The sequence below is a fragment of the Salmo trutta genome, chromosome 34, assembly GCF_901001165.1.
Source record: "Salmo trutta chromosome 34, fSalTru1.1, whole genome shotgun sequence".
NCBI classification, from domain to species: Eukaryota; Metazoa; Chordata; class Actinopteri; order Salmoniformes; family Salmonidae; genus Salmo; species Salmo trutta.
This window is the reverse complement of record NC_042990.1, coordinates 12546733-12666211: the sequence shown is the minus strand read 5'-3', so window position 1 is coordinate 12666211 and position 119479 is coordinate 12546733. Positions and strand designations below refer to the sequence as shown.

General features: G+C 42.4%; 4 protein-coding genes, 1 long non-coding RNA gene and 1 pseudogene across 10 annotated transcripts; 3 read left to right on the top strand and 3 right to left on the bottom strand.

Moving 5' to 3' along the window:
* Positions 1-18771: 18771 nt before the first annotated feature.
* LOC115173607 (phosphatidylinositol 4-kinase beta) lies at positions 18772-47759 on the top strand. Its single transcript, XM_029731870.1, has 12 exons — positions 18772-18910; positions 26601-28039; positions 40836-41063; positions 41267-41500; positions 41625-41734; positions 43308-43412; positions 43571-43694; positions 43801-43914; positions 44135-44286; positions 44543-44675; positions 44931-45051; positions 45194-47759. The coding sequence occupies exons 2-12, from the start codon at positions 26615-26617 to the stop codon at positions 45373-45375; spliced, it is 2928 nt and encodes a 975-aa protein (XP_029587730.1). The 5' UTR covers positions 18772-18910; positions 26601-26614; the 3' UTR covers positions 45376-47759.
* A 3962-nt stretch (positions 47760-51721) lies between these two features.
* On the bottom strand, positions 51722-64284 carry LOC115173606 (ubiquitin carboxyl-terminal hydrolase MINDY-1). Its single transcript, XM_029731869.1, has 10 exons — positions 63883-64284; positions 62136-63553; positions 61401-61458; positions 59643-59707; positions 54914-55072; positions 54705-54807; positions 54322-54464; positions 53881-54078; positions 53402-53560; positions 51722-52836 (listed from the first exon to the last, which is right to left on the bottom strand). The coding sequence occupies exons 2-10, from the start codon at positions 62841-62843 to the stop codon at positions 52756-52758; spliced, it is 1674 nt and encodes a 557-aa protein (XP_029587729.1). The 5' UTR covers positions 62844-63553; positions 63883-64284; the 3' UTR covers positions 51722-52755.
* A 3297-nt stretch (positions 64285-67581) lies between these two features.
* LOC115173605 (uncharacterized) lies at positions 67582-70080 on the bottom strand. Its single transcript, XR_003871633.1, has 2 exons — positions 68781-70080; positions 67582-68274 (listed from the first exon to the last, which is right to left on the bottom strand). It is a non-coding gene; the product is annotated as an uncharacterized LOC115173605 (long non-coding RNA).
* A 131-nt stretch (positions 70081-70211) lies between these two features.
* Positions 70212-94463, top strand: LOC115173604 (exopolyphosphatase PRUNE1). Of its 4 annotated transcripts, XM_029731866.1 has the most exons (9): positions 70212-71017; positions 76626-76970; positions 77079-78961; positions 81121-81326; positions 82010-82194; positions 82441-82599; positions 85810-85904; positions 89766-89924; positions 90685-94463. In XM_029731866.1, the coding sequence occupies exons 3-9, from the start codon at positions 78923-78925 to the stop codon at positions 91168-91170; spliced, it is 1329 nt and encodes a 442-aa protein (XP_029587726.1). In that variant the 5' UTR covers positions 70212-71017; positions 76626-76970; positions 77079-78922; the 3' UTR covers positions 91171-94463. The 4 variants fall into 4 exon arrangements, with proteins under 4 accessions (XP_029587726.1, XP_029587724.1, XP_029587727.1 ...); XM_029731864.1 differs by lacking the exon at positions 76626-76970 and having other exon boundaries at positions 78857-78961; XM_029731867.1 differs by lacking the exon at positions 76626-76970.
* A 2110-nt stretch (positions 94464-96573) lies between these two features.
* LOC115173602 (BCL2/adenovirus E1B 19 kDa protein-interacting protein 2) lies at positions 96574-114458 on the top strand. Of its 3 annotated transcripts, none has more exons than XR_003871632.1 (10): positions 96574-96757; positions 97290-97410; positions 97561-97634; positions 97731-97970; positions 98296-98499; positions 98702-98804; positions 98908-99039; positions 112774-112860; positions 113099-113249; positions 113772-113783. XR_003871632.1 is itself a non-coding variant. In XM_029731863.1 (10 exons), exons 2-10 carry the CDS (start codon positions 97355-97357, stop codon positions 113794-113796), a joined length of 993 nt encoding a protein of 330 aa, XP_029587723.1. In that variant the 5' UTR covers positions 96574-96757; positions 97290-97354; the 3' UTR covers positions 113797-114458. The 3 variants fall into 3 exon arrangements, 2 of the variants coding, with proteins under 2 accessions (XP_029587723.1, XP_029587722.1); XM_029731863.1 differs by having other exon boundaries at positions 97758-97970; positions 113151-113249; positions 113772-114458; XM_029731862.1 differs by having other exon boundaries at positions 113151-113249; positions 113772-114458.
* Positions 96983-100738, bottom strand: LOC115173603 (guanine nucleotide-binding protein G(s) subunit alpha pseudogene; annotated as a pseudogene).
* Positions 114459-119479: the final 5021 nt, after the last annotated feature.

The following is a 119479-nucleotide window of genomic DNA, read 5'->3' as shown; positions in this document are numbered from 1 at the left end:
CAACATACACAAAACAGGAAACAACCACCCACAAAACACAGGAAAAAAACACCCCTACTAAATAGGACCTTCAATTAGAGGCAACGAGGAACAGCTGCCTCCAATTGAAGGTCAACCCAAGAAACTTAAACATAGAAATAGACACACTAGAATAAACATAGAAATATACTAACATAAACAAAAAACCCCGAAACACATAAAACAAACACCCCCTGCCACGCCCTGACCAAACTATAATAACAAATAACCCCCTTTACTGGTCAGGACGTGACACTGTCATCAATAACAATCCTATGAACTATTATTAGTAGCAGCAATAGTATTTTTCTTTTAGCTGTTTTTTAAGTTATAAAACAAAAAAAACAAACAGGATAAGATGTTTAAAATGTGCAGGCTGGCTGAACTTAGATCGCTTCCTTTACTAGAGAAAGAGAGAGAAATGACCCATACGCCACACACATAAAGAACATAGGTTTTACTATGCAACATAGTTTAACTGACACATGAGGTACAATTTAATTAATGTAGGATTAATGTTGTACTTGTACAAGTTGTTCAGGGGGCTGCTCAAAAGAGTTTCCTTCAGTGGATACTGAAGTTAAGTTCATCACCACATTCATTTGTTAGATTTTTTCACGGCGCCTCCTCTGATTTAACTAATATAATCCATCAGTTATACTGCAGTGCAATAAAACACTAACTACAGTGTAATCGTGCAACTTAATGTTAAGTGTTATCCACCCAGCTTTATATCCTATGATATTCTCATCTGTTGCTGACAGTAGCATGAAACCATGAAAAAACACACCTTGCTTTTCTTCTGGCTAGTCTTTCCTCCCTAGCAACTGGATCTGCGTTAATCATTTGTCTGTGTCATGCAGCCCTATCCTCATTAGACAACAGCATCTACAGTATAAGATAATGTGCCTTGAAATACCTTAAAATGCCATAAAATAGTTTAAAATGATAATATTCAGTATTCATACAACAAGTAAATATGAATTGCATGATTAAATGTTGTAAACTAGTGAAAACATGGGATAACAAAGCTACTGTCATTCAGCATAACGGGTGACATTGTGGTATAACATGAAACTTGTTGTGCTGAAGGACAAAAGCGTGATACTGAAGGACATATTTCATTCATAAACATATTTAACAGGCAGTTTCTTGGCCACCTATATAAAGTAATGACCTTGACCTATAAAAGATTATCCTTACTTTTCATATTTAACCTGTTATGGATAGGGGGCAGTATTTTCACGGCCGGATAAAAAACGTACCCGATTTAATCTGTTTATTACTCCTGCCCAGAAACTAGAATATGCATATAATTGTTTGATTTGGATAGAAAACACCCTAAAGTTTCTAAAACTGTTTGAATGGTGTCTGTGAGTATAACAGAACTCATATGGCAGGCCAAAACCTGAGAAGATTCCAAACAGGAAGTGCCCTCTCTGACCATTTCTTGGCCTTCTTTAGCCTCTTTATTGAAAACAGAGTATCTCTGCTGTAACGTGACACTTTCTAAGGCTACCATAGGCTCTCAGAAGGCGCCAGAACGTTGAATGATGACTCTGCAGTCTCTGGCTGAAAAACAGTAGCGCATTTGGATAGTGGTCGATCTGAGAACAATGAGACGGGCGCGCGTGCACGTGAAGAGTCCATTTTACATTTTCAGTCTTTGAACGAAAACGACGTCTCCCGGTCGGAATATTATCGCTATTTTACGAGAAAAATCGCATAAAAATAGATTTTAAACAGCGTTTGACATGCTTCGAAGTACGGTAATGGAATATTTCGAATTTTTTTGTCACGATACGCGCCGGCGCGTCACCCTTCGTTACCCTTCGGATAGTGTCTTGAACGCACGAACAAAACGCCGCTATTTGGATATAACTATGGATTATTTGGAACCAAACCAACATTTGTTGTTGAAGTAGAAGGCCTGGGAGTGCATTCTGACGAAGAACAGCAAAGGTAATCCAATTTTTCTTATAGTAAATCTGAGTTTGGTGAGTAACAAACTTGGTGGGTGTCAAAATAGCTAGCCTGTGATGGCCGGGCTATCTACTCAGAATATTGCAAAATGTGCTTTCACCGAAAAGCTATTTTAAAATCGGACACCGCGATTGCATAAAGGAGTTCTGTATCTATAATTCTTAAAATAATTGTTATGTTTTTTTGTGAACGTTTATCGTGAGTAATTTAGTAAATTCACCGGAAGTGTTTGGTGGGAATGCTAGTTCTGAACGTCATATACTAATGTAAAAAGCTGGTTTTTGATATAAATATGAACTTGATTGAACAAAACATGCATGTATTGTTTAACATAATGTCCTAGGAGTGTCATCTGATGAAGATCATCAAAGGTTAGTGCTGCATTTAGCTGTGGTTTTGGTTTTTGTGACATTATATGCTAGCTTGAAAAATGGGTGTCTGATTATTTCTGGCTGGATACTCTCCTGACATAAACTAATGTTTTGCTTTCGTTGTAAAGCCTTTTTGAAATCGGACAGTGTGGTTAGATAAAGGAGAGTCTTGTCTTTAAAATGGTGTAAAATAGTCATATGTTTGAAAAATGGAAGTTTTCGGATTTTCGAGGAATTTGTCATTCGCGCCACGCCCTATCATTGGATATTGGAGCGGTGTTCCGCTAGCGGAACGTCTAGATGTAAGAGGTTTTAATATAGCTTTCTATAAAATAATAACAGTAAAAGTATGTTTTCTGTGTTGTACTGAAGGATATGCGTTTTTGTTACAAAGGTTACTAGAGGAGGAAAATGTGAAATCAAATATTTCAGAGAGATTTACTCACATCACATAGATTTTTTTTGTGACGCCACACACTGTCACATGATTACCATCATGTAATATGCTTTAAAATGGCTTTTTACCTTTGTTATACTGAATTACATTGATGAAGTGCAAAAGTCCAGATAAAAGTTTTTAAATATTTTTTAGATACTGTATGTCACCCATTATTCTATATATTGTTGCAAACACTAACACAATTATGCCATGGGTGTTCATTTATATTTTTAGTATGAATTTCTACATTTTAAAAACATTTTGTCATTAGAATTTTATCCCGGAAAGTTACACTGAAGGACATTTTGACACTTTAGAGCTCAATAACTTCCTTAATTTAATAGTTTGCAACACAAATATCTCTGGGTCAAAAGAAGGGTAAGAGTTGAGTGATTGAATATTACATTTATACATATTTATATTTTTATGTTAAATGAATGGCCTTCGGACACCAAATTTACACGTCTCGTCTTTGATATACTATCTTGATTAAGAAAGCTAAATCAAGCTACTTTTTAAGCTCTATCTCTGACTGCTGGTGATCCTTCTAAGTTTGGGAAAACAGTAAATGCACTGAAGTGCAAAAATGTATCTTCTTCCCTGCCTAAGCGAGTTCTGTCTGACTCTGGCATCATAACTGATTAGAAAGGGATAAGTGAAGCTTTTATTCATAATTTTATCTCGGCAGACTTTGAGAGAAACGGTGGTTTAATTCCTGTTTCCTGTCTCTCTGTGCCAGTTCGTCTTGTATGTCCAAGTCAACCAGTGGTTTTTCCCGTTCGCCTGCTTTTGCCATTTCGCCTTTTTCTAGTTCTCCTGGTTTTGACCCTTGCCTGTTTCTGGACTCTGTACTCGCCTGCCTGACCATTCTGCCTGCCTTGATCTCGAGCCTGCCTGCCACTCTGTACCTCCTGGACTCTGATCTTGTTTTGACCTTTAGCCTGTCAACGGCCATTCTCTTGCCTACTCCTTTTTGGATTATTAAACATCTAAGACTTCAACCATCTGCCTCCCGTGTCTGCATCTGGGTCTCACCTTGAGTTATCTGGTGAATCTTTGTTTTCATTTCAGCAATTTACTATCTGATGTGCTAGATGCCTTAAGATTGATGTAAAAAAAAAATCCACTGGGGCTGATATGCTTGATCCATTTTTGCTGCAGCTCTCTGCCTCCCGATTTGCTGAATCATTAACTCATTTTTACCTGACGATCATATTTGGTACTATCCCCAAGGTTTGGAAGGCGGCCCATGTAACCCCCCTTCAAAGGTGCTGACCCTTGTGAGCTAAATAATTATTGCCCTATTTCTAAACCCTCTAGCCTAGCTAAAATATTAGATTCCTTGATTTAATTCTCTGCTTTGCTCTTTATCTTTGAAATGTATTCTAAATGCACATCAGTTGGGTTTTAGACCGGGTCATAGCACTGTCTTTGCTGCATCCATAGTTATAAATGCGGTTCATTGTATGGATAAAAGGCAACATTGTGCTGCCCTCTTCATTGACCTGTCAAAGGCTTTCGATACTGTTGATCATTCACCGCTAATTTAGAGGCTTCCCTCAATTGGCCTAGACCAAGCTGCATGTAACTGGTTTAAAAATTACTTGACAGAACTATGTATATCTGCTGATGGTGTTAAATCGGGTTTCCGGGATATTATGAGAGGTGTGCCGCAGGGGTTTTGAGTCCTGTACTTTTTACATGAACAATATCGACTTGTCTGTAAAATTGAAACCTGCACTTGTATACCGATGAAACTATTGTATGCTATTGCCTCCACGGTTGACCAGGCTCCAACTAGTCTTTCATTGCTTTACAGAAAAACTTGACTTGAAATTAGTATTGAATGCAGGTTTATTTTATTTAACTAGGCAAGTCAGTTAAGAACAAATTCTTATTTACAATGATGGCCAAACCCTAACCCGGCCGCCCTTATGACTCCCATCACGGCCAGTTGTGATACTGCCTGGAATTGAACCATGGTTTGTAGTGATGCCTTTAGCACTGACATGCAGTGCCTTAGACTGCTGCGCCACTCAGGAGCCCCTTGTAAACTAAGTATATGTTATCGAGAGCGCATAAAGTCTGATTTAAGCATATGTACTTTGGATGGTATCCATATTGATCATGTCCCTGCTTACAAATATCTGGACAGATGAAAAGCTGTCTTTTAAAAAGCCTATTGGGTTAGTTAAGAAGCGGAGAATAAAATGTGATTCTTTGATAGAAATAGGTCCTGCCTTGGTAAATAGTAAACATTTTTCAGTCAACGTTCCTATTGGTCCTAGACTATGGCGACATCTATATGAACGCAGCTGCTACTTCATTAAAGCAGCTAGATGCACTTTATTACAGGCGACAGTTTTAGCACTCATTACTGCATTCTCGACCAGAAAGTTGGTTGGCCCTCATGTAGGTTGATACTTTTACAAAAAGTTCCACTGTACCTAACATTACTAAAATGTAGACATACGAGTTACCATACCTTTTGCTCTCTAACTTAGGTAAATCAGCTTTTTTGCACCTTATTAGTGGAACAATCTTCAAAATGTACTGAAATGTAATGTTTTGGATCCTCTAGGGCAATTTGGAATGCTTATTGAGGACCTTTTTACTGATGAGTCATTTTTTTGACTTTCTGCCTGCATTTAATATTTTCCGGTAATTCAGGGCTCATCTTCAGCCAGGTAGTTAAGCAACGTAAATCCACTTGTCTTCTCAATGGGGGTACTGCTTGGGTCCTGAAATTAGGTATTCAACACAAATCACATACCATTAACTGCTCAGTAACACTACAGATTGAATACGATTACGAATCTGTGCATGTGAATCTGTGCATGTTTCTTGTATCCAAAATGGCTTACCACAAAATTATATGAATTCAACTAAAGATTGTAGCTAATTGAGGTAAAACAGAAATGATGCATGTATTGCATGCTTATTGACAAATTACAACCAAAGCAAGAGGTTTAAAAAAGATTTAGTTGCTAACATTGCGGTCGGCATAAATCCCTTTCATAATCATAATCCAAAAGTTAGATGGTATATGTCATGAAATGGTTGTAATTAGCCCACACAAGTGCAATTATTGAATGCAATATGCTGAGATGTACATACCTTTATGTTTTGAGATAATATGAATCAGCCACGAGGCACAAGAAGAATATAGATGATTAACCATTAACACATGTTATCAAGACATTACATTTTACATTTACATTTTAGTCATTTAGCAGACGCTCTTATCCAGAGCGACTTACAGTAGTGAATGCATACATTTCATTTCTAGATTAACCCTGCAACTACGACAAGTAGCTACAAAGTGTGTGTCACTAAATGTATTAATTATTTCCGTATCCTTCCATGCCAAAGACTCGGCTACATGGACCTCATATAACAAGCATTCATCATTTTGCTACATCGTTGGTTTTATAAGCTAGCTAGCTAGATCTATACCAAAGAGTCAAATGTAGACATAGAAAAGAAAGAAAAGCTGGGTTTGAAAAACTCAGACCATCACATTGGTCTTCTGTCAGAGCGAGCACCGCGCACAAACGAGAGAAAAGAAATTAAAACATCATCCATTAGCTAGCTATTAGCTAACGTCAGTTAGTAATCAACGGCTGACACATGACCACACCCCACCAGTTTGGAGTTGTGGATACACTACTAGCTAGCTTCCTATAATACACATGGGCAGACAAACCTAAATTAGCTAACGTTAGCCTAGCTTAGAAAGTTATCTAGCTAGCACAAGCGCTCTTATGTTAGCTAGCTACTTACTAGCTAAAGTTAGCAAGAAATAAATAAGAAATAAAACCTTACAAATTAGCTAGCATAATTTACGTAAGCTAGTAACACATTGTCAAATGAGATAGCAAACCATCTGTCACATATGGTCCAACAAATGCGCAGACAAAATATGTTATCAAAAAACAGTTGTTACAATAATGCACATTTCTCCATCATAGGTTTGACTGCCAAATGCAGCTGATTTTTGGCCATAGCATTGAGCTAGCTAGAACACGTTAACGTTATCTAGCTAGCTAACCTTGTGCCGGCTAGCTAAAGAAGTAGCTATGAAAATTGCTTCGCTGGTAGAAAGCTAACGTTACGTACATCGTAAAAAAGGGTTTTGTTTTTTCTGGATTCCATTAGAATGACAATTGCACAGAAAGGGACAGGGAAAGAATTCTTACAATTCCAACGACTGATTCCTGCAAGATACTGCTCTTAATTATACAACTAACTTTTTTGCCAAGGTGGATATGCTGAAAACAATTTTGCCCGCTCTACAGATGTTTATATCATTTTGTGAGGAAAAAAAATTAAGATAAAATATATATCTTTTTTATAAATATATTTTTTTAATTCAGATTTTTCAAGTGCTGCAGCACCCCTACTTCCCGCGGATCAGGGGCGGAAATCCCGGGGGGGACACGACCCCCCCATCCTGGGAAAAATATGATTTGTCCCCCCCAATATATCACTGAAACATAACTATGTAATTTAAATAATATTAATAATACGCAATGAAAGCAATTGTGCTGATTATAGACACTTAATAGCGCGTTTTTAAGTTTCAAAAGATTGCGACCCCCCCACCCTTTGCCTCACAATGGTTTGATCCCCTGCCAGTTCCTTAGTTGGCAAGGTAACAGAGGGGTCGTATCTACTGTCTGAAAGGCACTCAATGAACGTAACTGACGTGAGGTTAATCCAGTCAATCGCGCACACACACTAGCTGAATATGCAGAGCTAGCGCGCAAATATTAACTATTAAGCTAGCTAGTACCTATTCCATTTATGTGGCCTCGTCAAATATGGAATCTTTGCTATCGTCAATTTATTCCAAGATCAGCATGCAGATGATGTAAGTTAGTGCTTCAAAGTCCCTGTGATAAGGTTAGCGATAAACTGAAGACCAAACTGAACAGAACAGCAATAACCTGCTGCCAAAGAGAAACATTTCTGTACTCCCCCAGGTTTTGATACCAGCTGATGCAAATAGTGTCTCTTCTACCATTTGTCTTAAATATATTTAATGGTCTCGTTGCAAAAGCTAAATTGTCGCAAGGGAACTTTTATTTATTTATTTTATTTCACCTTTATTTAACCCGGGTAGCAAAGATTATAGCAAACACCACTGAAATGGAATTGGTGCTCGCTAGCTTTGCAAATTCAGCTATTGTTGGAAGCCAGCCAATATGAAACAAACTATTAAAATTACAAAAGGTTGCAGCATATGTTGTGTAAATGGTGAACTCATACAGCTGTCAACTCTTGTCATTTTAATCCGTTTCACATTTGCTAGCTACCTTTTAGATCTAAGCCCAAATAGAATGATAGAAGATGATAGAAGCCCATCTCCTACTGTAAATAACCTACACACTGTGTGTGTGTGTAGCCAGCCAGCCAGTCAGGTAGAAAAATGGCAGAAAAATAAAAGACGGACATCAGAGTATTTTTCAGTACACCAAAACGCAAAGTAAGAACCCTAGTAGCCTAATATCTCAGACTAGTTGATAAAATGTTCATAAGAAAGAAATGAAATTCTAATGGAAATGTTTCACAATGACGTCATTAGGCAGAGCAGGCAACAGATGGCACACAGACAGCAGAGTTGGGGACAGATATGCAGGGACAGACTGGCAGAGACAGGGAGTCTCAGGTAAGTTTGTTGAGTCTTTGTTTGGCAACATTATGAAAGGTTCTCAATTTTTTTGACTTGTAAAATAGGAACATAATTGGAAAATGCCATGGATACCCCCACTCACAACTTAAACTGGTGACTGAACTAAGATTTGTTAAAGGCAATGGTATTGCTGTTGTGATTAGTTGTGTAGTTTTGGGTACCGGTAGTTAGGAGTACGGCAAACACCTTATTTCTTTGGTTCCTCAATATACATTTACCATATTACAATGTAGGCTATGTGTTACAGCACTGCTTTTGGTGTCCCCCTCAGGAATTGCTCTTGAGAAAATTTCATGTAATTGTCCCCTCCAAAGTTGATATCAGATTTTCGCCCCTGCCGCGGATATGCTTTTGGAACCTCTAACCCTGGCAATTTGACTATGCTAGAAATGCACGAGTTTGGGACTATAAGGTTCTATCTGCAAAAATCGGATTCTGAGATAATTGGCTTTAAGTTTCCGAACCCTCATTGGTTTGAATGGTGTCAGTAATTTTTATATTGTATTCTTTTGAATTGAAGAACATGAATTGGGGTATTTAGAGTACTAAATCGATAGAGAACATTGAACAGAACAAGCCTGTCAATAACTACATTTTGACAAAAATGCAGATAGAACCTTATAGCCTAGTCCCAAACTCTCAAATGGCTGCCGGTCTGGATTTGAACTGCCATCTACGGATTAGCCCATACATGTCTGTCTATGGTTGGTAAACAGCTGTCAATTTGTCTTTCACAAATTTAAAAATACAATCGCGCAAAACATGTAGGCTACAGTTTGGAAAGCAAATGCTGTCATTACTAACTGTGTAATGTCATAGATATTTTAACATTACAATTTTTTTACACACACAAAAAAAACCATTTGAAATATTTAATGAGTCGACTTCCTCAAATGAAGGGGGTGATGACACAATCTTTGCGAGAGGGAGGTATTTGATTTCATTGGTCCTCAACTCGTGGCTCAGACACTTCATTCAGGGTAAGTGTAGTTAGCCTGCCCAGAGCAGGATTCATTGCCATAGAAATTTAACTGGCTAAATGATGAGCCACTTTTGTTATCCCGAGTTGAACTGAGAGTTGACCAAAGTTACCTTGTGTGGGGTTATTTTTCGGTTTTATGCTTCTGCAGATATTGAATGTGCAACTATAATTATGGTTTATAATATATCAGAACTTAAACAGGACAGCATAATGGGTAGACAAAGAGAACATTGTGTAACAAGGTGTAGGCAGCTGACTTAGTGATAGGAGGTTGTGAAACCCATCACAAGGGGAGCATGTGAGGAACAGATAGAGTGGAGAAACAACTGTATAAGTAAATCACTGGAAATTGAGTGGTTGCTGACTCTTGAGTATACACTAAGAAGATAAGATCCAACGCCTGGCAACATGTGAGGCGCCAGGAGGCTTGGACCAGCCTGTGCGCCTGCGATAGGCTGAGTAAGTCTAAACCACGCTCAGCCTCTACTCTGATAGGCCCGCTCTGAGCGGGAACTATCTCTGTCAGAGTATTAAAGAAGAACTTTGCTTAAACAGTGAGTTCTCTGTATACCCTGCGAGGTGGTGCAGTGAGCCCGTATATACGAACATCATATTTACCATATTTACCAAGTGTCAGCAACCACTTTATCATTCTATTTACTTAAAGATGAATTAAATTATCATTGCAAAACTAAATTGCATGGTTTGTTTATATCATAATACCAGATTTGATTGACGCAACCCAACACTTGCCAACTCCTCAGACCTGATTCGTAGTATAGGGCTCTGGCCACAGTGGCTAGGGGTTCCAAAATGTTTTTTTTTCTTCTTCCAAGTTACCACAATGCACTTTCTGGTCCCATTGATCACCCAATGTACAGAAATTCAGCAGTTTTACTGGTACCAGTGGTTTTACTGTACCAAAGTAGTAAAAAGGAAATGAATGCCCCACTTGTTCAAAGAAAGGGCTCGGCTCTGTTAGGCTAGAGGCAAGTCCCCCAAAATATTATCGAGATAACTCCTACCCGAGGTATAACAAAACACAACCATGTTTTTCTATTTCATCAAGGGCTCTCATATATGAAATGGATGGTTGTGTAAAAATATTTTACTGCCAAAGTGTTTCAATGGATAGATATTATGACACACCTGCCCACGTAACTCAATATAGCCTGGCTGGAGGGGAGGGGGGGGATTTTGTACAATTAGCCCCTAGTCTTGCAATTAAGGGCTCTATTCAATCTGTATGGCTGTATCGCTGAAGCGTTACAGTTTGTGAGAAATAAATGTAAAGATCATTTCCATTTGAGCTGTGAATGCAGTCTCCACTAACGCGGGAGAATTGCCTTTAAATTTCACTCACGCTGTAACGATGAATTTCCGTGATTAAATAGAGCCCTAAATCAAGGGGCCATCACAGATTATCTTATTCAGAATTGTGTACAACACTTATGCCTATAAAGACTGTTAGTGTAAATCAATTTGATTCTGAATCCAATATGGCAGACATGATTACACTCAAACATCTTTGCATGCATATAAGTAGCCCTTGTTCATTTTGGATTATGTGTGCTGACTGACTGACCTTCATGTCTTAAAGTAATGATGGACTGTTGTTTCTCTTTGCCTATTTGAGCTATTCTTGCCATAATATGGACTTGGTCTTTTACCAAATAGGGCGATCTTCTGTATACCAACCCTACCTTGTCACAACACAACTGTTTGGCTCAAACGCATTAAGTTGAAAATAAATTCCACTATTAAACAAGGCACACCTGTTAATTGAAATGCATTCCAGGTGACTACCTCATGAAGCTGGTTGAGAGAATGCCAAGAGTGTGCAAAGCTGTCATCAAGGCTAAGGGTGGCTACTTTAAAGAATCTCAAATAAAAAATATATTTTGTTTAACACTTTTTTGGTTACTACATGATTCCATATCAAATCAAATTCAAATCAAATGTATTTATATAGCCCTTCTTACATCAGCTGATATCTCAAAGTGCTGTACAGAAACCCAGCCTAAAACCCCAAACAGCAAGTAATGCAGGTGTAGAAGCACGGTGGCTAGGAAAATCTCCCTAGAAAGGCCAAAACCTAGGAAGAAACCGAGAGAGGAACCAGGCTATGAGGGGTGGCCAGTCCTCTTCTGGCTGTGCTGGGTGGAGATTATAACAGAATATGGCCAAGATGTTCAAATGTTCATAAATGACCAGCATGGTCAAATAATAATAATCACAGTAGTTGTCGACGGTGCAACAAGTCAGCACCTCAAGAGTAAATGTCAGTTGGCTTTTCATAGCCGATCATTGAGAGTATCTCTACCGCTCCTGCTGTCTCTAGAGAGTTGAAAACAGCAGGTCTGGGACAGGTAGCACGTCCAGTGAACAGGTCAGGGTTCCACAGCCGCAGGCAGAACAGTTGAAACTGGAGCAGCAGCACGGCCAGGTGGACTGGGGACAGCAAGGAGTCATCATGCCAGGTAGTCCTGAGGCGTGGTCCTCCGAGAGAGAGAAAGAAAGAAAGAGAGAGAGAATTAGAGAGAGCATACTTAAATTCACACAGGACACCGGATAAGACAGGAGAAATACTCCAGATATAACAGACTGACCCTAGCCCCCGACACATAAACTACTGGAGCATAAATACTGGAGGCTGAGACAGGACGGGTCAGGAAACACTGTGGCCCCATCCGATGATACCCCCGGACTGGGCCAAACAGGCAGGATATAACCCCACCCACTTTGTCAAAGCACAGTCCCCACACCACTAGAGGGATATCTTCAACCACCAACTTACCATCCTGAGACAAGGCCGAGTATAGCCCACAAAGATCTCCGCCACGGCACAACCCAAGGGTGGGGTGCCAACCCAGACAGGAAGACCACGTCAGTGACTCAACCCACTCAAGTGACGCACCCCTCCTAGGGACGGCATGGAAGAACACCAGTAAGCCAGTGACTCAGCCCCTGTAATAGGGTTAGAGGCAGAGAATCCCAGTGGAGAGAGGGGAACCGGCCAGGCAGAGACAGCAAGGGCGGTTCGTTGCTCCAGAGCCTTTCCGTTCACCTTCACACTCCTGGGCCAGACTACACTCAATCATAGAACCTACTGAAGAGATGAGTCTTCAGTAAAGACTTAAAGGTTGAGACCGAGTCTGCGTCTCTCACATGGGTAGGCAAACCATTCCATAAAAATGGACCTCTATAGGAGAAAGCCCTGCCTCCAGCTGTTTACTTAGAAATTCTAGGGACAATTAGGAGACCTGCGTCTTGTGACCGTAGCGTACTTGTAGGTATGTACGGCAGGACCAAATCGGAAAGATAGGTAGGAGCAAGCCCATGTAATGCTTTGTAGGTTAGCAGGAGAACCTTGAAATCAGCCCTTGCCTTAACAGGAAGCCAGTGTAGGGAGGTTAGCACTGGAGTAATATGATAATTTTTTGGGGTTCTAGTCAGGATTTTAGCAGCCGTATTTAGCACTAACTGAAGTTTATTTAGTGCTTTATCCGGGTAGCCGAAAAGTAGAGCATTGCAGTAGTCCAACCTAGAAGTAACAAAAGCATGGATACATTTTTCTGCATCATTTTTGGACAGAAAATTTCTGATTTTTGCAATGTTACGTAGATGGAAAAAAGCTGTCCTTGAAACAGTCTTGATATGTTCTTCAAAAGAGAGATCAGGGTCCAGAGTAATGCCAAGGTCCTTCACAGTTTTATTTGAGACGACTGTACAACCATCAAGATTAATTGTCAGATTCAACAGAAGATCTCTTTGTTTCTTGGGACCTAGAACAAGCATCTCTGTTGTCTGAGTTTAAAAGTAGAAAGTTTGCAGCCATCCACTTCCTTATGTCTGAAACACAGGCTTCTAGCGAGGGCAATTTTGGGGCTTCACCATGTTTCATTGAAATGTACAGCTGTGTGTCATCCGCATAGCAGTGAAATTTAACATTATGTTTTCGAATGACATCCCCAAGAGGTAAAATATATAGTGAAAACAATAGTGGTCCTAAAATGGAACCTTGAGGAACACCGAAATTTACAGTTTATTTTGTCAGAGGACAAACCATTCACAGAGACAAACTGATATCTTTCCGACAGATAAGATCTAAACCAGGCCAGAACTTGTCCGTGTAGACCAATTTGGGTTTCCAATCTCTCCAAAAGAATGTGGTGATCGATGGTATCAAAAGCAGCACTAAGATCTAGGAGCACGAGGACAGATGCAGAGCCTCGGTCTGATGCCATTAAAAGGTAATTTACCACCTTCACAAGTGCAGTCTCAGTGCTATGATGGGGTCTAAAACCAGACTGAAGCGTTTCGTATACATTGTTTGTCTTTAGGAAGGCAGTGAGTTGCTGTGCAACAGCTTTTTCTAACATTTTTGAGAGGAATGGAAGATTCGATATAGGCCGATAGTTTTTTATATTTTCTGGGTCAAGATTTGGCTTTTTCAAGAGATGCTATATTACTGCCACTTTTAGTGAGTTTGGTACACATCCGGTGGATAGAGAGCTGTTTATTATGTTCAACATAGGAGGGCCAAGCACAGGAAGCAGCTCTTTCAGTAGCTTAGTTGGAATAGGGTCCCTTATGCAGCTCGAAGGTTTAGAGGCCATGATTATTTTCATCATTGTGTCAAGAGATATAGTACTAAAACACTTTAGTGTCTCCCTTGATCCTAGGTCCTGGCAGAGTTGTGCAGACTCAGGATAACGGAGCTTTGGAGGAATATGCAGATTTAAAGAGGAGTCCGTAATTTGCTTACTAATGATCATGATCTTTTCCTCAAAGAAGTTCATGAATTTATTACTGCTGAAGTGAAAGCCATCCTCTCTTGGGGAATGCTGCTTTTTAGTTAGCTTTGTGACAGTACCAAAAATACATTTTGGATTGTTCTTATTTTCCTCAATTAAGTTGGAAAAATAGGATGATCGAGCAGCAGTGAGGGCTCTTCGATACTGCACGGTACTGTCTTTCCAAGCTAGTCGGAAGACTTCCAGTTTGGTGTGGTGCCATTTCCAGAGTATGACTGTGGCAGTGAGTAGGTCCAGAGACATGTTGGACAAAACCCACTGAGTCGATGATGGCTCCGAAAGCCTTTTGGAGTGGGTCTGTGGACTTTTCCATGTGAATATTAAAGTCACCAAAAATGTGAATATGATCTGCTATGACTACAATGTCCGATAGGAATTCAGGGAACTCAGTGAGGAACGCTGTATATGGCCCAGGAGGCCTGTAAACAGTAGCTATAAAAAGTGATTGAGTAGGCTGCATAGATTTCATGACTAGAAGCTCAAAAGACGAAAACGTCATTGTTTTTTTTTGTCAATTGAAATTTGCTATCGTAAATATTAGCAACACCTCCGCCTTTGCGGGATGCACGGGGGATATGGTCACTAGTGTAACCAGGAGGTGAGGCCTCATTTAACACAGTAAATTCATCAGGCTTAAACCATGTTTCAGTCAGGCCAATCACATCAAGATTATGATCAGTGATTAGTTAATTGACTATAACTGCCTTTGAAGTGAGGGATCTAACATTAAGTATCCCTATTTTGAGATGTGAAGTATCACAATGTCTTTCAATAATGTCAGGAATGGAGGTCTTTATTCCAGTGAGATTGCCAAGGCGAACACCACCATGTTTAGTTTTGCCCAACCTAGGTCGAGGCACAGACACGGTCTCAATGGGGATAGCTGAGCTGACTACACTGACTGTGCTAGTGACAGACTCCACTAAGCTGGCAGGCTGGCTAACAGCCTGCTGCCTGGCCTGCACCCTATTTCATTGTGGAGCTAGGGGAGTTAGAGCCCTGTCTATGTTCATAGATAAGATGAGAGCACCCCTCCAGCTAGGATGGAGTCCGTCATTCCTCAACAGGCCAGGCTTGGTCCTGTTTATGGGTGAGTCCCAGATAGAGGGCCAATTATCTACAAATTCTATCTTTTGGGAGGGGCAGAAAACAGTTTTCAACCAGCAATTGAGTTGTGAGACTGCTGTAGAGCTCATCACTCCCCCTAACTGGGAGGGGGCCAGAGACAATTACTCGATGCCGACACATCTTTCTAGCTGATTTACACACATATGTGTTATTTCTGATCAAGCATTGTACACAAAGACCACTAACTCACAATCAATCCTTGGCCACCATAAATGTTCACATACATCAAGTTTTACCATCCTAAGGTGCCTCTTGTTTGCCATAAATGGCATATGTCCTTAGAGAGATGTTGGGATTCCTTCGTTTTTAAAGTTTTTTTAAAGCCCTTTTTCTACCGAAGTTCGTGGTATCCCATTGGTAGTTACAGTCTTGACTCATCGCTGCAACTCCCGATGAGGTCGAGAGCTGTGAGTCCTCCGAAACACAACCCAACCAAGCCACACTGCTTCTTGGCACAATGCCCACTTAACCCAGAAGCCAGCCGCACCAATGTGTCGGAGGAAACACAGTACACCCAGCCCGCCACAGGAGTCGCTAGTGAGCGATGGGACAAGAATATCCCTGCCGGCCAAACCCTCCCCTAACCTGGACGACGCTGGGCCAATTGTGCACCGCCCCATGGGTCTCCCGGTCATGGCCGGCTGCGAAAGAGCCTGGCCTCGAACCCAGAATCTCAAGTGGCACAGCTAGCACTGTGTTGCAGTGCCATAGACCACTACACCACTCGGGAGGATGTTGGGATTACTGCAGTTTCTCAGACCAATGCATGAGTCACCCCAGCATGAATGCTCATTCTTCACATGCGAGTCCAGTTCAGGTGTCATATTGGCTGGCCAGCCATGGTTGGTAGCAAAATAGTTACATATTAGAGCAATGCACAACAGCAATTTCCAGTGCATTTTTGCTGTTGAATGGCCTCCTGACATGTGGCAGTCCAGTTCCATGGTTTCTCTGTCTCTAGTAACTGTCTGAGAGGAGGACTGATGGTGGACTGGGCCTATCGAGGATGTTTTGGGAGATTCAGGGTGGCATGAAAGCAAATTTGTGAATGAAAGCAAATTTGACTTGGAAGGTTGTCTATTGAACAGCTACCAAAAAGTGAAGTTTACATTCATCATGAATAATCATAGTTGATATTTTAACCCATTATATCTGTGCGTTTACAGATCTATATTTCCAATATGCAGTAAGATATCCAAATGTTGTTTGTTTGTGTATGTAGGGCAGACAACTGACTACTTGCTAAGGACCCTGGGACTAAACACCTCCCTCTGCAACTGGATCCTGGACTTCCTGACGGGCCGCCCCCAGGTGGTAAGGGTAGGTAACAACACATCTGCCACGCTGATACTTAACACGGGGGCCCCTCAGGGGTGGGTGCTCAGTCCCCTCCTGTACTCCCTGTTCACCCATGACTGCATGGCCAAGCATGACTCCAACACCATCATTAAGTTTGCTGATGACACCGACAACGATGAGACAGCCTATAGGGAGGAGGTCAGAGACCTGGCAGTGCGGTGCCAGGATAACAACCACTCCCTCAACATGATCAAGACAAAGGAGACGATCGTGGACTTCAGGAAAAGGAGGACTGAGCCCGCCCCCATTTTCATCGACGGGGCTGTAGTGGAGTGGGTTGAGAGGTAAAAGTTCCTTGGTGTCCACATCACCAACTAACTATCATGGTCCAAACACACCAAGACAGTAGTGGAGGGCACGACAACACCTATTCCCCCTCAGGAGACTGAAAGGATTTGGCATGGGTCCTCAAATCCTCTAAAAGTTCTACAGCTGCACCATTGAGAACATCCTGACTGGTTGCATCACCGCCTGGTATGGCAACTGCTCGGCCTCCGACCGCAATGCACTACAGAGTGGGTTCGTACGGCCCAGTACACCACTGGGGCCAAGCTTCCTGCCATCCAGGACATTTACATTTTAGTCATTTAGCAGACGCTCTTATCCAGAGCAACTTACAGTAGTGAATGCATACATTTCATTTCATGCATTTTGTTTTTGTACTGGCCCCCCGTGGGAATCGAACCCACAACCCTGGCGTTGCACACACCATGCTGGCGTTGCAAACACCATGCTCTACCAACTGAGCCACAGGGAAGGCCCTCTATACCAGGCGGTGTCAGAGGAAGTCCCTAAAAATTGCCAAAGACTCCAGCCACCCTAGTCATAGAATGTTCTCTCTGCTACCTCACGGTAAGTGGTACCGAAGCGTCAAGTCTTTGCCCAAAAGGATTCTTAACAGCTTCTACCCCCAGCCATAAGACTGCTGAACAGCTAATCAAATGGCTACCCGGACTATTTGCATTGCCCCCCCCCCCCCTCATTTTTACGCTGATGCTACGCTCTGTTTATTATCTATGCATAGTCACTTTACCTCTACCTACATATTACCTCGATTAACCTGTGCCCCCGCACATTGACTCTGTACCGGTACCCACTGTATATAGCTTTGTTATTGTTATTTTATTGTTGCTCTTTGATTATTTGTTATTTTTCAATTTTTCGTATTTTTTATTTGTATTATTTATACATTTTTTACTTCAGTTTATTTTTGTAATTACTTTCTTAACACTTATTTTTCTTAAAACGGCATTGTTGGTTAAGGTCTTGCAAGTAAGCATTTCACTGTAAGGTCTACACCCGTTGAGTTTGTACTGGACCATTGCAGGTATGGCCCTCTCCGTTTCATTCTGTTTGCTTCCGTTTCGTTCTTAAACGGTAGACCGTTTCCGTAATGAATAGACCCAGGGTTCAGGGACTGGTGTATTTTCCCACATTGGCCACCGGGTGGCATACTGTCCACAGACAAACATTTATTTCATGCAAATCAATGCAGTGAGTGCACAAGGCAAATATAAAATCTTCCTGAAACACACCGAGAAGTCAACTCAGTTAGGAAGAATCCAAACACGAGAAAATGGGACATATCAAGCTAATATTCCAATGTCATTTATTTCCAACATTGGTTATTCTGAGCTTCCTCTTTTCAAATCACACAATGTAAAGTACAGACCATAAACCTTCATTTGGGTATATGTATGGTTGGCTTTGGTAATGAACAGATGGAACGCATCACATTGTACCTTATCTTGGTGGAAAGGGATGTGTTCATTTATGCCGCGTTCAAGACAACTGGGAACAAATGAAAAATGAGCTCCGACTGGAAAAAATAGTTTTAAACGGTCATCCAACTCAGAATTCTGAAGATCACTGACGTCATGATTTGACCTTGTTTTCCGAGTTCCCAGTTGTTTTCAACGCGGCATCAGATTCACTATGTGATAATGCTGGCGTCATCGGTCCTTTTAAATATTTTGAGGCGGATCCGTTGGCTGGAGGTTTCGGATTTGCGCAGCATCAGAATGAGATTTGAGCTGGGGTGCTAGAGTCTTCCCAAATGGAATTACAAATCCAATGGATAGGTTGAGACCATAAAGTCAACATTTTTTTGTCAAGAGGGTAAGTTGTTTATTTATATAACTAATTTACCTAACGTTACAGGGTTCAATTGATATGTGTTGCTCCCGGTCCCAGCTGCGGCTAGTCGTTTTAAGGAACGCTTCCTCTTCCAATCGACGCAGTAGCTATCTAACAATACTAGCTAATAGTTAGCAAATCAGTCAGAAGCTATGCTTTATTTGTTCTATTCATTGAGTTTAGCAGTATGAATGTCTTTGTCCTTTTTAACGATTGGAGGTTGAAGCCAGTGATGTGAAGAATTTACTGTCCAACGCTTGTAGCATTTAGGATCTTCAAGTGTTAGTTAACTAGCTGCTGGGCTAGGCGGCTAACTAGCCTGGCTCGCGCAGCTAGCTAAGTAGATGCCAAACAATAACTCACGTGACCCAGTTTCTGGTTTTCTATGAAAGCATTAGCTACAAAAATGTAAAGCACGATTTAGACGGGGTATTAAATACAGCTAGGAGGCTAGTCCTTCTCAGCTGGGCACTGGGCAGTGTTTTTCTTTTTTTTGGTTGTTTGATAGCTAACTAAGCGTTTTGACTGTAACGACGGAGTGTTGGCACTCCTTGAAAGCCAATATGTTCTGGTTTACTAGCTACAGTAGTTAGCCATAGTCAATATTAGTTTATTGGCATCGCCTATTCCTTCATGGCTATAGCCAACTGACTTTAGTTAAAAAGCAATATCGTTCGTGTATGTACGAAGTAGTTAGGCATGCCGTTTGGGAAGTGCTCCTAACCAGCATCATGACTAACCACCGTAGGATTCAAGTGGTGAGGAAAAGTGTGCATGATACTATTTAACGTTACTCTAGAGTCTGGGGTTACCCACGTTCGAGTCGTTGTGAGTGAAACGCGTGGGTTTGCCGGGGGGTTCCCGACGAGATAATGCCAGTTGAGTCACATGACTGAGGGTTACCTTTGCGGACTGTTTTGAACTACACGTGCCTCTTGACACTTTATACAAGTTGAAACGTAGCACCAATGTTTATCATTAACGCTCGAGAATTGACTTGTCGCGTTCAAAACAACTGGGCACTCGGAAATCTCCGACCTCGGTGTGTTCAAAAAACTTGGGGGGAAAAAAACAAAAAAATAGCTCCTACTGGGAAAAGTCGATTGAAAGTTAATCAAACTCTCAATTCCAAATCGGAAACCGCTGCAATACACCAGTTTCATAGACGTCGTCATTTGATGCCATCATTCCTCGTAGCTAGGTAAATTGATTTATTTGTCTGGTCATTTGTAACTGAAGAATAGAGTGCATTCTTCTCATTTCCATTTGTCATGTCCAAACAAACTAATTCACTTCCATGTGGATTCTTTCAGTGCACCAAACATTTCCAATACCAACCCATGTCCCCTAAAAGAGAAGCTGAAAAGGAGCATCATCAGGATTGTGTTTTATCCAGACAGGACCTCAAGTTCACTGCAAACATTACTTGTATTAGTCTAATACATGGTGACAATGTAACATTTAGTTCAGGCATTGTAGACCTGCCCATCTGTGTTCAACCTGACACTGAATGTCAAGAGCACTTCCAGACAGTAAGTACAAGGAAGTGCTGTATACCGGCAAGTCTTCAGTATTGATATGGAAGAGTCATTTAAAAGAATAAGCTATCCAGTTCTCTTCCTGTTCAGTTGCTTGTTTCTCTTGAATAAGTTCTTACTGCGCTAGACCTACAGTGCATTCGGAAAGTATTCAGACCCCTTGACTTTCTCTACATTTTGTTATGTTACAGCCTTATTCTAAAATGTATTAAATTGTCGTCACCCCCCCATTTACATAGGTATACAGACCCTTTACTCAGTACTTTGTTGAAGCAACCTTTCCAGTGATTACAGCCTCAAGTTTTCTGGGGTATGACACTACCAGCTTGGCACACTTGTATTTGGGGAGTTTCTCCCATTCAGTGCAGATCCTCTCAAGCTCTGTCAGGTTGGATGGGGAGCGTCGCTGCACAGCTATTTTCAGGTCTCTCCAGAGATGTTCGATCGGGTTCAAGTCCGGGCTCTGGCTGGACCACTCAAGGATATTCAGAGACTTGTCCCAAAGCCACTCTCGCGTTACAGTTGTTGTCCTGTTGGAAGGTAAACCTTCACCTCAATCTGAGGTGCTGTGGAGCAGGTTTTCCTCAAGGATCTCTCTGTACTTGGCATTCAAGCCAAATAGTTAAATCTTGGTTTCATCAGACCAAAGGACTCTCAGACCATGGGCTCATGGACTGAGAGTCCTTTAGGTGCCTTTGGCAAACTCCAAGCGGGCTGTCTTGTGCCTTTTTTTACTGAGGAGTGGCTTCCGTCTGGCCACTCTACCATAAAGGCCTGATTGGTGAAGTGCTGCAGAGATGGTTGTCCTTCTGGAAGGTTCTCCCATCTCCACAGAAGAACTCTGGAGCTCTGTCAAGAGGGACCATCGGGTTCTTGGTCACCCACCTGACCAAGGCCCTTCTTCCCAATTTGCTGTTTGGCCGGGCTGCCAGCTCTAGGAATAGTCTTGTTGGTTCCAAACTTCCATTTAAGAATGATGGAGGCCACTGTGTTGTTGGGGACCTTTTAATGCTGCAGACATTTTTTGGTACCCTTCCCCATATCTGTGCCTCGACACAATCCTGTCTCGGAGCTCTACGGACAATTCCTTCAACCTCATGGCTTGGTTTTTGCTCTGACTTGCACTGTCAACTGTGGGACTTTCTATAGGAAGGTGTGCCTTTCCAAGTCATGTCCAATCAATTGAATTTACCACAGGTGGACTCCAGTCAAGTTGTGGAAACATCTTAAGGATGATCAATGGAAACAGGATGTGCAAATTCTAGTCTCATAGCAAAGGGTCTGTTTAATTTTTTTATACATTTGCTAAAATTTCTAAACCTGTTTTCACTTTGTCATTGTGGTATATTGTCTGTAGATTGGTAAGGACAAACAATTTAATCCATTTCAGAATAAGGCTGTAACGTAACAATGTGGAGAAAGTCAAGGGGTCTGAATACTTTCGAATGCACTGTATATGGACAAGCTGCCTTCTGGAGATGTGTGTTGGAGGGTCTTTGTTGATTTGACGACACAACCACACATTCCAACTCTAAAAGAGCATGATAGATCATTCTGTTTATTCAATGTACGTATTCTAAAAGCTGGGGGATGTTCTTGGTGAAGTCATAATGTGTGAGAGATCGTGATTTGAACCAGTGCCAGATTACTCACTCCCCCGCTATAGCAGAGAAACTTTACCGTCTGTGCTGTGATGGAAAGACTGAAGTGTGCAACTGATCCTGCTGGTCACAGTTTCGGAGAGCGAGCGAGACGTCAATCAGTGTTATTCCGCCTGAGTAGCTCATTGTGCCACTACCTCATTAAATAATATATCGGGAGAGGGGAGAGGTAGGGCTTTGTGCGCTTGATATTCCACCCCACTGACACACTGACTGCCCTTCCTGTTGTTTTCACTGTCCAGTAGCCGCTTTATAGAAATGAAATCGGAAAACAAATTAAAGATAGAAATGCAGGCTGATATCTCCTGTCAGACCTGCTGGAAATGCCTTCACTTGTGGTGGTGACATTGTAGAGTATGTGTACAAGCTTTTGTATGTTATGGGGTCAGTGGAAGGGTCATTTATCTGCAAGTTTTTATATGCTATTTGTTTAAGGGGTGATAATTCTGTGTACAGCTCTAGATTTCTGATAACCGAGGGTCGGAGTTCAGGAGGGAAGGACAGCAAATGGGCTCCTGCTGCTACATCGCTGGTTGGTCAGTCCAATTAGGTCAGACGTCGTTAGTGTTTGGAGTGAGAGATTTTTCACGATTGATCTAATTGGTAACAGTGAAATGTAAACATTTTTAGGGAACATCCCGCATTTCACTCCAGCCTTTACCACCCAACCACAACAATGATAAAGGCCTTTCAGGCCGGCACACAGTGACTATTTGTGCACAACACATTAAGTGGCCACATTTAAATAAGCTTGAAGACCAGGCTGTACTGCCATGGTCTGTCCTGCAAATATCTCAAGCCCAGTTGGCAGTTGTCATATTTTCCTTAAAAGAGATGGAGATGCCAGCTCGAATACTCTCAATTATCAAGTGCACATTTGCCTCAAACCCTTGGTCTGGTAAATAACCTTCTCACTGCCTTAATTAACTTTGTCTAGTTCTCTCTCTCACACACACCAGACTTGATGCCATAAAGGGAACAGTTGTTGGCTCTGTTTGTGCCTGTGCTGTATGACTCGCTCTGTTGAGCAGCAGCTGTGTGGAGGAAGAGAGGTGGCAGACGCCCCCCCCCCCCCTACAGCCTCCAAAACCCCACACCTGGAAGCCATCGTCCCACCCCCGGTGGGCCTGGAGGAGCCGGCATGGGCTCCATTACGTCAGTCACCTGTGTTTTATTAATCGCGACTGTGCATCATCTGGGTTGTGTTTTACAGTTGGCTGAGTTTGCAATCATTACAACCACACAGAGCCTCGTCAAAGTGCTAATCTTTTTTTTTTTTTTTTCAATTGCTGAAAACATTTACTTCCTGAAATTCCACCTAAAGAATTTCTGATAGTGTCAACTGGCATATCGGTAATGACATCGGAACATCAAGCACATCCCACAAGAATGAGTCATGTTCTAGGTTACAGTTTGTAAAGTCGGTTAAACATTTATCTGAATAAATATTAGGTAGGCCTATCCCATGTCTCTTATCCATTTAAAACATTTTAAGAGCTTTCCTTGCTATAATAACATTTGTGGATACACACTGACCTCCAGTGATATCATATCAGTGCTTTGGGCACGTGTCACCGTTAATTGATACTCTAGGCCTTTATGCAAGGGAAAGTCAATCCTCATTGTGTGCTAATCTCAGATCAGCTTCTAAAACAACATTTGTGGGGTTGATTAATTAAGCTTGGCCTAGACTATACCTTTGACTCTAAAGCTGTGGTAATAGGAACAGGCTTAGCGTAATAGCACAATGTGTTTTTGGGGCCTGGAATGGGTGTCAGAAGCAGCAGATCAGAATATTGTATCGTGGTCTGTGTTTTAATGTGTAGGCTAAACACTGAGAGGGAAGTAGATTACTTGTGTGTTTTGTTCTCTCAAAGTTGAGGCTGGAATGGCAATGGTGTATTCTACAAACTGTTCAGCGTCGGTGCCCGATTCTCTGACACAGCAGGGACGGGACCTCTCCACAACATAATCAGATCTGGTGACTGTCAGAGGATGTCTTACAAAGTGAACTGTACCTGAGAGTGAGCATGTGGCCTTGCTCAATCTTAATAGGTCCACAACTCAATGAAACCTATGAGAGCTACAGCATATGCTCATTTTAATAGGTGTAGGAACCTGGGCCATATGCTGTTTGTATTGGTAAGCCTAGGTCTTCAGTGACTGCCTTTTAAAAAAATTTTTATAGAGAGCAATACACATGTAGTCAGGGCAACATGCTTTCAAGGAGGATTGTTCACCTGAAGAGCTAACTAAGCTACGCAACATGCATTCTAAAAGGGACTCGGGAGGTAGATGACTCCAAATGCCTTTTGAAAATGGGCTCCATTTTTATTCTTAAAAGTGAAACGTGCTTCAAGTCTACTTGATCAGACCTTAAATCCAACCGAAGATCTACTCCAGAGGTTTGGGTGATTGTGGAAGTGAGAGGTCCACTTTCAGTTGGTGATGTGAACATTTGCGAAACCTTAAAGGTCCTGATACAGCCCTGCATGTTTGCCTTTATCTTCTGTTTCACTGTTGCTCAAGCCTGTGGTATTCATAGGGGACTGTCGTGCACATGTAATTTAAAGCCCTGTCGCTGACTGCATGCTGAAACCTGTTGAATGACACGCATGTGATAGATTATCATGAAACCAGTTTTAACCATGGCAGTAGCAAATTCAGTTAGAAAACCATGATGTATCTGCAACAATCCACTGTAATTTTGAAGACCAAGATGCCTAGTTTATGGCACTTTGCCTTATTTTAAACACATTTTACATTTGTCTGAATTTTGTACGCTTCACCCCAAGTTCACATTACCGAAATCTGTCTGAAAGGCCTGATGGTTTCTTTCTGGAAATATGTTTACTTTGGTCCCTCAAGTGGTTCTCATGCTTTAATAGCCCCCCCCCCCCTGAATCCCCCAAAATACTTGCCTATTAGCTAGTTTTTAAAGGCGACACCTTCGTTTTAGTAGAGAAATTCTATGAAAAGTGCCAATCTCCCTGTTTGCTGAAAACGACCAGCATTTTGTCATGACATTTCTATACCTGAATGATGGACACCCAATGAATGTGAAATCTTGAGTTATCAAATACTTTTCCAGACCTTTTAAATGGAAATGCTGTCGTGGACACTATCACATCAGTGCAATAAAGCATTCATCTCGTCCCCTTCAAGCAATGAGGGGAATCTGCCTGGTTATGTAACGCTCTAATCCTTTTGTCCCGGAGGGAATTGGGAAGGGCCTCAAGCACATCTGTGATGCTTGTGTCATTGGCTCAGACTCGTTCTAGGAAATCTTGGGAGTGCAGCTGCGTGGAGTACTCTGTTTGTCAAGTCTTTGGACTTGGTTATGGCAGGAGTGTGATCATGGATGTCTGGAGAACTGACCCTGTGACCCAGTAGATCTTATGCTGATTGGAAATGCAAGCTTTGACTTTATTTTGGTAAATGTACTGGAATAGATAAAAAATGTTTAATACTTGGTCATGGAGAGAGGCATCTTATACTGAACAAAAATATAAACGCAACATGTAAAGCATTGGTTTCATGAGCTGAAATAAAAGATCCCAGTGTTTTTCCATACGCTAAAAAAGCTTATTTCTCTCATTCTGTGCACAAAATTGTTTACATCACTGTTAGTGAGCATTTCTCCTTTGCCAAGATAATCCATCCACCCGACAGGTGTGGCATATCAAGAAACTGATTAAACAGCATGATCATTACACAGGTGCACCTTGTGCTGGGGACAAAAGGCAAAATGTGCCGTTTTGTCAACACAATGCCACAGATGTCTCAAGTTGAGGGAGTGTGCAATTGGCATGCTAACTGCAGGAATGTCCACCAGAGCTGTTGCCAGAGAATGTTATGTTCATATCTCTACTATAAGCCGCTTCCAATGTTTGTTTTTAGAGAATTTGGCAGTACGTCCAACCGGCCTCACAACCGCAGACCACATGTAGCCGTGCCAGCCCAGGACCTCCACATCCGGCTTCTTCACCTGTGGGATTGTCTGAGGGAAGGGGTGGGGGGGAGTGCTGAGGATTTTATAATAATGCCCTTTTGTGGTGAAAAACACATTTTGATTGGCTGGGCCTGGCTCCCCAGTGGGTGGGTGTATGCCCTCCCAGGCCCACCTATGACTGTGCCCCTTTTCAGTCATGTGAAATCCATAGATTAGTGCCTGCTGAATTCATTTCAATTGATGACTTCATTTTACATGAATTGTAACAGTAAAATTGTTGGAAATGTTGCATTTTTTAAATATTTTTGTAAATTATATATTCCAGATAGTAGTTTGCTCTTTGGTAAATGTTAATTGAGCCGTTCAGTTAAATATTTAATAAAAAAGATGAATGTATGACTTCAAGAGCTAGCCTAAAGCATAACTTCAAGAATCAATCTGATGTTATGAATACACGCTAGTTTTTCCCTGTCTGTACACTGGTCTCTCTTGATTCACTGACTCATCTCTCCTTCTCCCAGGTTCAATTGCCACCATGGCTGAAATGGAAGTGGCTATCTCCCCTGCCCAGATCGAGACACTTCACCTCAGCCCCTCGCTGTCCTCCACCTCTACATTTTCCTGCCCTTCCTCACCTGGATCCTCTTCTTCCTCATCCTCCTGCTCGGACTGCTCCTCGGACTGCCCCAACCAGCACCAGTCCTCTTCCAGTCCCAGAAGCTCCAGTCCCAGAAGCTCCAGTCCCAGAAGCTCCAGTCCCAGAAGCTCCAGTCCCAGAAGCTCCAGTCCCAGAAGCTCCAGTCCCAGAAGCTCCAGTCCCAGAAGCTCCAGTCCCAGTGGCTGCAGCAGCGGCAGCGATGGCATGCGGGGCTGCAGCCCTCCTTTGGACATCATATCTGAGGACGCTATGGAGCTGGACCTGGTCATCGACCCTGAAGTGGCCCTGAAGGCTTGCCAGGAGGTCCTGCAGAATGTCAAACTCCTGAAGGTTGAGGAAGAACCAGAGTTGTTGGAAAAGTGCAGCCCGCAAAGGCGGGTGCCCAATGGAACAGTATACTTGGAGACTTTCGACACGGGTTCGATTAAAGAGGAGGAAGAACAGCATGATCCTCTACAACAAATAACGCTACCATGCCCTCTATCACAACAGCCTTGTGACACAGGTTCCATTAAAGAGGAGGAAAAGAGTGATGCTCTTCGACATATTCCCTGTGACACAGGTTCGATTCAAGAGGAGGATGAAGAGGAAGAAAAGCGTGATCCTCCCCGACAAATTACTCCGACATGCCCTCAGTCGCAACAACAGAATGGCGACCAGTCCTCCGCAGCAGCCAAGCAGTCCTTGCTTTTACGGTTATTTGAGTCTAAGCTCTTCGACGTGTCCATGGCCATCTCCTACCTGTACAAGTCCAAAGAGCCCGGCGTCCAGGCCTACATTGGCAACCGCCTCTTCAGCTTCTCGGACGACGACGTGGACTTCCACCTGCCCCAGCTGCTCAACATGTACGTCCACATGGATGAGGATATGGGCGACGCCATCCGGCCCTACGTGGTGCACCGCTGCCGCCAGAGCATTGCCTTCTCCCTGCAGACGGCATGGCTGCTCGGCGCCTACTCCTCCGACATGCACATCTCTACCCAGCGCCACTCGCGCGGCACCAAGCTGCGCAAGCTAATCCTCTCCGACGAACTAAAGCCCCACTCGGCTTCTAAAGGTGTGGATCCAACTGGTGCTGCAGCCGCCAGCCCTGGGCTGCGGGACGGTGCTCGGATTCACCAGCGGCACGCCGTGGAGCCGTCCCCGGCTCCCGACAGCCAAATCATCCCCGCCGATGCCTACCTCTCGCCTTCCAAGCGGACACACCAGCGGTCCAAGTCGGACGCCACGCATTGCACGAGCCTGGCGACTAGCCTCAAGAGAACAGCCAGCAACCCCAAGGTGGAAAGGGGCTACGATGAGGTGAGTGCCTTAACATCTTTTGTCATACAAAAAGAGGGGCGAGTGTTATCTGAGTTGGAGTATAGAAGATGTTAATTTTAATCATGTCTTCAATAGGCCTGTTGCCTACATGTTCTCTTTGTTAACAGTCACTGTAGATGATCGAGCAGAGTAAACCCTGTGTGGGTTTTATTTGAGGAATCTGAGCCCCTACTCTGATTACCAAGTTTTTCTCCATCTGTGTGTCAGTAGTAGATGTGTGTCCTACATAACACTGGGATCAGCAAGTTACATTTTGTTCAACTACACTGGATTGTGGCAGATCGGCAAGACTTTTATTTGCAGGTGCAGCGTTTGATTGCGACTTACAGCATTGTCTTCCATGCCTCCCAATAATATTACTTGTGGAAAAACTGTTCTGTCAAAATGGAACATTCTTTGGGACACAGGCTTACACATTTTGGATCTTCAGGAGCACTATTCCAGCTCTTTCTATGGTCTAGCCAGACTACCCTCAGTCTAACTAATAAAGAAGGGGGTGGGGTTAGGTAGCATCTGTCCCACATCTCCAGAGTTCCCTCCCTATTGTTTTGGACGTGCAGTCTCCTCCCTCTTCTTTTTGGCTGGACTTCTCAGCCAGATTGCTCTGCAGCTGGTGTCAGAGGTCAGAGTGAGTTTGAGTCCCTCCCGTCTGGAGCGCTTGTTGTAAAAATGGGTCACTTTCTATTGTTGCTGATATTCGACTGTTTACCAGATGCTATTGCGAGTATGTTTGTGTGTTGAGGCAGGATTTGTCAGTGTTGACCAGGGATATGGGCCTTGTGGTAAACCACATGAAAGCCATGCCTCTTGGTTGGAAGAGATACTATCAAATAGTGTGGTTTCCTTGTGAGTGCACAGGGAAAGAATGTCAGGGATAGTGTTTATCGGCTTCTCCTTTCTGGCCTTTCTGTCTGGCTGACTGTCTGAACTGAAATCTGGCTCGCAGCCTTCTTCCATCTCATCAGGGGATCAGTTATTTTATGAGAAAGATGGAACAATGTCCTGAACCAGAGCAGAGAGATGGTCACACTCCCTCTCGTTTTTATATATTTTACTCTCCTCTCACTTCCACCCTTTTAAATGTTTTTTTTTATATACTTTCTGGGCAAGTGGACTCTGACATCTTGCTGTGTTATGTGTTTCTCCCTACTTCCAATGTTCCCTCTTTTACCTCTAGTCTCTCTCGCTCTGCTGCCTTTTTTTCATTGTTTTGTTCCTGTTTTTTTTGCATCCTTATTTAATATCCCCTAACCCGCCCTCTCTCAGCTAATATCCTTTCCTTCTTTCACTGTCCCTCAGTCTGTTTTCCTCCTCTCCCTTTGCCAGTTGTGCCTGCATCAAACCTCCCCGCTGGGATTTTGGGTGCTCAGTGATCCATGTCGGTGCTCTGTGAAGACTCCTGTAGGGCAGGTGAAGCCCAATAACGATCCACAGAACACAACCAACACCACAAAGGAGTTCACGGGCGCATCACTCTATTGACTCTGGTCTTTAGGATGTATTAGCAAAGCTGGGCAGAAACTGCATCTCCAATAGAAATCCCCGTCGTGCTGAACTGTGCTTGTGCAGGCCGTCAAATCAAAGGCACTCCTTCAATATAACGTTTTTGATGAAAATTAAAAACGTGTCAGTCTCACTTTCACAAGGTTATAGTAATGACAGTTTCTGCTACTTAAGACATTTGCTTGAATCTATATTTTGTGTTTGAGAAAATGAATAATTAAGGATACATTTTTTTACTTCTCCCATTGACTTGCCGAACCCCGGTCTGCTTCGCAAGCGTTCCCGGAAGTCTCACAGTGTTGCGCCTCTGGGTTTAGAAACTGATCATTAGTTGGAATGCAAGCAGTCCATTTTGCTTTGATGATAAATACTGTACTGATAGTCCTTATTGATAAGGCTTCACTCGCCGTCTTGTTAGTTCTGAGCTGTGTTCAAATACTCATGCTAACCGCACTATTTGTGACAAAATGATTATGTAGTAGGCTTATTGGTCATAGAATGGATATAGTTAGTATGCCAAAAGTTCCCGGATGTCGTACTACAATTGCCAAAATTCGAAGTATACAAGCAGTGGCCCATAATGCAATTCTCCAGGAAATGGGCGTGGCTTTACAACAATTTCAGATAAGAAGAGAATGGCTGAAAATATACAGTAAAAGTACGCCGAGAGCGGATACATTTGCTGCTTTTAAGAAAATGTTGAGCAATGTAATAAGGTAATGACTTTTCAACTAAGTTGATGTTACACATTATATTGGCTGACAATTTGTTAGCTACGCTATCCTTACAAACCGCATATCATTACAGTAGCTGAAAGGATACCGTTTGTTTATAGGATGCTAAAATGAACTAATAGTGTGTGTGATATACTAATTGAGTATATAGTATACAGTATGTTAGTATGGGTATTCAAACACAGCTCTTGATATAGGCCTAATTGAATAGCTAGGTTTTTCTCTTTTTACTTGGCCTCTGGCTGGATTGCATCAGTGAGGGGGAAAATAACATCAGGACACAAAGCACAGTGAGGAGAAAGACGAATGCTGTGAAATACACTGGACGTACAAAACATTATGAACACCTCTTTCCATGACAGACTGACCAGGTGAACCCAGGTGAAAGGTATGATCCCTTATTGATGTCACTCGTTAAATCCACTTCTATCAGTGTAGATGAAGTGTAGGAGACAGGTTAAAGAAGGATTTTTAAGCTCTGAGACAATTGAGACACGGATTATGTGTGTCATTCACAGGGTGAATGGGCAAGAGAAGATTTAAGTGCCTTTGAACTAGGTATGGTAGTAGGTGCCAGGCACACCGGTTTGTGTCAAGAACTGCAACACTGCTGGGTTTTTCCACACTCAACAGTTTCCCGTGTGGATCAGGAATGGTCTACCACCCAAAGGACATCCAGCTAACTTGACAACTCTGGGAAGCATTGGTGTCAACATGGGCCAGCATCCCTTTTCGACACCTTGTAGAGTCCATGCCCTGACGAATTCAAATCAAATGTATTTATAAAGCCCTTTTTACATCAGTCGATGTCACAAAGTGCTATACAGAAACCCAGCATAAAACCCCAAACGGCAAGCAATGCAGATGAATTGAGGCTGTTCTGAAGACAAAAATGGGGGGTGCAACTCAATATTAGGAAGGTGTTCTTAATGTTTTGTACACTCGGTATGTCCACCATTTTGAGACGCGCATTAATGTGAGTGGGACGCCCCCGCAGTGCAGTTTGGGTGGGTGTTGCATAACGGTGCTTTTGTTTACAGTCTGGGCTTAGCTGTCAGTGTCCAGCATGCCCCCTCCGCCTCACTACTTCCCTCTTTCTGTGTGTGTGATCCCCCGCGTACTCTTGGCAACAAAGTTGCTGGGCTGGTGCACTGTGGTGGATTCGGATAACTTTTTTTTTTTACATTTCGGAGTGGTATTAAATGTAAAATACATTAGAAGTTTAACTATAGATGCAGCTGTCGCTTTACACAAATGATTGTAGTTTATATATAAAAGTACCAGTCAAAAGTTTGGATACCTACTCATTCCAGGTTTTCTTATTTTTTTTACTCATTACTACATTGTAGAATAATAGTGAAGACATCAAAACTACGAAATGGTACACATGGAATTATATTTGAGATTCTTCAAAGTAGCCACCCTTTGCCTTGACAGTTTTGTACACTTTTGGCATTCTCTCAACCAGCTTCATGAGGTAGTCACCTGGAATGCATTTGAATTAACAGGTGTGCCTTAAGTTAATTTGTGGAATTTCTTTCCTTGATGCTTCTGAGACAATCAGCTGTGTTGTGACAAGGTAAGGGTGGTATACAGAAGATAGCTCTATTTGGTAAAAGCACAAGTCCATATAATGTCAAGAACCGCTCAAATAACCAAAGAGAAACGACAGTCCATTACTTTAAGACATGAAGGTCAGTCAATCAGGAAAATTTCAAGGACTTAGAAAGTTTCTTCAAGTGCAGTCGCAAAAACATACAGCGCTATGATGAAACTGGCTCTCATGAGGACCGCCACAGGAAAGGAAGACCCAGAGTTACCTCTGCTACAGAAGATAAGTTCATTAGTTACCAGCCTCAGAAATCAGCAATTAACTGCACCTCAGATTGCACCTCAGAGTTAAAGTAACACACATCTCAACATCAACTGTTCAGAGGTGAGTGTGTGAATCAGGCCTTCATGGTCGAATTGCTGAAAAGAAACCACTACTAAAGGACACCAATAAGAAGACTTGCTTGGGCCAAGAAACACGAGCAATGGACATTAGAGCAGTGGAAATCTGTCCTTTTGGTCCAAATTTGAGATTTTTGAACCATGGAGGTGGGGGTGCTTTGCTGGTGACATTGTCGGTAATTTATTTAGAATTCAAGGCACACTTAACCAGCATTGCTACCACTGCATTCTGCAGCGATACACCATCCCATCTGGTTTGCACTTAGTGGGTATATATGTTTTTCAACAGGACAATGACCCAACACACCTCCAGGCTGTGTAAGAGCTATTTTACCAAGAATGAGAGTGATGCAGTGCTGCAACAGATGACCTGGCCTCCGCAATTTTTTATTTTTTTTAAATCACCCGACCTCAACCCAATTGAGATGGTTTGGGATGAGTTGGACTGCAGAGCGAAGGAAAACTGGGCGACTAGACAGGATCGAGGGGAAAGATGAACTGAGCAAAGTACAGAGAGATCCTTGATGAAAACCTCCTCCAGAGCACTCAGGACCTGACTGGGGGCGACGGCTTCACCTTCCATCAGGACAACGACCGTAAGCACACAGCCAAGACAACGCAGGAGTGGCTTTGGGACAAGTCTCTGAATGTCCTTGAATGGACTTAAATGTGACCCAGCCAGAGCCCGGAATTGAACTTGATCGAACATCTCTGGAGAGACCTGAAAATAGCTGTGCAGTGACGCTCCCCATCTAACCTGACAGAGCTTGACAGGATCTGCAGAGACAAATGGCAGAAACTCCCCAAATACAGGTGTGCCAAGCTTGTGTGCGTCTTACCCAAGAAGACTCTAGGCTGTAATCGCTGCCAAAGGTGCTTCAACAAAGTACTGAGTAAAGAGTCTGAATACTTATGTAAATGTGATATTTCAGTAAAAAATATATATAAATGTGCAAACATTTCTACAAACCTGTTTTTGCTTTGCCATCATTGGGTACTGTATGTAGATTGAGGGGAAATAAACGATTTAATCAATTTGATTAAGGCTGTAATGTAACAAAATGGGGGGGGGGGGGAGAACGTTAAGGGGTCTGAATACTCTTCGAATGCGCTGTGTGCAAGTTTGGACACCACCTCATTCAAGGTTTTTTCTTTATTTTACTATTTTTTTTACATTGTAGAATAATAGTGAAGACATCAAAACAATGAAATAACACATGGAATCATGTAGTAACCAAAAAATTGTTAATCAAAATATATTTTAGTTTCTTCAAAGTAGCTACCAATTGCACACTTCCTCAAAACCTCCCCTTTAATTGTCCTCAGCACAAGGTGCACCTGTGTAATGATCATGCTGTTTAATCAGCTTCTTGATATGCCACACCTGTCAGGTGGCTGGATTATCTTGGCAAAGGAGAAATGCTCACTAACGGGGATGTGAACACGTTTGTGCACATTTTAGAGAATATTTTTGTGCGTATGAAACATTTCTGGGATCTTTTATTTCAGCTCATGAAATATGGCACCAACACTTTACGTGTTGTTTATTTTTGTTCAGTGTAGTTGGATTGGTTGCATTATTTACTTCAAAATAGACATTTTGGTGGCAGATGCTTCAACATTGACTTATTTGACTGCTGTAAAATCAGTTGTACATTTTTAGACTGACTTCCTTATAAGATAAACTAGTACAGAGAAGCTATGTGTTGTCACCACGTTAGCTCTGCCTTACGCAATAGTATTCTAACACGTGGCCATGTGTTCAACAATCACCTGGACTACAGGTGCAAAGGACGTCTGCTCTATTGCTGACGTCCATGCATATAGATAATGCATTTCTGCCGCACCTTGTGTTTTGCAGGTAACCAAGCCTCCCTGTCAACTCTATCCCCAAGTCATCAGCAATGTGTACTTTGGTTACAGGCCTAGTTACTGACTCTACAGGTACATTCCGGAAGGTATCCTATGACTAATTGCTCATTTAGGCTAAACTCCTGAAATGCTTCGCGTTGTAGAGAAAAACCATTATCTTTTGTGTCATTAAGCACTGAAAAAACAATCAGCATGAGCATGACATTTTTCAGTTCTTTAAAATGTGTCTGCAGTTGCGGTCAAAATATTTTGACACCCTTGCACTTTGCAATGTTGCAGAATGTTCTGTTTCTCTTTTCAAAACTGATTGAATTACTATTTCTACTGTGTAGGCACCTGCAACTTACCACAGGTGAGAAGTTACAGTAACTGAGAATCACCTGCCTCCAAACAAATTTGAAGTGAATAATCGCCATTTCATTAAAAAAATATATACTTTCTTGGTCCTGTGCATAGGTGCCAATATATTTGACCCCCAACTGTAGAACAACAACGACTAGGACTATGAAGGTCATAGACTTTTGGATGACGGTTATTGGTTGGTCAAATCACTTGGTCAGCCAACAATTTAGTATTGAATTTTTCTCGTTTGACTGCATGTGCTGGTGCTGCAGGGAGGGGGAGGGGGAGGGGGGGGGGGGGGGCGTTGCTAGAACATCTTGCTTGTTTCAGCAAGCAGCAACCAAGTTTCATGATGCATCAGGCTGTCCCGTCTTCAGTCAGCTGTTGGTTTCAAATCCAGCTTTATTTATACAGCACATTTCAGACATGGCTTGCAACGCAATGTGTTTTACATACAATAAATAAAAGCTTAAATATATTTACTACACAATAAATTAAATTTTTACAAAAAAATGAGAGAATGCCAAGAGTGTGGCTACTTTGAAGAATCTCAAATATAAAATATTTGGATTAGTTGAACACTTTTTTTGGGGGGGGGGGGGGTTACTACACGATTCCGTGTGTGTTGTTGTCTTCACTATTATTCTACAATGTTGAAAATAGTAAAAAAAAAAAGAAACCCTGGAATGAGTAGGTGTCAACTTTTGACTTGTACTGTATGCCAAGTTGTTCTCTCAGAATATCATAATGGACCTGACTTTCTCCACTTCTGCTCTGCCTTTCTGCAATTTCTCTTTAATTTAGTTTCCTCACTCATCCAATGAACTCTGTTTGGTGTGGCCTCTTTCAGCTGTGGCATCAATGGTTGCTCTTAATTTGCTATTAAAGTGATCAACTAAATCACAAGAGGTAGGCAGAACAAGTGAAGTATTGTTCATACACTCAAAGTCTGTAGCATCTTCAGAGAGGAAAGCATTTCTTAATGTGTTAGGTATTACACTGTGCTATGGGCAACAAGGTAGTAAAAAATGCACAGTGGTGATCAGATACAATAAAGGATATGTCAATATAAAGCCCCTTGGTAATAACCAGGTCCAGAGTATGGCTGTGGTTATTGGTGGGCCCAGTAACATGTTGGAGAAAGTCCATAGAGCTCAAAAGATGAATAAATTCAATGGCCTTGGAGTCACACTTTTGTCAACATGAATGTTAAAATTGCCCAACACAATGATTTTATCATAGTTCCCAAGGACAATAGAAAATAGTTAAGATAGTGGGGCAGTGCTTTGGTGGCCTATACAGGGTTATGGCCAGCACTGGTGGCTGACATTTTAAACAGTATAGCATGATGCTCAGAAGACCCAAAGTTGCCGAAATGTCCTTACATCTGAGAGCGTTAGTAAAAATAGAGGCTGTCCCTCCTTTTTCTGATAGAGTATGAAAGGCTATAGTACGGGGGAGGCTTCAATAAGAGCGGCACTACAGTATGATTACAGCCATGTTTCAGTGAGGAACTTTGCTCAGTAATGAGGTCATTCATGAGGGAGGTTTTACTTGTGATTGCTCTAACATTTTTTTGAAAGTGCCATATTCATATTCTGTCCCTGGGGCATCTGGAAAAACCAATGGAATAAGAACCAAATTATTAACATTAGAACCACTAGAAGGTGAAGTTAACCTCTCTAGGGGGTGTGGGACGCTACCGTCCCAGCTGGCCAGCATCCAGTGAAATTGCAGAGCGCCAAATTCAAAAACAGAAATGCTCATTATAAAAATTAATGAAACATACAAGGGTTATACATCGGTTTAAAGATGAACTTCTTGTTAATCCAACCGTGGTGTCAGATTTCAAAAAGACTTTACGGCGAAAGCAGCAGACAAATCAGCAGACAAATCATTACAAACAGTAACCAGCCAAGTAGACGAGTAACAAAAGTCAGAAATGGCGATAAAATGTATCACTTACCTTTGATCTTCATATGATTGCACTCCCAGACTCCATGTTACACAAATGTTCGTTTTGTTCGATAATGTCCCTCTTTATATTCAAAAACATCCGTTTTGTTGGTGCATTTTTTTTTCCCCCAGTAATCCATTTTTCCAGTAATCCACAACAGACAGACGAAAAATCAAAAAAAGTACCATAAAAGTTCGTAGAAACGTCAAACGATGTTTATAATCAAGCCTCAGGTTGTTTTTGTCATAAATAATTGATCATATTTCAACCGGACAATAGCTTCGTCAATAGAAAAGGGAAAAACAAGAAAGGCACGCTCCCGGTCATGCGCAGGACTCGTGTCTGGAAATTTCCACTGTCCTCTCATTGAAAGTGGTGTTTCTCCCTCATTTCTCAGAGTAAAAGCCTGAAACAATGCCTGAAGACTGGCCACATGTAGTGGAAGCCATAGGGATTGTGAACTGCGTCATAAGTCTTTTGTATGGTGGATAGGCTTTCAATGGAAAATTTCAATGGCATTTCAAAATAATAGCACTTATGGGATGGATTTTCCTCAGGTTTTCGCCTGCCATATCAGTACTCACAGACATTATTTTAACTGTTTTGGAAACTAGAGTGTTTTCTAGAAATATTAGTGTTTTCAATCCAAATTTACCAATTTATATGCATATCCTAGCTTCTGGACCTGAGTAGCAGGCAGTTTACTTTGGGCATGCTTTTCATCCAAATCTCCGAATGCTGCCCCCTACCCTAGTGAGGTTAAAGGAACATACTGTAAATTAGGTTACTAACAATAACCATAGTTCCATTTCTACAGGAGTTTATAAGATTTCCAAGTCCTCTTTTGCTTATTCTGACAGGGAGAAATGGAGCAATACCAGACCCTGTCCATCAGTCTCTAAAACAGTTTGCAATGTTGCTGGAAATGATCCTGGAACCCCTGCTGTTAGAGTGAATCCTGTCTCTTTTTAAAAAGTGCTGGTTGAAGTTGTCACAAATCGAAGTTGTCACAAAAAGAGACATTTCTGTCATTGCAACATTTCTTCAGGTTCTCGTTCAGGGCAAAGAGTCGGCTGAAACATTCCAAGCCCCTTCAGTAGCACGGGAGGGGGCTAGAGATAATTATTCTCTTCCCTGTGCTAACAAGGGTGTTTTTTAAAACAGCTAAGCTTTTTGATAGCTGGAACGGATCTTCTCGGACATATGAAGGGTGGCCAGACTGCCTCCCCTATCTCCTATGCCTTGTGAGTGTCCAGCCATGGAATTGACCTTAACATCTGTTGGATTGGGACAGATCAACGCTGCCTGACTCATTGACAGCTTTGCTATAGGTGGCATTTAGATCTGACATTCGGTTTTCCTGGGTTACAGCAAGGTCGGTGTACTTAGAAAGCAAGTTATCCTTTTCTCGCAGCCAAGCTAACAGCCAGAAAATCTCTTCCTTAAACTGCTTGATGATGGTGCATTTTGGGCAGACAAATCCCTGCCCATTTTCCAGTCACACCTTCATTGTGTGAAAAACATCTCTTGATGGATAAAAACACAGGTGGGCTAGCACTGCCAGCGTTGGCCTGCTCCGTTTTCATGATGCTAACTGCTACTTAACAGGAATCCAGGACACGTTTTGGGAAGTGTTACCCAGACACTATTTATTTGGAAGACACATTAAGTATTGTGCCTTGTTAAGCACTGGTCCAGAATCTGTTAGGAGAAAACAAACTATTTTAAATGGGGAAATCAGATCCCAGTAACACTCAGGAACCCTTCCTCAATAGACTGTCCTGTCCACTCCGGAAGTGATGTTCAGGAAGTCATGACGTTTGGTCATGGTCCAGAAAAAGACACTTCACAGGAAAGGCATTTTGATATTTGACTACAAAAGTAGAACACAAAGGAAGCTATTTGGTTTGCTTGTCAACACAAAAAGACTAAGGAAAAGCAATGAAATATGGGTTCCTCATCCTGGAAAATCTGTAGTTTTGAATAGGCCTAACCAATGTCACCTCTAGGCTCTGTTTCAATGTCCACACCAACCAGCATACTACCTAGTGTATGTATTTGGCATGATTTCTTTGTAGTGTACTAATATGCAACGGTCTCTCAATCCCTTCAGTTGTTTTCCCTCTAATTGGATAACTTGCTTCAGGTTTTCCCCCAACAAAAAATTGGAGGAGACACCGCTAAATGTAAAGTCTCCTGATGTAGCCTGTACTGAATGAGAGGATAGTAGGGGAAGATTTTGAATGGAAAGCTCCAGTGTCACATGCAAGGTCAGTCATAATTACCAATTTTACTTGGTAGTTCTAAGCAACAATCATGCCAATCTGGTAGTAGTTTGTGGCAAAAATAGGCCTACCTGGTATTTAAGGTAGACTCAGCGATATGACGTGGATGCAGAAAGTAAACAGCATAGTGGGTCAATTTCCTCAACATCTAAGCACATTTTAAGCGCGAGGCTCAACTTCTCCACGGTTTCGGTCGCCTGGCTACCACGATATAACTGTGAGCGAAGTCTTGCCTCTCGCTCATCTCAATATCTGTGGTGCTTATCTTAACATTTACGTCATTTAACAAAACATTGAACTGTCCCATATGTTAAACTACTTAATTGGAGCTTAATTCATTGTTTCCATAAAACAAAAAATGAAGTAAGTTTAAAAAAGAAAATGGTAGCCTTGTGATTGAGATGTTTTATCTAATTCTAAAGTAGCCTTAAAGTGGAACTGACAGCATTTTAGCAACAAAATCTGTTCATATACACCCTCCCAGGAACAATGACACTTTTTAAAACATTTTCTGACATAAAGCACTTATGGTCAGTTTCATGTTTTCATTCATTCTTAGAATGTTTGGAAATTACGTAGAATAGGGCATTTATGAAAATTCTATAGCAATATAGAACTTGTGCGTTTGGACAGTTAATAGACACTGCAGTAAATGAAACCTAATAAAAACATTTGTCTTGTCCAGGACCAGAGTCTATGCAGACCGTTGCGCCAAAGCCAATCAGTGACAGTAGACCTTTATGTAAAGGCATTTACAATCAGGCCTGACATAATTCACTTTGAACTGGACTGGGAAAATGTCAAATAGTCATAAAAAGGAAATCTCTCTCTCTCCTCTCTCGCATAACAAGATCAACAACTAATGCTAGCCAGAGCAAGATGGGGAATTGTAGCTTGCCTGCCTATGATGCATACTTGTCTCAACCAAGCATCTAAGCTAACTGACTAAAGTTGGCTAGCTCTACCAAACTCTGTCCTGAGGCCCCCGCCTGGCTGCATGTTTTGGTTTTTGCCCTAGCACTACACAGCTGTTTCAAATCATCAAAGCTCAATGATGAGTTGGTTATTTGAAACAGCTGTGTAGTGCTAGGTCAAAAACCAAAACATACACTGGGGGGGCAGGAAACCCTGATCCAGTGCATTCGTGACTATTACTGACACGGTCATATTGCGGGTGTAGTGCGTTCATAAATTCATCAGTTATTCTGCGCTCTGGGACACATACGCCATCTACTCCAATTTCGTATCTCTTGCATTCGCAACTTCACTCTGGCTAACTGGATAACAGTCGTTCTTGCTAGCTAACCAAATGACACCTGCATCTGTGTTGAGTCATTGAAACAGTGCATCCCGAATGGCGGCACCAAACAATGTACCTGGTCAACTGTGGTTTACAAGCTGATTGGTGAAATTATATCCATCATGCATTGAATTGCATCATCTATTCTGCCAACAATGCCTTAGTGTACAATCATGGAATGTTGATTCAAATATAACCTATTTTTTAAAACCTCTTTATGAAGTTGGTTTTGTAGCATAAATTGGGAATTTGATCTTTTTTTTACTGATATTATGATTGTCTCTTTCATATCTGCAAAGTAGCTAAAACGCTGTTTGTTCCACTTTAATGGTGGACTGTAGAAAAAAGGACTTCCTAGATTTGTACTTTGACCTACTGTAATGGTATTGAACATTGTTCGTACTTGAGATATGAAGATATTGGACACCATAAGGGGTGACTAAACATTCCAAAGGCCCCAGAGCTAGTTTGGCATATGTGTTTCTCTCAACTCTCTCATTTTAACCAATGTGATACTGACACCTAGTGCTAGTATGTGGTACTGCACCGTGTTGACATAACTTCTCCATTATCTGCTTGTTTCTCCGTGGCCATGTGTTCTTAGTCTTATACCTCCCTTGGTTTTCTTCTGATTCTGCTCCTAAAACATCCCTCTTTCATTTCTCATTGTACCATCTTTGTCCTTCCTCCTTTCTCAGCCTCTCATTTGAGTAGTCATTGAAGGAAGGACCTGGGGAAAGTTGTGCCACTTGTCATTTGCTGTACATTTCTTCAAAACACAAAAAGACATGTCTTTTGATCTAGATTCTAACCTCTCTCCTCTCTGTAGCCGCTGCGCCTGACGCCACAGAGGGAGTTCATTAAGTCTCTGATGGGCATCGGCAAGCGGCTGGCCACGCTGCCCACCAAGGAGCAGAAGACCAAGCAGCTCACCTCAGAGCTGTTAGTGCTCAACCACAAGCTGCCCGCCCGCGTCTGGCTGCCCACTGCAGCCTTCGACCACCATGTGGTGCGTGTGCCCCACACACAGGCCGTGGTGCTCAACTCCAAAGACAAGGTGACTAGAAGGCCGAGTAGTTTAAAACCTTTTTAGTTAACTCATTTTGTTATTTCATGAGGTGCCTGGAGTTTAAATGGAGCGGGCCCCAATGCTCTTTCAGTGGGACTAACTGGTTAAATGTGCATTTAAAAAAAAATGGCTCTAGAATTCTATACCCTAAGTATGCCCTCTGACCTCCTTCATTCTCACCTTCCTCTCAGGCCCCGTACATCATCTATGTGGAGGTGCTGGAGTGCGAGAGCTTTGAGACGTCCACCATTCCCGTGCGCATTCCGGAGACGCGCATCCGCAGCGCCCGCTCTGCGGACAACCTCCTCCCAGAGTGCGTTGGCATCACAGCCGAGCAGCGCGCCGGCAGCTTCTCCACCGTGCCCAACTACGACAACGACGACGAGGCCTGGGCCGTGGACGACATCGGCGAGCTGCAAGTGGAGGTAGGTACCCGTGGGGAACCACATTATGGCACCTTGTGACTTTCCATCACATTTTGATGACAAGGGTGTAGGAGTGAATCAGATTTGAATGTACTAGAACCCTGGGGTCCTTCTATGGTTCCAGCTCCCAGAAGGCCACACCAGTAGCAGTGACAACATCTCCCAGTTCTCTGTGGACAGCATCACCAGCACGGAGAGCAAGGAGCCCATCTTCATCGCCGCCGGCGACATCAGGTACAGGGGTCACTGTCAGCTAGAATTGCTCTGCTAGCTTGTAGTTTCTCTTTCAAGACTTGCTTGACTTGGGATGGAAGAGGAGCTGTCTTTTTTTCCAAGGCCGTCCATTAGATTAGTTCACAGAAATTCCCAAATGACATTATGTTATAGAGACCTCTGATTATTCACTGTTAAGAGTTCATACGCATTTTGACCGATGGAATTTCATTACTTTTCCAGGACTTCCCATGACTTTTTAACCAAGTTTCCGTGCTCAATAATTGGTGGCGTCGCTGTAGCCTACATGGAAAAAGTCAGCATAAATGTGGCATTGACACTGAAGGCTGCTGGTCTGATCCCATGTAGACCTATCTCCAACCGTTGTGCTGTTGATCAAGGCACTTAACCCCCCCCCCCCTTCCACAAAGTAAAATAACTGCACTGTAAGGCTACTGTATAAAACGCATGTGATCAACCCTCCATCTCGAGAGCTACTGGCTGTTCAAGCTTTTGATCAAGCCCTGAAACACACCTGAGTCTGCCTAACAACGTCCTGTTGAGCAGCTGATGTCTAGGCTACAATGTGGCGTGTTACAGCAGGGCTTGAACAAAAGCCTGCACGCCCAGAAGCGCTCTGAGGACGGTTGACCACCCTTGATATCAAATATTGCAATGTTACAACCAAATACTTTTGTCTTGTTAGAATTATTCCCTCGTTAAAATGGATAATGTAGGCTACTTCAAATCAAGTAGCTAACTAACACGTTTTTCTATAACCTTAAGGCTAAAATATTTGTGTTTCCAGGGAGCTATTTGTCAATTAGGCTATTCTTAGAATATGTTTAACATCGGAATTACATAGCCTACTGTTTAATAGAGGGGAATCGCAGCTTTTAAATAACGGTGTTAGATTTATTTCTCAACATTGCTGGTGGAAAGGCTGAGTCAACGACTAACTTTTTAGCTATAGGCCTTCGCATTAACTAGTGAAATAGCTTGTAGCATGGCTAATTATGTTTTCAATTGGCTATTTTGTTAGTCTATCCTTATTTTATAGGGTAACTGCTGCTGAAATGTCTCTCTCTCTCGTTGGTCAATGGCCCACTTCCGCACACATACGCGCTGAACGGTAGGCATAGTTCTGATCAGGGCTGATATGTAAATGTAATGATTTCCTGGATTTATGACCATAAGAACCCTCATTTGACAACTTGGAACATCGCATCCTGGCGTTCAGGCTGGCGCATTCTCAAACTAACAGTCTACTCGCACACATACACCGGATTCAGAGACTAGTGTCAAATAAGCTTGAACAAATAGGAATCAGGATATGAAAGCACACTCTCCATTACTATTCAATGCCGATCCTCCACTTTGATCAACTGTTTTTTGTTTTTTTTGCCGCTTCTGTGTGATTTGCTGCTTTTTTTTGCCACTTTGTTTTCCAAAGGAGACGACAGTTCCCCAAAAATGTGAGGATCCGGTATGGCGCTCCGGCCCAAGTCCAAGCAATGCTTGTTATAGTTTCATGTATTTGGGTCCATCGCTATGGTCTGGATAGAGGATTTACAACAGCATGTTTCTTTCCTAGGCGACGTCTGTCAGAGAACCTGGCCCACACCCCCACCACGTTCCGGAAAGATCCGGAGGACCCGTCTGCTGTGGCGCTCAAGGAGCCCTGGCAGGAGAAAGTCAGGTGGGTGATTGGCACATAGAATGAATAGAAGGAACACGCATTCCCACCTGACGATACATGTATATCCCACTTAGTGCAGCGAAGAACAGCACATTGTGGCATAGTCAAGTAATTTGCTGTGTCTCACTATTTCCTCCCGCTGTCTCTCCATCCCTCAGGCGGATAAGGGAGGGGTCCCCTTACGGTCACCTGCCAAACTGGCGGCTGCTGTCGGTCATCGTGAAGTGTGGGGACGACCTGAGGCAGGAGCTACTGGCCTTCCAGGTGCTCAGCCAGCTACAAGTACGTGACCCTCCACAGTAGAGTCCCATTCCACAGAAATGCTCTTAATAATAATGTATTATTAGCATTCACCCGCTCATGCGCTCCACTTCTCCCCCTTCTCCAGTCCATCTGGGAGCAAGAGCGCGTCCCCCTATGGATCAAGCCCTATAAAATCCTGGTGATGTCATCGGACAGCGGGATGATCGAGCCCGTGCTGAACGCTGTGTCTCTGCACCAGGTGAGCACTTTTTGTTTTAAATTAAATGGACCCCACTTGAAATATCATGACAAAGCTGCCCAAGTTGTTTAGCTATGTGATGCAGTACGACTGCCCTCTTGAGATGAAGATTCTGATTAATATAAGTGACACTTTGATCCTGCACTATTATCAATAGCTGTTTTGTACGGAATACCGTGTTGGTTGCCATTTCTAATGGAGTGCTGTGTCTGTGCTCCAGGTGAGGAAGCAGAGCCAGCTGTCTCTGCTGGACTACTTCCTGCAGGAGCACGGCAGCTACACCACCGAGGCCTTCCTCACCGCCCAGCGCAACTTTGTGGAGAGCTGCGCCGGCTACAGTCTCATCTGCTACCTGCTGCAGGTTAAAGACAGGTGGGCAGCCCTCCCTTCTCACCCCTCCTTTAGTTTCACTATTACTCCCATGTTCTATTTCCCCTCTCAGCTTCCTGCATCGTTGAGCCTGTTTGGCTGCGTTTACACAGGCAGCCCAATTCTGATATTTTGCCGATAATTGGGCTGCCTGTGTAAACACCGCTTTTGTGGTGTGATATCAACTACCACATCCCACCCTCTCCTGTATTCCTATATGTTTTACTCACTCCCCCCTTCTCTTGTCTTCTTTCTCCAGACACAATGGCAACATCCTCCTGGACTCTGAGGGCCACATCATCCACATTGACTTTGGTTTCATCCTGTCCAGCTCACCTAGGAACCTGGGCTTTGAGACCTCTGCTTTTAAGCTCACCAGCGAATTTGTGGATGTGAGTCCAATAAATCAGAATGCGTGTGAATGTGCATTGTCACATGACTGGAAACCGGAGAAAGCAATGTGGAATTGCTCATACAGCTAGCTGCCTAACAATTGAGTTAGCAATCTCACAATGTTCACTACATAAACACATTTGTTGGTGTGTTAGAAGATGCTATTAGCGACATCAAGTTCGCTGGTTATCTACATAACCTGTCGGTTTTGCATGTGTAAAAAGTCAACTCTGTTGTCCGTGGTTCTCTCTCAGGTGATGGGAGGCCTGGATGGAGACATGTTCAACTACTACAAGGTGCTGATGCTCCAGGGCCTGATAGCTGCTCGCAAACACATGGAGAAGGTGGTCCAAATAGTGGAGATCATGCAGCAAGGTACTGTTAGCTAAAACGGTATATTAGCATGGTCAGTGTGTCGCTGTTTCCATATACATGATCTTTCTGCCCCGTGTCTGGTTTCTTTATGGTCTTGCTATTACAACTCCTGACTCCCGTCTCCCCTCTCCTCCCCCACCAGGCTCTCACCTGCCCTGCTTCCATGGCTCCAGCACCATCCGCTACCTGAAGGAGCGTTTCCACATGAGCCTGACGGAGGAGCAGCTACAGGTGCTGGTGGAGCAGATGGTGGATGGCTCCATGCGCTCCATCACCACCAAGCTTTACGACGGCTTCCAGTACTTCACCAACGGCATCATGTGAACAGTTCAACACCGAGACACAACTCAACCACATGGGACATCCACATGGGAGAGCAAGCAATCGTGTACACACACACATACAGATGGTGGCGAACATGTGCATATGGACTCAAACATGGGCTTGCCATAGCAGCACATCTACGAAAATGGACTCTTGTATAGACTAGTACTACAGGACTTGTATAGACTAGTACTACAGGACTTGTTTGCAAACTTGATATGTTCTTTGTCTTAGACAGACTTATGCCCCCCCCCCCCCCCCTCCTTGTTTTGGCCTTGTGGAGGGGGAGACTGCACCTCCTCCCTCCTGTCCATAGGACTCTTACCTCATTGACTGTTAAAAAATAAGAGGCATAACGCACAGTACAAATCACACAGGAAAAGGATTAAGTATCAATATTGGAGGAGGTACTTCATTGAAAAAGGGAGGGGCAATGTGGGAGAGGGTGTGGTCTAAATTCAGAGTAGCCAAGAAGCGTTGTCTCAGAATGGACAACTGTGCAAGAGCAAATCAGAGGTACATATCGAATATGTACTTATTTTCCGTTGTTCTTAGAGCAAAATGGACTTTGTCGTTACATATAGTGGATTCTCAAAGAAAGCACAAGACAGGTTTTCTAATGGACATTTTCCCTTCTCTGGTCATCAAGAATGAGCCAGCCCAAAGAGAAGGGGGGGAAGGACTATTAAAAACCATGGGTGTATGAGTGTTATCTGTCAGAAAAACAACTCTTTATTCCAAGAGTTTGATTCGTTTTGAACAATGTTTAAATTTCGAACTGGAAGTTTGAACTAGGACCAACTCGTCTCTTCTTAGGGGTCCAAGCATGCAGCAAAGCTGCTGGTTGTATGTGTTTTTCTTCCCATCCTTAAAAGGAGCAGTTTCATTTCAATCTGGGTTTCGGACAACTGGTTCTCACCCAGTAGAGCACATCTGTACTTAGTGTTACAAATAGAAATACCATGAATAAAAAAGAGACTTGTCTATCATCACATGACAGCCTGTATATTCAACAGACTGTCATGCCAACACGCATCATGTAGGGCTTTGCTTTGCTAGTGTCACTCTTAAAACCACCATACTTGAAGGAACGCTAGCGTTGTGATGAGCCTCGTGCACTTGACAGTTATGTTGAACCAAAATGGCTACATATAAAACAATTGCAATGGATTTATGCAAAACATGTTCCACTAATGTTTGTCTTTCATCTCTAACTAAATGTGTATGTTAACGCATTATTATTGTATGTTACGTTAACTAAGGTTGCATATTTAACGAATGCGCAATACGTCCCTCTCTGGTTGGCTCTGATGCATTCCTGTGACTAACTCGGGCCAATCCAGAGAGGGTCGTCCTTGAGCAGACTATGTAAATAATGGGAGTGATGATCTCATTCCTCTGTCTGTCTTTATTTCTCCTTATTTTGAACAGTATGAGCTCATTATCACAAGTCAACTTCCTTGATATGTGAATGTTTTTTTATGATACTCTACTAAAACCAATTTTTGTTTTTTACTGTCTCAAACACACATGTATTGAAGAGAGCTGTTTGAAAAGCTACATGCTGGGATAGCCTATAACTTATATTACCTGTTTATGTCTTATGTTTGAAAGCTGTGTCATTGGTGGGTGGCTTTTGTGTATAGCAAAAGTTAGAGAACTCCAAAATGATTCCTGTGAGCAAACCAATGCCTTGAGACATAACTTTTATCAGTGCAACAGTTGGGACAAAGGTGTGCAGGTCATGTACCCAGGAAGTTTATTTTATCAAAAGTTTTACACACTTCCTGCTTACTCTTTAGTAAATACTACTTTCATTGCCTTTCCCTTCATTTATTCCAACCCTAACATTCTGTAAAATGTAAATAACTCAAGTGCATTTTATCTTTACCGGAGTGGGTTCTGTCAAACCCCAGTTCATGTTCTCTCCCATTCTGAACCATGGAGATGCAGAATTGTGTCCTTGTCTAGTGTCACACCAGCTAAATGCTTGTCCATATTCAGGGCAGACGTGTTCAGACTGCTCCAGATAATGTATAGATCACACTATTGTTCTGAACAGAAAAATGTCTGCTCTACATATGAAGTTTTTTGCCCTTTTCAAGTTCTGAACATTGTGCCCTCAAAGAGAAACGGAATTGGTCCATCGCTAACACCAAGCAAAGCATTTATTCGACTAAATTAACAAGTCCTTCGTCCTTGATACTAAAGACATTTACAATGTACAGGGGAAAAAATAGTCCACTTTTGTATCAGAACGCTAACACTTACCATTTTAATCTTGCTAATTATATGTTTCACTTTTCATACACATGGTACAGAGATGAACCTTGTATCATGTTGACTAAATGCATGACTCCAATAAATTGGAAAGTTTAAAAAAATATATTTTCTTGGTTTTCTTAACACGTGTTGATAAATTGTAGGGGGAATTTTGGATATATAATTGAATAAAATTATATGATTACATATACACACAGTAAACTAGTAATGTGTTGCAATAGATTTGTTTCAGTTGCATCAAGGATAGACTTTGTTAATTCAGTTTTTAATATGGAATGCCACTATGGCAGGCTATATTGTAATCAACTGAATATGAATTGGAGAACAGAATACTATTTTAGCAAATTTAATGACATGTCCTCTACAGCTCTTTTACAGTGGCCCTAATCATTTGCAGTGCTGATGCTACTGTGTAAAGCAGCCAAGTCTGATCATTAATTGGTCATTTGACCAACCAGATCAGCTCTGAAAAAGATTGTGAAAATATCTTTGGTCAAAAGACCAATTAGTGAACAAATATCAGAATTGGGCTGCCTGTGTAAACTCAGCCAATGACTTTAATTCTACGGTTGTAACTACTTTGAATTCTTCCAACAAACATGGTCTTGATTGGACTTGGACATTTTTGGCTACCTGAAGCGTTTGTCTTAAATCAAGAAAAACAGCTATTAATTAGAGTCCATAATCACGAGGGGTCAATATCAGAGATGAGCATCTGCAGCCGGCGCCCGTGTATACCTAGGCCTACGGTAAGTAAAAAAAATACAAATAAAAAAAGTAAACTGGAATAGATTTAAATTAAATTCCACTCATTGCATTTATACAAAATTCATCAAATGAGGGACAGACTGAAAATATATTTTGACAGACCTGTAAATCTAACAAACTTTTCTTGACATTCGGAATGTGGTTGTGGAAAGCAAGGCTAGCCCTGAGACTGAGTCCTGATAAGGCCACAGGGCTACAACACCTGGTTAGTGTGTTAACTGAACTACTATAACATGATGATATATGGACATTACAAGTGTATGTGCCCGAGTATAAATGAGGGAGCTCATACGTGTGTTTTAGGTGTGTGTGAGGGTCAGGGAGGTAAACAATTCTGTTACTACGGTGGCCCAGATCTCCTCAGGATGAAAATAAGAGACAGTCGGAGAGCCATGTAGGCGTACTGTAAGTAAAAATTCTGCTGTAATATCCCTACAAAATTCCTCAAATGGCCCCTCTATACAGAACGCCATTGGTGAGAACACACCAGGGCTCCCGAGTGACGCAGCGATCTATGGCACTGCTGTCACTACAGACCCTGGTTTGAACCCGGGCTGTATCACAACCGGCCGCGATCGGGAGTCCCATAGGGTGGCGCACAATTGGCCCATCGTCATCTGGGTTGGGGGAGGGTTTGGCTGGGGTAGGCCGTCATTGTAAAATAAGAATTTGTTCTTAACCTTTAACTAGGCAAGTAAGTCAGTTAAATAAATCATTTCAAAAAGGTTCTAGGACCAGACACCCACGTGTAAGTAGCCTTTAACTGAACAACAGACAAATCACTTTTCAATAGATTTTCAGAAAACACAGCAATATAAACTTATCTTGACTTTTAAAATGTGGTTGTGGACAATGAGGCTGACTTGCGGCCTGAGAAGGCCGCAGTGCTGCATCACCTGGTAAGACAAACGGAGTCTGTACTCTGTGTGTGTTAATACAGCATGTAAATGTGTGATAATAGGAATAGGCTACATTACTGAATGACTTGGTCATGTCTAAGTGTGTTAAATATGTGCCCAAGGCTGTAAATGAGGGTGGTCGTGTGTGTGTGTGTATTTCAGGTTTGTCAGGTGTCAGACTCAGGGCATCAAGTATTCTCTATGCTGGCACAATCCCTCTCAGATGGATACAAAGAACAACAGGGATGAAAGTAAGATTCTCACACTACAATGGCCAAACTCCCTTCTCAGGAAGAGAAGATAGACAGAACTGCTCTAAAAGAGGCGATGAAGAGAAAGAACAAAGGAGGAGAGTTTTTACCCCCAAGCCATAAGACTCCTGAACAGCTAATGAAATGGCTACCCGGACAATTTGCACTGTGTGCCCCCTCAACCCCTCTTTTACGCTGCTGATAAAGTGACTATGCATATATGATAGAGTTTAACTATACATTCATGTACATACTACCTCAATTGGCCCGATCAACCAGTGCTCCCGCACATTGGCTAACCGGGCTATCTGCATTGTGTCCCACCCACCACCCCCTCTTTCACACTACTGCTACCCTCTGTTCATATATGCATAGTCACTTTAACCATATCTACATACTACCTCAATCAGCCCGACTAAACGGTGTCTTTATGTAGCTTCGCTACTTTTATAGCCTCGCTACTGTTATTTTTCACTGTTTTTATTTCTTTACTTACCTATTGTTCACCTAATACCTTTTTTGCACTATTGGTTAGAGCCTGTAAGTGAGCATTTCACTGTAAGGTCTACACATGTTGTATTCGGCGCACATGACAAATAAACTTTGATTTGAGATACACAATCCATGTCTCAAGGCTTAAAAACTCTTCTTTAACCTGTCTCCTCCCCTTCATCTACACTGATTGCAGTGGATTTAACAAGTGACATCAATAAGGGATCATAGCTTTCACCTGGGTTCACCTGGTCAGTCTATGTCATGAAAAGAGTTCTTAATGTTTTGTACACAGTATATCTCTCTCTCTCAAAGACAAAACAGAAAAAGTTGACAAGATGGAAAATAAATAATAGAATAAAGCAAGAGGCAGAGTACAAAGAGAGGCATCAAAGATATGGTGTTTCAAGGCGGCCCCGAAGGATTGGTTGTATGAGTCGATTATGTGAAGTAATTCATGATATTTACAGACAACAAATGAGTCATTGAACACCATGATCATTTGTTTAGATTTTCATTTACTGACATGACAAATTAAATTCAAAGCAAGAAGTGGCGACAATTAACACTTGGCGTCAAGGTGTGGTCTATTTCTGTAGTGTTGATAAAAGCCCGTCCCCCTAAAGCTACTTCAAAAGGACCTGTATAGCCGACCGTCTCCGAACTGAATTAACTGCCTGAACTTTATTCGTAAGTACTGTAAATCAAATGCAGACTTCTCATAGTTGGTTCAAGCGCCAGATTTGCTTGAAGGCCCAGTGCAGTCAAAAACGTGATTTACCTGTCTTATGTAGACTGAACAAAAATATTAACGCAACATGTAAAGTGTAGGCCCCATGTTTCATGAGCTGAAGTAAAAGATCCCAGAAATATTCCATATACACAAAAAGTGTATTTCTCTCAAATTCTGTGCACAAATTAGTTTACATCCCTGTTAGTGAGCATTTCTCCTTTGCCAAGATAATCCATCCATCTGACAGGTGTGGCATATCAAGAAGCTGATTAAACAGCACGATCATTACACAGGTGCACCTTGTGCTGGGGACAATTAATGGCCACTAAAATGTGCAGTTTTGTCACACAATGCCACAGAGGTATCAAGTTGAGTGGCATGCTGACTGCAGACATGTCCACCAGAGCGGTTGCCAGAAAATGTTATGTTAATTTCTCTACCATAATGTCTGTCTGTAATAATGCCCTTTTGTTGGGAAAAACCCATTCTGATTGGCTGGGCCTGGCTCCCAAGTGGGTGGGCCTATGCCCTCCCAGGTCCAACCATGGCTGCACCCCTGCCCTGTCATGTGAAATACATAGATTAGGGCCTAATTTATTTCTCTTTCAATTGACTGATTTCGTTATATGAACTGTAACCCTTTAAAATTGTTGCATTTATATTTTTGTTCAGTGTGTGTAATATATATATATATTTCCACACTGATGTTGGAATAATACTGTTAAATTCAGAAATATTAGCCTGTGGTGGTGGGATGAAATTTTGGCCTGCCTGAAATGGGTTAATAGACCAATAAGAAAGAGTTCCAAACCTCAGCTAATTTTCAGGTTTCCCCTCCCCACTCAGACCACTCGCAGACAGACAGTCCTAGCAAAATTCTTGCTCCAGAAATTGCTCTTTCCTAAGAAGCCATTTGTTTCTTTTTGACCATTTAAATTCTTACCTAGCAATTATTTAAAATTGAGATAAAAACAGCTGCATTGGACCTTTAATGCAACTCTTATTCCCATATAGTCATCTTTAACCCCCCACTGATCTTAAAAGTCATCCACAAAAGATGCTCCAGCAGAACCCCTTCACTGCCCATACCATTCTACTTGTGTATAATTCCTCCCTGCTACTAACTACAGCATAGTACACTATATGACAGCGAAAGTAAATCCCATGCTTACTCTAGCAGATAGGACTTTGGGGAACACGGCCCTCAAGGCCATCTCTTCGTTCGTTCGTCGGGCTTGCAGAGTCCGCTTCTCGACCCAGGCATAATTGTGCATTGTTCTGTATAGGACAGGAATGTACTCGAGTTTCCATCATGGCTTAAATGCGTCAGATGACGACTACCCGACAGTTTTCTTAAAAACAGGGCTTTCTAAGGCGACGTTTTGCCATTTCAAAAGTTGCATCAGCCATTAAGATGCATCAGTTGGTCAGAGCTGTAGTGACTTCCCTTTAAAATTTAGACCTTCACTTTCTGTCCACTTATCTTACAAATCAGACCACTGCCTGCCTCGTTGCCATAGAAACCAAACCAGACCACAGTTACAAACTTCTCTCATATTTCTCAAGAGGGGCAGTGACAGCTGAATAGAAGACGACCCCTGATGTGTGACTCTACCTGGGTTGTGACGTGTCTTGGATGATTCTCAGCTGCTGTAACCAACTAACTGCGTTGGATTTCCTCTCTGCAGCCTCAATTCACGTTTAGATTCTATTCGGTGGTCTAGCAAAGCGGGACTAGTACTGCCACTTTCTGGCCTGGATGTTCAAAGAAGAACAAGGGTGAAAAATGGGGAGGTAGTGAGTGAGGTACAACCTCGAGGTTAGGTTTAGTGTGAAGGGTGAGTTTGGCATTGAGATGGCAGGGGCACAATCCCCTAACTGTGTGTGTGTGTTAGGGGTTGGCTTAATGCAATGAAGTGCAGGCTAATGGGGACTAGGGTAAGTTTAGGTGTCGCTATAATATGGCACAGTCGGAATCATCCTTTTTCTCCCGTCTCCTCTGACCTCCCGGCTTGGCTGCCACTTGACCTCTCACCTGGAAGCAAAACAAACATTCATACAGGAAATGGACAAGCTTCTATGTAGGAAGTTTGTGAATCAAAGATAACAGAAAGTTGTATTTTAACCTAGTACCAGAAAAGTACAACACTGCACCGTGGTGAAAGAGTGCAATGAGTCCTTCATATTTTCTGCTCAAATAAATTGTAGTGTGATGGAAAAATCTCCAGGGGACACTTTCTTTACCAATTGTCTATACCAGTAGTCAAACATTTTCAGCGGGGACCCCATTTTTTCAGTCAGAATTTCTAAGGGACCTCATTTGTTTTGCAAACCCACATCTAACGAGAATCTTAAATATCAATGCATTTTGATTTTTACATCAAGAAATAACCTTAAATTCATCTCTTATCCAAATTAAAAGAAAAATCAAATTTACTCAAAATTGCATTTAAAAAAAAAAAAACTATTCATGGGGAAGTCTTGAATATTACAGGTCTATACTGTTGTATTGTGTAAATCTTTCATACTGTTGAAGTAAAGCCTAGAGAGGGCACCACCTTTCCTTCTAGTAAATGTCTTGATAGTGTGTGGTTGGTTACCTGCTGTGCTGGGGCCTGGGAGGGACCTTGTTGTTGTTGCTGCTGCTGCTGCTGCTGCTGGTACTCCTCCTCCTGCAGCCGTCTGGCCAGGTCCAGGTCACTGACGGGCCCCGGGGCCGCCCCCTGCTGCTGCTGCAGAGACATGGCCACCAGGTAGTCCTGGCAACCAAGCATACACCACGGGGTGAGTGAATGTGTAGTCATGGAAATGTGCATAGAGGCTGAAAACCTTAACGTCCATGGATGATTTACAGTACATACAGATCTCAAGTTAGGATCACGTTAGACACAGACAGCGTGGCAGTTCTACACATAAAAAAACGTAAGTATCTAGCTGCAGCATAAGACATGGAGATTGTCTCTGTGGCACATTGGATACTGCCCACTGTATCTGGGTACTTCTTAAATAACAGGTATCCTCAAACGGAAAATGGTGGCGGTGTGTTGTGGAGTGGGGGGGGGGGGGGGGGGTCACTGACCTGGTCGATCTGTCTCTGCTGCTGCTGGGGCGTGAGACTGTCGGGCTGTGTCACGAGGACGCTCCTCTGGGGCGGGTGGCACAGGCGGAAGTCTGAGTCGCAGAAGTTGCCGTCGCCCTCCACGTTGTGTAGGCTCTCCCACACCAGCCCCTCCTCCTGCAGGAAGCCCTGGTCTGTCACCAGCAGGTACAGGTGGCCCTGTGCGGTCACAAGGTCAAAGGTTAGAAGTCATTCACTGGGGGGGTGGTGGTAAGCGTTTTAGAGAATGTTGTGCTACTGCAGGGCGCTTGAGGGAACGTTACAGAACGTGCTACATGCCGCTGTCATGTACAATAGTCTTATCTATATATGCCATTTCTATCTGCAAGGTTCTATATGTTGCACCCTATAGATTGAGCCATTGGTAAATTCCCTTACCAACACGCACGCACACACACGCACCTTGTGCTTTATCATAGTGCTAAAGTGGTTGTTTCTGAAGAATACAGACAGCTCGCCCTCCTTGACTGTAGTGTTGAGCTCACAAAGTCCATGGTACGATAGCTGGGTCGCTGTGGACTCCAGAAACTGCTCTGCCACCAAACCTGAGACGGAGAAGTGTCAGCATAAGAGAGTAAGGGGAATAGCTGTATTACAGAGGAAACGGCCAAGTGAACAGAATGCAATTGGGATTATTTGATCAACTTCCCATCAAAACCCTCATCAATAAAACCAGTTTATTAGAGCTGGGCTTGAATATAAGTCTGCACCACCTGTAGCTCACCAGGACAAGGGTTGGTGACAACTCAAATGTATGTCAAGTAAGGATTCAGAAGGTCCTGTACCTTCACTGACACGGCTGCTGTCGTCCGAATGCTTGTAGCCGATGATCTTCTCTACCAGCTGGTTGTAGCTTAGCTTTCCCACCGCTGCCACCATCTCAAGGCTCTGGAGAAAGAAAATACTTTTAAACTGAAGCCCAAAACAAGGGATTTGGGGCATTAATTGTGAAAGGAGGGCTTTTACCTTCACATGTTCTACAAATGTCGCTTACCTGAGGGTCCACCAGCCAGCCATGGTAGAGTGGGATATCCAGCAGGTCAAAGGCGATACACTCTGGTGTGTACTCAAAGTCCGACACGCCTGTGAAGCGCACGTTGACGTCAAGGCCCGTGGACAGCTTTGGCAGAACTGCCATGGCGTCGCTCATGTTCTGCGGATTCAAAGATGTTTATTTTTTATTAGAAAACTACAGATGTTGGAAACCTGGGTTGGGGGTTACTACTGTTTCGATTACAGTCGATTTCGAGATTAACTTCTAGAATTGAAGATCAGACCATTTTCTAAAAGTAATTTGAATTCATATTTTGTGTTGAGATGGAATGGAATCGTACTTGCATACGATGTAGAGTTGGTTGCACAGAAGAACAGTATCAGCTGTTCCTAAATCATTTTCTCATATGGTTTACACCTCAGTTCCATTGACATGTGAGGTATGAGAATGCTGAAGGATAAAGCTAAGTGGATATGCAGGTTAGTAGTTCAAAGTTCACAAGTGTTTCCAAGAGACCTGCACTCTCAAGCACACCTAAAATGTCTGTCACTGTCGACTCCTACAATATAGTGTTTGAGTGGAAAGATTTTGAAAATACATTGAGGAATTGTCACTCAATGGATGTAAAAATAGACTTTGTTTGCTTGCTGTTTGAGGAGAATATTCATTTGAGAAGCTCCACAGTGGTGGTGCATTAATCCAATCAGAAATACTATCAGAAACACCAAATGGGCACATTTATATGCCTACATTTGCAAGCAGGCCAGGTAGCATATAAACCTACTTCTATGCGTAATCAGGTGCGTGTCCTTACTCAACATTGACGGGAGCGCTCCAAACAAAAGACAAGGACAAAATTGACAAAACTCGTAAATGGAATGAAATAAACCAAAATTGTTTCTCAAGTGTAGCATAGGTTGTGAACTCTGCAAACAATGTGTCCACTCCAACAATGAGAACAGTAAAATACTGGAATAATAATATATTGAATGCATTAACGTAACCTAACAAAAATTGTAGATTAGAAATTTAAGCAATTACCGGTAAATTTACTACAGGTGATATACCCTATGTAAATGGTGAATTGATATACCGTAAATTCCGGACTATAAGCCGCAACTTTTTCCCCACGCTTTGAACCTCGCGGCTTAAAACAATGACGTGGCTAATATATGGATTTTTCCCGCTTTCAATTTTTTTTCTCTCCAAAAAAAAACACATTCTGTGACGTGCTCAGTTTTTTGGCGGCATGAAGCTTTCATTAGACCAATGAAATTGCCGAACGGTTTAAGGTCAAACAACTTTTTTGTTTACTATTTATATTAAATCGAGCGCTTTCAAACTTCCCATCATTCTGATTACGGTAGTCATTTTGTCACCCTCATCATGGCAAAGACACGGAGAAATGCATATGATGCAGCTTTCAAGTTGAAGGCGATTGATCTGGCTGTTGGAAAAGGAAATAGAGCTGCTGCACGGGAGCTTGGTCTTAATGAGTCGATGATAAGATGTTGGAAACAGCAGCGTGAGGAATTGACTCAGTGCAAAAAGACAACTAAAGCTTACTGCTAATTTTTTTTTTTTTGTTACAAGCCGTGTTTCGTTAAAGCCTATTTATTTTTGTTACAAGCCGTGTTTTGTTAAAGCCTGTGCAAAGTTCATTTGTTTCAATGTACCGGTAGGCACCTGCGGCTTATAGACATGTGCGGCTTATTTATGTTCAAAATAATATATATATATATATATTTTTTTTTTTATTCAGTGGGTGCGGCTTATATTCAGGTGCGCTTAATAGTCCGGAAATTACGGTACTAACAATCAAAACGCAAACAATTCCCACAATGAAGTTATGAATCAATGAATGTGCACAAACTGGCGGGAGAGAGCGCATTCTGGAGAGAGTTGTGCATTATGCAGCCACACTCCCATTCTTTTTGGACTGTGCCATCAGCAATGGACTAGTTCACTGAGATGGGAGCAAAGAAGAACGGTTTCTAGTGCGAAATAAATAAAATGTGTGTGTGTGTGTGTGTATGCTTTTTCAGTTCTGCCCACAAATTTATGGGATTGAGGTCAGGGCTTTGTGATGGCCACTCCAATACCTTCACTTTGTTGTCCTTAAGCCATTTTGACAACTTTATGTATGTATGTATGTATGTATGTATGTATGTATGTATGTATGTATGTATGTATGTATGTATGTATACAGTTGAAGTCAGAAGTTTACATACACCTTAGCCAAATACATTTAAACTCAGTTTCACAATTCCTGACATTTAATCCTAGTAAAAATTCCTTGTCTTAGGTCAGTTAGGATCACCACTTTATTTTAAGAATGTGAAATTGCAGAATAATAGTAGAGAGACTGATTTATTTCAGCTTTTATTTCTTTCATCACATTCCCAGTGAGTCACAAGTTTACATACACTCAATTAGTATTTGGTAGCATTGCCTTTAAATTGTTTAGCTTGGGTCAAACGTTTTGGGTAGCCTTCCACAAGCTTCCCACAATAAGTTGGGTGAATTTTGGCCCATTCCTCCTGAAAGAGCTGGTGTAACTGAGTCAGGTTTGTAGGCCTCCTTGCTCGCACATGCCTATTCAGTTCTGCCCACACATTTTCTATGGGATTGAGCTCAGGGTTTGTGATGGCCACTCCAATACCTTGACTTTGTTGTCCTTAAGCCATTTTGCCACAACTTTGGAAGTCTGCTTGGGGTCATTGTCCATTTGGAAGACCCATTTGCGACCAAGCTTTAACTTCCTGATTGATGTCTTGAGATGTTGCTTCAATATATCCACATCATTTTCATTCGTCATGATGCCATTTATTTTGTGAAGTGCACCAGTCCCTCCTGCAGCAAAGCACCCCCACAACATGATGCTGCCAGCCCTGTGCTTCACGGTTGGGATGGTGTTCTTTGGCTTGCAAGCCTCCCCCTTTTTCCTCCAAAAATAACGATGGTCATTATGGCCCATTTTTGTTTCATCAGACCAGAGGACATTTCTCCAAAAAGTACAATCTTTGTCCCCATGTGCAGTTGCAAACTGTAGTCTGGCTTTTTTATGGCGGTTTTGGAGCAGTGGCTTCTTCCTTGCCGAGCGGCCATTCAGGTTATGTCGATAAAGGACTCGTTTTACTGTGGATATCGATACTTTTGCACCTGTTTCCTTCAGCATCGTCACAAGGTCCTTTGCTGTTGTTCTGGGATTGATTTGCACTTTTCGCACCAAAGTACGTTCCTCTCTAGGAGATAGAATGCGTCTCCTTCCTGAGCGGTATGATGGCTGCGTGGTCCCATGGTGTTTAAACTTGCGTACTATTGTTTAGTACAGATGAACGTGGTACCTTCTGGCATTTGGAAATTGCTCCCAAGGATGAACCAGACTTGTGGAGCTCTACAATTTTTTTTCTGAGATCTTGGCTGATTTCTTTTGATTTTCCCATGATGTCAAGCAAAGAGGCACTGGGTTTGAAGGTAGGCCTTGAAATACATCCACAGGTACACCTCCAATTGACTCAAATGATGTCAATTAGCCTATCAGAATCTTCTAAAGCCATGATATAATTTTATGGAGTTTTCCAAGCTGTTTAAAGGCCGTGTCAACTTAGTGTATGTAAACTTCTGACCCACTGGAATTATAATTATAAGTGAAATAATCTGTCTGTAAACAATTGTTGGAAAAATTACTTGTGTCATGCACAAAGTAGACTTGCCAAAACTATAGTTTGTTAACAAGAACTTTGTGGAGTGGTTGAAAAACCGAGTTAATGACTCCAACCTAAGTGTATGTAAACTTCAAGACTTCAACTGTACATACATACATACATACATACATACATACATACATACATACATACATACATACGCACACACACCACACTGCTCGACAATAAAATAAAAAAAAAAATTGGTCGACCAACAGCCTATTGTCCAGTCGAATAATTGGGTTCACCCGTAAAGGAACCAGATTGATTAGCTCTGAACCCCATGTGTGTCAGAGCCAGGTGGTTGATCATGGTGCTTACAACATCAAGAACATGGGTTTGATTCCTGCATGAGCCACACATACCAAACAGATGGGTTGACTTGAAGTCACTTTGTAATAAAGAGCTGCTAATGACCATTAAGTGAATTGGCTGCATCCACACAGGTGCCACCCATTTGTTTGAGGCTTACACCTCACTGTACATTTTCAGTTCAGTAATTTTGAATCCTTGTTATTCCCTAAACTCCTTATTGTGGTACTCTAGTGGCAGCTGGTGTGACTTAGCACTGATGACACAGGCTTCTGCCTCTGCTGTGAACTCCACTTCCCCTTAAAAATGTGTCACTAACTTACACCCAACCACACACACACAATTTTGTGCACACAGCTACAAAAAGATAGACCAGTGGCGGCTGCTGAGGGGAGGACGGCTCATAATAATGGCCGGAACGGTTGTAAATGGAACGGCAAACACAAGGAAGCCATTTGTTTGATTTATTTGAAACAATTTAACTTATTCCACACCAGCAATTACCACGAGCCCATCCTCCCCAATTAAAGAGGTGCCCCCAACCTCCTGTGAGGTAGACAACGCAGACAGACCTGCACCTGCAGACGCACACGTCCAAACACAAATGCACCCACGCTAGCACAGCTTCCGGAAAAACATTCAGACACAGACCAACAGTGTCATAAATAAGCCAAGTGGACAGATGTGTGTTTATACAGAGGTGAGTTTACCTGCTGAAAGTTGAGCTCCATTCCCTCAGCCTCCTCCCTGGGTTTGATGGACAATACGCACTCCCCTGTGGCAGAAACACAAAGTGCGGGAGTATAAAAACAAAATGGGTAATGTGGTTCTCAGACAGTGAGTGACCAAACAGAAATGCGTGTTATGATACAGTGCGTTCAGAAAGTATTCATACCCACTTTGTTGTGTTACAGCCTGAATTCTAAATTGATTATATGTTCTCACCCATCTACACACACACACACACTACCCCATAAGGAGAAAGTGCAAACATGTTTTTAGAAATGTTTGCAAATGTATTAAATTAAGTACAGATCTCATTTACAGAAGAATTCACACGTGAGTCAATACATGTTATATTTACCTTTGGCAGTGATTACAGCTGTACAGTCTTTCTGGGTAAGCCTCTAAGAGCTTTGCACACCTGGATTCTACAACATTTGCACATTATTCTTAAACAAATTATTTGATCTGTCAAGTTGGTTGTTCAGCATTGATAGATAGCCAAGTCTTGCCATAGATTTTCAAACCGATTTAAGTCAAAACTGTAACTAGGCCACTCAGGAACATTCAATGTCATCTTGGTAAGTTACTCCAGTGTATATTTGGCCTTGTGTGTTAGGTTACTGTCCTGCTGAAAGGGGAATTTGTCTTCCAGTGTTTGTCTTCCGGTTTTCCACTTGGATTTGGCCTGTGCTTAGCTCTATTCCGTTTCTTCTTATCCCAAAAAACTCCCCTGTCTTTTCTGCTGGCAAGCATAGCCATAATATGATGCAGCCACCTCCATGCTTGAAAATATGGAGTTATACTCAGTGATGTGTTGTGTTTGCCCCGAACATAATGTTTGTATTCAGGACATAAAGTTAACCTTTTTTGCGGTTTTACTTTAGTGCCTTATTGCAAACAGGATGCATGTTTTGTAATATTTTGATTCTGTACAGGCTTCATTTCACACTGTCATTTAGGTAGGTATTGTGGAGTAATTACAATGTTGTTGATCCATCCTCAGTTTTCTCCTATCACAGCAATTAAACTGTTTTAAAGTGACTATTGGCCTCATGGTGAAATCCCTGAGTGGTTTCCTTCATCTACGGCAACTGAGTTAGGAGTGACACTTGTATCTTTGTAGTGACTGGGTGTTTTTTTGTACCCATCTACCAATAGGTGCCGATCTTCGCACGGCATTGGTCTTCATGGTTGAATCGGTTTGAAATTCACTGCTCGACTGAGGGACCTTACCAATACAGTGCAGTACTCCTGAACTTATTTAGGCTTGCCATAACAAAAGGGTTGAATACTCGAGGCATTTTCCCTTTTAATTAATTTGTAAACATTTCTAAAAACACAATTCCACTTTGACGTGGTGGGTTATTGTGTCTAGGCCAGTGACACAAAATCTCAATTGAATCCATTTAAAAATCAGGCGGTAACACAAAAAGTCAAGGGGCGTGAATACTTTCTGAAGGCACTGTATTTCTCCATGTTAATGGTCAGAGTTGACTGCGTTTCCAATTTGCTAGATCTTTCAATGACTGAAGCCCTTGGCTCCTGGAGCATAGGGCCAGTGATGATCTTTAATTTACTGCCTGATAATATGCAGTCTCTTTAGTTACTCGTATTTTCATGTGTTCATGACAACCTCAGTGTAATGTATGAAAATGTGTTGTTTACTGGAAGTTACAAAGCAATAACTTCAGTGTAACAAAGTCTATATGGATGTACAGTCAATACACTTCCTTGTTTCTTACCAAGGTGAGCCATCAGGTCCTCTGTGGTGACTACTTCTGTTTGGGCGGGTAGCTTGGCCTGAAGACAAATCACACATGATTATAATTTGTAAGCACTTTTCTTGACCAATGTTCATTAAAACAATAGACTCTCTGAAGCTGACATCCTGCCATTTATAAACGTAAATTCTGTGTTGCCTCGATTTTGAAAGATGTTGATGGTACAAACAAGATTATAGGATTCAGAAGGCTTTGGTGTTCTCTTAACTACGGCTCATCACACCCTAACGTGAACCTGTAATTCCTGCTTCTAGAAACTTCCCTCACGCCTGTGTCATGTCACTAATTCTGGCATGCATACACACCTCGGATGTCATCCTCACCCTTATTCTCAGTCACCTTAAGAAGGCCAATTATACATCTCAATTGTCTTAAGTGGCTTTAGGCCTACTTCATCTGCACTGATCTCAAAACATATGACAGGGTAAAGCAGTATATTTTAGGACTATTGGGGAATTTTGCAACGTGCATCTCAATAGTCTAAAGTAGCCTCCTTTTGTCTCCTTCCATTGATCTGAAAAGAAATAGACCAGTGAATGCAAAATCCCCCAATAGTCCTACAATATACTGCTTTACCCTATCATATGTTTTGAGATCAGTGCAGACGAAGTAGGCCTAAAGCCACTTAAAACAATTGAGATGCGTAATCATGGACCCCATTAGTCCTATATAGCTGTTTCTACAGTCCAACATTACCTTCCAGAGCAAAAACAGGGTGTTCATGATGGCCAGTAGGGGACAGGGCCCATTCTCACTCTGCGTGATGATGGGTGTCTTCTTCTCCTTCCAGGTGATCCATTTCACAAAGTAGTAGGCCGGCATCATGGGCTCTGGTTCCGGGGCGGCGGTGGCTCCTCCCGTGGCTGCGGCACCCAGGACGTCACTGACCAGGCCGGGGACGTCAGCAGAGGGGGAGCGGCCCTCGTTTCCCAGGGCAGAGTAGGACGACAATGGCTCGTCATTCCCGGTGTTGCCCTCGAAGAACTCCAGGCTGCGGATGGAGAAGGAGGGAGAGTCGCTTGTAGCCGACTGGCTATTCTCGTCCGACCTTCCAAACATGGCCTCTGAGCTTTCCCCGTTCACTTCGGTCAGAGTTTGGCTCTGCGGGGTGGATTGAGCTTCTTCCGTTGTGCCATTTTCAGACATGGCGGCACACGTGGCGGATGGCGTGAGTGCGGTTCCACTGTGTTTGTCAGAACCTTCTGCTTCCATAATTTGGGTCTTGACTGATGAGACTTTGGTGGAATCTTCACGGTCCAAGGGTTCTGCTTTGTGGCTTTCTTTAGCCACAGAGGACCCTGGTGTAAGGCCGCCCTCTTCAGAAATGGCCTCTGTCAGAGAGCAGTCATCTTTGACAACGCCCAGGAGATCTCCTCTGACCATCTCTGTGCCAGAATCCGCCATAGCTGGGTAATGTTCAATATAGCACTTAATCAATAGAAAATAAGGCCAAGTCGTCGGTAAAGACTACTTCAGGCTTAGGCTGTATAAGCATAGAAAAACAAACTCAGCCCTTTACATTAAGTATATTCACGGCTTTAAAAGTTGGCAGTGACCTTCTAGGAGAACCTCGAGGGAAATCTACTCGACAATCAGTTCCCTGGTATTCCTGAGTAACAGTGTCCTTAGTTTGCAAAACAGGGTTTAATGGACGGCTACAGCAGAATCCAGTCACTCTGTCAGTTTTATGTCATTCAGACTGTAAGACAGTGGATTTCACAAAACTCTACAAGATTTCCTCTAACAAAAGATAACGATATTTACACAAAATATATATCAATTTAACCTTAACAAAAGTACAATTATCTTACAGATAATTTTCAGCACTGCCTCTGTCCATTGCAGCTACAAACTAGAGCAAATCTATCTTTGGGGGAGGCAAAACTTATCTGGTTAGAAAAGTTGTGATTTTCCTGACTATACAATGGAATACACCAGAGAGATGGACAAGTGACAAGGGAGATGGAGCTGGTCAAGCTTGTCCCTTGCCTCGTGACATGGATGACTCAGTATGTTTCTAGGATATCAGCGCGGTATGGTTGACTTCTTAGCCTCGTCTGAAAATATCAGCTGGAGAATTCGCGTAACCATATTCTTACAAAATTGTACCATACCTGCAAGAAAAAAAGATCAGTCAGGGAAATAACTTATTTTCTAACAACACAAATTATTATTCTAACTACGTGATAGGACTGACCCCGGGGTTGACAAAATACTGAGAAGGTAACGCTAACTATAAAGTCGGTCTAGAAAATGTTGCATCTGCCAAGTAACACCAGAACTGACTACCGTCCGGACCATAGCTGGCTATAGCCTCGTGGTGAAGCTCAGAAGTTGATAGCTCCCATCACTAACGTTACCCGGCAATGACTCTCAATGATGTTGGCAGCTTGTTAGCTTACTAGCTAACGTTAGCTGACCAGCAGAAAATAAAATAACTTACCACGAAGCCAGTTGACAGCGTAAATGGCAACAACAACAAAAAAAAGTACTGAAAATGCAGACTGTTGTTGGTCCAATCAACAGAAAACGTTAACGAGCTTCGCTGGCTGACAAAGCCATGCTATTTACATGCCACGGTCTCCTCGGTCGCTATCTTGAACTCGCTTACTCCACTTTACTTCCTCTTGTACTACCACAGCAAATATTTGTATATCTGTGACCACAGTCTGTAAACAATGATGTCCCGAGCTGCATTAACCACAGGGGGGGACTCATTTTTAGACGTCATGCACCATGCTACAAACATAAAATACATTTAGTATAATATGCAAACCAAAAATATTTCGGGAAAAAAAAAAGAAAATACTCAGCAAATATGCGAATTAATCAAACACCAGCTACATTAAATGATTGTGAATGTAATCTTCATGGGGACACGAGTGGTTGGAGGAGAGAACTGCAGGTGTAAATATACTGGTCGTGTTCATGAGCGTCATGTCTCCTTGCTGTGTTTTATTGCAGAGACGAAAGTCTAAAATGTGTGTTTAGCGTGTAATGGATGATATGTCTCACACTGTGTGTGACATCTGTGATATATAAAGAGGATGAACACCTGCTCTCATTAATGAAGGAACGGAATAAAATAGTATAATCGTCCAATTCCCACACAGCTTCATTTCTCCTTTGTCTTGTCTTGACCATCATTCTGATTCTAAAAGTAGGATTTGTGTTGGTAAAATACATATACAAATTCTGGAAATATGTTGTGTTGATATTGTCATGAGGTGAAAAGTATGGGACACACAGCTCTGGAGGGACTTGCTTATTGGGACTACTACACATGTGACGTCATGAATTTACCGGCGTAAACACAACCACTTTGGAGTGATGTGGATTCCGAGTCTTTTCAGTGAGCCGGCTCATTTGGCTCAGTTCAACTAAAAGAGCCATTCATTTAGCTCCTAAACGACTCTTCGTTCAGTAGCGCTTAAAAACGTACCTAAAACCATAAACAAATGCAAATCTCCAGAGTTGTGGACTCGATTCACATGGCTTGGACTCGAGTCTGACTCCAGCCACAAATTAGACTTGATAGAAAATAAAATAGCTTGAAACTTGACTTGGAGCCTCAATACTCTGGACTAGACTTTGACTTGAGACTGATGTATGGAGCGAGATAGCTGCCAATAGGTTGAACTTACATATCGGTAGGATCGTAAGAAAATCTATAAGTAAATTGTTAGGATCGTAAGAAAAGCCAGCGTGAAACATGAAAAGTAAATGTTAAATTAGATCTGTAAACGTGCAAACCCTATGTTATGACTATGAATTAACATTTACACGTTCAATTCTTACTTAACATCTCCCTTTACTAGGTTACATATCTTTTTTATAAGTACAAACTTTTGTCAGTAATGTAATGTGGCAGATAGTAACCCTTTCAGACCACACGTCATTAGAATTGTTTAACATACTATGAATAGTTAGTGTGTCTACCTCGGAATTGCAGCTCAATGTCTTACACACACACGCGCACACACACACACACATACACAAGCACCAAAGCGATAAGATAGCATTTGTGTGTTATATAAATTGCATAGTTTATTTACCAAAAAATGTATTTACAAAAAAACACACTGCAATTTCACATACAAGGTATCAAGCACAAATGGACTTGAAAAATATAAATAATTGTGGTGCCCATCAATATTACAAACTTACAGTATCATATTTATGCTCATATATTATGTTAACTAATAGCAAAGAAAAGTTTTGGAATTGACCTACTCAAGACCAAATTAAATCTGTGTGACATGATACCCTTTGGATTTATAATTTTAGAATGTCAGTTTACTAGTTAGTACACAGTCCGGGTTTTAATCATGACCAGAGGGACCGCCTAAGCGCCAAATTATCCTAGGTAGATTTAAAACAGCATAATTCTGAGGTTCTGGTGAGAACTGGCAAAATGTTTCACAAACTCATCCATGTTGAGGGAGCGTGCCCTCCTTGACTCAACACTGAGAATTCCGAGGTGACTTAACCTGTCATCAACCATTGTTGTCCTAATGTGGGTTTTAATCCGTTTTAAAGCTGAGAAGCTTCTCTCGCAAGAAGCCCTGCTGACTGGTAACAACAGAACTCTTACAAAGTCGAAATAGCTCATGGAAGACCTCTTTATAAGGTTCTAGAAACACAACAAAGTCATGAGTAGACGGTCTGTCCCTTCCACTTTTCTCTCTCCTATCAAGAAGCCGCTTGGTTTGATGAACCTCATGTTGAGGTCCTCTAAATCTGACTCAAAGGTCTGAGCAAAAGCAAACAGAGGCTTCTCATTCAAGAATGTTGTACTCTGGGTTGAGAGACTGGACCCCTTGCATTATCTTGCAATTCTTCTTTGAAAAACACCTCTGCAGCTCAGCTGTGAGACTGTCAAGCACCTAATAAAAGATAGCTCTTTGGAAGCTCTCACCATCACTTTGGTCTCTATTTTTCTGTCCTACAGTGTTCATCATCAATGGGTCGTGAAATCTTAAGCTTGTTTTAGGCTGTCTTTTACATACTGTTTGTTCACTTATTTTGCAGTGCTCTGCAATCTCTTCAACCTCTTTCAATAGTTCTCCAAAGTAACCCTCACTTCTGTGGTCCTGTAATGTGTCTGTAAAGGCACCTACTAGATCCACAGACCTTGTTAGGTCAAGAGCATGATTGGAGCATGTCAGAAAGACATTTGGCATCACCAAGCACTTTACAAAAGGTAACCAAAAGCCCTATGAAATGTAAATCTATCTGAGAAAGAAGGCCCCTTGCCTCCACTGATCTATCACCACTATTTTCAAGTGTGATATCCTGTAGCACTCTCAGAACTGCTGGAAGCCTGTCCTTTAGATTACGGCATTCCATGTATCTGCATGCCCACCTTACATCTGTAAGTCTCTGTAGTCCCCTGGGCTGCTGCTGTGGATACAGCTCTTTCTGAACTGCAAGCCACTTGAGATGAACGTATGAGCCAGATACAAAGTTATAAAGTTTCTGCAGGAGAGCAAAAAAGTTAACTGCTTTAGGCACTGATTTTACAGCATCGACAAGAACCAAATTCAAACAATGTGCATTACAGTGCACAGAAAAAAATCAAAATCTTGCACTGTTTTCAATCCGTGCAGACACACCAGAATGCTTTTCGCTCATGACGGATGCACCGTCTGTCACGACTTCCGCCGAAGTCGGTCCCTCTCCTTGTTCGGGCGGTGTTTGGCGGTCGACGTCACCGGCTTTCTAGCCATTGCCGATCCACTTTTCATATTCTATTTGTTTTGTCTTTGTCTTACACACCTGGTTTCAATTCCCCAATTACTTGTTCATTATTTAACCCTCTGTTCCCCCATGTTTGTTTGTGAGTAATTGTTTGTATGTAAGACGGTCCGTTATGTGGGCTTGCTTTATTGTATATTATTTGTCTATTTTGAGTAAATTAGGTTTATTTACTCATATCTGCTGTCCTGCGCTTGACTCCTCTACACAAGCTACACACAGACCACATTACACCGTCATAGCCTTGTCCCACACGATTATTTCCGTAGTCCAGACCATGTTTTTCAAGGCAATCAATTATAATTTTTGTAAGACCTCCTGCATCTAAACTTTCAGCTGACAAAGTGTAAAAAGCCTTCGTGGACAGTACCTCACAACTAAATACTTTTTTCTTTAAATCTTTGGTTTCATCTGCAATTACACTAAAAACTTCCCTTTCTTTTACTTGTCTTATTATTTCACTTTGTACCATCTCAGCTAAACCCTCAAGAACTTTGTTCTGGATTTGGCGGCTTGTGTACTTAGCATTGCCACATGCATTCATCCTTTTCTCTATGAGGGTCATGCTTTGCTATTTCTTCTAAGATTGTCAAAACATTACCCTTGTTGTGAGAGTCATCAGACACTCGATGACCTCTCTGCGCTTTATTTTGAGTGGCAGTTAATAGGAGCACATCTGCAATTGTTTTAATGTAAGTACAGTTTTCCTCCACTTTCTTTTTCCGGTCCTCATTTATGACATCTAACATTGATGAGTTGCTGTCAATAAGCCCTTTTACGCTGATTCTAAGCATACATAGCATTGACATGATGCCCTGCCTTCGAATGGAGCTTAAACCCAGAATCTTTAAACAGCGCCTTTTTCCAGTTACAACAATCTGACTGTGATGTGAAGGCAGATTCAGGTGTATTGGGCAGAGAAAAATACCTACAGGCAAAACAATAAGTTGAATCTTGATTTACAGAATATTCAAGCCATGAATTGTCCTTATACCAGGAGCTGTAGAAAGCCCTTTTCCTAGTACCATGCTGAGTTCTGGGAAATGTTTTCAAACACCATCTCTGGATCTTGAAATGTCTGAAATACACATTAAATAATGTGTCATATCTCTATGGAAATGTATAATTATGGGATCCACAAGATTAGATACTAACAGCTGCTAACTAAAATGTGTAGTTGTCACATGCGTCGAAAGGATTGGACCAAGGCGCAGTGTGTTCATCTTCTTTTATTAATGAGGGAACACTTAAACAAAATAAACAAACGACAAACAACAGTTCCGTAAGGCACCACGACTATACGAAAAACAACCACCCACAAAACCCAAAGGAAAACAGTCTGCCTAAGTATGGCTTCCAATCAGAGACAACGAAAGACACCTGCCTCTGATTGGAAACCATACTCGGCCAAACCTGGAAAACGAAACATAGAAAATGAAAACTAGAACACATTCCCCTGGAAACAAACAAACCCCAAAACACACAAAACAACCCCCCTGCCACACCCTGACCATTCTACTATGGCAAAAGACCCTTTTCACTTGTCAGGACGTGACAGTAGTTTAAAGTATAGGCCTAGCTTACCATTGGGTCCTTTTGGAACAGCATATCTGGTGCATGACGCAGTTGGGAGGGGCTCGATGACATCTCCTGGCAGCTCTGGCTCACTGTCTTGCTCAGAGCCAGAGGTCTCTGTGTCATCCCTTGATACATCTATTACATTAAAATAACACAAGAACCATTAGTGTATAATCAAAATCAAAATGTCACAGCCATCAAACAAGAACACACATGAATCAACAACCAACATTTTAAAGTGAGGCTTAATCTGACAAAATCATCTATTACAAGCTGAAGCTAAACTTAAATTCTGAACTGGGCATGTGACTGACTGCCTGGTAGATGCTCTGACCTGGTAGTGGTAGACTGTGTCCTTGTGAAGTCTGACCACACTGACTCTGACTAGCCTCAGGTAGGGAGCTGCTCTGGGGTCCGATGGTGATGCAAGGGCTGGGGACTGTTTGCACCTGATCTGCCTGTTTGTGCTTCTTTAAAAATACATCTGATATCTCTCCCTTTCTTTTCATGTTTAATTGACCCTATGCAAAAATAAGGCAGTTTGTGGTTACATCTAAGCATCCAATTACCCACATTTTAGTCCAATCTCAATCTTAATTACAAATCCCCATTATCATAACTGTACCTTAAAATCAACTACCAGCCCAAATTACTAGTTTGATCATGGCTAGCCCTACTTTGCAGTAAGTAACTTAGCTAGCTCTAATTTCTTAGCCTGTTTACTATCGTAAATGTGTATCTGCAAATTGTGGTAATATTTTGAGTAACGTTAACAGATGATAATCACAAATGTTCGTTTTAGTTCAAGTACGAAAATCTAATTGCTGAACACTGACAGCTGTAGCCTACTAGTTACCCCACATTAGCTAAACATTCGTATACCGTAACTTACGACACTGCACTGTATATGCTTGTATTACTAGCACAGATGTAAACATGATGTTAGGCTAAATTGGGAACTGATCTCTCTTATCTGATTAACTGTCTGTTAATGGAGCCAAAGGTCTGACGTTAATTTACACAGCGACTCAACTTTCGTAAAAGTTGTTCAGGAAACCTAAACCCGATGCTAAACCTTAAAACCTCCTTCAAATATGATGCTTTCGTCAATCGCGAAAAGAGCTCGTGGAGCTGTGGAAATATTCTCTCTTCTTCTTCTGTATGTTCTTGTTCTTGTTCTTCTGTATCTTGCAACCAACGCTAATATTCTCTCTTCCTCGTCCTCGATTTGAAAATGTCAAAATAAATGCTTCTTTCAACAAGAGGTGAAATGAGATGTCAATCAGCATTAAACTGCCAGCAGCGAATGAAATGTGGGGTGGCACATGGGGGGGCCAATCAGATGTCAGGAGTGTCCAGTGCCACCCCGGACACCCCTCTGGCTCCGCCCCTGGCTACAAGGTCCTTACTTTGCAATTACATAGGCTAGTCGAAAGTTGACCAAATAATGAAAAGGGCTGTCTGGTAGCCTCAATAAATACACAAATATTTGTAGTTGAACAAGTCGTTGCATGTATACATGTCTTTTTTTTACTTGACTTGAGGCTTGACTTGAAAACATGACTCTACTCGACTTGGACTTTACTCGAGTCTTGACCAGTTATTCTTGGGACTCGATTTGAGACTCGGACCTTGTGACTTGTGACTCAAATAATAGTGACTTGGTCTCTCCTCTGAAAATCTCTAATGTAAAGCCGACAACGTTGCCTACCATTATGTCAGACCGTGACATGCGAGACCAAATACATTTTTACCTGTCCAAATTTTTACATGGCCTGCAAAAAAATTTAAGAAAAAAAGGTACGCACTGCACAATATGTGTGGACCAGAAAACGCTCTCTCCTCACTATCAATTGTTCCTGCAGTGAGGAATTACAATCTTCAGATGATGTTTTTATAACCTATCATCTGCAAATAATCGTTGTCTTGAGCTCAAAAAGCAGTATAAACATTATTCAAATCAGGGAGCCAAATGAACGGCTCTTTCACAGATGCGATTCGGTCCCCGCCGTTCACCAAAAAGAGCCGTTCAAAAAGAGCCGTTCTTCCGCGAACGACCCATCACTGCCACTTTGTACCCTTCAGCAGCTTCTGCTTTTCAAAACGGGGTGTAGGAATATTCGTCAACTTGTCTTTGCAGAGGACACGGGTCTGTAAACATTCTGTTTGGCAGAATATCCCGGGCGTGCTCTACGCTGGCGAAAATGGAGGGGTTTCTACAGAGATGTCGCGCTGCATTAAAGGTAGGCACGCACACGAATACGTTTACTATACATTGCATTTCATATTTTACAAATGTTTCATTTGCTCTGTTTAATGACTAGCCTTGTCCATCGCGTGCTCTCTGCTGTCTTTCACGCAATTCATTTACATATTCAAACTGTCTAAATTACTGTCACAGAGGCTGGTCACTTTTTCCCAAGACTTTTCTGCTTTTACTATTGAATTAGCTAGCCTATTACTATTATATTACTATTCTATTATTCATAATGTATGGATATCCTAACAACCTGTCAACTAAAATTGAGAGTGTATTGATTCATTCTCTCAAGTTACAACGTAGCTGAATTGAAAAGAGTCTAATTGCAGTATGGTTCAAGATTCAAAAAAATCATTTTTCCTGAAGATGATGAATCTTTTTTTGTAAAAGGTCATACACACAAAACACAGAGCGCCATGACTCATAAGGACGTGGTGTGTGGATGAAGAGCTAGAATTGTCAGAGAGCTAGAGGAGGTAGAATACTGCCCACTGAAACTTACAGTCATTGTCACATATTGCATCGTTGGTATGTTTTCAGCATATTTCGCAAGGGGTTGTCACATTAGAGTCATATGACCAATGCCATGAGGGTTAATGATTTGTATGACATTTTAGTCAAGTGCAAAGAACCTGACATAGTGGGGAAAAGCCTCTTAAGCTATTCCCGTTTTGTCCCACCCTGGCATCTCCTGCACCCTGTATTACCTGTGTGTACATTCAAGACTAAAGGTGCCATGTATGGTGGGTTCCCCTTGTTTATATAGGCTATGTGGGCACACGCACACCTCCCTCTTTCTCCGGCTGGAGTCTGGGCTAAAGCTCTCACTTCCAAATTCCTGTGGCCCAACAGCTTGACTGTTGTGCATGTGACATTAATAGTGACATTAGGTGACACCTCTGAATGGCAGACATCTCATCCCCCCTCCCTCCTTCCCCTGCAGCCTTGGTATGGAATGCAAAGATTTAAAGAGAAGGTGTCTAATTTCAAGGGGTCGGCGATTACTCTTGAGGAGTGACCATTAACCCGCTTTACTTTAGTTTTTTCCCCTTCCGTCAGAGAACAGCTGTGGTGGGATATCATATGGCCGAGCAATCAGAGAACACATTCGAGACATGACGTGAGACTAATCAAAACATGTAATGGGCTGAATTTAATTCCCTTCTTAAAACCCTCTCCGTAACACACTGTAGTATTTTTTATTTAACCTTTATTTCACTAGGCAAGTCAGTTAAGAACAAATTCTTATTTACAGTGACGGCCTACACCAGCCAAACCTGGACGACACTGGGACAAATGTCAGCCGCCCTATGGGCCCAATCATGGCCGGTTGTGATACAGCCTGGATGTAGGCCTAGTTGTAGTTTGTAATGGCCTAGTTGTAGTTTGTAGTGGCCTAGTTGTAGTATGTAGTGGCCTAGTTGTAGTTTGTAGTGGCCTAGTTGTAGTATGTAGTGGCCTAGTTGTAGTATGTAGTGGCCTAGTTGTAGTTTGTAGTGGCCTAGTTGTAGTTTGTAGTGGCCTAGTTGTAGTATGTAGTGGCCTAGTTGTAGTTTGTAGTGGCCTAGTTGTAGTTTGTAGTGGCCTAGTTGTAGTATGTAGTGGCCTAGTTGTAGTATGTAGTGGCATAGTTGTAGTTTGTAGTGGCCTTTTGATTCATTCACTTAAAAGTTATTCTTTCCCAGCATCCTCCCCCCTTCTCTAAGTATGAGTTCCCGTTTTGGGCGTAATAAAAGCTTCGTGGCATACTTCCTGGCTCTTGTCGGCTGTTAGATTTAATGTTTCTGCCCTCTGGTCAGATGCTTCTGTTTGGTCCACATCAACCACTTAGGCCAGGTTATATCTGAATACTGCCACACAGAAGGTCTCTGTGTTCTGATGGGCACTGGGCTGCCTTAGTTTAGCCACTGTCACTTCACATTATGGCCTCCTCACATGGCTGGAGACTAAGTGTTGATGTTTATGTCTGGGGTCGTCCCTGACTACTCTACCTGGGGAGCTTAACGCTTTGTATACCTGTCCTGTCTCACGCCCACACACTCCCGGGTTGGGGGGCCCTTAACATGCTCATCTTTCCCATAATCAAACACTTGAAGACAATTTAATATTATTGGTTGCAGCAGTCTTTCTTTTCAGTGATGGGGCAAGGCTACCGGTATGTTCAATAGACCGAGACAGTAGATATCTGTCAGATAGTTCCTTCATTGACTGTGTGTGCCATAATTCTGTTGTTATGATTTTAATTGATATTTTGTAAACAATACAAAACATACACATACAAACAACAACATCATACAAACATCAACTACATCACACCTGCCCAGACCCACTTGAACACACCCCCATCTTCAGCGCCTGTATCACTTTCCGCCACAAGGCCTCAAATTGCACTCTCTGCGTAGCCCACACACTTTACATTTTTAGATAATAAAGCATTTTACTTTTCCATTGCGTTAACGACAGACGATTGGTTGATTTCCAGTTTTTAAGTCTACGTTTTTTAAAAGATGATTGACGAGAAAATATCGTCCAACCCATCGGGTATCTCACTGCACCCTCATATGCCATGTCTTGAAATATGCAGACAGACGGATTAAACAAAATGGTCTATTTAAGCAATAAGGCCTGAGGGGGTGTGGTATATGGGCAATATACCACGGCTAAGGGCTGTTCTTATGCACAACGTAACGCAGAGTGCCTGGATACAGCCCTTAGCCATGGTATATTGGCAATATATCACAAACCCCAGAGGTGCCTTATTGCTATTATAAACTGGTTACCAATGAAATTAGAGCGGTAAAAATACATGTTTTGTCATACCTGTGGTATACAGTCTGATAAACCACAGCTGTCAGCCAATAAGCATTCAGGGCTCGAACCACCCTGTTTAGCATTTTTTTTATACATGTTTTTTTGTTTTGCCTATCTAAGGAATGTCAACCTGCCCAAGTTCATAACCATTACCATTACTTACCCCTTTCAAAAAATGTAGAACTAAGAACAGATATAGCCCTTGGTTCACTCCAGATCTGACTGCCCTCGACCAGCACAAAAACATCCTGTGGCGTACTGCACTAGCATCGAATAGTTCACGCGATATGCAACTTTTCAGGGAAATCAGCAACCAATACACGCAGTCAGTCAGGAAAGCAGAAATTTGCATCCTGTAGCTCTAACTCCAAAAAGTTTTGGGACACTGTAAAGTCCATGGAGAATAAGAGCACCTTCTCCCAGCTGCCCACTGCACCGAGGCTAGGTAACACTGTCACCACCGATAAATCCATGATAATCGAGAATTTCAATAAGCATTTCTCTACGGCTGGCCATGCTTTCCTCCTGGCTACCCAAACCCCGGCCAACAGCTCCGTACCCCCCGCAGCTACTTGCCCAAGCCTCCCCAACTTCTCCTTCACCGAAATCCAGATAGCAGATGTTCTGAAAGAGCTGCAAAACCTGGACCCGTACAAATCAGCTGGGCTAGACAATCTGGACCCTGTCTTTATAAAATTATCCGCCGCCGTTGTTGCAACCCCTATTACCAGTCTGTTCAATCTCTCTTTCGTATCGTCTGAGATCCCAAAGATTGGAAAGCTGCCGCGGTCATCCCCCTCTGCCAAACTGTTATAGACCTATATCCATCCTGCCCTGCCTTTCTAAAGTCTTCGAAAGCCAAGTTAATAAACAAGGTACTCAAGGTACTAAATGATATCATAACCGCCATCGATAAAAGACAGTACCGTCTTCATCGACCTGGCCAAGGCTTTCGACTCTGTCAATCACCGCATCCTTATTGGCAGACTCAACAGCCTTGGTTTCTCAAATGACTGCCTCGCCTGGTTCACCAACTACTTCTCAGACAGAGTTCAGTGTGTCTAATCGGAGGGCCTGTTGTCCGGACCTCTGGCAGTTTCTATGGGGGTACCACAGTGTTAAATTCTTGGGCCAACTCTTTTCTCTGTATATATCAACAATGTCGCTCTTCCCTGATCCACCTCTACGTAGACGACACCATTCTGTATACATCAGGCCATTCTTTGGACACTGTGTTAACTAACCTCCAAACGAGCTTCAATGCCATACAACACTCCTTCCGTGGCCTCCAACTGCTCTTAAATGCTAGTAAAACCAAATGCATGCTTTTCAACCGTTCGCTGCCCTCACCCACCCTCCCGACTAGCATCACTACTCTGGACGGTTCTGACTTAGAATATGTGGACAACTACAAATACCTAGGTGTCTAGCTAGACTGTAAACTCTCCTTCCAGACTCATATTAAACATCTCCAATCCAAAATTAAATCTAGAATCGGCTTCCTATTTCTCAACAAAGCCTCCTTCACTCACGCCGCCAAACATACCCTTGTAAAACTGACTGTCCTACCGATCCTCGACTTCGGCGATGTCATTTACAAAATAGCTTCCAATACTCTATTCAGCAAACTGGATGCAGTCTATCACAGTGCCATCCATTTTGTTACCAAAGCCCCTTATACCACCCACCACTGCGATCTGTATGCTCTAGTCGGCTGGCCCTCGCTACATATTCGTCGCCAGACCCACTGGCTCCAGGTCATCTATAAGTCTTTACTAGGTAAAGCTCCACCTTATCTCAGCTCACTGGTCACGATAACAACACCCACCCGTAGCACGCGCTCCAGCAGGTATATCTCACTGGTCGTCCCCAAAGCCAACACCTCCTTTGGCCACCTTTCCTTCCAGTTCTCTGCTGCCAATGACTGGAACGAATTGCAAAAATCGCTGAAGCTGGAGACTTATATTTCCCTCACTAACTTTAAACATCAGCTATCTGAGCAGCTAACCGATCGCTGCAGCTGTGCATAGCGCATCTGTAAATTGCCCACCCAATCTACCTTCCTCATCCCCATACTGTTTTTATTTACTTTTCTGCTCTTTTGCACAACAGTATTTCTACTTGCACATCATCATCTGCTCATCTATCACTCCAGTGTTAATTTGCTAAACTGTAATTACTTCGCCACTATGGCCTATTTATTGCCTTACCTCCTCACGCCATTTGCACACACTGTATATAGACTTTCTTTTTTTTCTATTGTGTTATTGACTGTACGCTTGTTTATTCCATGTGTAACACTGTGTTGTTGTTTGTGTCGCACTGCTTTGCTTTATCTTGGCCAGGTCGCAGTTGTAAATGAGAACTTGTTCTCAACTAGCTTACCTGGTTAAATAAAGGTGAAATATATATATATTTTTTAAATTAAGTTAAAGTTAAAATAACACTATTCCCAACAAAAGGGGAATCAAAGTGGAATTTATTTAGCTGAAAAGTTATGCTGGTGATGAGGATGAGAAAAGAAGCATAGAATGAGGAAAAGCAGGGGTTTGTCTCTCTTCCCTCTCTCCAAACAACTTGCTACTCCATCCACCAATTCCACGGTTCAGCCTTATCTCTCTGAGTCCCTGAGGCCTGTGCTAAGTGGATTGGAGAGAGAATGTCTCAGTGTGGTGTGGTTTTACATTAACCAGATGGAATGAGAGCTATGATGGGGCTCTCAGAAAGGGGAACGGGTGAGAGTAGCCAGCGTGCCTTACTGCATTTGATTTGTGTTTCAGCATTAATGGAACACTATTGACTCATCAATATCAACCCAATGAAGCTAGCAACCTGGCTCAAAGTGATCCCTGGCTTGAATGCTGCACTCAAATGCCAGCCTAAATGGATTGCTCTGTGAATGTGGTCGAATTCACATTAGCGTGGGATATGAGGATAACTGTTAGAAAACAACACTGCCCTATTGTATAACAGTAATTGACATTTCTCAGCAATAGAGTGAGTTGAATATGAAGCCCGTTGCAAAACAGTTCACATTGTCTACACTTGCTCTGCGAATGACACACAAAACAGGTGCACAAGGACATGCATGAAGATCCGAATCAGAGCGTCCTGTCATAATCATGGTACTATCATAACATTCTTCCTCTACACTTCCATTATTTGTGTCAGGCCTACGTTTTTCCACCAGCCAAGTTGTTCACCTCTTATCTAACCCTTGTTTATATTTCTAGCCTCGTCTTTGAATGGATACTGCAGTACTGGATTACTACAGCTGTAGTAGACGTCGCCCTGAATCGTTCTGTTTACCATGGGGCTGTCGTGGATTCACGGTTGAAGAGCTCTGCACACACACACACTCTGTTGTTAAATATAGCCTCCCTTGGCTCCTGTTTGCCTGCCCGGGTCTGTCCACTGCTACGCCTGATGGGAGGTGCCGCGCACGCTGGGAAGAGGGAGATAAGAGGGAAGGGGAAGCTGGGCGGCCATGACGCCATGTTGTCGTACACTCACACTGGCGTTAGTGTCGCCCACGGGGCACTTACATTGGGCACTTAACATGGGGCGAAATGGCTCTCTCTCCATCCAGTTGTCTACACACTAAGCTACAGCCCATACTGATGGGGAGAAAAAACTGTCTAAAGCAGATCTGGACATATTTCTTGATTTGCCATTGAAGTCAATAGGATGCACATCAATTCTCAATATATTGAGATCAACAGGGGAGATCCTACACTGGTTACACTGGTTCACAAAGTACAATGGTGGACCAATCTTATAGGTTGATTGTTAAATCTATGGTGGCCCTATGGGACAAAGTATTTGTTAGCATATAAATCCCTACAAAATAGTTAGTGTTTGGACTTCTTCTCCTGGTTTACAGATAAATGACAGGTTTCCAGCAGTTATGTTCATAAACTAACTGAACTAGCTAGTTAAAGTGTTCTCAATGTATAGCAGAGTGCTTCAGAAGAACTTAGCTAAAGCCAGACGGTTGATTTTGCTTTTTGTGTCCTGCCATACTGCCACACACTGGTAATTAGTGCTGTCACAGCGTGGCCATCATCACGTCACATTTGCATTTAGCAAGGCCGTCTCCCCGGTGTCAAGTAATAACATCGTTTCTTTCATTATGTCACAGATAAAGCGATACTAATCACACTCCTTATCACAGTGGGTCTACCAGTCGATGGCAAAATTATCTCGCCGAGTCCAATTAATAGTTGTAGCCGCACATTCACTCATTGTTATTAAAGACGTCCCTCAGCGGTTTTTGAACATTTACTGTTGAAATGCTATTTCCCAGGTATAAATACAATGCAGTACACACACTAAAGGGTAAAGAAATACGTTTTGAACAAAATCGTTTTTTGTTGTTGTTGACACAACAGCAAACTTCAAGGAGCAGGCCATTCAAAGAGTTGGTCTGATGGGAATCTGTGATGTCATCGGCCCTCCTTGAGGAACAATAGAGGAGCATGACTTGTGCTATGTCATGACTTATCTGGACCACCTATTGAGATGTGCCTATTGTTAAGTAAATCAGTTGTTAAATTAGGTGAAAAGTACACTGGAGTGCCACTTTAAAGTAGGTGATGTTCTTTGGTTATCATAGCCTATGTAGATTAAAAGAGGCAGTCCAAAAATGATAGCATAGGCTAGATGCTAACTAACTACTGTGAGCCAGAATTAAATATAGGTCTATCATTTCAGTCTGTCAACATGGGATTTGTTTCACTAGGCTATTATTGGCTATTCATTAACTGACTGCAGGCAGGTATCTAGCATTCTGGCGACTGTTTAGCCAATACCAATGCTTTTTACATTTTGACTAGTGTAGCCTTGGCCGTGTAAAAAACCGGTTTAGAAATCTACAATGTATAAATCTGACAAGGAATTTTCCCACTCTCTTTACTTCCCCCTCTCTTTTCTTTCCTTCCTTCCTTCCTTCCTTCCTTCCTTCCTTCCTTCCTTCCTTCCTTCCTTCCTTCCTTCTTTCTCCACTCCTTAGGGCAGTTCGGAGGGCAGCTCTGGGATCCACGTTGTCCTTGGCAACGAGGCCTGTGACCTCGACTCCATGGTGTCGTCCCTCGCCTTCGCCTACTTTCTGTCCAAAGTGAGTCAGCTAGCTTCTAGTCTGTGCCGCCTCTCATTAGTGAATCCCTCAACCAAGGTCGAAAATGAGTTACCACACCTGAAGTATCCATTCCCCTTCTCATATGTTTAGTTTTTTTTATACGGTAACAAGTAATTGACACTTTACTTCAGGGGGGGTCCTAGTGCCCTTGACAAACTTGGCCCTCACAAGAGGCTTCCAGAATGATCTTATGCAATTATCAGCCATGTATTTTTGGGGTGTCTCACTACTGAGATTTCATTTTGTTTCGGCCCCCCTGCTTTACTTGAGTCATAAGGACTACATAACACTCATAATCATGACATAATGTCAGTTATCATAAGCTGACACCAGTTATGCCATGATTATGACAGTGTTATGTAGCCCTTATATAACGGGTTTTTAGTGAATTGTTACCCAAAAATACATTCACTACATGGCCAAAAGTATGTGTGCTCGTCGAACATCTCATTCCAAAATCATGGCCATTAATATGGAGTTGGTCCCCTCCCTTTGCTGCTATAACAGCCTCCACTGTTCTGGGAAGGCTTTCCACTAGATGTTGGAACATTGCTGTGGGGACTTGCTTCCATTCAGCCACAAGAGCATTAGTGAGGTCAGGAACTGATGTTGGGCGATTAGGCCTGGCTCGTAGTCGGCGTTCCAATTCACCCCAAAGGTGTTCGATGGGGTTGAGGTCAGAGCACTGTGCAGGTCAGTCAAGTTCTTCCACACCAATCTCGACAAACCATTTTTGTATGGACCTCACTTTGAGTACGTGGGCCTTCCCCAAACTGTTGCCACAAAGTTGGAAGCACAGAGTCGTCTAGAATGTCATTGTATGCTGTAGCGTTAAGATTTCCCTTCACTGGAACTAAGGGGCCTAGCCTGAACCATGAAAACAGCCGCAAACCATTATTCCTCCTCCTCCAAACTTTACAGTTGACACTATGTATTGGGGCAGGTAGTGTTCTCCTGGCAACCTAGATTCATCCGTTGGACTGCCAGATGGTGAAAGGTGATTTATCACTCCAGAGAACGCGTTTCCACTGCTCCAGAGTCCAATTGCTGCGAGCTTTACAACACTCCAGCCGACGTTTGGCATTGCCATGGTGGTCTTAGGCTTGTGAGTGGCTGCTCTGCCATAGAAACCCATTTCATGAAGCTCCCAACAAACAGTTCTTGTGCTGACGTTGCTTCCAGAGGCAGTTTGGAAATTGGTAGTGAGTGTTGTTGCTCTTAGACATTTCCACTTCACAATAAGAGCACTTACAGTTGACCGGTGCAGCTCTAGCAGGGCATACATTTTACGAATTGACTTGTTGGAAAGGTGGCATCCTATGACGGTGCCACGTTGAAAGTTACTGAGCTCTTCAGTAAGGCCATTTCACTGCAAATGTTTTGTCTATGTAGATTGCACGGCTGTGTGCCCGACTTTATACATCTGTTAGCAATGGGTGTGGCTAAAATAGCCGAATCCACTAATTTGAAGGGGTGTCCACATACTTTTGGTGATGTAGTGTACCTTCTGGAAATCTTCTAGTATGAAGACCGATAGACTCTATGTTGTGGTTGTTTGAAATCAAATTGCTAAATTAATATGTCCCGCTATGCAGTAATTAATATATCTCCTCATTTAACTTGTTAATAGTGTTGAGAGAGCTGGGCCAAGTCCTGAAGCACCCCCGGATCAGAATTAACTCTGTGAGTGACTGATTTCTAGGTCTGAGGTCCATGAATAGCTTGACCAAGCATAAGCAAAATGCCCAGAATTCTCCAAAATAGGACCAGACTACCTTCAGAGTCACTCGGATCATACTCAAGCAGAAAAACAGTGTCTGTGCCCTGGCCACCAGCCACCGGTCTCTCCTTATCTTTCGTTACTGCATTGATCCATCTGCCCTCGCTAACCCCTGGCTATAGCTGCTCGCTAGCCTATACGCCCCCGCTACTCATGAAATATTCACACAACCTCAGATACTCAAGATCCGCCAAAGGCCTGAGAAGGTGGACGAAAACATTGTAGAGGAATCCCAGCAAGCCTCAGCAGGAAGGTGTGTTGGTGTCAGATGTCTGTTTTGAACTGGTCTCCCTCTTCCATCCTCTCCTCCTCTCCTCCTCTCCTCCCTTCCTCTTCTTCCATCCCCCTTTGTTCCCAGACGTCTGGCAGCTCGTGTAAGACTGTGGTGCCAGTGCTGAACATCCCGAGGGCCGAGTTCCCCCTGCGTTCAGACAACGTGTTCCTGCTGAAGGAGAGCGGGGTTCCACAAGAGGCTCTGGTGTTCCGTGACGAGGTGGACCTGGCAGGGCTCTATAGAGCCAAGAGGCTGGTGCTCTCCCTAGTGGACCACAACGTGCTTCCTAGGTCAGGGGTTGCAACATGACTGTTCCTATTTATTCTCTGCCTTTCTCTCACTCAGACTTTCTACCAATGATACCTACAGTATCAAGTAGTATTGACAACACAGGACAACTTTGTGTGAAAGTGCCTGATATGTGGAGGGCCAGTTTCCCGGACCCAGATTAAGAAAACGTGTTTTTTTTTGTGTTACTTTTTACCCCTTTTTCTCCCCAATTTCATAACAGTTCTCTCATCGCTGCAACTCCCCTACAGACTCGGGAGAGGTGAAGGTTGAGAGCTGTGCGTCCTCTGAAACCGCACTGCTTCTTGACACAATGCCCGCTTAACCCGGAAGCCAGCCACACCAATGTGTTGGAGGAAACACCGTCCAGCTGGCGATCGAAGTTAGCTTGCAGGCACCCGGCTCGCCACTAGGAGTCGCTAGATCACGATGGGACAAGGAAATCCCGGGCCGGCCAAACCCTCCCCTAACCCGGACGACGCTGGGCCAATTGTGCGCCGTCTCATGGGTCTCCTGGTCACAGCCGGCTGTAACACAGCCTGGGATCGAACCCGAGTCTGTAGTGATGCCTCAAGCACTGTGATGCAGTGCCTTTCTGCCACTCGGGAGGCAGAAAACACATAGTTAAGGATATATGACACAATGTATTTCACAATATTCACTCAACTCCAACTTTTCCCCGTAGTGCCGACATTGACTTGGAGGAGGCAGTTGTGGAAGTCATTGATCACCACCACCTCGAGCGGACACCCTCCCCTTCCTGTTCGGTCACCATGGAAACAGTGGGTTCCTGTGCCACCTTGGTGACGGAGTACATTCACCACAAGGCACCTGAAGTGCTAGACAGACAGGTGGCCCAATTATTATACGGTAAGGTTGCCACAGCAATAATTCTCTCACGTCCAGCATTCTCTATAACACGTGCCAAACTCCAGTACTTGAGGGTCACAGTGTCTCCTTGTCTTTAAACAATGCATACCTCAGAACTAGGTAGTGGGAATATGTCAGGATTAATCTTTACTGAAATCGACAATTCTCTTGTAGTTGCGCTTGTTTGTCAATGCCAGCGGTAATCATTGGCTCAGTTCACCTATACTTGGCAGTGTGCCCACACAGGGGCCATCGTGCTAGATTGTGTCAACATGGCACCAGAGGCGGGCAAGGTCACACCCAAGGACAGCCATCTGGCCTGCCTACTGGAGTCGCGCTTCCCCAGCCTACCACCCAGGAGCACCCTTTTCCAGTCCCTACAGAGCGCCAAGTTTGACATCTCAGGTAATAAAGAAAAACCCGCCATGGGAAATGTGTTGACAGGTGGACAAAATGACACTGCCTTGTCACTTGACATTTAGGGACATAGGATGTCATGACAATATGACATTATTATGTCAGTATTATGACACTGTTAGGACATACCATTCAAATAAAGTGTTACCCGTATTTTAAAGAGTGTTGTAGAGTAAGTGTGAGATTTTACACGACATCAAAAGAATGTTGTGGAGTGTCCATCTAGAAGTAAACAAAACAATATGTCAAACCCTTTAGGTAGGAACCTCTGCTCTCTTGAACCAATGACTGGACAAAGCCATCGATCACGTGACACCATTCATTCCTATGTGCAGACTCAATAGTGCATTCAAGCCAAATGAAGTCGGTTAAGATGGCGTCTAATGGAGACATAACATGCGCAGTTTGAGCTAGTCCAAGAAGTGACGTTGCAGGCTAGCTCAGTGTTGCCCCCTCTCATTGATTAACTCAAGCTGAAGGCCGACTGGGGTACCGTGATATTGGTACCATGATTGTCTTCTAAGTAATGTTTTCTTTACACAAAGATTGACCACGACGATTGCCATTTTTCAATTCACTTTAATGGGGGGTCCTGTTTTCTCCTAGCAATGCCTGCAGTATCGCAGTCGGCCTTGGACTTCCAGGGCTTCAATGAAAAGGGACAGTCAATCTCCCTTGTGTTGACCACATTCCAGGTTTATCTTACTATGTGTTATGTTATACTGGTACTGGGTAATGTTCATGATGACGTTGACCTTAACAAGGGCCCCAGGACCAGTGGAAACAAAATAGCCCCATAACATCAGAGATCCACCACCATATTTTACAGTAGGTATTGGGTTATTTTTTGCTCATGCATCCTTATTTCGACGCCATTACATACATTGTGTCAGAGATAAAAATTCAATACTTGACTACATCCAATACTTGACTGTATTTGACTACGTTACACCCCGCGTTGTGGTAATTTACCATAGAAATAGAGTGTTGTTGTTTATCACTTATACAACCAAATCAAATCAAACTTTATTTGTCACATGCGCCGAATACAACAAGTGTAGACCTTGCCGTGAAATGCTTACTTACAAGCCCTTAACCAACAATGCCGTTCAAGAAGAGTTAAGAAAATATTTACCAAATAAACTAAAGTTAAAAAATAAGAATAAAAAGTAACACAATAAGAGTAACGAGGCTATATACAGGGGGTACCAGTACTGAGTCAGTGTGCAGGGGGTGCAGGTTAGTCGAGGTTGTTGATAATTGTACAACCAGCTGAAGTCTGCTCCTAGTGACAGTCTGACGTACCGCCTGGCTCTGTGTGTGTGTCTGGTTAACTTCTACCATGGAGGGTTCAGGGCGGTTTGCCTTCAGAAAGTATTCACACCCCTGGACTTTTTTTCCACATTTTGTTGTGTTACAGCCAGAATTTAAAATGTATCACATTTAGATTGAGATTTTGAAACTGGCCTACACGCATTACCCCATAATGTCAAAGTGGAATTATGTTTTTTTGATATTTGTACTAATTCATTAAAAATGAAAAGCTGAAATGTCTTAAGTCAATAAGTATTCAACCTCTTGGTTATGGCAAGCCTAAATAAGTTCAGTAGTATACATTTGCTTAACAAGTCGCATAATAATTTGCATGCCCTCACTCTGTGTGCAATAATAGTGTTTAACATTATTTTTTGAATAACTACCTCAAAAGTATCTGTAAGGTCCCTCAGTCTTACAGGGAATTTCAAACACAGATTCATTCAAAAAGGCCAGTGAGGGTTTCCAATGCCTCGCAAAGAAGGGCACCTATTGGTAGATTGGTAAAAAAAAAGCATACATTGAATATCCCTTTGTGCATGGTGCAGTTATTAATTACAATTTGGATGGTGTATAAATACACCCAGTCACTACAAAGATACAAGCGTCCTTCCTAACTCAGTTGCCGGAGAGGAAGGAAACCGCTCAGGTGAAACCGCTCAATGGTGACTAAAACAGTTACGGAGTTGAATGGCGATGATAGGAAAAAACTGAAGATGGATCAACAACATTGTAGTTACTCCACAGTACTAACCTAATTGACAGAGTGAAAAGACAGAAGCCTGTACAGAATATTCCAAAAATATGCATCATGTTTGCAATAAGGCACTAAAGTAATTCTGCAAAAAATGTGGCAAAGCAATTCACTTTTTATACTAAATACAAAGTGTTATGTTTGGGGCAAATCCATTACAACACATTACTGAGTACCTCTCTCCATATTTTCAAGCATTGTGGTAGCTGAATCATGTTATGGGTACGCTTGTAATCGTTAAAGACTGGGGGAGTTTTCAGGATAATAAAGAAAAGGGAATGGAGCTAAGCACAGGCACAATCCTAGAGAAAAACCTGCTTCAGTCTGCTTTGTCAATCTATGTCAAGACCTGAAAATGATTGTCTAGCAATGATCAACAACCAATTTGACGGAGCTTGAAGAATTTTTTAAAATAATAACGGGCAAATGTTGCAGGTGCAGAAAGCTCTTAGAGACTTACCCAGAAAGACTCAAAGCTGTAATCGCTGCCAAAGGTGCTTCTACAAAGTATTGACTCAGGGGTGTAAATACTTATGTAAATAAGAGTATTTATGTATTTCATTTTCAGTGAATTTGCAAAAATGTATAAAAACATGTTTTCCCTTTTTCATTGTGATGGGGTATTGTGTGTAGATGGGTGAGAGAAAAAACAAATATTTAATCCATTTTGAATTGCATCAGTAAGACAACAAAATGTGGAATAAGTCAAGGGGTATGAATCCTTTGTGAACTCACTGTATATGTAGGGCCCTGTGTTTTGGTCACATCACCTATATTTTTTACATTTGATTTAAAGGCTTCAGGATAGGATAAAGTAATCCTTCTAACCCCCCCCCCTTAAAATATTTAGATGCACTATTGTAAAGTGGTTGTTCCACTGGATATCATAAGGTGAATGCACCAATTTGTAAGTCGCTCTGGATAAGAGCGTCTGCTAAATGACTTAAATGTAATGTAATGTAAATGCTTCAAATAAAGGTTTAAAAACCAGGTCATGTGACATGATTAACCAAAACACAGGGCCCAACATACAGTATATTATCTGCTGTAGTGTTTGTCATACAGTAGTGTCATTACCCAATTACATGCTGCCATTGTAATACTGCGTGTCCCATTGGTTTGTGTTACAGGTCTTTCTACAGAGCAGATCCTGCTCAAGGACATGAAGGCTGTCTCCAGAGGCGACCTGAGACTGGCAGTCAGTGCTGTGTACATGACACTAGATGTACGTACTTGAATTAATCCACTCTGCCACCACCTTGCTTTAAACTGAGACTCAGCGATATTAGGTCACCACAAGAGCAGTGCAGCCAGAGAGTGTGAGGTAAGAGGCTGCTCTAGTCAGCACCAACACATACACTGTTAAACATCTGCACAGGAGTTTGCATCTTTCTAATGCAGTATGATAGCTGCATGACAACAAATGCTGACGATTGCAGCCTCTTGCTTCGCGCAGTCTTTGTTTGTGTCGGAAGTTGCCCTGCTCCTCATGGTAAATGAATATTGCTGAGTCTACCTTTAACATCACTCTCTCAGCATCATACTGTGTGTGTGTGTGTGTGTGTGTGAACCTTTACTCTTCCCCGTTAACAGCGATGTGTTAAAATGGCCTACTTTGCCTTTGAATAACCAACTCTTTAATGAATTTGGGTTTGCAGATGATTCACCAAGTCATATTTCCTACTCCTTTGGGATAATTATATTCCACTATTAGAATCTTTACTCTTCAGTCATACTCTTCAGTCACTCTACGATGTTACCAATTTAGCTATCAGACTCGCTTTTAATCCTGGGAGATGATCTTTTTTCAAATTCTTCATTCTGACAAGGAGCCTCTGCCTCGGGGAGGTGCTGCTATATGCAGTGACAGACATCTAGGAGCGAAAGTGACAGCTATATGCAACTAATGGCTCAGAGCGTATATATTTCACCGTCTGATTAGCATAAACAAATGAGATCAGTAGCTACAGTGTTGCTTCAGACCAGGCTAAACAATAGCGACAGGAGTCATGTCTGTTAGTTAAGAATACTCCCTGATATTTGGGTGGCCATCATTGCTCACAGAAGACGAGGAGTTGAAAGTGGGAGTCTACTGTAGTGAATACAGATAGTTGACTCCTGGTGAATGCACATCAAATAAGTAACTCTGTTTAACTGCAGTGCAGTTCCTCCGTCCCAATGCAAATGTATTATTTTTTACAAATACCTTCTATTAGAGCTGGCACAGTTATTGTGTAATTGTGTAACCGACAATTATGGATAATAACCGTGAACTAACGCACTTATTAAGAGAACATCCCTGGTCATCCCTACTGGCGTTGATCTGGTGGACTCACTAAATTTGTAAATGATGTCTGAGTGTCAGAGTATGCCCCTGGCTATCTGTAAATGATGTCTGAGTGTTAGAATGTGCCCCTGGCTATCTGTAAATGATGTCTGAGTGTTGGAGTATGCCCCTGGCTATCTGTAAATGATGTCTGAGTGTTGGAGTATGCCCCTGGCTATCTGATAATGATGTCTGAGTGTTGGAGTATGCCCCTGGCTATCTGTAAATGATGTCTGAGTGTTGGAGTATGCCCCTGGCTATCTGATAATGATGTCTGAGTGTTGGAGTATGCCCCTGGCTATCTGATAATGATGTCTGAGTGTTGGAGTATGCCCCTGGCTATCTGATAATGATGTCTGAGTGTTGGAGTATGCCCCTGGCTATCTGTAAATGATGTCTGAGTGTTGGAGTATGCCCCTGGCTATCTGTAAATGATGTCTGAGTGTTGGAGTATGCCCCTGGCTATCTGATAATGATGTCTGAGTGTTGGAGTATGCCCCTGGCTATCTGTAAATGATGTCTGAGTGTTGGAGTATGCCCCTGGCTATCTGTAAATGATGTCTGAGTGTTGGAGTATGCCCCTGGCTATCTGATAATGATGTCTGAGTGTTGGAGTATGCCCCTGGCTATCTGATAATGATGTCTGAGTGTTGGAGTATGCCCCTGGCTATCTGTAAATGATGTCTGAGTGTTGGAGTATGCCCCTGGCTATCTGTAAATGATGTCTGAGTGTTGGAGTATGCCCCTGGCTATCTGATAATGATGTCTGAGTGTTGGAGTATGCCCCTGGCTATCTGATAATGATGTCTGAGTGTTGGAGTATGCCCCTGGCTATCTGTAAATGATGTCTGAGTGTTGGAGAATGCCCCTGGCTATATGTAAATGATGTCTGAGTGTTGGAGTATGCCCCTGGCTATCTGATAATGATGTCTGAGTGTTGGAGTATGCCCCTGGCTATCTGTAAATGATGTCTGAGTGTTGGAGTATGCCCCTGGCTATCTGTAAATGATGTCTGAGTGTTGGAGTATGCCCCTGGCTATCTGATAATGATGTCTGAGTGTTGGAGTATGCCCCTGGCTATCTGATAATGATGTCTGAGTGTTGGAGTATGCCCCTGGCTATCTGTAAATGATGTCTGAGTGTTGGAGTATGCCCCTGGCTATCTGTAAATGATGTCTGAGTGTTGGAGTATGCCCCTGGCTATCTGATAATGATGTCTGAGTGTTGGAGTATGCCCCTGGCTATCTGATAATGATGTCTGAGTGTTGGAGTATGCCCCTGGCTATCTGATAATGATGTCTGAGTGTTGGAGTATGCCCCTGGCTATCTGTAAATGATGTCTGAGTGTTGGAGTATGCCCCTGGCTATCTGTAAATGATGTCTGAGTGTTGGAGTATGCCCCTGGCTATCTGTAAATGATGTCTGAGTGTTGGAGTATGCCCCTGGCTATCTGTAAATGATGTCTGAGTGTTGGAGTATGCCCCTGGCTATCTGTAAATGATGTCTGAGTGTTGGAGTATGCCCCTGGCTATCTGATAATGATGTCTGAGTGTTGGAGTATGCCCCTGGCTATCTGTAAATGATGTCTGAGTGTTGGAGTATGCCCCTGGCTATCTGATAATGATGTCTGAGTGTTGGAGTATGCCCCTGGCTATCTGATAATGATGTCTGAGTGTTGGAGTATGCCCCTGGCTATCTGTAAATGATGTCTGAGTGTTGGAGTATGCCCCTGGCTATCTGTAAATGATGTCTGAGTGTTGGAGTATGCCCTTGGCTATCTGTAAATGATGTCTGAGTGTTGGAGTGTGCCCCTGGCTATCTGATAATGATGTCTGAGTGTTGGAGTATGCCCCTGGCTATCTGATAATGATGTCTGAGTGTTGGAGTATGCCCCTGGCTATCTGATAATGATGTCTGAGTGTTGGAGTATGCCCCTGGCTATCTGTAAATGATGTCTGAGTGTTGGAGTATGCCCCTGGCTATCTGATAATGATGTCTGAGTGTTGGAGTATGCCCCTGGCTATCTGATAATGATGTCTGAGTGTTGGAGTATGCCCCTGGCTATCTGATAATGATGTCTGAGTGTTGGAGTATGCCCCTGGCTATCCGGAAATAAAAAAACAAGAAAATGGTGCCATCTGGTTTGCTTAATATAAGGTATTTGAAATTATTTATATTTTTACTTTTGATACTTAAGTATATTTTAGCAATTTTATTTACTTTTGATACATTTATATATTTAAAACCAAATACTTTTTTACTTTTCTCAAGTAGTATTTTACTGGGTGATTTTCCCTTTTACTTGAGTCATTTTCTATTAAGGTATCTTTACTTTTACTCAAGTATGACAATTGAGTACTTTTGCCACCACTGGTCAGCAGGAGAAACTTAATTTACGAAAGTTCCAAGCGGTCAAAAACATTCGTTTTTAAGACAGGGGTGTCACCAAAGCTATGTTGTATTCATTAGGTATGTCGTAGCTAATTTTCAAAGATGCATTACAAGCTCAAAATAATTTTTTTACAAAAATGAAAATTATGACAATAACGTGGCTATTTGCATGACAATTAAACATGACCCAAAATGCCATAACCGACCTGGGTTATGTCATTTATACTGTACCTGTACTTGATTGAGCTTGCCTTTTAGAATCGAACCAAGTAAACCCTCAAAATATTTGAACGATTTTGAATAATGCCTGTTTTCTATATGGTATAGTTTTGTTGTTTACTGTTGTACATCATCCCATGCGTTCAACAGATGTTCCTACAGCGGAAGAGCCTACAACGGGAGCTTTGTGAGTTCTGTCACAAACATCGTTTTGGTGCGGTGGTCGCCATGACAATCTCTTTCAATGAACGCAGCGAGCCCCATCGGCAGCTGGCGGTCTACAGCTCCAGCACCCTCTATAGGGAGGAGGTATGAACTGCCATGCCAACTTATACTTTACCGTTATTTAACTAGGCAAGTTAGTTAAGAACAAATTCTTATTTTCAATGACAGCCTAGGAACACTGCCTTGTTCAGGGGCAGAATGACAGATTTCAAACTCAGGGATTCACACTTGCAACCTTTTGGTTACTAGCCCAACGCTCTAACCACTAGGCTACCCTGCCACCCCACATATTGACCCCTAGACACGTATGATGTGAGATGATTTTATATTTATAGGCTTAGTAATATAATAGTAAAGATTTGATAGGGGGTAGTTTTTTATAATAGGTACTGGTTCCACCTAGCCCTCTAATAGACTTGGCAGAATTTACCAATTTTGTGTGGCACATTTCTGTTCCTGACCCCGAAAAGTATTTTATATGAGTTCAGTGTATTGTAAAATGGCCATTTGAATATTGGTGTGAATCTTTCCTCCCTGCTGCTTAAATATACATAAAAAATTGGTCTACTTTGTGTGCCAACCTACCTACCTACCTTGTTAGTTTAATATTGGCCTTCAGAAACTATTCCTTGGTGTGAAAATAAATAGTATTATTATGTGATATTAAGCATGTCTGTAAGTGAGATAAATCAAAGTATTCAATGCTGCCTGTTGCCATTATTTATTAGTGTGTTTTTCCTCTCGGGCATATGCAGGCATGACAATTTGAGAATATTAGTCAATGTTTAAAAGGCAACTATGAAATAGCAATACACTTTTAAGTGTGTTTCACATTCTGCTGTAGGTGAGCCAAGCATTAGAAAAGGCCCGGAACCCCTCTCTGTGCATCTCTCCAATGAGCAGCCCCTTCAACGACATCAAGTCCTATCTCCAAGGCAACGCGCTGGCCTCCCGCAAGAAAGTGCTACCTATCCTCAAGGACTTCCTGAAGGAGTGGGACAAGAAGCAAGTGCATTGTGGGGAGGCGGAGGACTTTGAGGAGCTGGACAACCACTTTGACCCCACGGGGTCGCCTGGTATCGACGGAGACGCCCGTCCCCACTGCTTCTCGGCCTCTCGGCACCACCGCCGCCGCTTGTTGGGTGCCGAGGACTATGGGACGGAGGAGGACTTCCAGGTGCCGGCCACACCCATGAACAGCCTGGTGGAGGGCTGTCCACTGGACGCCGGCCTGCCCCAGATCAGTGCGGAAGCCATTTTGGAGAAGTTCAGCTGCATGGTAGGGGAAGCAGGGGAAAATAAAGATGTCAGCTGGCCAGGTGATCAATAACCTTCTATTGATGCCTTTAAATCCTAGTGCCCCTGGCTCTCTGTCCGCGTGCACTGCAACCCAACCAAAAGACTATAAGGACTGTTCAAACTCAGAAGCATATCAATCAATTGTATGTTTCATAAGGGACATCTCATAGCGGATTATAATGACAATCCAAGGGGCCATGTACAGTAACTGACTCACTGGTTATATAGCAATCCAAGGTTTTCTATCAGCAGCTCTGGTAATTGACTGGAAACAGGGTCGTGTTCAGGAGGAACAAAACCGCCCAAAACGGAGTGAAGCAGGGCGGTACCATCTTAACTTATCTAATAAGAAATGCTCGTTCTTGTTTTCCGTTGCAAAACGTTTTGCTACGGTGTGCCCAAATGAACACAACCCTGGACTACCATGGCCATCAAACTGATCACCAAGTTCTTATGGATGCTTTACTCAAGTCAGGACTAACAACACCATTACGAAGGATAGGACATCCTTCTAAAAGACTGAAAAAGGTATGACTTGTACCTTCGAAGACTCCAGACAACAATGAAGGTTCAATGGTGTTTTCTCTCTGTATCCCATCTGAGTACATGGGACTGCCTCATTGGTTAGTGCCATCTCCAAGTGTATTGGGAGTAGATTGGACATTTGGAAAATACATGATGGACTAATGTAATGAATCTTTGAAGGGCCTATTTCAATGTCACAGGCATTTGAGTGAAGCTTTATTTTGAGGAGAATATTGCCCTGGAGAATGACTTTATCCATTTTTGCAGCATGTGTTTCAGTAGTCCTGGTCCTTGAAGACTGCAGAGTTTGCTGTTTTTATGTGCAACTTATCTATGTACAGCTTCAGTAGTGAGTTATTGAGCTGATGATTGAGCACGCGATATCTCCTGGCATGTGTGTGCGAGCGCGTGTGTGTCTGTGTGTGTGTCTGTGTGTGTGTGTGTCTGGAGTTCTTGGTTAGCGTGATGTCCTGATGACATTATGATCAGGGTTGTTTCAGTCCATAGTTCTCCTCATTGTCGGAATCCATCTGGAAAAGAAAGAAGGGAAGAACACTCACCCTCCGTACAAAGAGAGAGAGAGGTGGAGAGATACATACCAGATCTCGGATGCTACTCTGCTGTTCATTCATGCGTATGAACTGCCTGCCCCCAGTCAGATCTCTTCTTTTTTCCCCGTCATAAATGTTGTTCTGGAGGCAGCTCTGCAGAGTGGTCACTAGCTGGCACAGCCACAAAGTCCTACAATCTGATTTCAAACCTAACCCTAACCTAACCCTAACCTTAACCCTAATCATACTGCTAACCCTACTGCATAACCCGAAACTTAAATTAAGACCAAAACCCTTTTTGTTTTCATGAATTTTTACAATATAGACATTTTGGAGTTTGCAGGTGGCCCATCTACCCGGAAATCGCATTGTTTTGCCTCAAGGACAAGACTCATCCCAATAAATATACTTTCTCTCTCTCTCTCTCTCTCTCGCAGGTTTGTCTGAGATTTAGATCACAAAGCTACTTCAGCTGCCCAAAAATATACACAAATCTTATGTGGAACTTATCGTCTAGCTTATCGTCTAGATGTATTCAGGGAATTACCATTGATTATGTCGTCCTAATGACGTCATAACATTTTGATAACAAATTAAGTGACGCAGAGGTTGACTTCATGCATACAATTTTGCGCTGAATTTCGTTCAGCATGTTATTCCTGCATTACAAAAAAACGGTGATACGTTTCTATTAATACCCCCCTTTGTATTTTTGAGTTACCAGCCTGTTCCCAGATCTGTTTGTGCTCTTGCCAACTCCTATCATCAGTGTTGACTATACAGCATCAACAGATCTGGGCTAGTGCTGAATTGCTCTGATGATGGTATCTGATCTGGAATCTGTGTCGCATACCCCAGAGAGCCTTGTGGCGGTTCATTTGAGGAAACATTACTGCATTAGCGCAGATGTCTGCTTCATTAGCTGTCTGTAGTTGGGCCTGAGGAGTAGGTTTGAACTTGCTGTACCACAGAGATGTGCATACACCCCTAGGAAAACCCACATACAGATGAATGCATAGACACAAACACATTAGACAGTGGCCCGATTCCATTTCCGTCACTTGTCCCTTCCTTTACATCTACCATTTCAGTATTCCCAGATCACAAGGATTCGATAGGTCTAAGTAAGTGATAAGATGATGGCTCCACCTCGTTCGATAGGGTATGTGAAGGTTCTACCATACACTCACCTATCCAGTCCTTTTGCATCGTGGAACTTCAAACTCTGAGAATAAGGGACTAAAATGGAATCACAGACTAAAATGGAATCCTGCTAGTCTCGCTGGAACTTTGGGCTTTGTTAGAATTCCCAGATTTTATTTCATATATCTTTGACAACAGAAAACATCTTAGAATGTTGACTAGCCCTGTGCTGAACCATTTAATGAAGATATTAAATGAAGATAGTATAGTTGATCATGCCACTTGATTATATAAATCAACCGTGCAGTTTCATTGATTTATTCTCTACATCACAGCGAGAAATAGTTTATAGTAAAATAATATGTTGTGTCTAGGCTAGCATGGTATTGATAGTGAGTTTGCTATTAAACATACTCTGAAAGATTATTATATTGAGCCTCAGGTATTAAAGATTTGGCAATGCTTGGCTTGTAGTTGTGTTTTTTTCTCTTTTTTTGCCAGCTAAACCTGCATGAGCCCAAAAAAATCTATTGTGCTAATTATGTTTTGTCCTTCTATTTTATCTCCAAATATACTTTTTGTTGAAATGTTTCATGGGAAATGTAGCTTATGTGGTGGACAGTGTAATGGCTCGGTGACTCTGCAGTTTAATTTGAACACTAAAACGAGTTTGTTTTTCCCATACCATTTGTCATGATTACATGTTTTAGTAAACACTCTTGTCACTGTGGTGTTCTAATTTCTCCAAGTCTTTAACTGACATTTGAAATGTTAGCTTGCTGGACTTGTTTAGCTTCTAAACAGGTTGAATGACAACAAGTCATTCACAATGTTGTTTCTTTAACTCAAACTGGTTCCTTTTTTCAGTTTCTCATGGCTTTAATCCAAAGATGCCCCCCCTCAACCCCTCTACATGCAGTTCCTTTCAGCATGGCTAGTTTTGTGAATTTTATGCAGGACAATCGGGATTCAACTTCCCTTTTATTCAAGTACGCAATATGACAAGTGTTTTCTGTGTGGTTCCTGAATGCGAAACCACGTGTATGACGAGATTATAAGAGAAAATGTTAAAATATGCACTTCTATTAAAAAAAAATGATTTTAAGAGTTTGTGTTGTCATCAAGTTTTATTCAGGCTTCTAACTGATTCTGGATTATTGATCTGATTCAAAATCATAACCTAAAGCTAACAAGGCACTATTGGAATATTTAGTGTCTATCACTAACTATTACGAACTACACCAGTCAGTAGTGTCTTCATTTCTCTAAGGGTGTGTTCTCACCATTTTCCCACCATATGCTGTGTGTGTGTGTGTGTGTGTGTGTGTGTGTGTGTGTGTGTGTGTGTGTGTGTGTGTATCCACCATTCCTGGTCATGTCTCAGCATGTTATTGTGTTCATATACAGTGCCTTCAGAAAGTATTCATCACACCACTTGATTTATTCTACATTTTGTTGTGTTAAAGTCTGAATTTAAAATGGATTAAATTGAGATTTCTTGTCACTGGCCTACACACGATACCCCATAATGTCAAGTGGAATTCTGTTTTTCGAATCTTTTACAAATGAATTATAAATTAAAAGCTGAAATTAGTATAAGTATTCAACCTCTTTGTTATGGTAAGCCTAAATATGTTCAGGAGTAAAAATGTGCTTAACAAGTCACATAATAAGTTGCATTGACTCAGTGTGCAGTAATAGTGTTTAACATGTCTACCTCATCTCTGTACCCTACACATACAACTATCTGTAAGGTTCCCCAGTCGAGCAGTGAATTTCAAACACAGATTCAACCACAAAGACCAGAGTTTTTCCAATGCCTCACAAAGAAGGGCACCTATTGGTAGACATTGAATATCCCTTTATGCATGGTGCAGTTATTAATTACACTTTGGATGGTGTATCAATACACCCAGTCACTACAAAAATACAGGCGTCCTTCCTAACTCCATTGTCGGAGGGGAAGGAAACTCCTCAGGACTTTCACCATGAGGCCAACCGCTCAGGATATAAAAGAAACGGAATGGAGCTAAGCACAGGCAAAATCCTAGAGGAAAACCTGGTTCAGTCTGCTTTCCACCAGGCACTGGGAGGTGAATTCACCTTTCAGCAGGACAATAACCTTAAACACAAGGCCAAATCTATACTGGAGTTGCATACCAAGAAGACATTGTATGTTCCTGAGTGGCACAGTTACAGTTTTGACTTAAATATACTTGAACATCTATGGCAAGACCTGAAAATGGTTGTCCAGCAATGATCAACAACCAATTTCACAGAGCTTGAAGAATTTGTAATAATGGGCAAATGTTGTACAATCCAGGTGTGGAAAGCTCTTAAAGACTTACCCAGAAAGACAAACAGCTGTAATCGCTGCCAAAAGTGCCTCCACAACATATTGTTACTCAAGGGTGTGAATACTTATTTTCAATACATTTGCAAAAATGTCTAAAAACATGTTTTCACTTTGCCATTATGGGGTATTGTGTGTAGATGGGTGAGAAACCAAATAAATTTAATCCATTTTGAATTCAGGCTGTAACACTACAAAATGTTGAATAAGTCAAGGGGTGTGAATACTTCCTGAAGGCACTGTATCACACATTGCAGATGGAAAGCAAAGATCTAAGCTGTCAAATGGGCTTCGTCAACTCCAAAAGTCAACGCCTATGTTTATCAGTGTATGAATGCTTGGCAATTTCTCTTGTTTCTAAACGTATTTGAGATACATAGGCAGTTTGTGGTGACTGAATGAGGAAATGTTGAAGAGGGGTGTGATTACTAGAAAAATGTAACTACTCATAATTACAAGAGAAGTTCTTATGGTGCAATGCTGAGCCAGCAAATAATGTGTAGATAGCCAAGGAAGTACAAGGTGCTCAAAACATCCTTGGGTACAAAATCTCTTAGGTCAATTTTCTATGGCCCTTTCGAATCTACAGTAGGCCATACATTTTAGATTCAGAATAGGTATTAGGATGTTTGTATGTGTTTTATAGTATAAATAACATTGAAAAACAATCCTCAATCATGTATCACTAGTTTCAGTGCTGACTCTTGTTTGATTCTCTGTGATGTCATACAGCCCAATAGCCTACATTGCATGAATTCTGAACAAGTATGCCTGCATGTACATGCATGTTTTCACCCTAAAGCGGAGCTTGTGCAGTTAATTCCTGTTACCTTGGTTACAGGGATGGGCTTGCACTGGCAATAAATACAACACACCTTGACTCTCAGGTGTGGCAATTGTGTCAGTGCAATTGAGGCTTCGTCATGAGTTCAGCAAAACCATAACGTTTACCTGTTTCACTCAAAGGTTACTCATTGTACAGTTACTGTACTTTTACAAAGACATTGAAACGTTTGTCGGCCTGTCAACCAAATACCACCAACAAGGTAATGTTACACATTTGTTGCTTTGTATTGTATCTGTGCACATGCATTCCTGTCTCAAGTTTTGTTTACCACTTATTTACATGAATGTAACCCAGACAAAGTTGGTGATATTGGTGCAATTGAATGTGTTCTCACTGGTGTAAGGGTCTTACATTCTACAAGTCATTCTACATTTTCAATATAATACAAGCTTTGAAAAAGAAAGTACAAAATGGTGACAGACGGTGGTTGTTGACAGCCTTGGCTTATATACCGTACTACCTTTATTGCACTCAATACAAATGAACACTGTGTGTTTTCCACTAGAGGCCAGCATAGGAACAAATCCCTCCGTATCCGATCATTTGGCAGAACTGATCAGACATGAACTTGTTGGTGTTACAGTATTTCTTTTTTTGACTTGTCCATGACATTCATCATCATTTCTTTTTACACTCGTTATTCTCCTCAAATAAAAAATATGAAGTTACAGCTAAAGTTGCTCCTGAGCTGTAATAGCGGTTTTGATTTTTCATTTCGCCCGGGCCAAAAGGTTTGCTGTTACTCTGACAACATCTAATCAGGAAACTTGGCACTGAGAACCTGAACAGAAACAACATGGAGCCAAGAGAGGAAGAGCAAGAAATGGAGAAGGAGGACATTTACATTCCCAGGTCAGAGGTTATGGTCATCAGACTGAATTGTTTTTGTTATATTATCAACATACCAAATATCCAAACAAGTGTTTTTTTTTCACAATGAAACACCTATATCTAATAAAAAATCCATAGAAATGTAACTGTTGACCTCTCCAAACATTGTAGGTCACCTCCCAGGAATGCTTATGGCACAGATGCAGTCTTGGGGAACCCCACATTAGCTGCTGATGACAGACCAGGTAACACTTCAATTCAAATTGCAATGTTGTAACATCACAGTCACTGTTATAAAGCTACATATAAATGCAAATCATGATGATTAAATGTCATGGTAGCCCCGCCCAGCAGCCTGGCTCTTTCAGGGCCCCGACTCAGGAAGAAGCGCCTGGTGGCCCCCGCCCTAAGTCTGACGCTGGATCGCAGTGACTCTGCGGTTTCCGACGACTATGCCACAGCTGCCCTCTCTCCCTCCCCTGATGACGAAGATCTGGGGCTGGACATCGACTTGGATGCCATGGAAACGCCCTCGGACAGCGAGTCCCTCCACTTTCCAGTGCACGACGTGGATTTGGAGGGTGAGAACTGGGTGCAGTGGACAGGACAGACTAACAGCCTTTATCTTTGGTTCGTTTCTTCACTCACAGGTCCAAGATCAGCCAATTAACTTATTGAACAACTTTCACTTTGATTATATTTTTCCCATGAGATAGACACAAATAGGCTATTTTGGGCAATTCATAATATATAGCTAGTCCCTTTATATATGCTTTGCATTAGGTGATATTGACCCCATAGATATAATCTATTATAGACAGTACACAACCACTCTCCATCTATGCATTTTGTTATCTACAGTACTGTATGGGAAATTGACCATTGAAACATTATTCCCATTCACAGATGACCTTCGTCTGGGAGTGGCATCACATTTCCATAAGGCCCGTGGGTCAGTACCAGAGCAGATGGGAGTGGGCTCTCTTGACCAAGACCAGGTGGACAGCCAGGGCACTAGGTGGCGCCGGTTCCGCACAGGAGATCCGCTTCAGGAGAGTCTGGTCAACATGAGTGTACTTGATCCTTTCCTTCGAGTCCTGTCACACGGGGGTGAGTCCAGAATCCCAGCACTCACTTAATCTGTCGCACTTACCTAACCGACATTATGCACGAATGTGAGCTTTTCTCCGGCTCATGGAATTCGGATAATGTGACCGTTTGTTGTGAGATCAACTCGGATGACACAACGAGCATCTTCACTTATTTTTTGCATGTTCATTTTTGCCTCATCCAAATGTTGTTTTCCTTCCAGGTTACTATGGAGAAGGGTCTAATGACATCATTGTGTTCTCTTCCTGCTATCTCCCTGAAAACAACATGGAGAACTACCAGCATGTCATGGACAACCTGTTCAGGTGTGAGAGCTAATTGATGAGAAGCCAGTCTTAGTAAAACACTATCTGAATTGGCCACTCTTCAGGTCAACATTCCTAACCACAGCACCACTAAACATTGCAGGTACGTTGTGGGGACGTTGGACCTGATGGTGGCGGAGAACTACGTCATTGTGTACCTGTGTGCCATGGCCCAGCGTGACAAGCTCCCCGGCATTGGCTGGCTCAGAGAGTGTTACACCACTGTTGACAGAAGGTTAGTTCTGTTTACTCAAATTGGCTTGGTTTGCGGTCCTATTTCAGAAAACTATATGCCACAGTGAGTAACAAAACGGTACAAAAATATTTTAACTCAACAGTATCTCATGTCAGCGGAGTCTACAAGTCGTAGGCCACGTTCCAGGCCGAATATATTGCAGTCATCAACATTGCAGCCAGAGTGCTATATTATATGATGTGGTTAGTGGATATGTTCAACACCTATTCAGGCATTGTGAGATCTGGCAACTGCAATGTAGTTGGCCTGGAACACTGCCAAAGTCAAATCTCAAGTTATTTGATTTTATGCCAAGTAATTAAGACTCAAGTAATCAAATCATTAAAATTTGTCTCAGTCGGTGAAAAATAAGTGTCTCAGTGTCGAAAATCTACCAAGCTGGCTATCTGTCAAGACACGGAAGAAGAGCCGGATGTTTTCCGTGTCAACTGCACAGGTGAAAACCAGATGACAGTCCCTTTGGTCTAGTTGGTCTGCTGTACTGATCTTCAGAAACTCATCACGTATGAAGTACTTTGCCCTGGTGACACGAAGGTCCTCCCCCGGTACTGGTGTTGAAAATTCCGGCATAGTGTAGTGTGCAAATTCTGGGAAATACTCTTCCATTTTTGATTTTCCCTCCAAAACCTTCTCTGCTAGGAGGTCCTGTTTGTTCAGTAAGACCCAGACAGGAAGGGTCCTTAGCCACCTGTTGTCCCAGATGATCTTGAAGAGGTTTAGTACCTCCTGCAGCCAGTTGGTCTGGCTGTCCTCCTGCATCACCATGTCATAGCTGCTGCTGTCCACCACAAAAATAACATCCCACGCGTCAGCGAAACACCGCATCCACTTTCTGCTTTCGTACCTCTGACCTCTAACATTAGATACATGAAAATGGATACCATCCATCTCGAAAAATGTCTCAGACATCCCTGAAGCCTTTTTACTGTTGTTTTGTATGTAATGCATTTTCTCCTCTGCAGTGCGTTCCGCGTGTAAACAGCGCATCTGATTTACTATCGTGCGTTGCCCAGATTCATCAGCTCCTAACAGTAGTAACTGGCGCCGGCAAGTTATTTGGTTGTTATGCTCGTCTTCTTGCAGCTGTTTATTAATCCTTTTGTTTGATTCTTTACGTGCCTTCTCAATACGTTGGTCTTTACTGCACAGACAACCCATATTAATTAAATAATACTAGATTCCTAGGCTTGCCTAAGGAAAAAATACAGAAATTAAGAAAATGTGTTACAACAGACACCTTCCCCCGTAAACTGTCACTCTGGGTCTGACACAGAAAGCATCCTCTGCCACTCTCAGAAGGTTGATTCCTTGAACGTTTTCACTGTGAATCCGCAATGAAGTCCTCAAGTGTGATGTCAATGTGAATGTTCAGCAATAAGTCTAAATGCAGGCAATGAGTTTTCGAATCGAGATTCCCACGATGTCTTACTGTGGCGCCACACTGAACTTTAGCGGTATTTTCTAGAGCCGATCGATTTTCCCGAGTAGCCCAGAATACAAAACTTTGCCGTTCTGTCAAAGCACAGCCATGGCTAGATGCTCTTCCCTTCACCACAACGACAGTAAAGCAAGTGGAAGAAAGATAATTAAAAAGTAAACTTCTGAAACAATATTTACACAATTCCACTAAAATGGGGGCATGCGATCATTACACGAAGCTCCTCCCCGATTCGAATGTCTTGCTGTAGCAGCATTGCGCAAATTGTGGATTTATATCCTGTATTTCCCAACCTTGTAATTTCCCCTACTCAGCATCTGGTGAAATATGACTCTGTTTGTGGTAACGCGTTGTTTGTGTTAGGAGTTTGTGTAGAAGCAGAATTATTGTATTGAATATGAATAGACCCAGGGTGTGGTGCTTAATTAATGTCCAACTTGCTCTGACTGGCTGTACACAAATGAGGGCAAACACTCCACCTTAAACCTGTTGATTTGTAGTATTCTATGGTCCATTCTTTTTTATATATTTTTTTATTTCACTAGGCAAGTCCGTTAAGAAAAAAATCTTATTTTACAATGATTGCATTTACATTACATTTTAGTCATTTAGCAGACGCTCTTATCCAGAGCGACTTACAGTAGTGAATACATTTCATACATTTATTTTTTCGTACTGGCCCCCGTGGGAATCGAACCCACAACCCTGGCGTTGCAAACACCATGCTCTACCAACTGAGCCACAAATGGAAGAGTATTTCTCTGAATTTGCACAGTCCTGAGTATACATGAACAGTGCCAGGGGAGGACCTTCGTGTCACCAGGGCAAAGTACTTCAACATCATTATATAACATCATAATTTATTTTATTCAGCAGGGCAATTTGTTTTATTAATGATACAGTAGTGTCCCTACTCAAAGTCAAGTCAGCCTAGTAGTTAATTAGTCTGGCTAACGCTTAATTCTTGAAGTCCTCCTGACTTCAGAGTCGGGGATGGCTTTTTGATGTTGTTGGTGTTGATAATGGAGGGGGCTGTGCTTTTACTGCTTGGCCCCCCTCTGTGTCTTTTTCATTCAAACACCAACAGGCACAGCCACATACAGCCCCCTTCCATTACAATGTTTGGAATTTCAAATCTAAACAACGAGAGCTCTCAACCCCTGAGAAAAAATTGTAATAAAATCCAAAATAACGAAATCCATTGCGCAATTTTTGAGCGAATATTGAATTAACAAATGGCCTCCTATCCAGGCCAGTGTGGTCACAGCTCTGTGCTGTGAGTCACATGGATCAGCCAGGTTAGTAGTTGATAGCCTGATCCACCATCCACCACTGTTGTGCTCTCGTGTAGTGAAACAGAATAGAAGCTACCAAGACGAGTCTCAAGCCATCACATTTATGACTGATCCTGATCTAACTCAAGTCTGCACTTCATTAGGTAATTACTATGTAACTATTTAACTACAGTACCAGTCAAAAGTTTGGACACCTACTCATTCAAGGGTTTTTCTTTATATTTTTACATTGTAGAATAATAGTGAAGACATCAAAACTATGAAATAGCACATATGGAATCATGTACTAACCAAAAAAGGGTTCAACAAATATTTCATGTTTTATATTCTTCAAAGAAGCCACCCTTTGCCTTGATGACAGCTTTGCACACTCTTGGCATTCTCTCAACCAGCTCCATGAGGAATGCTTTTCCATCAGCCTTGAAGGAGTTCCCACATATGCTGAGCACTTGTTGGCTGATTTTTCTTCCCTCTGCGGTCCAAATAGCCCTTACACAGCCTGGAGGTGTGTTTTGGGTCATTGTCCTGTTGAAATACAAATGATAGTCCCACTAAGCGCAAACCAGATGGGATGGCGAATCGCAGCAGAATGCTGTGGTAGCCAAGCTGGTTAAGTGTGCTTTGAATTCAAAATAAATCACTGACAGTGTCACCAGCAAAGCACCCCCACACCATCACACCTCTTCCTCAATGCTTCACGGTGGGAACTACACATGCAGAGATCATCCGTTCACCTACTCTGCATCTCACAAAGACACAGCGGTTGGAACCAAAAATCTCAAATTTGGAGTCATCAGACCAAAGGACAGATTTCCACAGGTCTAATGTCCATTGCTCAAGTTTCTTGGCCCAAACAAGTCTCTTTTTCTTATTGGTGATTCACGCAGTCTCCTCTGAACAGTTGATGTTGAGATGTGTCTGTTACTTGAACTATGTGAAGCATTTATTTGGGCTGCAATTTCTCAGGCTGGCAACTCTAATGAACTTATCCTCTGCAGCAGAGGTAACTCTGAGTCTTCTTTTCCTGTGGCAGTCATCATGAGAGCCAGTTTCATCATAGCGCTTGATGGTTTTGGTGACTGCACTTGAAGAAACTTTAAAAGTTCTTAATGTTCCGAATTGACTGACCTTCATGTCTTAAAGTAAAGATGGACTGTCGTTTTTCTTTGCTTATTTGTGCTGTTCTTGCCATAATATGGACTTGTTTTTTTAACAAATAGGGCTACCTTCTCTATACCACCCCTACCTTGTCACAACACAACTGATTGGCTGAAACACATTAAGAAGGAAAAAAAATCCACAAATAAACTTTTAACAAGGCACACCTGTTAATTGAAATGCATTCCAGGTGACTACCTCATGAAGCTGGTTGAGAGCATACCAAGAGTGTGCAAAGCTGTCATCAAGGCAAAGGGAGAGAATGGCACCGGAGGGGATGGCTGCCGTTTTACGGACTCCTAACCAACTGTGCTATTGTGCATAACGTGTGCACTGGGAGTCGGGAAGAAACAAGAAACACGAACAACGCTCAGACAGGAAACTGAAACAAAAACAATGACACCTGGGGAAGGAACCAAAGGGAGTGACATATAAAGGGCAGATAATCAAAGAGGTGATGGAGTCCAGGTGAGTGTCATTATGCGCAGATGTGCGTAACGATGGTGACAGGTGTGCACTATTACGAGCAGCCTGGTGACCTAGAGGCCGGAGAGGGCGCACACATGACAGTACCCCCTCCCCGACGCGCGGCTCCAGCCGTAGGACGCCGACCAAAATGGCAATCCCGGGGATCAGGAGCGGACCGGTCACCTCTGCTAAGGCACGGGAACCTGTCGATCCGGCTGAGGCGCGGGAGCATGGCGACTAAGAGTGCCGGAGAGAAAACATACGTGACAGTACCCCCTCCCCGGGGTGCGGCTCCAGCCGCAGGACGCCAACCACAGGGACGATCCCGAGGATCAGGAATAGACCGGTCGCCTTCGCTGAGGTGCAGAACCCTGATGAACCGGCTGAGGAGTGAGAGCCTGATGAGCCGGCTGAGACCTCCCCGGTTGCCTCTGTCGAGGCATGGGAACCTGTTCACCCAGCTGAGGCATGGGAACATATCGAACCAGCTGAGGCATGGGAGCCGATCGAACCCGCAGAGGCATGGCAGCCTGTCGAGCCAACTGAGGCATGGAAGCCTGTCGATCCCGCTGAGGTATGGAAACCCGTCGAGCCAGCTGAGGCAGGGGAACTCGTAGAACCCGCCGAGGCATGGGAATCCGACAAACCGGCTGAGGCCTCCCAGGTAGCTTCGGTTCTGACACCCAGACCCGACATCACCTCCAAAACACAAAAAAACACTCCCTGATGCTTCGCTTTGATGTGGCGTCATTCTATAACGTGTGCGCTGGGAGTTGGGATGCAAATTCAGGGAGTGAATAATTTAATGAATGAATGAAACATAATACGAAACACGAACAACGCACAGACAGGAAACAATGACATCTGGGGAAGGAACCAAAGGGAGTGACATATATAAGGCAGATAATCAAGGAGGTGATGGAGTCCAGGTGAGTGTCATTATGCGCAGATGCACGTAACGATGGTGACAGGTGTGCGCCATAACGAGCAGCCTGGTGACCTAGAGGCCGGAGAGGGAGCACACGTGACATTGTGTTCATTTTTTTGCGTTGTTTGTAATTTATTTTTTTAACTTATTTAGTACATAATGTTGCTGCTACTGTCTCTTATGGCCGAAAATAACTTCTGGACATCAGAACAGCGGTTACTCACCTCGAACTGGACCAAAAAAAATATTTAATGATTCTGACGGGAAGAATATACTGCTTTCTCGGGAATGGGCCCAAATCCCGTCATTTGCATGAAGAAAAGACAGAGGAAAAGGGAGCGGAGGTCAGGCTGCCTTCTGAGAATTCGTAGGTGAGTGAGTAAACCCCCACTACCCTCCATTCTATTGGCCAACGTACAGTCATTGGAAAACAAAATGAATAATATACGATCAAGAGTATCCTACCAACGGGACATTAAAAACTGTAATATCTTACCTTTCACTGAGTCATGGCTGAACGACAACACGAATAATATAGAGCTGGTGGGATTTTCCATGCGTCGGCAGGACAGAGAAGCTACGTCTGGTAAGAGGAGGGTGTGTGTCTATTTGTCAATAACAGCTGGCGCATGATGTTAAAGAAGTCTCAAGGTATTGCACGCCTTGTGATAAGCTGTAGACCACACTATCTACCAAGAGAGTTCTCATCTATTATAAGGGCACAAGGCGAGACCCAGATGCAGACACAATGGTAGTGTACAATGGTAGTGTACAGGCAGTCCAGTAGGTACCGAAGGGCGGGCAGGCTTGAGGTCAGGGCAGGCAGAATGGTCAGGCAGACGGGTATGGAGTCCAGAAAACAGGCAAGGGTCAAAACCGGGAGGACTAGCAAAGAAGTGGAAAAGGAGTACGGGAAAAAACACGCTGGTTGACTTGACAAACATACAAGATAAACTGGCACAGAAAGACAGGAAACACAGGGATAAATACACTGGGGAAAATAAGCGACACCTGGAGGGGGTGGAGACAATCACAAGGACAGGTGAAACAGATCAGGGTGTGACATCTATATTATTCGCAGCCGTCTATTTACCACCACAAACCGATGCTGGCACTAAGACCGCACTCAACCAGCTATATAAGGCCATAAGAAAACAAAAAAATGTGACTCCAACATCATCATTAAGTTTGCTGATGACACAACAGTGGGACAGCCTATAAGGAGGTGGTCAGAGACCTGGCATTGTGGTGCCAGGACAACAACCTATCCCTCAATGTGAGCAAGACAAAGGAGCTTATCGTGGACTATAGGAAAAGAAGGGCCGAACAGGCCCCCATCAACATTGACGGGGCTGTAGGGGAGCGGGTCGAGAGTTTTGAGTTCCTTGGTGTCCACATCACCAACGAACTATTATGGTCCAAACACACCAAGACAGTTGTGAAGAGTGCACGACAACACCTTTACCCCCTCGAGACTGAAAAGATTTGGTATGTGGCCCCAGATCCTCAAAAAGTTCTACAGCTGCACCATCGAGAGCATCCGGACCGGTTGCATCACCGCCTGGTATGGCAACTCCTCGGCATCTGACCGTAAGGCGCTACAGAGGGTAGTGCGTACGGCCTAGTACATCACTGGGGTCAAGCTTCCTGCCATCCAGGACCTATATACTAGGCGGTGTCAGAGGAAAGTCAAAAAAATTGTAAAAGACTCTAGTCACCCAAGTCATAGACTGTTCTCTCTGCTCCACCCCCATCCCCCCCCCATTTGTTTTTACACTGCTGCTACTCACTGTTTATTATCTATGCATAGTCACTTTACCTCTACCTACATGTACAAATTACCTCAACTAATCTGTACCCCTGCACATTGGCTCAGTACTGGTACCCCCTGTATATCGCCTCGTTATTGTTGTTTTATTGTGTTACTTTTTATTATTTTTTACTTTAGTTTATTTGGTAAATATTTTCTTAACTCTTTCTTGAACTGCATTGTTGGTTAAGGGCTTGTAAGTAAGCATTTCATGGTAAGGTCTACACCTGTTGTATTCGGCACATGTGAGAAATAGAGTTTGATTTGGATTTGGTTGGCTACTTTGAAGAATCTAAAATCTAAAATATATTTAGATTTTTTTAACACTTTTTTGGTTACTACATGATTCCATATTTGTTATTTCATAATTTTGATGTCTTCACTATTATTCTACAATGTATAAAATAGTAAAAATTAAGAAAAACCATGGAATGAGTAGGCGTGTCCACCACCGTTGTGCTCTTGTGTAGTGAAACAGAATAGAATCTACCAAGACGAGTCTCAAGCCATCACATTTGTGACTTGTCTTGATCTAATACAAGTCTGCACCTCATTAGGTAATTGCTATGTAATTGCTATTTAAGTATATCACAAAGTTATACCAGGAGGCTACTTTTATACCAGTACCAGTACTTTTAATAAATAAACGACTTAAAACAGCAGACAGTAAAATAAAGTTAAACCTTCAATAAATATTCCCAAATAATACCATGCGTACTTTAAAAAAATGGTGTTTGAGAGTTTGAATTTTCTGTGTAGCAACCATATGTACTTATACAGTATAGAAAGGAACCCACAGCAAGTAGCTGGCAATAATAGTGTCACATTGGGCCTTAGCATCCTTAGCAAGTTTACGAGAGCCTGCTTTGGCACTCCTTCTTCAGCCAGAGGATGGCATCAAAACCAAAGTATAATTTTGAGTTTCCTCCTGACTTCCCGCACAGCCAACCTACAGTTCTCAGGCTAAGAGGTAGTAGATTCCAGGGTTTTGTTCATTAGGCACAAAACGGAAGAAAATGGACTGAAACTAGGATGGACTACATGGACTTGTCCAATAAAAAACACTCACATAGTCATTTTCCGTTGGAAAACGTTTTTAAAACGTTTTACATTGAGTGCCCTAATGGAAAGAGTGTTATTTTTTTCAGGATGGTTACAACAGTGTCCAAAGGCTTCTGTACAGCATGGCTACTAACATAATCCCTCATATTTCCAGAAAGCTTTGATGCCGTACACCTTGACCTGGGTCTAATCCTAATAATGTAACTAAATGTTTGGATCCAGTAAAGGTATCAAGTGAACTGCAGGAGGAAAAAAGCTGCTAAGACCATCACACTGACCTTGTATGTTGTTGAATGAATGTCTCAACTTGATTTCCCTTTATATTATTTATATTATTATATTTATTTATTATATTAGTATATTTATATTATTATATCCTATTTCCCTTCATACAAATATGTGTAAGGAATTATCCAAGAAAAACCCTGCAGGGATTTCTAGATGTTACCTATAGTTCAGACACTCATTTGTTTGTGATATGGTTTTGGACCCTTTCTTTGAACATTTACATTTTAGTCATTTAGCAGATGCCTTTATCCAGAGGGACTTAACAGTTACTGCATTCATCTTAAGATAGCTAGGTGGGACAAAAACAACATATCCCACGGGGGACCAGTACGGAAAGTCGCTCTGGATAAGAGCGTCTGCTAAATGACTAAAATGTAAATGTAAATGTAAATATCAGGGGGAAGCTGGTTCCACCATTAGGGTGCCAGGACGGAGAAGAGCTTGGACTGGGCTGAGCAGGAGCTTCCCTCCCATACGGGTGGGAGGGCCAAAAGACCAAAGATGGCAGAACGGAGAACTCGGGTTGGGGTTTAGGGTTTGAGCATAGCTTGAAGATAGGGAAGGGCAGTTCCTCTTGCTGCTCCGTAGGCAAGTAACATGATCTTGTAGTGAATGCGGGCTTCGAATGGAAGCCAGTGGAATGTGCAGAGGAGCGGGGCGACATGGGAGAATTTGGGAAAGTTTAACACTAGGCGGGCTGCAGCGTTCTGGATAAGTTGCAGGGGTTTAATGGCACAAGCGGGGAGCCCAGCCAACAGCGAGTTGCAGTAGTCCAGACGGGAGATGACAAGTGCCTAGATTAGGACCTGTGCAGCTTCCTGTGTGAGGTAGGGTCGTACTCTAAAGATGTTATAGAGCATGAACCTGCAGGAGCGAGTCACTGCTTTCATGTTTGCAGAGAACGACAGGGTGTTGTCCAGGGTCACACCAAGGGTCTTTGCACTCTGGGAGGGTCACACTGTGGAGTTGTCAGCCGTGATGGAGAGGTCATGGAGCGGGCAGGCCATCCCCTGGAGGAAGAGCAGCTCTGTCTTGTTGAGGTTGAGCTTGAGATGGTGGGCCGACATCCAAGCTGAGGAGCGACCTTCCAAGTAGGATGCAATCCAAGAGTGTGCAGAGCCTGAGACACCCAGCCCTGAGAGGGTGGAGAGGAGGATCTGATGGCTCATGATGTCGAATGCAGCGGATAGATCTAGAAGGATGAGAACAGAGGAGAGAGAGTCAGCTTTGGCAGTGTGGAAAGCCACCATGACACAGAGAAGAGCAGTCTCGGTTGAGTGACCCATCTTGAAGCCTGACTGGTTATGGTCAAGAACATCATTCTGAGAGCGATAGCGAGAGAGTTTGTCTGAGACAGCGGGCTCAAGTGTTTTGGAAAGAAAAGAAAGAAGGGTCTGTAGTTTTTGACGTCATAGGGGTTGAGTGTTGGTTTCTTGCAGAGTGGAGCGACTCCGGCCATTTGAAGTCAGAGGGATTGATGAGGGAAGCCAGTGAGTTGATGAGGGGAGTGAGGATTGGAGAAGGTCTCCAGAGATGATCTGGAGAAGGGAGGAGGGGATGGGGTCGAGTGGGCAGTTTGTCGGGCGGCAGGACACTAGTCGCAGGATTTCATCTGAAGAGAGAGGGGAGAAAGAGGTCAAGGCGTAGGGTAGTTCGGTGTGAGTGGGACCAGTTGACTCAATAGGCTGAGTGAAGGAGGAGCGGATGTTGTCAACCTTCTTTTCAAAGTGGTTAACAAAGTCATCCGCAGAGGGGGAGGAGGGAGGGGGTTGAGGATTAAGGAGGGAGGAGATGGTGGAAAAGAGTTTCCTAGGGTTAGAGGCAGAAGCTGAAATGTAGAGTGATAGAAAGTTGTTTTAGCAACGGAAACAGAGGAAGAGCATGTAGAAAGGAGGGCGTGACAGGATGATAGGTCCTCCAGAAGTTTAGTTTTCCTCAATTTTCGCTCAGCTGCACACAGGCCTGTTCTGTAAACTCACAATGTGTCACTCAGCTACTGAGCAGGAGGGGAGGGCCGAGCCAGCCGGGAGGAAAGAGGACAGTGCGAGTCATAGGATGCGGAAAGGCAGGATAATAGGGTTGAACAGGCAGAGTCAGGAGACAAGACAGAGAACTATTTAGCAAAGGGAGAGATGATATGATAGAAGAGGAGATAGTAGTGGGAGAGAGCAAAGATTGCGATGGCGTATGACCATCTGGGTAGGGGATGAGTGGTGTGCATTTGACAGTTTTCCAGACAAGATTAAGTGTTTGTGGATGAAAAAGCTCTTTCAATAGTTCTACATTGAGCATGCTTTTCAGTCCAGGAGTAGGGCTCACCTGTGTCTGGAAAACCGCCATTATTCTTTGTGATGTTTTCTCCAATAGAGCTAGTGTTTTGACACCTGACAGTGTCTAGCCAACTTCCCCTCTCACTTCCTGTTGTCTGACTTGGCCCATGTACAGTATCAGTCAAAAGTTTGGACACACCGACTCATTCCAGGGTTTTTCTTTATTTTTATTATTGTCTACATTGTAGAATAATAGTGAAGACATAAAAACTATGAAATAACACATATGGAATCATTTAGTAACCAACAAAGTGTTAAACAAATCAAAATATATTTTATATTTGAGATTCTTCAAAGTAGCCAGCCTTTGCCTTGATGACAGCATTGCACACTCTTGGCATTCTCTCAACCAACTTCATGAGGAATGCTTTTCCAACAGTCTTGAATAAGTTCCCACATATGCGGAGCACTTGTTGGCTGCTTTTCCTTCACTCTGCGTTCCAACTCATCCCAAACCATCTCAATTGGGTTGAGGTCGGGGGATTGTGGAGACCAGGTCTTCTGATGCAGCACTCCATCACTCTCCTTCTTGGTCAAATAGCCCTTACACAGCCTGAATGTGTGTTTGGTGTCATTGTCCTGTTGAAAAACAAATTATAGTCCCACTAAGCGCAAACCAGATGGGATGGCATATCGCTGCAGAATGCTGTGGTAGCCTTGCTGGTTAAGTGTGCCTTGAATGCTAAATAAATCACCGACAGTGTCACCAGCAAACCACCCCCACACCATCACACCTTCTCCTCCATGCTTCATGGTGGGAACTATACATGCAGAGATCATCCGTTCACCTACTCTGCGTCTCACAAAGACACGGCGGTTGGAACCAAAAATCCCAATTTTGGAGTCATCAGACCAAAGGACAGATTTCCACAGGTCTAATGTCCATTGCTCGAGTTTCTTGGCCCAAGCCAATGTAACAGTGTAGGTTCCGTCCCTCTCTTCGCCCCAACCAGGGACCCTTGCACACATCAACAACTGACACCCACGAAGCATCGTTACCCATCGCGCCACAAAAGCCGCGGCTCTTGCAACGCAAGGGGAACAACCACTTCAGGTCTCAGAGCGAGTGACATCACTGATTGAAACGCTATTAGCGCGCACCACCGCTAACAAACTAGCCATTTCACATCGGTTACACTCACCCCCCTTTTGACCTCCTCCTTTTCCGCAGTAACCAATGATCCGGGTCAACAGCATCAATGTAACAGTGTAGGTTCCGTCCCTCTCCTCGCCCCAACCTGGGCTCGAACCAGGGACCCTTGCACACATCAACAACTGACACCCACCGAAGCATCGTTACCCGTCACAAAAGCAAGGGGAACACCTTGCACCGCAGCAACCAATGATCCGGGTCACGGCACCAGTGTAACAGATGTATATCGTACTCTCCTTGCGTTGTGTTTTCTCCTAATAAATCACATCAGCCAGTGGTCCCAGTTGAGCATCATTTATTCCTGTTGTTAAATGGGAAACAGCACGGTAGTTGTGCAGGGTTTAATGATACTGATGGCTGTCGATGGCAAAATCCCTTGCATCACATTTTCATACTGGGTCCCAAAATACAAAAATACAATACAAAATATAACCTGTGTAAATACCTGTTGTTAAATGGGAAACAGCACGGTAGTTGTGCAGGGCTTAATGATACTGATGGCTGTTGATAGCAAAAGCTGTAGCATGAAGACAACTGTGTTAGCAGTGGGCTTATGTGACCATTACAACGGTGTATGCTAGCTAACACACTTATCTACAGCAATCATATGCCAAAGCACATCCCAGAAAACCCCTCAATCCCTAACAGGTACCATATACCCACACATGTATAAATCAGTAACGTACAGCAAACTTGTACACATTGTAAAATATAAAATATAAAACAGTATTCAGAACGTGACCTACCCCTTGCATCACATTTTCATACTGGGAAGACCTGACGTTTGCGATTTCCCCCTATCTGCAAGCGGGGCCAATCACAACACACCTTATTGTCATCAGTTGAACCAACCAATAAGAATGCTTGAACATTAAGTACACATTTCTTTAGAGGCAAGTGGAAACATAACCAACCCTGTTACACCAAGCAAGTCTCTTCTTATTGGTGTCCTTTAATAGTCTTTGCAGCATTTCGACCATGAAGGCCTGATTCACGCAGTCTCCTCTGAACAGTTGATGTTGAGATGTATCTGTTACTTGAACTCTGTGAAGCATTTATTTGGGCTGCAATCTGAGGTGCAGTTAACTCTATTGAACTTATCCTCTGCAGAAGAGGTAACTCTGGGTGTTCCTTCCAGTAGCTCTTGATGGTTTTTGCGACTGCACCTGAAGAAACGTTAAAACTTCTTGAAATTTTCCGAATTGACTGACCTTGATGTCTTAAAGTAATGATGGACTGTCATTTATCTTTGCTTATTTGAGCTGTAATATGGACTTGGTCTTTTACCAAATATGGCTATCTTCTGTATACCAATGAAGCTGGTTGAGAATGCCAAGAGTGTGCAAAGCTGTCATCAAGGCAACGGATGGCTATTTTTTAAGAATCTAAAGTATAACATATATTTGTATTTGTTTAACACTTTTTTGGTTACTACTTGATTCCATATGTGTTATTTCATAGTTTTGATGTCTTCACTATTTTTCTACAATCTAGAAAATAGTCAAAAAACCTTTGACTGGTACTGTAAGTGAGAGAGGTACACCCCTTACTTAACAGTTTGCGCCTGTCTGGGGAGTCACACAGACTGGGCCCCAAATAACCTTTGGAGGCACTAAAGTAACCTTTGGTAGAGATACGTGTCTTATGGAAAGGTTGAAACCGTCAATCATGGTGATGTGAGATGTGTGTGAGAGAGGTAGTGTAAATCTACAGAAGATATACTGACCGATTGAATGAACAACTGTTACCTTTACTCTTAAACTTGATTCTGTTACTCTCGTAGGTTGAGGAAGAATCTGAAAGGTCTATACATCGTACACCCAACCTGGTACATCAAGGCCCTGATCACCATCATCAAGCCCTTCATCAGGTGAGGACCACCATCCCCTGAGACACCAAGTCCAGTCTGTCAGGGTTGCTGTTGTTGTTGTTGAGTCAATGGGCCCTGTTACTCCATGAAGCAAAAGGGACATCTATAGAACAATGGCCATAGCACTGTTTGAGCAGCCGCCCTGATCTTGTAGCTGTAATAGTACAAATCTTAATTGTATATTTATTTCATCTAAACGATGCTGCCCACTACTGTATCTTTATTTTTTTACATGTAGGCTCTGTGCCGTCACACAAAACTAATGGCTTCCGATCCCGTCATCCTCACAGCTCCAAATTCAGTCGCAAGCTTCAGTTTATCGACAGCCTTCGGGAGCTGTCCCAGCACATCCCTATTGAGCGTGTGCAGATCCCCGACTGCGTCAGACAGTGAGTGACACCATCAGACTCTCTCATGCCACGTTCAAAACACTTGGGAACTTGGAACTCGGAAATCTCTGACTTCTGATCTCAGTGCGTTTTAGACAACTGTGAACTTGTAAAAAATGTAGCTCCGACTAGGAAAAATATCTTTGAGTGGTCAACTCAGAATTCCAAGTCGGGAACTAAGGTCTCTTTCTACAGCTCCTACTTTCCGACCTTAAGATCACTGAAGTCATTATTTGACCTCGTTTTTTTCCAGAGTTCCCAGTATTCTTGAAAGCACCATCACACATTTACAACAAGCTACATTAATGAACCCATAAATGGGAAAGCCCATCACCTCATATGTTTATTGTGTGACTAATATCTAGTTATTCTTAATCACTCTTTGGCTACCATTGAGCAAATCAAAGTATTCATTTCAAACAGAAAGAAAACAGTGAGACCTTCTATTATGATGATTCATGAAAATGTATTGGCTGTGTTTATTGTTTTTCAGTCCAGTTCAATATATTTCCATTCACACAGGTTTGACGAGAATATGGACAGGTGATATACTGAAAATGGTGATCTGGACCACAGTGTAAGGTACATGAAGCCAAAACAGTGGACTACAAAGGATCAAATCTGGCAACCGATGACTTGACACTGAGGATGAACCTGGCTGCCCAATCTCACATCAGTTGTCCTATAAGACAACTTTAACCAAAGTATCTACTGAAGGACCACAAGTAGAAACACTGAGCTCCAAAAGTTTCGAGACTGTAACCACGTTTCCATCCAGTTTTTATGCAGTAAAGTCATACCATATAAACAAAATACCAACAGCTGATGGAAACAGGAAGTTTCGGTACAAAGTTAGAAATGTAGACAGATCATTTGTTCGTTCGACATGGTGGGTTATTTTTGTGTCAGTAAAATTAATCATGTGAGAAATGGCAGTGGAAACGCCTTCATGCACAAATATTGATATAATAACCATCACATCGAAGTAAACTTGGAGTCACGCGATGTTATGGGGTGTGGTCCTCCTGCTACAACTCAGGAAACCATACAGATTATTAGGCTTCAAATGAAGTGATGAATTTTACAGGATGGTGAAAGTGCAATGTGATCTTTATGCTCCTTTCCAATAAATATTGAGGTTCTTATTCTGGTGACATGATGATCAGTGCTTGACTGCCATTTTTGACCAATAAAAATATTCTCACCTCTTATCCATAATAATCTCATCATGTAGACCTAAAGCCAATTTATGCTGGCTCTGCATATGTGATTCTTACAGCGGATGTGAAGCAATTGCAGGGCCTCTGAAGGCTTGTGGAGGCCAAATCGAGCTCCGTACCGCATCGCCGTGAGCCTCGCAAAATTTGTGAAAATGCAGAGGGCTCCGTATAGCTCCGTATTGACATGATTGGTTGACGGTAGATGTGGGCGGGAGGTCCTGTATCAACACAAACTCACATCCTTGACAACTCCCTTCACAACAGCTCCGTTCCGCAAAGCTCAAGAAGTATGAATGTCCTGACTTCTGCAGAGACCATATAGCAGTAAATGCTGTACGGCCACTGCAGATGATGGATTGACCATGCAGAGGCTTTTAACCCAGCACAGCCTACCCACACTGTATCTGCAAGCTGTTGGCTAGAGTGCACGTGCCAAGACCAGAGTATGCACATTTGCTATTTAATGCAACAGTTTTTGTGACAAAACTACCGGTAGAGTTGAAAATGCGATGGAAACATATTGAACTTTAGATTTTTATGTGGTACATGAAAACTTAAGCGAAAATGTACATTTTGTGTGCACTACATTATCGCGCACTGTCAATTTTGTGGAAACACACCACTGGTGGGAAAATGCACACATTTTCTTTATGCAGATTCTAGAGTATTAGCATGAAAATCTGTAGCCAGTTGGATCGGAACCTAGCGAGTGACACGTTTTGTTGTTCTGGCTCTCCACTCCAGCGCTTGGATTTGATATGGATACAATACAATGACTATTAAAGTACAGACTGTCAGCTTTAATTTGAGGGCATTTTCATCCATATCGGGTGAACCGTTTAGAAACTACAGCACTTTCTGTACATAGTTCCCCCATTTTAGGGGACCAAAAGTATTGGGACAAATTCATTACACTACCATTCAAAAGTTTGGGGTCACTTAGAAATGTCCTTGTTTTGAAAGAAAAGAAAAGCACATTTTTTTGTCCATTAAAATAACATCTTTATTGATCAGAAATACAGTGTAGACATTGTTAATGTTGTAAATGACAATTGTAGCTGGAAACAGCAGGTTTTTTGTGGAATATCTACATAGGCGTACAGATGCCCATTGTCAGCAACCATCACTCCTGTGTTCCAATGGCACGTTGTATTAGCTAATCCAAGTTTATCATTTTAAAAAGCTAATTGATCATTAGAAAATCATTTTGCAATTATGTTAGCACAGCTAAAAACTGTTGTTCTGATTAAAGAAGCAATAAAACTGGCCTTCTTTAGAGTAGTTGAGTATCTGGAGCATCAGCATTTGTGGGTTCGATTACAGGCTCAAAATGTCCAGAAACAAAGAACTTTCTTCTGAAACTGGTCAGTCTATTCTTGTTCTGAGAAATGAAGGCTATTCCATACGAGAAATTGCCAAGAAACTGAAGATCTTGTACAACGCTGTGTACTACTCCCTTCACAGAACAGAGCAAACTGGCCCTAACCAGAATAGAAAGAAGAGTGGGAGGCCCCGGTGCACAACTGAGCAAGAGGACAAGTACATTAGAGTGTCTAGTTTGAGAAACAGACAACTCACAAGTCCTCAACTGGCAGCTTCATTAAATAGTACCCGCTAAACACCAGTCTCAACATCAACAGTGAAGAGGCGACTCCGGGATTCTGTGTCTGTGTTCTTTTTCCCATCTTAATCTTTTATTTTATTGGCCAGTCTGAGATATGCTTTTTCCTTTGCAACTCTGCCTAGGAGGCCAGCATCCCGCAGTCGCCTCTGCACTGTTGATGTTGAGACTGGTGTTTTGCGGGTACTATTTAATGAAGCTGCCAGTTGAGGACTTGTGAGGCGTCTGTTTCTCAAACTAGGCACTAATATACTTGGCAAGTTTGATCTTTCATCTCACTTTACACCAGTTAATCATTTTTTATCAGATCATTTATGATCCATTCGTATGGAGGGGCGCAACTTTGGTTTTAGAAGTGGGGGGGACATTTTTTTTCTTCTTTTTTTCGGATAAACACTCCAAACAGCCTACCCGACCGCTCGGAGGACTCCGCATGGTCCTAAAGCACAACGTTGCCTTGTTTTGTATCACATTCCAATGATAAAACTGGGGGGGACAAAAATGCAATTTCAGAATGTGGGGGGGACATGTCCCCACTGAAAGTTGCACCCCTGCTCATATGACATTATTGGATAATTCTTTGTGTTTGTTTTTTTTCTATTCCATATCCAGATGACTGTTTACTGTCTTTAGACAATGAAGTTCATTATTGTAATACACTATCTAAAATATATTTTATTGTAATGCTCTGTCAACGTTGATAAGGGTGTGTGTTTAAATAACAGGTGATGATATCATTGACTGATGATGTCTTTATTGATTCATCCATCTGCAATAAAACAAAATTAACTGAGATAAAGGGTGTATCAGACAAATTGCTTACAAAGCTGGTGTATCAGGGTCATGCTCTCAGCATATTAAGGAAACCTTCCATTAAAAACACAAAATATTAGTAATGTTCAAAGAACGTTCTAAGAATATTATTTAAAAACATATACACTGAGTACACAAAACATTCCATGACATAGACTGACCAGGTGAATCCAGGTGAAAACTATGATCCCTTATTGATGTCACTCGTTAAATCCACTTCAATCAGTGTAGATGAAAGGGAGGAGACAGGTTAAAGAAGGATTTTTAACACTTTTAACACAGACGATTGAGACATGGATTGTGTATGTGTGCCATTCAGAGGGTGAATGGGCAAGATAAAATATTTTCGCGCCTTTGAACGGGGTATGGTAGTAGGTGCCAGGCGCACTGGTTTGTGTCAAGAACTGCAACGCTGCTGGGTTTTCAACACTCAACAGTTTGTGTGTATCAACAATGGTCCACCATCCAAAGCACATCCAGCCAATTCGACACAACTGTGGGAAGCATTGGAGTCAACATGGACCAGCATCCCTGTGGAACGCTTTCAACACCTTGTAAAGTCCATGTCCCAACGAATTGAGTCTGTTCTGAGGGCAAAAGGGGGGGTGCAACTCAATATTAGGAAGGTGTTCTTAATGTTTGGTATGCTCAGTGTTCATTGTTAATATGTTCAGGTGTGTTGACTGCGCCCAGTAAATTGGCCAACCCTGATCTTAATGAGTGCTTGTTTCCCTTGAAATGGGGTCTGTTTGAACAGACTAAAATGAACGTGGCATGCTAGCTCCATCCTGGTGGTGCAGTGGAATAATTCCATGGATAGAGAACAGAATCTCACTGATGCCGTGCCACAATATAAAATATGCGTTTGCATGGTTAAGCAAATGAATAGCCATGTACTTCAGCATCCAATCTGTTATTGGAGTTCAAAACAGTTAACCTAAGCTAGCAGTGTTATTAAATATTATTGAAACATATTCTCAGAATGTTATTTCATTACTTTCAAATAACCTAAAATTTCTTTTCTCAGAACGTTACTAAAACCTCCCAAGGAAAACCATCACGGAACAATAATAAAACATTCTCAGAACCTAATTGCAACCTCCCAGAACAGTCAAAAAGTAAAAAAAAACTAAAAAACAATCAGTTTTACTGGTCAGGAAACTTATGGATTTGTTCCCAGAACCAATGAGAAACCAAAGACTTGCGTTCCCACAACTTCCAAGGAACCAAGTGTGCTAGCTGGGAAGCAACCTGTTTTATATTAATCATCATTGACTATTACTGCTTAAATTACACTGAACAAAAATATAAAACGCAACATGCAACCATTTAAAAGATTTTACTGAGTTACAGTTTATATAAGGAAAAATAAGGAAAATAAATTAATTAGGCCCTAATCTATGGTTTTCACATGACTTGGAATACAGATCTGCATCTGTTGGTCACAGACACCTTAATGTTGAGGATCTTATCCCGGTATTGGGATTCATTGTCATGTGACCATGGCGGGGAATTCAAAACTGCAAGAGTAATCATTTCAAAAAATCAAATAATCAACTATTTTCCTCCATTTGAAAGATATATCTCCTAAATCTAACCACGCTGTCCGATTTTCAGAGGCATTACGGAGAATGCATAAAGTTAGGTTATGTGAGGAGAGTACATTGACAATAGCTGCGTGTAATGTTTAGCCAATTCAAAGAAGGGCATCAACAGACAGAAAACTAGCTAGAATTATGCACTTACCTTTGACAATCTGCATCAGATGACACTCATAGGACATTATGTTATACAATACATGCATTTTTAGTTCCATCAAGTTCATATTTATATCCAAAAACAGCATTTACAGTCGCGGTGAATTTCAGAATTTTTTTCGGCTCGAATGCACCCAGTGAATCCAGCATTGCAAATCACGGAATTACTATTCGAAAACATTGGTAAATTATAATATTGTCATTCAAAGAATAATATATTATCATCTCGTAATTGCTACCGAATGGCCAGATCTCAAAATAACTTTACTGGGAAATCACATTTTGCATAAACTGGGTACTATGCTAACAACAATAAGCTATATGCTAAGCTAAGCTAAGCTATACCGTTAGCATTAGCATCATCTAATATCGATAATAACATTCTAAATATCCCCTTACCTTTGATTATCTCCATCAGAAGGCGCTGCCAGAGATCCCAGGTCCAGAACAAATGTGGTTTCTTTTGACAAAGTTCATAATTTATGTCCAAATAGTTAGCGTTCAGTAGGCTCCCACAAAATGAGGTGGGCAGTGTAAAGTCACGTCGAAAAGCTAAAGAAAACCTAGTAAATAATCTATTTACGTTTGTTTAAACATGTCAAACGTTGTTCATCATTAATCTTTTGGTCCATTTTTAACGTGAAACATCAGTAAACATCAGTAATATTTTCACACAACCTATCAAGTGTCTAGAATAAACGATAATGACAAAGGCACTCTTCTCAGATTCATGCGCAGGCGCAAAAAATGAAGTGATGACGTGTCAACTTGTAAGCTTTCTTATTCGGTCTGTATTCATCACAGATGCTTCCAACAACT

What these genes read in the sequence shown, in the direction of transcription:
- LOC115173602 (XM_029731862.1), top strand. Translation starts at nt 97,355, where the DNA reads ATGGAGCCAAGAGAGGAAGAGCAAGAAATGGAGAAGGAGGACATTTAC. An exon ending in AGCTGCTGATGACAGACCAG is followed by an intron (nt 97,635 to 97,730) that starts GTAACACTTCAA and finishes ATGTCATGGTAG; the next exon opens with CCCCGCCCAGCAGCCTGGCT. An exon ending in TCGAGTCCTGTCACACGGGG is followed by an intron (nt 98,500 to 98,701) that starts GTGAGTCCAGAA and finishes TTTTCCTTCCAG; the next exon opens with GTTACTATGGAGAAGGGTCT.
- LOC115173606 (XM_029731869.1), bottom strand. Translation starts at nt 62,843, where the DNA reads ATGGCGGATTCTGGCACAGAGATGGTCAGAGGAGATCTCCTGGGCGTT. An exon ending in AGCAGAGACAGATCGACCAG is followed by an intron (nt 53,561 to 53,880) that starts GTCAGTGACCCC and finishes CTTGGTTGCCAG; the next exon opens with GACTACCTGGTGGCCATGTC. An exon ending in CCCAGGCCCCAGCACAGCAG is followed by an intron (nt 52,837 to 53,401) that starts GTAACCAACCAC and finishes TTTTGCTTCCAG; the next exon opens with GTGAGAGGTCAAGTGGCAGC.
- LOC115173607 (XM_029731870.1), top strand. Translation starts at nt 26,615, where the DNA reads ATGGCTGAAATGGAAGTGGCTATCTCCCCTGCCCAGATCGAGACACTT. An exon ending in TGCTCAACTCCAAAGACAAG is followed by an intron (nt 41,064 to 41,266) that starts GTGACTAGAAGG and finishes CCTTCCTCTCAG; the next exon opens with GCCCCGTACATCATCTATGT. An exon ending in ACGCTGTGTCTCTGCACCAG is followed by an intron (nt 43,915 to 44,134) that starts GTGAGCACTTTT and finishes TCTGTGCTCCAG; the next exon opens with GTGAGGAAGCAGAGCCAGCT.
- LOC115173604 (XM_029731864.1), top strand. Translation starts at nt 70,979, where the DNA reads ATGGAGGGGTTTCTACAGAGATGTCGCGCTGCATTAAAG. An exon ending in GATGTCGCGCTGCATTAAAG is followed by an intron (nt 71,018 to 78,856) that starts GTAGGCACGCAC and finishes TCCACTCCTTAG; the next exon opens with GGCAGTTCGGAGGGCAGCTC. An exon ending in GCACCCTCTATAGGGAGGAG is followed by an intron (nt 89,925 to 90,684) that starts GTATGAACTGCC and finishes ATTCTGCTGTAG; the next exon opens with GTGAGCCAAGCATTAGAAAA.